The following is a 121900-nucleotide window of genomic DNA, read 5'->3' on the forward strand; positions in this document are numbered from 1 at the left end:
TACTGTTGCCCCTGGGTTGTCCGCAATTAAAAAGTCATTGAACTTGCATTTGTTTTATTATTGAATTATGAAATTAATCATTAATAAATTGCATCATTTGGAAGACATAATTGATTAATTTCAATTATGCCTTTTTAATGATGTACGTCTTTGAAGAAATGTCGGGGATGTTGATAAAGAAGAATATATGAATTATTTTAAATTAATTTTTTACAATGCCATATATCATACGATATAACTTTGCAACAGATCCATGTGTATTCTTTTTTCACAGGATGATGCGATAGCAATTACCCTTAAAAGAAAACAGTCATATTGCAGCAATTAATCAACTGAAGACACTTACTTCAGAGTGAGGTAGTAGAAAGATTATTACAAATCTGGATATGAATAATCACTGTATTATTATCAGTGTGTTGAATGTGGGAAAGGCATTTACAATATCGGGTATTTGTTTCATGATACATATCATATTGGTGTTTTTCTCGTGGAAACATATTTAGGAAATGTTTCAACATTAGTAATGTAGCAGCAACTGTTTTATGTTTGCAGTGAACACCATAACATCAACAAGTTGATAATGGAATTACAAAGCCAACCACAGAAATGTTGTTCTGATTCTGAAACATGTGCAATCACGGACTGTGATAGAGAATTGATGGAAACAGCTGATCTCAAGAAACAATGTGTTACTGATACGCAGGAAACAGATGACCTCAAGAAACAATGTGTTTCTGATTCGCTGGAAACAGATGACCTCAAGAAACAATGTGTTACTGATACGCTGGAAACAGATGATCTCAAGAAACAATGTGTTACTGATGCGCTGGAAACAGATGATCTCAAGAAACAATGTGTTACTGATACGCAGGAAACAGATGATCTCAAGAAACAATGTTTTACTGATACGCAGGAAACAGATAATCTCAAGAAACAATGTGTTACTGATACGCAGGAAACAGATGATCTCAAGAAACAATGTGTTACAGATACGCTGAAAACGGGTGATTTCAGGAAAAAAATTGTAACTGACAAGGACCTCAAACAGTTTGGTGAATGCAGGAAAACATTTAATAAATCAAGTGACATGAACAGACACTTGCTGGGTCACAGTGAAGTCAAGTCTTCTCAGTGTGATGAGTGTGGGAAAACGTTTACAAAAGCAAGTAGCCTCAAGTCACACATGAGGATTCACAGTGGGATCAAGCCTTATCAGTGCATTGTGTGTGAGAAAACATTTACACAATCATATAAACTGCAAATACACATGAGGATTCACAGGTGGATCAAGCCTTATCAGTGCATTGTGTGTGAGAAAACATTTACACAATCATATAACCTGCACATACACACGAGGATTCACACTGGAATTAAGCCTTATCAGTGCATTGTGTGTGAGAAAACATTTACAGAATCAGGTCATCTACAGAATCACATGAAGATTCATAGTGGAATCAAGCCTTATCAGTGTGTTGAATGTGGGAAAACATTTTCACGTTCAGGTAATCTGCAGACACACATGATGACTCACACTGGAATCAAACCTTACAAGTGTGTTGAATGTGGCAAAGCATTTACAATATCGGGTAATCTACAACGACACATGAAGAGTCATGGTGAAATCAAGGCCTATCAGTGCACAGTGTGTGAGAAAACATTTACACAATCACGTAATCTGCAGACACACATGGGAATTCATAGTGGCATCAAGCCTTATCAGTGTGTTGATTGTGGGAAAACATTTGCACGATCAGGTCATCTGCAGTCACACATGAGGATTCACAGTGGAATCAAGCCTTATCAGTGCATTGTGTGTGAGAAAACATTCACAGAATCAGGTAGTCTACAGAGACACATGAGGATTCATTGCGGAATCAAGCCTTATCAGTGTGTTGAATGTGGGAAAAGGTTTGCACGATCATCTTACCTGCAGAAACACATGAGGATTCATTGCGGAATCAAGCCTTATCAGTGCGATGAATGTGGGAAAAGGTTTGCGCGATCAGGTTATCTGCAGTCACACATCAGGATTCACAGTGGAATCAAGCCTTTTCACTGTGTTGAATGTGGGAAAACATTCACACAATCATCTCACCTGCAGATACACATGAGGTATCACAGTGGAATCAAGCCTTATCAGTGCATTGTGTGTGAGAAAGCATTCACAGAATCAGGTTATCTGCAGTCACACATGAGGATTCACAGTTGAATCAAGCCTTTTCACTGTGTTGAATGTGGGAAAACATTCACACTGTCATCTCACCTGCAGAAACACATGAGGATTCATTGCGGAATCAAGCCTTACCAGTGCGATGAATGAGGGAAAAGGTTTGCGCGATCAAGTTATCTGCAGTCACACATGAGCATCCACAGTGGAATTACACAATCATATGAAATGCAGAAACACATGAGCGGTTCACAGTGGAGTCAAACCTTATCAGTGTGTTGAATATTGAAAAATATTCATACAATAATCTCACCTACAGACATACATGAGGATTCACAGTTGAATCGACCCTTATCCGTTTGTTGAATATGGGGTAACATTTACAGTGAAATGAATTGTTTGAACTGAGTGGATTGAAATATGTTTTAGGGTAATGAGTGTGGTAGAACTTTCTCATATATATATTGGAACTGATACATAATAAATCAATCAACATTTTATCGGTTTGTCATTTCATTCATGCACGGGTGGCCCAGTCGTCTAAGGCGCCGCGATTCGCTGTACAGAGTTGCGTCCCTTGAGCACACCAGGAACCTATGTTAGTGGGTTCGAATCCCAGTTCGCCCTGATTATGTTTCTTGGTTTGTCAGCACCATACCCTTGCTCGTTGGTTTCACCGAAGAGGTAAACATCTGAGACCTGCATCACATTAAGCTGACACGCCGTGATATGACTGAATACAGTTAAAACCAGCGTTAGATACAACTCTCTCATTCATGCATGGGCTTTTGACACCCAGACATTTTGCTCTGTAGAACTATATATATCGGAGAGTTCATATATGATTCACTGCATATATATACAAATTCAGAATGTATGCTAATCCGTCATCAAGTCATCAAAACAGGCTTTACATTTGCCAGTCTTTTGTGGTAAATGGTTATATTCAAGGTGAGGTGAAATGGGGTTTAACGTCGCGTCCAAGATTATTGCACTTATATAGCGACGTGCATGCACGTGTGTGTGTGTGTGGCTGCTTGTACTACTCCGGACTGATGCCGATTTATAGTGCTAGCTCATTGAGATACCATGCCGCAGTTTAACATGAATACCCCACTCAGACATAGTATACTGACTCCGAGCCGACCAGTCCTTGTTTTAGCCCCTTAATGCCGAGCGCCAGACAGGGTAACAACAAGTACCATCTTTTAACGTCTTTTGGTATGACGCGGTCGGGGATCGAACCCCGGACCTTCCGCTCTCCGGGCGGACGTTCAACCATTAGACCACGGAGGCGGTCCAAGTTATAGTCAAGCTCTGAACATGCTGAAGTGAAAGTTCTGGGGAACTTCAATAACCATGGGTTTTTGTATATTACGTTGAAGGAATGTGCAGAACACAGACAACTGTTAAGACCTGGCAATTATACCTGTAATAAAGTGAACGTTGACAGACTCTTTGTCTATTATAAACTCGCCTCAAAAATAAAGTATATACTGAACATATATATATTGGGTCATCTCTCAAAATCATTCAAACAATTACTTGTCATACAGATATACAAACTCTGATGTTAAAGAAATAAATATATATACATGTGTACAGGCACAATATAAACATGAAACAATTAATTGTCCCATAAATATAAATTCCGTTCCTTGATAATGTTTATGCAGGTTTGGGCACTGATTCTAATAATATTTGTGTTTGACAATACAAAAGCTAGTTTGTCAGCAAATCTAAAAGTGCAAGTATCATGAAAAGTTACTTTATGTAGTAACATATTTTTCTTACAGCTTTATGTAGCCATACGATGTACAATTCGGTGGCCGAGAAAAAGTGTGAAAACGTAAACTTAGCGCATAGTGGTTAATTGAAACTGTGTAAGCTCCAATACACTCAGCAATCAAGGTTAAGAAATAGAGTTCGTATTGATCCCTGACCACGTCTGAGTGTTTGGTAACGAACACACCGACAAAACAGCCAAAGTATCACTAACAGTAGAAGAAAAAAACATTAATCTACCAATTTAAAGGGGCGGTCGGGTAGCCTAGTGGTTAAAGCGTTCGCTCGTCACGCCGACATGGGTACAATGTGTGAAGCCCATTTCTGGTGTCCCCCGCCGTGAGATTTGCTGGAATATTGCTAAAGGCGGCGTAAAACCACACTCACTCTAATGACAAAGATCCACAGAAAGATCTACAGAGACAGTCGTTTTTAACTGCCTGTATATTCTTAACTTATCCAAGATAACTCAACCTCTGTCATCCCAAAGTACGGATTTGTTGACGTGGTATCTCCGGTTTTACGTCATCACGGTAATGTCTTTGAGTTGGGCACCACAACTCATTGTTAGCGTGTGTTGTGCTTCTATTAAAAAAGCAAATGAGTCATCACTGGCTTAGCAGAGGTACCATTGTACACGTCCAAACCACACAACAAAAACAAGACCTGAGTGAATAAACAATCAGTTTATTTGACAGCCTCAGAATCATATACATAATCAGTCAACAATAGAAATATTTACAAACAATTATTATCGGCAGTTATTGGAGCATGTTGATTTTCAGAACATGTATGGGAAGAACATTAGATGAACATGATGCATAATCATAACACAAGCTACACACTACATCAGTTACGATACATATTCCAAGGTACACGACGTGATAAAACAGTTTTCATATGATTGAATCTGGTATACCCGACACACACTAATACACTAACCGAGTGGACATTCACACAAGATACATTCAGTTCAGTCACAATACATATTCCAAACGGTAAACTATTTAACACAGTTAACAGAATTGGCATTATGTATACACAGAAGTAGAATAATAGGATACACAGGTATGACTGTTAGAGTTACCAAACAGACTTGCAGGTATTGCCAAGGGTAATAACATATAGAGTAAACTACGGTTATAACGAACTCAAAGGGACTACTAATTCCAGTTCGTTATAACCATAATCCGTTTTAGCATATATACAGCATAACTACAGCAAATAGTCGGGACTAAAAAGTTGCTTCGTTATAAGCGTGTTCGTTATAACCGTAGTTTACTGTAGTTAAGAATTAACAAAGTACAAGATATAGTCACGTTTCTTACCTGAGTGAATAAACGATCAGTTTATTATACAGCAGCAGAATGATTAGTGACTGTAGTCCGTATGTATACCTATTCTAGCTGCTACCGATAATCTCATTGTCTGATCAAACTGACGATAAAGTCTTTCAATACCGACCCACTATATTTCACAAGAGCAAAAAAAATGAAAGAGCTTTTTTATGTTTACTTTTATTTCACCAACGACTTCCGTAAAATAGCTTATTAAAAAGGGCCTAACATTCATAATAACGAAAAACCCTCTATAAATCCTACATTACCTTTTCGGACATTATCTTGGATCTCAGAGTGAGTGAGGGTTGTTTTAAGCTACTTTGAACACTAGGTTAGTTATATCACAGTGTGTCAGGGGCGGTCGGGTAGCCTAGTGGTTAAAGCGTTGGCTCGTCACGCCGAAGACCCGGGTTCGATTCCCGACATGGGTACAATGTGTGAAGCCCATTTCTGGTGTCCCCCGCCGTGATATTGCTGGAATATTGCTAAATGCGGCGTAAAACCATACTCACTCACTCACAGTGTGTCAACGTAATGAGAGCTGAAAGACTGCTGGAATAACAGACACAAACTGGATTGACGTGCATTAAAAATGCCCAGCATGTCATTAAAGTATCCCTGTTGATGTTCCGTGATCAGCACACATGGTAACGTCGAAACGATAGAATCATTAGGGTGAAGAAAGATATGAATTATATATTTGCAGTAAACTACGGTTATAACGAACTCTAAGAGACTACTAATTTTAGTTCGTTATAACCGTAATTCGTTATAAGCATATATACAGCATAACTACAGCAAATAGTCAGGACTAAAACGTTATTTCGTTATATCCGCCAGTTCGTTATAAGCGTGTTCGTTATAACCGTAGTTTACTATATGTTTATCAACTTATGCTCTTTAATGAAAGAGAAATAAGCTCTTTACACATTTTCATTAAGACAGCAGACATGAGTACAATATTGAATGTAGCAAAAAAATGAATAAGAACATTAATACCATTAACAAATTAATTTCTATGTTCATTTTTCAGCATTTCTCATAAAAACACAAAAACCGCGCAAAAGAGGTCATAGAAATAGGTGTTCCATGAACCAAGTTATAGAAAAACAGACTGGTCCCCTGTCTCTCCTGAGGTGGTCGGTGAAGCAACCTAGTGATGAAAGTGTTCGCTCATCACGCCCAAGACCCGGGTTCGATTCCCTTCATGTGTACAATGTGTGAAGCCCATTTCTGGTGTCCTCCGTCGTGATATTGCTGGGATATTACTAAAAGCGGCGTAAAACCATACTCACTCATACTGTGGTGGAAGAGGTCTTATACGGTATGTGGCCTCTGCTTGAGGCGAAGGTTGTTGTTGTTGTTGTTGTTGTTGTTGTTGTTGCATTAAGTGTTTAGAGGCCTCCTTCTGCCTCAGCAATTTCGGCCGACCTGTCCCTCTTTGGGACTCCTGTGTGTGAGTAGGGGTACACATATCTGTTGCGAGTTTGGTATTCACAGAATTTCTGTTTTTTGTATCGATATGATTTCTATTTTCGTATATTGATATAATTTCATTGTTTATATACATTCGAGTAGCTATCCATCTCTCAGAAATAGAGTTAGTTTGGCCTTCGCTATTGCATCTATTGGCTTTAGGAGATCTATGACAGATAGCGGGTTAGGGTCTATTCTTAAAATAGTAACACAGGCGCCCCCAGCTGTCGCCATAAAATGTGTAGCGAGCAAAGCCAGGAGGTCGCACGCAAAGGCAGAAATCGAATGTAAGTGACTGCAACGGATTACATCGCGAATGGCTTCGAAGGTAAATCATTTGATAACGACTGCTTTTGGAGTTATGTCTCGTTTGTTAGAGATCGTAGCTGTTTATCCGTTCTAGCGCATTGACCCAGTTCCCCATTTCCCTCCCTGCTACCAGCCGCGTTGTCTGGGTGAGCTGAGCTTACGCTGTACTGACCCAGGCAATGATTCTACAATGGCGGCCCTCGCGATACAAAGAAACATGGCGGACACTTCATGAACTGTTGTATTTACTATAGAAAGACGCTAGAAAGGGTGATTGAAAACATTTTGTGGCATTCACATGAGTAGTGTTGCCATGCATACGACGTCTTACGCCCATTGTTTCCTTAAGTGAAGGAAAGCATGTTTTAAAGTCGTAAACACGAAAGTCGTCATCACACAGGCGAAAAGTAAACAGTGACACACAACCCATTTTCTACAGCGACACGTGCGTTAATCTTTGTTATCATCATGAAATCGTATACATTATAGAATAAATAGACCACATTAATGAAATATCGCTAGCATCTACAGTTAACAAATTTGATAACTCAAATTTCTCAAATTATGCCTCATTTTCATCCATTGTTATCATGACTGGTTATATGCTGGGTTCAGTGAAAATATCAAGCACCCAGGAACAAAATACCTATATTTGATCCCTAATACCAGTGACATAACAGGATCCGTCTTTGGCTCTAATATACTGTTGCCTGTGGATTGTCTTCAAATTAAAAGTCACTGATTATGCATTTTGTTTTATCATTGAATTATGAAATTAATTCATTAATACATTGCATCATTTGGAAGACATAGTTGATTAATTTCAATTATGCCCTTTTTTTAACGATGTACGTTTTTGAAGAAATGTCGGGGATGTTGATTAAAATTAATTTTGTATAATGGCATATATCATACGACATAACTTTGCAACAGATCATTGTATATTCTTGTTTCACATGATGATGCGATAGCAATTACCCTTAAAAGAAAACAGTCATATTAGAGCAATTAATCAACTGAAGACACTTACTTCAGTGTGAGGTACTAGAAAGATTATTACAAATCTGGATATGAATAATTACTGTATTATTATCAGTGTGTTGAATGTGGGAAAGGCATTTACAATATCGGGTATTTGTTTCATGATACATATCATATTGGTGTTTTTCTCGTGGAAACATCTTTAGGAAATGTTTCAACATTAGTAATGTAGCAGCACCTGTTTTATGTTTGCAGTGAACACCATAACATCAACAAGTTGATAATGGAATTACAAAGCCAGCCACTGAAATGTTGTTCTGATTCATGTGCAATCATGGACTGTGATAGAGAATTGATGGAAACAGATGATCTCAAGAAACAATGTGTTACTGATACGCAGGAAACAGATGATCTGAAGAAAGAATATGTTACTGATACGCTGGAAACAGATGATCTCAAGAAACAATGTGTTACTGATGCGCAGGAAACAGATGATCTCAAGAAACAATGTGTTACTGATACGCTGGAAACATGTGATTTCAGGAAAGAATTTGTAACTGACAAGAACCGCAAACAGTTTGGTGCATGCAGGAAAACATTTAATAAATCAAGTGACATGAACAGACACTTGCTGGGTCACAGTGAAGTCAAGTCTTCTCAGTGTGACGAGTGTGGGAAAACGTTTTCAAAAGCAAGTAGCCTCAAGTCACACATGAGGATTCACAGTGGGATCAAGCCTTATCAGTGCATCGTGTGTGAGAAAACATTTACACAATCATATAACCTGCAGATACACACGAGGATTCACAGTGGAATCAAGCCTTATCAGTGCATCGTGTGTGAGAAAACATTTACAGAATTAGGTCATGTACAGAATCACATGAAGATTCATAGTGGAATCAAGCCTTATCAGTGTGTTGAATGTGGGAAAACATTTACACTGTCAGGCAATCTGCAGACACACATGAGGACTCACACTGGAATCAAACCTTACAAGTGTGTTGAATGTGGCAAAGCATTTACAATATCGGGTAATCTACAACGACACATGAAGAGTCATGGTGAAATCAAGGCCTATCAGTGCACTGTGTGTGAGAAAACATTTACACAATCACGTAATCTGCAGACACACATGGGAATTCACAGTGGAATCAAGCCTTATCAGTGTGTTGATTGTGGGAAAACATTTGCACGATCAGGTCATCTGCAGTCACACTTGAGGATTCACAGTGGAATCAAACCGTTTCACTGTGTTGAATGTGGGAAAACATTCACACAATCATCTCACCTGCAGAGACACATGAGGATTCACAGTGGAATCAAGCCTTATCCGTGCATTGTGTGTGAGAAAGCATTCACAGAATCAGGTAATCTGCAGAAACACATGAGGATTCATTGTGGAATCAAGCCTTATCAGTGCGATGAATGTGGGAAAAGGTTTGCGCGATCAAGTTATCTGCAGTCACACATGAGCATCCACAGTGGAATTACACAATCATATGAAATGCAGGAACACATGAGCGGTTCACAGTGGAGTCAAACCTTATCAGTGTGTTGAATATTGAAAAAATATTCATACAATAATCTCACCTTCAGACATACATGAGGATTCACAGTGGAATCGAGCCTTATCCGTTTGTTGAATATGGGAAAACATTCACAAAGTCATGTCGCCTGCAGACACACATGAGGATTCACAGTGGAATCGAGCCTTATCTGTTTGTTGAATATGGGGTAACATTTACAGTGAAATGAATTGTTTGAACAGAGTGGATTGAAATATGTTTTAGGGTAATGAGTGTCGTACAACTTTCTCATGTATATATTGGAACTGATACATAATAAATCAATTCACATATTATCGGTTTATCATTTCATTCATGCATGGGGGGCACGGGTGGCCCAGTCTTCTAAAGGTGCCGCGATTCGCTGTGCAGAGTTGCGTCCCTTGAGCCCGCCAGAAACCTCTGATTGTGGCTTCGAAACCCAGTTCGCCCTGATTATGTTTCTTGGTTTGTCAGCACCATACCCGTGCTCGTGGTAAACGTCTGAGACCTGCATCACTTTCCTCTCACATTAAGCTGACACGCCGTGATATGACTGAATGCAGTTAAAACCAGCGTTAAATGCAACTCATTTATGCATGGGCTTTTGACACCCAGACACTCTGCTATGCAGAACTATATATATCGCAGAGTCCAGATACGATTCACTGCATATATACTGAGGGAAACAAATAAGGGAACACATGAAAATACAGGTGCTCCTTTATTGTTTTCCAGGTTTTGTTCCCAAGCTATGGGTGGCAAGTTATGGATGGCAAGCTATGGGTGGCAAGCTATGGGTGGCAAGCTATGGATGGCAAGCTATGGGTGGCAAGCTATGGATGGCAAGCTATGGGTGGCAAGCTATGGATGGCAAGCTATGGATGGCAAGCTATGGGTGGCAAGCTATGGGTGGCAAGCTATGGATGGCAAGCTATGGGTGGCAAGCTATGGATGGCAAGCTATGGGTTGCAAGCTATGGATGGCAAGCTATGGGGTTGCAAGCTATGGATGGCAAGCTATGGATGTGGGTGGCAAGCTATGGGTGGCAAGCTATGAATGGCAAGCTATGGGTGGCAAGCTATGGATGGCGAGCTATGGATGGCGAGCTATGGGTTGCAAGCTATGGATGGCAAGCTATGGATGGCAAGCTATGGGTTGCAAGCTATGGATGGCAAGCTATGAATGGCAAGCTATGGGTGGCAAGCTATGGATGGCAAGCTATGGATGGCAAGCTATGGGTTGCAAGCTATGGATGGCAAGCTATGGATGTGGGTGGCAAGCTATGGGTGGCAAGCTATGAATGGCAAGCTATGGGTGGCAAGCTATGGGTTGCAAGCTATGGATGGCAAGCTATGGATGTGGGTGGCAAGCTATGGGTGGCAAGCTATGGATGGCAAGCTATGGATGGCAAGCTATGGGTTGCAAGCTATGGATGGCAAGCTATGGATGGCAAGCTATGGGTTGCAAGCTATGGATGGCAAGCTATGGATGTGGGTGGCAAGCTATGGGTGGCAAGCTATGAATGGCAAGCTATGGGTGGCAAGCTATGGGTTGCAAGCTATGGATGGCAAGCTATGGATGTGGGTGGCAAGCTATGGATGGCAAGCTATGGGTGGCAAGCTATGGATTGCGAGCTATGGATGTCACTGTGGGTAAAAATCTGGGAATAAATAAAGGGACACTGCAATGAAATGGTGTTCCCTTATTTATTTCCCTCAGTGTATATACAAATTCAGAATGTATGCTAATCCGTCATCAAGATATCAAAACAGGCTTTACATTTGCCAGTCTTTTGTGATAAATGATTTTATTCAAGCTCTGAACATGCTGCAGTGAAGTTTCTGGGGAACTTCAATAACCATGGGTGTACATTACGTTGAAGGAATGTGCAGAACACAGACAACTGTAAAGACCTGGCAATTATACCTGTAACTAAGTGAACGTTGACAGGCTGTTTGTCTATTATAGTCTCGCCTCAAAAATAAAGTATATACTGAACATATACATATTGGGTCATCCCTCAAAATCTTTCAAACAATTATTTGTCATACAGATATAAAAACTCTGATGTTAAAGAAATATATAATGCATGTGTACAGGCAAAATATAAAAATGAAACAATTAATTGTCCCATAAATATAAATTCCTTTCCTTGATTATGTTCATGCATGTTTGGGCACTGATTCTAATAATATTTGTGTTTGACATTACAAAATCTATAAGTGCAAGTATCATGAAAAGTAGCAACAGATTTTTCTTACAGCTTTACAGAACATATGATGTACAATTCGGTGGCCGAGAAAAAGTGTGAAACGTAAACGTAAATTGAAACTACGTATTTTGAGGTGGTTACTTGTAACAACCAACACAAATCTTAAAAGTCCTGACGAGGGGGCGTGGCTTAATTAGCACGCCCTGCACGCTGATTGGGTATTACCACCTGCGGGTACAGAATACACCTGATCGTTTCATAAGTTGTGGGAAGACCTGTGTTAATAATACAGGTATGGATTCTGCGTAAATTCATGGGGATGGCTACAGTTCTAAAATAACCCCCAAATAAAAACACACACAAAAAATCGACCTAAAATAATTCAGCGGATACTCAAAAGCTCCAACACACTCCGCAATCAAGGTAAAGAAATAGAATTCGTATGGATCCCTGCCCACGTCGGAATGTTCGGTAACGAACACGCCGACAAAGCAGCCAAAGCATCACTAAAAGTAGAAGAAATAACCATTAATCTACCAATATCTAAAAACGAGATAAAAAGTACCACGAAGGGGGAAGTCTTCCAAAAGTAGCAAAACCTATGCCAGAAATCAAACTCTAAACTAAAATAGCTGCTCAAAAGCCACTAAAAAAACTAAAAATCCTTCATAAATCAAAAGAAAATTGACAGGACAATAATCAAATTACAGACAGGACACAATAAACTAAACTCTCACTTACAAAAAATCGGAAAACACCAAACAGGTAAATGCCCTCACCGTAATAGAAACACGCACTATTACACTGCTCACACCACCAACACAGAAAAAAACACCCAATCAACAATGAACTGCAACAACCAAATGTCTCCGGCAACACTTCTAAACCCTGTAAACGACCTCCAACACTTCAAAGCATTAGGCATTGAAACAGGCCTTCTAGGCCGCATCTAATAAACTACAAAATCAAGCTGTCAACAATCTAAAACTCTAATAACACAAACCTTAAAAAAACAAAATAACACACAACCACCCAACATAGTGGCCCCACCCGTAGCACCCGGGGCGGTCGGGTAGCCTATTGGTTAAAGCGTTTTCTTGTCGCGCCAAAGACTCGGGTTCGATTCCTGACATAGGTACAATGTGAGAAGCCCATTTCTGGTGTCCCCCGCCGTGATATGGCTGGAATATTGCTAAAACAGGCGTAAAAACGGTAATTTTCAAAATTCCAAATTTCCCCAAATTAAAATGGCAACCCTAAAGCACCCCACGTTGTCCTTCCTTTTCGGACACACCCCTCTTGCGGGCCCGTTAAGTCGGAACGCGCACGTAAAATCCCCAATTTTCTCTCTCGCGTAATATCCTCAATTATCCCCAACCACTCAACACATATTAAACAACCTAAACATGCACAACTTAGGTCATCTTAAACTAAACACAGCACCAAATAAGATCTTCATACCCAAACTACAAAACTCCAATATCGGTGTATCTCTCTCCACCAAACTAAATCAGGAAACGGATCAAAATACCGCTAAAACCACCACACCAGCATACACACACGAAAAATTGCCAAATTGGTGCCACATTTACACAGACAGGTCCTGTGACCCGGGCTCAAAACGCAGGATTCGGCATCCACACCCACCAACCCACAGAAGAAACCAAATCCTACAGACTCCCAAATAGCCAATCTATTTACGGTCGAATTTATAGCAAGGGCCCTGCACAGCGCCCAGACAAGACAGACAGACAATAGTTTATTAACGTCTCACTTCTTTACATACATAAAACAGCTTTGTACAACTTGACATAGATATAATGTACAGAACCATTCAATAGAATTATGAGAGAAAAATTATCATAAAATTTATACATAAATGATATAAAGATGATATAGTAGAACGTTACCCATATCAAAGATGCTTTCTACGATTAAGAACTAAAAAGCAGACTTTGGCAAGTATATAACACACACTGGAGTCACTGAAAATTAAACAAAGCTTGTCGATATCAGGTATATCTAAAACATTATAAGATTTAGCAGTACATTCATTAAAAAGAGTTGCCCTGATATCGTCATATAATACGCAGTGAAACAAAACATGGACCTCGTCTTCTACGCTGTCATTACAGTGAAAACATTTTCCATTGTGGACAGGTACACCTTCGTACAAGACAACACAAAAATACTAATCCTGACAGACTCATTAAGTGAGCCTCAGGCAATCAAAAACAAAAACTTAAATATTTAAAATAACGGCCAAAACTAAGACATTAGATAATTCTTAGCTCCATCAAACTCCGTACACTAGGTAACGACATGGACATAGTTTGGATCCCTGCCCACGTCGGAGTGTTTGGTAACGAACACGCCAACAAAGCAGCCAAAGCAGCACTACAATTAGAAGAATTACGCATCAAACTACCAATATCAAAAAAATTATTTAAAAAATCCCAAAGTGGCAAATCAACTACCAAAAGTTAAACGGTAAACTAAAACAATTGTCACAAAAGCTCCAAACAATCCATCACAAATAAAAAGAAATCGACAGGGCTATTATCAAATTACAGACAGGTCACACTAAGCTACATGTTAACTCTTACTTACACAAAATTTAAAAAACCCATCAAACTGGTAAATGTCCTCACTGCAACCGGATACAAACTCCTGAACATGTAACAACACTGCACGCATAACCAACAACAGAACAACAGAACAACAGAACAACACTCAAATCCACTCTAAACTGTAACAATCAGTGACACGAGCAATACTACTAAACCCCTAAACGACCTACAAACCTATAAAGCACTAGGCACCCTAATCAAAACAGTCGTACTCAGACGCATCTAAAAACACACATAAAACAATCAAAAACAAAAAAAACTCTTAAAACTATAAAAACTTAAAACCACACGACCACACAACACTACCTTAGATCCTTCCTATTTTTGGCATGGCATTTTTCAAAATTCCAAAATATTATCCAAATTTGATTAAGCAACCCAATACAGCCATGTGTATAGTGTATAGTGTATAGTGTATATTTTATAGTGTAATGTGTATAGCGTAATGTGTATAGTGTATTGCGTATAGTGTATAGTGTATATTGTAATGTGTATAGTGTATAGTGTATAGTGTAATGTGTATTGTGTATAGTGTAAAGCGTATAGTGTATAGTGTATTGCGTATAGTGTATAGTGTATAGTGTATAGTGTATAGTGTATAGTGTTATGTGTATAGTGTATAGTGTATAGTGTATAGTGTAAAGAATGTGTAATGTGTATAGTGTAATGTGTATAGTGTAATGTGTATAGTGTATAGCGTATAGTGTATAGTGTATAGTGTATAGTGTATAGTGTATAGTGTAATGTGTATAGTGTACAGTGTATAGTGTATAGTGTATAGCGTAATGTGTATCGTGTAATGTGTAAATTGTATAGCGCAATGTGCACAGTGTATAGTGTATATTGTAATGAATGTGTAATGTGTATAGTGTAATGTGTTAAGTGTAATGTGTATAGTGTAATGTGTATAGTGTAATGTGTAATGTGTAATGTGTATAGTGCATAGTGTAATGTGTAATGTGTAAAGTGTAATGTGTATAGTGTAATGTGTATAGTGTAATGTGTATAGTGTAATGTGTATAGTGTAATGTGTGTAGTGTAATGTGTATAGTGTAATGTGTATAGTGTAATGTGTGTAGTGTAATGTGTATAGTGTAATGTGTATAGTGTCATGTGTATAGTGTAATGTGTATAGTGTAATGTGTATAGTGTCATGTGTATAGTGTAATGTGTATAGTGTAATGTGTATTGTGTAATGTGTATAGTGTATAGTGTATAGTGTACATTGTAATGTGTATAGTGTATAGTGTTTAGTGTAATGTGTATAGTGTATAGTGTAATGTGTATAGTGTATAGTGTAATGTGTATAGTGTAATGTGTAATGTGTAATGTGTATAGTGTAATGTGTACAGTGTACTGTGTATAGTGTAATGTGTATAGTGCATAGTGTAATGTGTATAGTGTTTAGTGTAATGTGTATAGTGTATAGTGTAATGTGTATAGTGCATAGTGTAATGTGTATAGTGTAATGTGTATAGTGTAATGTGTATAGTGTAATGTGTATAGTGTAATGTGTATAGTGTAATGTGTATAGTGTAATGTGTAATGTGTATAGTGTATAGTGTATAGCGTAATGTGTATAGTGTATAGCGTAATGTGTATAGTGTATAGTGTAATGTGTATAGTGTATAGTGTAATGTGTATAGTGTATAGTGTAATGTGTATAGTGTATAGCGTAATGTGTATAGTGTATAGTGTAATGTGTATAGTGTAATGTGTGTAGTGTAATGTGTATAGTGTAATGTGTATAGTGTATAGTGTCATGTGTATAGTGTAATGTGTATAGTGCATAGTGTAATGTGCATAGTGTAATGTGTATAGTGCAATGTGTATAGTGTAATGTGTATACTGTATAGCGTAATGTGTATAGTGTATTGTGTAATGTGTATAGTGTATAGTGTATAGTGTAATGTGTATAGTGTATAGTGTAAAGTGTAATGTGTAATGTGTAATGTGTGTAGTGTCATGTGTATAGTGCCATGTGTATAGTGCATAGTGTCATGTGCATAGTGTAATGTGCATAGTGTCACGTGTAAAGTGTATTGTGTATAGTGTATAGTGAAGACTGTAGGCCCCGTGGGGTTGTAGACAAGAGCGTTGTGTCATCGGCCAATAACACACAGGGAAATATAGATGCCATAAATAGAGAGGCCGTCTTTTGCTTTCCGTAGTTCACATATACGGTCATTTATGAAAACGAGAAAGAACCATGCTGACATAACTCGACCTTGCCAAACACCTTGTTTAATGGGAAACTCATCAGATCTTTCTCCGTTGTAGGATATATAAGCACAACCGTCTGTATAGCTATGGAAAAGTAAGTTCCATAATTTACCCTTCACACCAAGGTCATGTAATTTAACAAATAGACCGTCGTGCCAAATACGACCGAAAGCTTTTTCATTATCTAAAAATGCAGCAAACACTTGTGTAATGTGTATAGTGTATACTAGTAGCGTAATGTGTATAGTGTTTAGTGTAATGTGTATAATGTAATGTGTATAGTGTAATGTGTATAGTGTAATGTGTAATGTGTATAGTGTATAGTGTATAGCGTATAGTGTAATGTGTATAGTGTATAGTGTATAGTGTATAGTGTAATGTGTAATGTGTAATGTGTAATGTGTAATGTGTATAGTGTAATGTGTAATGTGTAATGTGTAATGTGTATAGTGTATAGCGTATAGTGTAATGTGTAATGTGTATAGTGTATAGTGTATAGTGTATAGTGTAATGTGTAATGTGTAATGTGTTTAGTGTAATGTGTATAATGTAATGTGTATAATGTAATGTGTATAGTGTAATGTGTATAGTGTAATGTGTAATGTGTATAGTGTACAGTGTATAGGGTATAGCGTATAGTGTAATGTGTAATGTGTATAGTGTATAGTGTATAGCGTATAGTGTAATGTGTAATGTGTAATGTGTTTAGTGTAATGTGTATAATGTAATGTGTATAGTGTAATGTGTATAATGTAATGTGTATAGTGTAATGTGTAATGTGTATAGTGTATAGTGTAATGTGTATAGTGTATAGTGTATAGTGTTTAGTGTAATGTGTAATGTGTAATGTGTATAGTGTATAGTGTAATGTGTATAGTGTATAGTGTATAGTGTAATGTGTATAGTGTAATGTGTATAGTGTATAGTGTTTAGTGTAATGTGTAATGTGTATAGTGTAATGTGTATAGTGTAATGTGTATAGTGTAATGTGTATAGTGTATAGTGTATAGTGTTTAGTGTAATGTGTATAGTGTAATGTGTATAGTGTAATGTGTATAGTGTAATGTGTATAATGTAATGTCTATAGTGTAATGTGTATAGTGTATAGTGTAATGTGTATAGTGTAATGTGTATAATGTAATGTCTATAGTGTAATGTGTATAGTGTATAGTGTAATGTGTATAGTGTAATGTGTATAGTGTATAGTGTAATGTGTATAGTGTAATGTGTGTAGTGTAATGTGTATAGTGTAATGTGTATAGTGTAATGTGTATAGTGTAATGTTTATAGTCTATAGTGTATAGTGTAATGTGTATAGTGTAATGTGTATAGTGTAATGTGTATAGTGTATAGTGTAATGTGTATAGTGTAATGTGTATAGTGTAATGTGTATAGTGTAATGTGTATAGTGTATAGTGTAATGTGTAATGTGTATAGTGTAATGTGTATAGTGTAATGTGTATAGCGTAATGTGTATAGTGTAATGTGTATAGTGTAATGTGTATAGTGTAATGTGTAATGTGTAATGTGTAAAGTGTATACATGTGCATTGCATCACATCACAGAAATTACTGTTCAACAATGCAGTACCAAGTGAGTGAGTATAGCTTTACGTCGCTTTTAGCAATATTCCAGCAATATCACGACGGGGACACCAGAAATGGACTTCATACATTGTACCCAAATCGGGAATCGAACCCGGGTCTTCGGCGTGACGAGCGAACACTTTGGCCAGTAGGCTACCCGACAGCCCCGTAGTACTAAGCCTAGTTACACCATTACAAGACGGTACACATAACACCAATCATTGATATGGCAATACTTAATTGATGTCATGAGAACATAAGTCTTCCAGGAATTATTAGTCATCAATTCAAACAGTTATAGTATCATTGGTTGTATTCGATGGTGTTTGACTGTCTTGGGTCAATTTGAGTCAGATTCGGATTCTGAGGAAGCCGATCTGTTACTGACACGCTGGAAACAGGTGATCTCACCGGACTAGCACAAGAAGACACACACACACACACACACACACACACACACACACACACACACACACACACACACACACACACACAGACACACACACACACACACACACACACACACACACACACACATGCATACGTCAATAATCTTTAAAACTCCATATCACCTCTCCTCACATTATGCACGAAACGACACTTTGTGCACGTGATGTAACGTTCGAAACAGCACGCACATATTGCAATGGAACAGGATGTGATATCACGTGAAAAGATGTCGTTTCTCCAATCCATTGTTATAATTCAAACAAACCCCATGCAATGTTGTCTGGTCGACCAGCGGGGTCTATCTCATGTGTACATTGATTAATTTGTTGAATCGTGTCCGCAATATTCTTCCTTATTTGCCTTGATCACGCAGATGTGATTGAGCAACGATCCACGCGGTTGTTTTACGACTGTACGCACAGAACAATGCCACACATTTCAACCACCACAAAATCTTCTAATCGGTTCCTGTGTTTTAATAGATCCCTTACATTGGCGGTTACATTGGATCGCATATCAGCCTCGGTGACTCGGTTTATTGGTTGTCTTTTTTTAACGCCCCAGTCAGCAATATTCCAGCTATATGACGGCGGTCTGTAAATAATCGAGCTGGACCAGACAACCCAGTGATTGACATCACGAGCATCAATCCACGCAATTGGGAAACGATGACATGCATCAACCAAGTCAGCGAGCCTGACCACCCGATCCCGTTAGTCGCCTTTTACGACAAGCATGTGTTGCTGAAGACAAATTCCAACCTGGATCTTCACGGGGCGAGTGTGGGTTGCTGAAGAACAATTCTAACCCGGATCTGATTCGGTTTATTGCGTGTCATCGTACCTCAGAGGCGTGGATCGTTGAGGTGAGGTGAAATGGGGTTTAACGTCTCGTTCAAGATTATTGCACTTATATAGCTACGTGCATGTACGTGTGTGTGTTTGTGTGGCTGCTTGTACCACTCCGGACTGATGCCGATTTATAGTGCTAGCCCACTGAGATACCATGCGGCAGGTTAACATGAATAACCCACTCAGACACAGTATACTGACTCCGAGCCGACCAGTCCTTGTTTTAGCCCCTTAATGCCGAGCGCAAGACAGGGTAACAACAAGTACCATCTTTTAACGTCTTTTGGTATGACGCGGCCGGGATCGAACCCCGGACATTCCGCTCTCCGGGCGAACTTTCTACCACTTGATCACGGAGGCGGTCGCTTGTCCTTGTGAGATTGTTGTATTTTAGTTAAAAGAAATTAGTATGCGTGGTAATACTGCATTCATACTGCAACATTTAAATGCCACGAAGACAGTGTTTATGTATATATTAACACGTATAAGGTGACAAGGCATCAACTTTACTTGTTGGCAATGAATGACCTCTCTCGGATTAAGGAAAATAAGAGCGAGTAAAATATAAACTTCCTCAACACGGGGAATCTGTTCATGACCTACACACCTGCCTGCCTGCCTGCCTACCTACATGCCTTTCTGCCTGAGTGAGTGAGTGAGTGAGTGGGTGGGTGAGTGAGTGAGTGAGTGAGTGAGTGAGTGGGTGGGTGGGTGGGTGGGTGAGTGAGTGAGTGCGTGAGTGAGTGAGTGGGTGGGTGGGTGGGTGGGTGGGTGAGTGAGTGGGTGGGTGGGTGGGTTGGTGGGTGAGTGAGTGAGTGAGTGAGTGAGTGAGTGCAAAACAAATCCATGGTTGCGAATGGCTAAACGATACACTTGATAATCGAGATTGGGATACCGGTACCTTGCTGACATTTACTTAATCCCTTGCATGATTCGTTTATTCAAAAAAGATAATCCGGACTTTATCAGTGTGGCGTTAAACCCACTTCAACAAACTTCACCGTGGTGGCACAGTCGTCCAGGGTGCTGCGATTCGCTGTGCAGAGTTGCATCCCTTGGGCACGCCAGAAACCTATGCTTGTGGGTTCGAATCCCGGTTCATCCCGCTTAATTTTCAAGGTTTGTCAGCACCATACCCATGCTCGTGGGTTTCACTAAAGCGGTAAACGTCTAAGAAGTACATCACGTCGGGCTTTCCTCCTATATCAAGCTGACACGCCGTTATATAGTTGGAATATTATTCAAGGCAGCATGGGTGAGTTGGGGAGTGAGTTTGGTTATCGACGCTTTGAGCAATATTTCCCTTTATCAAAGTGTGTAAGATTTACGTGGGAGGAAACTCCGAAGTCACTTAGGTCTTTGACGTTGAAAAACACACGAGCACGTATATTGGGCTGAGATACCCCGAAACACAATCAGAGCGAATTTGTTATTGGAATCAACGGTCTTAGATTTCTTGCAAGCCTAATGGACGTACCCCTGTACAGTTAACAGTGGCGCCCTAGACAGTCTATTTGTGGGGTGAATACACCCTGAGGATATATTTCGTAATCAATGTACATCCGTTCGGAATCATGTTAACAGTCTTGTTATTTGATTTATTGAAGATAAAATTATTTCTCTGCAATACTCTTCATGTGTTTCCTGAGTAAAGCTGTTCGAACTATCAATGTTCAACTATACATATGTTTCCGGAGTAAAGCTGTTGAAACGACCAAAGATCAACAATACATATGTTTCCTGAGTAAAGCTGTTCGAACTATCAATATTCAACATACGTATGTTTCCAGAGTAAAGGTATGAAGGATATATTTTGTCTCTCAGAAATACGAGTGCAACCTGTGTTATTCGTGGCGGGGTATAAGAGATATTTCCACGCTCGGAAATGTATTACCCCCCAAGGCGGGTTACACAGTAGTTTATCAAGATCACGTGGTGCCAATCAGATGTTATTATTCTGACATGGAGATACGATAAAGTATTTTATCAAGTTCACGTGGGCCAATCAGATCTCGCCATTCTGACATGGCGGTGTGATAAAAGTTTATATCAATCTTTAGAAATGTGTCAAAAACGATCAAAGAATCATCCAGTATTTTGGACAGAAAACAATGTAACGCACGCAAATCAGTTTGTTGTGGCCTAATATAGAACAAGTATTATATCCCTGACGTGTTTCGCCCGAGGTGTCGCAGTGGTATACTGATCGCCCCGATACCACCACGCAACAGTGTCCTCTGACAGACGGGGACAATAGCTATTTATAAGACCACGCACAAGCGGGCCTAAAGCCGGCGCTATACAAATCCCAGCGTACAGGTTAATACACTTGACGATACACCATTGAAAAACTGATATGATCACTGTGTAGGCTGTTTTGTCCTGCTACGGAGTAAGCGGTGAAGTGGTTAATGCTCTATTGACTAACGAAATACTGATATATCTGTATACTGTTAGTTTGTTGTAACGACTGATTTGAAATCGACATGCTATTGACATCGTTTGAGCTTGATTGATTGAAATAACTACCTCGGATCGCCAGCTTGACTATGTATGTATACGTTATTCTCCTTGTTTCATAACCTTCACTCTTTCCTATGTGGTATTTTGCAATATATATTACAACATGGGGTATAAGATTCGTTAGTCGTGAAATGTACCACAAAGATCAATGAAATGTGTATGTCAATAACTTATCACACAGTGAGGACTATTTGAATCGAATTTGTGGAATTTTACGTTACTGAAATATATTAATCGTTACCAAATGGATGTCGTGAACAAAAACATTATTCGATTATACCCATGTAATAACACCCAGGGAATATATCGTGAATAAATGTTCTCCGTTTCCAACATAGCATGCAGAGATCAAAGCTGGCTGTTGTATCGTTGACTGCCGCGTCTTGCATCATTTACTCAATCATTAAGTGACCTTTTTTAACTAATAAGCAGCCCCCGCAAATTTGTTAAAGTTGTTAAAAACCCATTTTCCCTAGCCTGCTGTTTGTGTTTTTGTTTGTTTGTTTGTTGTTTAATGTCGCAATATTCATCTATATGGCCGCGGTCTGAATATAATCGAGTCTGGACCAGATACTATCCTACCCTGCTGACTCTAATGTTATGATGTATATTCTACAGTATTTTACTGTTGCCCTATTAGTCAAAGACAATGTGTTAATACCAGCACTAGATACAACCAAAAGAGGTTAACAGATGGTACCCATTGTTGCCCTGCGGTCGGCAGTAAGGGGACAGAACAAGGACCGGTCGGCTTTGAGTCTTTTCTCCTGTGGGGGAATCCATGTTTAACTGCGGCATGGTACGAGGGGCGTTCAATAAGTTTTGCAACTTCAGTATAAGACCAAGTCGCAGAATATATTTTGCACTTTTATTTTTCAATATAATCTCAATTCACCTCAATACACTTATTCCATTTGTCCTCCAAGCTTTTAATACCACTTTTATAGAAATCCGCAGATTGACCCTCTAAGCACGCCTCTGTGGCAGCCTGTATGTCCTCGTCATCCTTCCACGTAGGACAGATTTCATTTCAAAGCTCCGGTTCACAAGTCGAGAATTGCACAGGCCGCCATATGTGAATGTTGATTCGAACAGTTAAATCACCACCCCTACAGCCCAGACTTAATCCCCAGTGACTATTTCCTGTTCCGGCAAATAAAACTCTCAATCATGTCACATGGGACAGGCTTCAACAGGGTCTGGCTGAGCTTGCCACTAAAAAAATACTGACTAAAAACACTCTCTCAGCCACTTAGCTGTTTCTTGAGCAGGGCATAGAAACAACATGGCGCTGCAAGGCCATGACACAATGTTCCCACGCACTCGTGTCGCTTTGTTTACATCAACGCAACATTGTCAATAAAGTCAACGTAATATACCCTGCCGGCTGGTAATAAAAAGCAATAAACAAAATAAAAAAGGGCTAATGTACACATTTTCGTTAATTTATTAATGTCGCCTTAAGTGGTTGCCAATATGCCCAAACGCGTACTTGATTTCAACTCGTTGGAAATAACTACGTGTTTTATGAAGGTATCGGGTTTTGTTTTTGTTGTTTTGTTAACACCACAGTTAGCAATATTTAAGCTCTATGACGGCAGTCTGTAAATATTCGAGTCTGGACCGGACAATCCATTGATTGACATCATTAGCATTGATGTACGCAATTGGGATACGGTGACTTACATGAAACAAGTCGCCTCTTTCGACTAGCCTCGGTTGCTGAAGACCATTTCTAACCTGGATCTTCACGTGGGGACAAGCATGGGTTGCTGAAGATCAATTCTAACCCGGATCTTCACTGGTTTTGAAGTGATTTAGGAATTGAGAAGATAAACTCTGCCGCTTGCTCTGTATTTTCGTATTTGTTTCTCTTTAAAGAGGGACTCCGAGCGGGGTATGACGTCATGGCGGCCTATGGGAGACTGACCACTTCACGGCCCAAGACCACGCACCACACCTCCAGGCAACCTTCTCGTGGCGGTAAGGGCACGTGACAGAAAAGAAATATGTATTTTGGAGTGAATGTTGTTTTACACCGTAGTCATCAATAAATATTCAAGCTATATCGCGTGCGTGTATGTGTATGTGTGTGTGTGTGTGTGTGTGTGTGTGTGTGTGTGTGTGTGTGTGTGTGTGTGTGTGTGTGTGTGTGTGTGTGTGTGTGTGTTTGTTTGTTTGTATGGAAAGCGGCATTTAGCAATATCCCAGTGGTAATACCAGTGGTTAATATTATGAGCAACGTACCAAGCCGTTGGGGATCGATGGCAAATCAATCAATTGATTTGATTCGATATATATAATATATATTTACAAAAAGTGAATGGGACTTGGGTACAAGTTCTCTGACTTAGGAAACCTTCTACCAATTCCCGAGCATGACAGACAGATCACATTTATTCGCCTTTTACGACAGGCAATAGAGTGCTGGGGCGATAAGGTAGCCCAGTTGTTAAAGTGTTCGCTCGTCACGCCGAAGGCCGGGTTTAATTCCCCACATACGGACAATGTGTGAAGACCATTTCCGGTGTCCCCCGCCGCGAAATTGCTAGAATATTTCTAAAAGCGGCGTAAAAGCATACTCACTCACTGAATCAAAACAGTGTTGAGACTCAATCTGTCCCATGTCCCCACGGGATTGAAGCCTAAGACAATGCGGTACGAAGAATCCCACACCATTTGTTGCTCACACGCTGACTGAGACCGCCTCCGTGGTCCAGTGGTAGAGCGTCCGCCCGGAGAGCGGAAGGTCCGGGGTTCGATCCCCAACCATACCAAAAGACGTTAAAAGATGGTACTTGTTGTTACCCTGTCTGGCGCTCGGCATTAAGGGGCTAAAACAAGGACTGGTCGGCTTGGAGTCAGTGTACTGTGTCTGTGTGGGGTATTCATGTTAAACTGCGGCATGGTATCTCAGTGACGTTAAACCCCATTTCACCTCACCTCACCTCACCTCACCTCACCTCACCTCACCTCACACACTGACATCTGTTTCAGGGTATGACGATTATTCGAGACAGGCGGCACCGCGACCTGAGACGTCATACAACACACACCCGCAGCATCCGCCCCAAAGTAAGTGTTCGCCTAACTACAGGTGAGTGAGTGAGTTGGGTTTAACGCCGCTTTTAACAGTATTCCAGGTATATCAGGTTGTGTCAGGTTGATGTGGGAGGTGATGAAACCCATGAACACGGGTATGGTGCTGACAAACCTAGAAACATGATCGGGATAAACCGGGATTCGAACTCACGTTCATAGGTGTCTGGCGTGTCCAAGGGACGCAACTCTGCACAGCGAATTGCGCCTCCCTCGAGAGTAATCCGGATTATGTTTTTTTTAGAATAAACGAATCATGGCAAATGATTAAGCAAATGTTTGTTTGTTTGTTGTTTAACGCCTCACTCAGCAATATTCCAGCTATATGTAAATAATCGAGTCTGCACCAGACAATCCAGTGATTGACATCATGAGCATCGATCCATGCAATTGGGATCGATAACATGCATCAACCCTTTCAGCGAGTCTGACCACCCGAAACCGTTAGTCACCTCACCTCCAAAGTAAGTGTTCGCCTAACTACAGGTGAGTGAGTGAGTTGGGTTTAACGCCGCTTTTAACAGTATTCCAGGTATATCAGGTTGTGTCAGGTTGATGTGATGTGGTGATGAAACCCATGAACACGGGTATGGTGCTGACAAACCTAGAAACATGATCGGGATAAACCGGGATTCGAACTCACGTTCATAGGTGTCTGGCGTGTCCAAGGGACGCAACTCTGCACAGCGAATTGCGCCTCCCTCGAGAGTAATCCGGATTATGTTTTTTTTAGAATAAACGAATCATGGCAAATGATTAAGCAAATGTTTGTTTGTTTGTTGTTTAACGCCGCACTCAGCAATATTCCAGCTATATGTAAATAATCGAGTCTGCACCAGAGAATCCAGTGATTGACATCATGAGCATCGATCCATGCAATTGGGATCGATAACATGCATCAACCCTTTCAGCGAGTCTGACCACCCGAAACCGTTAGTCACCTCTTACGACAAGCATAGTCGCCTTTTACGGCAAGCATGGGTTGCTGAAGACCTATTCTACCCCGAATCTTCACGGGAAGATTAAGCAAATGAATGTTGGTTAACGCCGCAGTCAGCAATGTGCCAGCTGTATCATATTCTCGATTATCAAGTGTACAGTTTACCCATTCGCAGCCACAGATTCGTTCACTCACTCACTCACTCACTCACTCACTTCATGATGATGATGGCAGTGGGGTAGCCTAGTGGCTAAAGCGTTCGCTCGTCACTCCGAAGGCCCGGGTTCGATTCCCAACATGTGTGGAGCCCGTATCTGGTGTCGCCCGCAGTGACATTGCTAGAATATTACTAAAAGCGGCGTAAAATCACACTCACTCACTCACACGTTGACATCTGTTTCAGAGAACGGCAGCTCATCCAGACGCACAACATCGCGGCCAGTGACATCCCACCACACAAACCGGGAGGCCCCACACAGTAAGTGGAGTTCACAAATACAGCGGCACTCGAGTGAGTGAGGTCTTAATGACGCTCTTGTCGCGCCCGGATTAACGTAGTTTCGAATGATCGACTCAAGCTAACGAATTTGTGTTTGTTTGTTTGTTTGTTTGTTGTTGATTAACGCCGCACTCAGCAGTATTCCAGCTATATGACGGCGGTCTGTAAATAATCAAGTCTGGCCCAGACAACCCAGTGATTGATAACGTGAGCATCAGTCTACGCAATTGGGATACGATGACATGCATCAACCAAGTCAACGAGTCTGATCACCCGATCCCCTTAATCGCCTTTTACAGCAAGCATGACTTGCTGAAGACCTGTTCTACCCCGGACTTTCAAGGGGCTAACGGATTTGTGTAAAGGGCAAGTGAATATTGTTTAACGTTGCACTCAGCAGTAATCGCAGCAGTCGCACAAAGCAGACCTATCTGTCTGCTTTGTTGTTTTTATTTTATTAACAGTATGATATATAATTATTTTATCAAACACTTTCCAAGACATTTTTTTGTTGTTGACAAATTTACACAGTTTGCTGTTTTTTCCATTCATAGATGGGAAAGGCATTTAAGGCGTTCAAGGCCGACATCAATGACAACAATATGTACTGTGACGTACCGTTAAGTTTCGCTGTGGTTTGGAATAGAATGAAATCATACACGTATATGCAACCTTACATAGAGCTATATGTAGTTTCTAGACTGATATTTCTTCGCTTTTTGGTTGCAGCTTAATGTGGATTAACGGTTTCTCTTAAACGTTTTTAGAGGATTTTTTTTATCGACGTTGTTAAATAAGTGAACATTTGTCTCACCGCTAAAAACATAGTTTTATTGATAATATAGATTGATTTTTGTAACATAATTATGAGCCAATGAATAACGACTGTTTTTATTGACGTGTTTCCTATCAACTTACTTCAGGTAGCCGGAACGTCAACACCAACCACCACACGGCCTGCCTTGTCAGCTTCGACGACCAACCTTTGACCTTGAATGTGCAACACTCCCGTGCACGACGTCCTGACGTCTATGACGTCCCAGATGCTTTGCAGAATATCATGAAGCTAGACGACGGGGTTATTTCCAAACGTCTAAAGAAGAGGCTGTGTTCCGCCGGTAGAGTGTATTGTGGAAACAACATTCTGAATCTCCACAAACGGATGTATGAGAGACGAAGGCCAGGTGAGGTGTCAACTCCTCATTTCCGCATCTTTAAACCATGACTTGTTTATAAGCAGAGTTATCTCCCCTGAGCATGCCAGGATTATATGTTCGTGAGTTCGCTTCACAGGTTCGCCCAAATAATGATTCTTGGTCTGTAAGCACCAGCTCGGGGATTTCGTCAAAACAGTAACTGGAAGACTGTTGAAATCCGCGTTGAACCAAACTCACTCACTCACTCAGTCATTCACTCACTCACTGTTTGGGCGTTTAGTTGGAGGAGTTTCTGTGGGACTCACAGTCAGTAGGCGTTGTAGCATGCACCAGTTGGTGTCGCAGTACCGGAATTAGTATTCTCGGGAGTGTGTGGACGTAGTAGTAGTAGTAGTAGTAGTAGTGTAGTAGTAGTTAAATTATAGTAGTAGTAGTAGTAGTAGTAGTAGTAGTAGCAGCAGTAATATACAAATAGCAATAGTCCTTGTTTTAGCCACTTAATGCCACTTAATGCCAAACGCCAGCCAGGGTAACAACAATTACCATCTTTTAGTATTACGCGGCCGGGGATCGAACCCCAGACCTTCCTCTCACCGGGTGGACGCTCTACCACTAGACCACGGAGGCGTTCGTATGTTGTTGGGTAAAGCTTGATCATATTTGTTTAAATATTTAAATGACATCCAGGCAGACAGTACGTGTGAAGTAGCAACAATCTACAACGCCGGCACTCGTTTAGCATGTTCTGCCCACACTTCAATGGACTGTTGACTGCGTGGGGTTACCTTTCAAGTAGACTTATGAAATGCGTCCTCCGGTGTCATTTGTCATCCGGGATTATTCAATATTGCCTTACAGAAAGCGGTGTTATTATCCCACCTAGGCCCGTCGGCCTCAATAATGCTGTATGACTGTTGACGTACCAACTGTAGTGATTGGCTTTGTGTTACCATTCCCCAAATCATAAACACGAATGAACGTGGGCTAAAGTAGGTTGACTAACAACACACTTGAATCTAATGTTCGTGTGTTCTGCAGAGACGATAAACCGACGTGAATGGGTTAATGTATAACGTTGGCGGCCAGGTTGTACAATGTACTGTGACTTATGTGTTCTTGGTGATACATAGAAATAGTACCTGATTATAGGTGTATACAGGTGTGCAATCTATGAAACGATTTATTATGATGATGGTGATTAGGACGACGACGACGACGACGATGATGATAATAATAAAAATAATGATGATGATGGTGATGATGATGATCATCATTATTATTATTATTATTATCATCATCATCATCTTAGAAACACCACCTCAGCCATTTTCAATCATTCAGCCCCAATGGGAATTATGGGGCCCAGTGGTCTAAGACGCCGCTTTTCGCTGTGCAGGGTTGCTTCCCTTAGCTCTGCCAGGATCTGAATCCCCATAGATGGTCATTGGTCTTTCGGCACCATACTCGAGTCCATGGGTTTCTCCAAAGGTTTTAGCCTCCGTGGTCCAATTGATAGAGCGTCTGCCCAGAGAGGGGAATTTCGATGGTTCGATCTCCGGCCGCGTCATACCAAAAGACGTTAAAGCATGATACTTGTTGTTACCTTACCTGGCAGTAGGCATTAAAAGGCTAAAACAAGAGCTGGTTGGCTCGGAGTCAGTATACTATGAGTGGGGCATTTGTGTTCAACTGCGGCGAGGTTTGTTTGTTGGTTGGTTTGTTGTATAACTCGGCAATATTCCAGCTATATGACAACAGTTTGAATATAATCGAGTCTGGAACAGATGATCTAGTGATTGACATTCATGAGCATCGATCTACACAACTGGGATATGATGATATGCATCAACCAAGTCAGCGAGCCTGACCACCCGATCCCGTTAACTGCGGCATGGTATCTCGGTGGGCTAGAACTATAAAACCGGCGGTTTTACTGACTAGTACAAGCAGACTCACGCCATGGCAGCTTGTATTTAGAAATATAACATATATACCACGACAGCTCATATTAAGCAATATGACATATACCACCGCAACTTGTATTCAGCAATATAACAGCTATACCACGACAGTTTGTATTTAGCAATATAACAGTTATACCACGACAGTTTGTGTTTAGCAATATAACAGCTATACCACGGCAACTTGTATTCAGCAATATAACAGTTATTCCACGACAGTTTGTATTTAGCAATATAACAATTATACCACGACAGTTTGTATTTAGCAATATAACAGCTATACCACGGCAGTTTGTATTTAGCAATATAGGAGTTATTCCACGACAGTTTGTATTTAGCAATATAACAGTTATACCACGACAGTTTGTATTTAGCAATATAACAGTTATACCACGACAGTTTGTGTTTAGCAATATAACAGCTATACCACGGCAGTTTGTATTCAGCAATATAGCAGTTATTCCACGACAGTTTGTATTTAGCAGTATAACAGTTATACCACGACAGTTTGTGTTTAGCAATATAACAGCTGTTCAACGGCAGTTTGTATTTAGCAATATAACAGCTATACCACGTCAGTTTGTATTCAGCAATATAACAGCTATACCACGACAGTTTGTATTTAGCAAAATAAAAGCTATGCCACGGCAGTTTGTATTTAGCAAAATAACAGCTATACCACGTCAGTTTGTATTTTGCAATATAACAGCTATACCACGACAGTTTGTATTTAACAATATAACAGCTATACCATGGCAGTTTGTATTAAGCAAAATAACAGCTATGCCACGGCAGTTTGTATTTAGCAATATAACAGCTATACCATGGCAGTTTGTATTTAGCAAAATAACAGCTATACCACGACAGTTTGTATTTAGCAATATAACAGCTATACCATGGCAGTTTGTATTTAGCAATTTAACAGCTTTTCCATGGCAGTTTGTATTTAGCAAAATAACAGCTATCCCGGGAGACCTCCTATTAATGTTTATCATGAATCACTTTCTGATTTATTGAAGCGCCTTTACTATATGAAAGAAGCAAATGTAAAATAAGTATTTTGATGTTTGATGGTTAGATGGCCCCAGATAATGTTTGAAGCAAGGGGATCCCCTGCCTGGTACTGTACAACTGAACTCCTTCTGTCTCCAGGGTCCTCCCAGTACCAGTGGTCCTCCACCAAGTGTACGATGATCCTACCCACTATTGTACGGGGGCCAGCCAGGGCAAAGTAAGTATACACTCACTCACTCACTCACTCACTCACTCACTCACTCGCGCGCCCGCCCGCCCGCTCACTCGGAGTGGTGGGATAGTCTAGTGGTTAAAGCGTCGCTCATCACGCCAAAGACCAGGGTTCGTTTCCCCACATGGGTACAATGTGTGAAGCCAATTTCTGGTGTCCCTCGCCATGAATATTGCTGAAATATATTGCTAAAAACGACGTAAAATCCTTACTTACTCACTTTCAGAATCTGCATTTATGTATGTGTGTCATTTCCATTTCTTTTGTGGGTGCGATGGGGAGCCAAGTGGATAAAGCGTTAGCTGATCACTCCAAATCCCAGGTTCGCTTCCCGACATGGGTGGAATATGTTCGTCCCCTGAAATATACCTGACGAGGCATAGAACCGCCTTCCATTGTAACTTAGAGATTTAGTTGTACTGTGACCTTGAGATGAGTACAAGCACAATGAAACTCGATATATCAAAGATACGATGTATCCACGTGGTCCCTATTGGCATATATTGGCACAACGGGTAACTCTATATATTAAAGAAACGATGAACCACGTGGTCCCTATTGGCATATATTGACACAGCGGGTAACCCAATACATCAAAGAGACGATGTATCCACATGGTCCCTATTGGCATATATTGACACAGCGGGTAACCCAATACATCAAAGAGACGATGTATCCACGTGGTCCCTATTTGCATATATTGACACAGTGGGTAACTCAATACATCAAAGAGACGATGTATCCACGTGGTCCCTGTTGGCATATATTGACACATCGGGTAACTCGATACATCAAAGAGGCGATGTATCCACGTGGTCCCTGTTGGCATATATTGGCACAACAGGTGACTCAATACATCGAAGAGACGATGGTCCACATGGTCCCTATTGGCATATATTGACACAGTGGGTAACTCAATACATCAAAGAGACGATGTATCCACGTGGTCCCTATTGGCATATATTGACACATCGGGTAACTCGATGGTCCCGGTAACTGTGTGACTGTACTGTATAATGCTAATGTTTGCATTTGTAGGACAGCTGGTCCCGCCAGGACCCGGAACAGTGACCCAGAAGGAGGGCGTCCTCGACCTTGGACAGCCGTCGAGAAGAAAAGAAACAATTCACCCGAACCAGACACCAGAAACACGACAGGCACGAAGGAAACGCACAACAAAGGACAAGAAAAAGAGGGTAACGATCGGGAAAACGCACGTGAAACCAACGACAACGGCAACGCCAAAGCCAACAACAACACCAACGCCAACGCCGATGGCAAAGTTAACCTCAAGACCAACCGTGATAGCTCCTCACACAGCAGTAACTCATCAAGCGGGAGTGACTCCTCGAGCAGCAGCGACTCTTCCAGCAGTGATGCGGAGCAAAGAGAAGACAGTAAAGCCCACACGCCGTCACAAAAGAAGAAGGCGAACAAGCAAAGGCGAAGTGTTTCTGGGAACAAAAGCGGGAAGACAACAGACCCTAAAGAACATGTTCCCGGTCGCGATGGAAACCAAAGAAATGATGGAGCTAGATTTTGTGAGTTTTTGTCTTCATTTTTATCTGGTAAAGTAGAATACGACTTAGGGCCCGAAACAGGCTGTTGTTTAAAAAATATTTTGGCTCATGGATTTTATCTGAAGTATCTGGGCCGTACAGGTATCCTAGTGGTTAAAGCATTCGCCCGTCACGCCGAAGACCCGGGTTCGATTCCCGACATGGGTACAATGTGTGAAGCCAATTTCTGGTGTCCCCCATCATCATCATCTTCATCATCATCATCGTCATCATCATCATCATCGTCGCCTTCATCATTCCTCCTCCTCCTTATCATCATCATCCCCTCATCGTCTTCACCATCCTTATCATCTTCATCATCTTCACCATCCTCCCCCTCATCATCATCATCATCATCATCATCATCATCATCATCATCATCATCATCGTCTTCATCATCCTCATCCTCCTCATCATCAACGTCGTCTTCATCATCGCCATCATCATCATCCCCTCATCGTCTTCATCATCCTCATCATCTTCATCATCATCATCATCATCCCATCATTGTCTTCATCATCCTCCTCCTCATCATCATAATCATCTTCATCGTCGTCTTCATCATCGCCATCATCATCATCATCCCCTCATCGTCTTCATCATTCTCATCATCTTCTTCATCATCATCATCATCATCATCATCATCCCCTCATTGTCTTCATCATCCTCATCATCATCTTCATCATCTTCATCATCATCATAATCATCTTCATCATCATCGTCGTTGTCTTCATCATCGCCATCATCATCATCATCATCATCCCCTCATCGTCTTCATCATCCTCATCATCTTCATCATCCTCATCATCCCCTCATTGTCTTCATCATCCTCATCATCTTCATCATCATCATCATAATCATCTTCATCCTCAACATCATCATCATCGTCTTCTTCATCATCATCCTAACCATCACAATTATTATTATATGACCGTTATATGACACGTTTCCAGTATGGCCTTAACCAACACAGTTTCCTCAAATTTCTGATCCGCAGCAACATCTCACAATGCTGTCTTTGTGAGCAAGGTTCAGAGCACTTATTCACCACTCTAAATAATAAAATGAATTCGTTTTAAAGCGGCGTAAAACCATACTCACTCACTCACTAAAAACGTGTCTGGTTTTGCAGCTGTAGCTGACAAAATGTCTACATACCAAATATGGATGTGTTAAGGGGCTGTTGGATACCCGAGTGGTTATCGTCCGCCTATTAAAGTGTTCGGGTCATATCGGTGCTACGGTGTTACCGGCAAACTCTCATCTGCTAAACGCCTGTACAAGAGAGTGAATGAAACTATTGTTCAGCTACACCAACTAGTGAGGTGAGGTGAAATGGGGTTTAACGTCGCGTCCAAGATCATTGCACTTATATAGCGACGTGCATGTGTGTGTGTGTGTGTGTGTGTGTGTGTGTGTGTGTGTGTGTGTGTGTGTGTGTGTGTTTGTGTGGCTGCTTGTACTAGTCCGGACTGATGCCGATTTATAGTGCTAGCCCACTGAGATACCATGCCGCAGTTTAATATGAATATCCCACTCAGACAGACTAAGCTGACTCCCAGCCGACCAGTCCTTGTTTTAGCCCCTTAATGACGAGCGCCAGACAAGGTAACAACAAGTTCGATCCCCGACCGCGTCATACGTTAAAAGATGTTAAAAGATGGCACTTGTTGTTACCCTGTCTGGCGCTCGGCATTAAGGGGCTAAAACAAGGACTGGTCGGCTCGGAGTCAGTTTACTGTGTCTGAGTGGGGTATTCATATTAAACTGCGGCATGGTTTCTCAGTGAGCTGGCACTATTAATCGGCATCAGTCCGGACTAGTACAAGCATCCACACACACGTGCCTGCACGTCGCTATGTAAGTGCATTAATCTTGGACGCGACGTTAAACCCCATTTCGACTCACCTCACAGTGTGTTGACATCAACGCTCCTAAAATTGTGAGTTATCAACAGGTGAGCTACTGTACCGTGGCACTATCTTTTATCATTTCCAGCGTCTATACGACCCAACGTGTACCTATAGATCCTTTATTTCTGTTTCAGCAAAACCAAGGGGACTTAACTCTGATGATGACTACTCCACTGACAGCTCTGAGAGCAGCCGGGACGACAAAGGGAAATAATTCGTGACAAAACATGTGCTCAAGTGCGCCGGGAGTGTACAGTCTTGTTATGGCCAGTTATTGTGGGCTTTTTCTTAGCTGTAGGATTCCTTAAAAGGGCAATAGGAACCATCATGGATTATCAAGACTATTTCCATTCTGCTAGGAAGAAGATACGATTAGTAGAGTACCGCAGCTTAAAAAACACCCCTGCTTCCTCAAGCTTATGATGATGATGATGATGATGATGATGATGATGATGATGAAGATGCGGTCGGGTAGCCTAGCTGTTAAAGCGTTCGCTCGTTGCGCCGAAGACCCGCGGTCGATTCCCGACATGGGTACATTATGTGTGAAGCCCATTTCTGGTGTCCCCGCCGTAATATTGATGGAATATTGCTAAAAGCGGCATAAAACTCACTCAGGCTTATGATGCATCCTTACTTTAAGACTTTGACAAAACTTTCTTTTGCTGAAAAAAGGAAAAATAAACCAAAAAGTGTAGTTTACCTTTATACTGTGTCAGTCGAATTTGCGAGAAACACGTGGAATACGTTCTCTGCAACTGTTGCAAGAATTGAGAACCCAGAGCAAGGATATCTATGTTTATATGATTCTACGTTTAAACAATTGTCTCGCAACTTACGTGTTTTAAATAATAATGAACACCCTGAACCCAGTCAGAGATAGGAGCGGTGGGTGCTTTTGTGTCAAATGGGTCCATGGCATTGATACAAATGAAATGGAGATATAAAACACTGAATAATAGAAGATTAAATGTCACGGTCGTTGATCGGAATACATAGTGGTTGTCAACGACAAGGCCAAGGATTGATCAGGCTTTTGCAACTTTTGTTCTCGTCAGAAGGAGCCAACAATAGCATAGCCAAGTGTCCTGAAAATAATATACTTTAAGGAAGAACCATTTGATTTTAGATGGGAGAAGGGGGTGGAGGAGAGTTCGTTGGTTTGCGATGAGCATTTTATTTGTTAATGTTTAGGATCTCAATTATATTTTTAATCAAATAAATAAAACTAGTTGTATTCTTTGGACACTGAAAAGGGCACGTTATTATTTTGCCTACAATGAGTATGTGTATTATTGTTATCAGTAACAATGACGCAGGAGTGAGGAGTCTGGACCAGACAATCCAGTGATTAACATCATGAGCATCGATCCACGCAATTGGGATCGATGACATGCATCAACCAAGTCAGCGAACCTGACCACCCGATCCCGTTAGTCGCCTTTTACGACAAGCATGGTCACCTTTTACGACAAGCATATTTATTAACATGTGTTTATGTATAGTCGGAATCGCACAATGGACTCTTCTTCAGCAGAGATTTCTCATCATCATGGAATTTTTTTGTCGCTTATTACCTGAAAAATTCAGTTATGCCTTTTAGAAGAAATATATGCACTATGTTGCTTTCTGTTTTGCTAATTTGTTTTCTAACGCAAGTTATCTTGTCGTACTTAATGCACTGCGGCTTAATGTACAAGACAATAAAGAGTTTCATTTTGAACGTTTGTTAAACTTATTTCAACGAGGATAATTGCACTGCCAGATGAAGAGAACATTTTAAAAGAACCATGTTCGGCCCGATGGAAATGGCTACGTGTCGGAAATAGTTTGAAAATATAATATATTAAACTACGCTTATAACGAACTCAAATGTACCACTAATTGTATTTCGTAATAACCGTAGTTCGCTATAAGCATATTTACAGCATATATACAACAAATGGCCGTGACTAAAAAATAAGTTCGTTGTATCGGTCATTTCGTTATAAGCGTGTTCGTTATAAACGTAGTGTACTGTATAATGATCGGAAATTGCCTTATTTATATTGTTTACGGGTTTGGCTATATACTAAGCACAGGGGAAAGGCGAAAGAGGGTGAAATCCCTTCTGGTGAAAATACTAAACCAAAATTAATATTTTACAATATGTGTGCGACCTTTTACATCGCCTTAGAAAATTAGCTTTGGTTAAATATTGTTCCACTTTAGGATGGGATGGGCAATGAATGGGTGAGCGAGTTTTGTTTAACGCCTCCTCTGTATCTCATTTATGTCATGGAGTAGCGGTCTCCATTGCGCGTAGTTACCCTGGGTATTCCTGTTGTTGGCCTGTCTGAGGTCTGCCCGGTCTGTCTATAATTGTATATATACTTTTCAATAATTAAACTAGGGAATTTTGAATAGAATTGCACCATAACGACAAATATTTAAACACAGAGAGTACACTCATGATACGAACCACCTAAGGACAGACATATATATGTGACCTCTATTTACCCCTGGTGCCCAGGTCTAAGGGAGATAACCAGCCGGTGCCATAACTAACTGGAAAATATAGCATTCTCTATAAATATATATAATCTTTAAGCTTTTGTGGAAGAAACTTAGCGTCCATATTTTTGGTTAAGTTTTGGAATAGTTTCTATGAAAGGTTTGATGCATCAGTAGATATACGCGGAGTGCATCTATGTATTATACTTAACAAGTTATACAATGTCAAACTTTGTGATAAATCTGACAATTCATCTTTCATTATGGTAACCACAAAGCATAGCAACCCGCTACATTCGTTTTAAGATGAAAGCCCTTTACGTCCAAGTTAAAAATATATAGAAATATTCTTTAGAAAGCTTACAGTAAGTAGAAGACACATATAGGCTGGGAGATACTGTAACTCCTGTCTATTGTATTTTAAAAAATAAAAAAAAGAATCTTGTCCTTCTTTGTTATCATCCATGTATATTGCACGCTCCGTTGAACACAAGGCACAGAAGGCGACGGGAGACCAATTCTTGTACACTGTACACTTCTGTATCATACCGGTGTCTAGTGGTGTCTAGTGGTGTCTAGTGTCGGGTGGCAGTCGTGACATTTCTGTGGTGTTTTTTTTAATCAGTGTGAGTGTCTGACATGCTGCCTCTATCATTTATATAATTGCACGCGTAGTTTCGGCTGCCAAAGCGGTACATGTTTTCCCCTTTTTCGCATTTTCTACACGAAAACGTGCCGTGGACGTGTATCACTTTTCATTGATTTAGTTTGAACTTGTTTTTTTTAATTTTGGCAATTTCATTTTTAAAGTGGTAAAGTTTCTTTTGGCCGTCTGATAAGTTGGATTTTTTTATGATCGTGGAAATGTTTTTTTGTCGCTTTTTATTGATCATTATGGAACTGTTTTCGTCGCTTTTAATTATGGATATTATTCATTGCAATTATTTAGAGAAAAATCAAACGTGCATGTGTGTCACGCAGATTTTACGAAACTAGTGTAAGAATTCTTGTATTTCCCGAGCGAAAGGAGGGTAATAATAGTATATGAATCCTTACGCGAAGTTCGTAAAATCAGTTTGACGCACGTGCGAGTGTAACAATTTCTATATTTAAGAAACACAGCACTCATGGTCGTTGTTTATCGTGCAATATAAGACTACAGAGATAATAAACCACGAGGGGCGCAGCAATTTCTATATTTAAGAAACACAGCACGCGTGGTCGTTGTTTATCGTACAATATAAGACAACAGAGAAAATTAAACTGGGAGGGGCGCAGCGAGTCGTGTATTTCTTATATGAAACGTGAGGTAAAATTGGGTTTAACGTCGCGTCCAAGACGTCGTGTGTGCGTGTGTGTGTGCGCGCGCGCGCGTGTGTGTGTGTGTGTGCTTGTACTAGTCCGGACTGATGCCGATTTATAGTGCTAACTCACTGAGATATCATGTCGTAGTTTAACATGGATACCCCACTCAGACACAGTATACTGTCTCCGAGCTGACCAGTCCTTGTTTTAGCGCCATAATGCCGAGCGCCAGACAGGGTAACAACAAGTACCATCTTCTCGTCTTTAAATGATGATGACTCCCAGAATACAATTTGATCTCGGCAATTTCGGACAAGTCCATTTTATGAACAAGGGAGTTTGGTATTTCTCGGATTTCACAATTGTCAGGGCGATTAAATATACCTTTTCTCACAGTACGAATGGTCATACCAACTTTTCGATGCGCCCCTTCGGCTATTGCGTTTATCTGCGTTGCCCAGCTGTATCTAAGGGAAACAACTCACCAGTCACTTCCCTCTCAAAAATTACGTCGTCCAATTTACCTCGTCATCAAATCCACGTGCAGCCTGACTTGCTCGTGATGTAAACCTAGCTCGGGACGTATAAAATCCCGTGTGCCCTCGTGAACCTGCTACACCTTATAGTGTATACCGCCTCGGAGAGGAATAAATTTCTCAACGGGGGAATAAATCCCTTATATCCCGCCACGAGCAAGTCAGGCTGCACGTGGATTTCTGAGAGGCAGAATAAATCCTTCATACCCCGCTTCAAATAAAAAAAGTCACACGTTAACGCCTCGTGATCCTGCTACAACTTATAATATGTGTATGCTTATTCTTTTTGTACTCTTTTGTACCACCGCCGATGCTTTGGAGAAAACAGACTGTTTTCTGTTTCTGTCAAGAAGCTGTTATACTGTTACAACAAACAAACAAATTACACTGACGCCATCAACCAAGACCATATACATCGCCGACCACAGTACACAATACTACTTTGACATGCACAGCCAACCGCGGGCCTTCCGAACATCAATAATGAAGCTATGTGAAGTACGTTCACAAAAACAGCCTCATTTGACGCAACCACGTGTGTTATATTATTCTTCCCGAACGTTAATCAAGTGGATGCTGGCACCTGGCCTCAATGCTAAGAATTCCATGTTGAGGTCAATTCATGGGAAAATAACGCTCTCTTAACATATATCTCCATGGAATGATGGACAAATATCATTGAAAAGAAATTAATGAAATATTTAAATGAGGGAATCCCAATGGTCTTTAATGATAAATGGTAAGCTGTCTTGGGCGCTGTGAGAATTGACAAACCATCACACTGCAGTTCTCTCCCTTCGAAAGTTGGTTACTCTTAAAAAAGTTTGTCCTTTTTTCAGCTCAACATCTCTCCATCTTCAGTTGCATGGTTAATGTCAAATTGGGAAATATATTGATTATTGATGTTACACATTTATTAATAACTGCATCGTTATATGAATATACAGTAAACTACGGCTGTAACGACCTCAAAGGGACTACTAATTTTAGTTCGTTATAACCGTAATTCGTTATAAGCATATATACAGTATAACTACAGCAAATAGTCGGGACTAAAAAGTTAGTTCGTTATATCCATCAGTTCGTTATAAGCGTGTTCGTTATAACCGTAGTTTACTGTATTTACATCCAGTTAGGGTCATTTTTTATACATAGCCGAGTTAATATGGTGAAATACAAAACAGTAATACATTTATGGTTTATGGTTTATAGTTGGCAACAGAATTGATTAATAATTTCAGATGTTTAAAGTCGTAAGTGCTGTTAACGATTTATTTATCTGCTTTGAAGTATTTTTATTCCTTCTGTTTAATGTCTCTCTATTGTCTGTACACTGCATGGTTTCCGTCTAATTGGCGAATTGGCTGTAATTGTCTTCATCGATGTGGTTTAATTGTATATCTTTACTTCCGCTATCAATTTTGGTGTTGGCGAAGTCATTGTTGATAATAACCCGTGGTATCTATTTTTCTTATCCCAATCAGGAGACATAACGTTATGCATTTTTTATAACATTGTGTACGTTTCCAAGGTTTTTTTATAACATGTTTTTTGTGTCCTTGTTTAAGGTTGCTTAAGGTAAAATTCTCAAAAGTTGTTCGATCAAGATTCAATGTCTCAGCAAAAAAATTCAAAACGTTTTATGGTAGACAATCGGAGTATGTTTTCAAATGTGACGCGATAGTGACAAACATGATGTTCAATGGAATTTCCTGTTTTGACTTGAACCATGTGTTCCCGTGTTCTTTCAGGTGAAAAATTGACTTGCCTTTGCATGTGTTTGTGACGGTGCCATCGGTGGGGCAGGATACGCTCACCTGATCACGAACACCTGGTATCATCACTATTTGATAGTGATTGATAAACACATGCTCAGGATATGGTCGGAATCGTACAATGGACCCGGTAAAAGCAGATATTTCTTATGACCCGTGAAGATGCGGGGTAGAATAGATCTTCAGTAACCCATGCTTGCCGTAGTAGCCGACTAAAGGGATCGGGTGGTCAGGCTCGCTGACGCATGTCATCGTATCCCAATTGTTTGAATCGATGTTCCTGATGTCAATCACTGGATTGTCTGGTCCAGACTCGATAACTTAAAGAACACCGTCATACAGCTGGAATATTGCTGTGCGGCGTTGTTATTATACAGTTAGTGGAATAAGGGTCTCAGAAATCCTCAAAGTGAGGAACCGCAAACTGCATTCCAATCCCCCCAAAACTCCCCGCTATCAGCCCTATCAGCAGGGGCCGTCTTGTCAGCTTCACTGGTGTGTCACAACTGATTAATGACCACAAGCTCATCTGTAGCAGACGACGTGTGTGTGTGTGTGTGTGTGTGTGTGTTTGTGTATGAAGAAAAAATTGTCTGCTATTAAAATATTGATATTTAATGTTTTTTAAACTACTTTTGAAACACCATTAAATTTTCTGCAGATTAAAAGAATAAATATTGGTCAACTTGTAGCTAAACCATGTATACTAAACTTGGGACCGCACAAGTCTAGTTGCTAATATGCACGATTACATTAATAATAGTAGTAGTAGTAGTAGTAGTAGTAGTAGTAGTAGTAGTAGTAGTAGTAATAATAATAATAATAATAATAATAATAATAATAATAATAATAATAATAACCGTCAATATGTGATTTTGCATCAAAATGTTAGTGCGAAATGTAGATTGTATAATGAATTTAATGAGACTGTCCAACACATTGTCAGTGGATGCCCAGCTTTGGCACAAACACAGAATCTTAAACGACATGATGGTGTAGCTCGATCATTTTATTACCGTCTTCGCCATGCTTGTGGTTTTGACTCAGAGGTCCACCCATGGTATGACCCGGAATATGTAGAGGGCGTCATGGAAAATGATAACTACAAAATTCTTTGGAATAGGCCAATTTGTCCTTTTTGATAAATCTAATGAAATCCTTTATATCGTTGAACTTTCTGTCCTCTTTGACACCAATGTGATTGACAAGATTCAGGAAAAACATGGCAAATATGCGGACCTCGTTTTCGAAATGTCACACTTGCATCCAAAGTACCAAGTTGTCCGACTCCCCATTGTTCTCGGTGCCTTAGGTTTGGTACCTCCCAATCTGTTGACTGACATCGGGAGAGTAGCCGGGTTTACAGCCAGGAATACAGCCCTTCTGACAACCTGGGTAATGCAGAAGGCTGCAGTGTTGGGGAGTTTCACATTCTCCGAAAAGTTCTGGGTGGGTTTGACTAGGCAGCGCTTCCTGGGAGAAGTGGGGCGGTCGGGTAGCCTAGTGGTTAAAGCGTTCGCTCGTCACGCCGAAGACCCGGGTTCGATTCCCGACATGGGTACAATGTGTGAAGCCCCTTTCTGGTGTCCCCCGCCGTGATATCGCTGGAATATTGCTAAAAGCGGCGTAAAACCATACTCACTCACTCCTGGGAGAAGTCCCATTCGCTGTCTGGGCTGCATGTAGAGGGAGCAAGGGCCCAGAGCCGATGATGAGCCTAACCAGCCTGACTGCCAGGATCACCCAAACCCCCTGCTGCAATTTTAGTTTAATCTGTACATCATCATCATAATGGTGATGAAGATGATAGGGACGATGAAGATGACGGTGACGATGATGACGACGACGACGACGACGACGACGACGACGATGATGATAAGGCAGTTGAAATGAATCTAAACCGTAGCTTCAAATATAAAAATGACAATCATGTTCCCATTATTGTATAAAATCACCAGGATATTAACAAATAACAATACTGGACATTCATCCGGTTTCAACAACCATAAAACGTTGAATCATCATATTTTGCATTAATACAAGTCTCACCATCAAGTGGTTTAGAAGTTGAAACTGGGATGAAATGGTCGCATTCGTTCGTTCCTGGCCAATTGTCATCGAAGTCGATTCAAATCATTACCGTCAGTCCTCCACCTAATGGAAGCCGGTATATTTCACAACCATCGTCGTTGTTCCAGAGAGTGAGCATACCACACGTCAATCACTGGCTCGTCAATATTCACACTGACGAAAATGAACATATGCCAATAGACTCGCCTGCAGCGTGAGAGCGGACAGCTACATTCAGAGACAAACAAATTGAGGTTACTTTGTTGTGTGTGTTCAGTAGCTCGTCAGCTATCTGTACTGGTGTTGATGATGGGATTATTTTGGTGATTACAAGAGGCTAAAGTTGATGCTGACCAAGACGGGAGACATGGCAAGACCTTATCGATCTATCGGCCGCGGGCAAAAAGCACAATCTGTTACTAGTAACGGTAAGTTGATGTATACTAAGTTGAATTTGACAAATTGGATTGAACCAAACATGTACAGACGATGTCAAAACGTTACTCGGCTGAAAACAGTCGCCGAAACACTGCATACTTAAGTCCAAAACACAACTATGATACCCGTGTTAAATATCTCACATTCACAGAACCATTTCTTGTGTATTTCATTTTTTGCCACTATTAAACAAGGGAGTATATAAGAAAAGAAAACATACAACTTTATGGATAACAACTTCTGGTTTATTGCAAGTAGCGACGTTTTGACGTAGATTCTTATTCCCCCATCACACCAAACTAGTTCTCAATACGCTCGTAAAAATGTTGTCGAACGGGCTCCAACTGTGTATGAACGTAGTGGACGTAAGAGCAACTATTGACAGTCTTTTTACGAACTTCAAGGACGGGCTTGGACGGGGAGGGTGCTCTAGAACTTTGAGGCTCACAATTTTATCCCGTCCATCTCGTTCTGCAATTAGTCGGATTGACAACGAGGTAGAACGAAGTTGAACTGGTTAAGAACGGGTTCAGAACGGCCACGGACGTGCTTGAACTGCTTCGAAACGTTGTCGAACGAGGTGAACGGGCTTTATTTTACACGATCTGAACTAGATACAATGGGACTGCAGACTGGCTAAGAACGAGATAGACGTATTGAGGACTGCTTATAAACCAACTAGCATCGTATGTTATGCCAAACTACGCGTTGTTCCGTGATAACAGCCCGTTCTAGTATTTTGTTAAGAACGGGTTAGAACGGGATAGAACTACTTTGGTGTGATGTTAGAATAACACCGTTATCAATCCAGAGTGAGGCTCAGTACTCCTGACCCTCGTACCATTGTGCCCACACGACAGGGGATGGATATTGTAACAACCATTCAACATGTACTTGATATCATGTCGTTGTTCTGTTCCGGTGAATGTTTCTTAACCTCAATAGAATGGGTGAATTGAGTTGAACGCCATTTTGGACAGGATGTCGGTTATATCACGTTTTTTTGTTTGTTGTTTAACGCCGCACTCAGCAATATTCCAGCTATAGGACGGCGATCTGTAAATAATCGAGTCTGGACCAGATAGTCCAGTAACTGACATCATGAACATCGATCTACACAACCGGGATACGATGACATGCATAAACCAAGTCAGAGAGTCTGACCACCCGATCCCGTTAGTCGCCTCTTACGACAAGCATAGCTGTCAGGATCGCTGACTTGGTTGAAGCATGTCATCGTTCCCAATGGCGTGGATCGATGCTCATGATGTCAATCACAGGATTTTCTGGTCCAGACTCGATTATTTACATATAGCTGGAATATCGTTAAGCGCGACGTTAAACAACAAACAAATAATGTTGAAGTTTGTGAGTCCTGTTTGTTCTACGCTCCATCACCTTGGCACGTAATGAAACCACTGATGTGAATAACAACAATTTACATTATGCACTTCCACCTCACCGCATGCACTAGCAAACAGCTCTGTCTTCAATACCGTGAGGTGGTTTTCCTCAAGGCTCTCACTGTCACATAAATATTGTATATCAAGTCGTAACTTGACACAAGAAGATAAATAAATATCTACCCTCTTGAGGAGTGTAAGAAAACAGTAAATGCTCTGTCGTGTGACCGACACTGTTAGCATATCTAAGAATGCTTTAAATCTCTATTTTCTCAGAATCAAGACTCACGTCACGTCGGGCGCCCTCAACACGACGTCAGAGCGCCGCCGACCTTGAACTACAAGACTGGGTGGTTCAACACCTACAACTCAGTAGTCCTAAGCTAACACAAAAGGATCTGGATCGAATTTCCACCTTGGCTTCCGTTTATTGCAGAATAAACAATTTAAAAGGAATCTTAGCTACAAAATACAAACAAGATGATATATTCAAAAGTAAGTGAAGTGCGACTTCAAGAAAGAGAATTTTTAATCAGGTTCACAAAGTTCTGAAATAAATTAATATTTATGATTCTGCATCACAGACAACGTCAATCAAAGAGGTCTCCACGATCTCGATTCAGACCTTGTCTGTCTAAACTGGAGGACACGCTATTCAGACATGGATAATCATTGTTGTAGAGAGATCAGTTAAGAAAACTAAAAGAGCTTTCCTTAAAAGTGAAAAACTTAACTGATTGGGTTTTTTTCAATATTTTCGTAATATATGGTAAATATATGTTTTCAGGAAGCAATAAAAGCGAGAACAGCAATAGACCAAAAACATCCGCCAAACCCAGTGGTGGCGTAACCAAGGACAAGAACACCCTCCCACCAGACAAACCCACAAGGTATACATGGTCCGAACACCTCGATACTTGATATACGGAATGTGTCAAGTGAGTGAAGTGAGTGAGTGTGTTGGGTTTAACGCCGCTTTTAACAGTTTTCCATTTATATCGCGGCGTGTCAGCTTAATGTGGGAGGAAAGCCCGAAATGATGCAGGTCTCGGATGTTTACCACTTCGATGAAACCCACGAGCACGGGTATGGTGCTGACAAACCTAGAAACATAATCGGGGCGAACCGGGATTCGAACCCACAGTCATGGGTTTCTGGCGTGCCCAAGGGACGCAACTCTGCACAGCAAATCGCGGCGCCTTGGACGACTGGGCCACCCGTGCCCTCGAATCTGAGGGACTGACCATTTGAAAATCTAGGAAGATTGGGTAATGTATCTCCAAGCATGGTCGGTCCCTAAGTTGCGAAATACGAAATAGGAAGACTTTGGTTGGTCATATTTTCATATTTTGTTTGTTCGATTTTGACTTCTGTCTTACGTTCTTTTATGTTTTTGTTTTTGACTTGTCAATATGGCGGCTTTTGCTGGGCGAGTGTCAACGCCCTCAGCGCCCTTGACCTCTTCCTCACAACAAGATATAAATCATTTTGTTGTCTTTTTTGCATATTTGGTTAATATTATTTTTTGGTTTTTTTATGTACCTGTGTTGCCGGACATAACTGTTAAATATTCAAAGTCAACAATCACCGTGCATGACGGGTATCACAAGATCTCAGAACCCCGTGCCCGCCGTTAAGAGAGACTTAAGTGTGGATCAGGTTGACAAGAGGTGCTCATACTATCAACCTCTGGTTCCTCCGTCCAAAATTCGATATATGGAGAAAAAGACGACTACAGCGTCTACCTTTATTATCTCACTCACTCAGTCAAAACTGCCCAACTTCATTTCTTTAACGACCCGTGAAGATCCGGGGTAGAATAGATCTTCAGCAACCCATGTTTGCCGTAAAAGGCGACTGTGCTTGTCGTAAGAGGCGACTAATCGGATCGGATAGTCAGGCTCGCTGACTTGGTTGATGCATGTCACCGTATTCCAATTACGTAAAACGATTTTCAAGGTAACTATTTCTGGGACTAAATGTTAGTCAACGGGACCCGTGAAGATCTGGAGTAGAATAGGTCTTCAGCAACCCATGCTTGCCGTAAAAAGCGACTGTGCTTGTCGTAAGAGGCGACTAATGGGATCGGGTGGTCAAGCTCGCTGACTTGGTTGATGCATGTCATCGTATCCCAATTGCGTGGATCGATGCTCATGTTATCAATCACTGGATTGTCTGATCCAGATTTGATTTTTTACACACTGCCGTCATATAGCTGGAATACTGAGTGCGACGTAAACAATAAACAAAGCACTTCTTTAACATCAACTGTTGAGAAAAAGAAGAGAGAATAAACGAAATAAACAGTTTTTATACAAATATGATAAACCAGTTTAATGAGTTTCTGTGGCTTCACACCTATGCGTTCCGTACGTGTCATGTCCACGTGACAACAGTTATTAGGACTGAAACTCAATAATGTTTCAATCTAACCATTAAACACCTGCTACCGTCACACAGGGATCAAGAAGAGAATGTATGTAATTAATTCTTGATGATTAAATAGTCCATAATGAAGACTCGATGACCGTATTCCCTGTGGTACTCTTCAATGGCGCCTTGCTGGGACATCTGTGGCGTTCCGAGACGCTGGACACTCGGACATTAATCATTCATACGACGCCTTCCTTTAAATTGTTTGAGCCGCAATTAACACCACAATTCATGGATGAGTTGATGGCGTGGCTGGGAATGCTGTGTCTTGAGTGAGTGAGTGAGTGAGTGAGTGAGTGGGCGTCTACAAGTACAATTAATTTTCATCAAATTCATATTTTCAAACTTAACCTTTGCTCGGATTTATAATCATTTTCTGAAACACATTATTTATGTAAATTATTAGAGAGGTTAAATACCAAGTTCGTGAGTGCGTGAGTGAGTGATACGTTAATTATCATGTATGTTACCTTCCGTCCTTTGCAATTACAGCAACATCCGCCAAGATGCTACCGATCACGATGACGTCGTCAAAACGGAGCAGGATGATGACGTGCAAGACTTTGGCGAAACGCAGTCAAGAACAGAGCAGTCCCAATTTGATTTGACCCCAGTTGAGACCGCAGACCCCGACCACCAGCAAGTCCCCGCGTCGTCTAAGCCCCCTCTCGATGAACTCAAATACGTGACGTCGACAGAGTTAGATGCAACTCCAGGTTGTTCGAAAGATCCAGATCATCATCCAGTTCCCGCATCGCCTAAACCTCAAGCTGATGATCCTAAACCCGAGACGTCGAAAGAATTTGAGCCAACTCCTGGTTGTTCGAAAGATCCCGATGTTCCAGTTCGAAGTTTTTCGAAAACCTCCAGGAAAAGTCATCTCAGTACGAGTTCGTCTAAAAGTACGAAATCTGAACGCATTTCCATCACGTCTGATTACGTTGATCCGTTTTTCAGACGGGCAAGAAGTACTGATCTCACACCTGTTCTTCAAGATGAATCACTGCCACCAAGACGTCGTGGCCCCGCTACCCACGTTCCCACCAGCCATGAAGAGGAAAAAGAGGAGGAAGAAGACCCCAGTAAGGTGAATGTCGATTCTGATCTCATGGAGATGGCGCTCTTTATTCATCTTGCTATGAGGAAGAGGACAAGAGCGCTGCGGGCGATGATAAACGCCCAGTGAAAAACGCCATATTACGTCACTATTTCTCTTTCTAGAGACCAAAACGTCAAGGCTTTTAATTCTTAAACTCAATGAGCCCTTGCTTCTTCTATTAACCGACATTATATATCACAGTTAGGTTTAATGTTTTGTATGGAATACTGTGAGGGACATCGCAAGAGTGGGAAAACGCGAGAATATCCTTTACATTATTCCATAGTTTTTCCATATGTCGAACCCATTATCAAATGATTTAGGGATATATGCCATTTTATTATGCCTCAAAGTGAGATTGACCAATCAGAGAGCAGAACTACTGAGCCCACATGAGCCCGTATCGCGTCAGTAACATGAGCCCGTATACCGTCATTAAAAATCCAAGATGGTTGATACTGACCTAATATGAGACCGTATACCTTCAGTAACAGCCATCTTGGATTTTCCATCACCCCCCTCACATATTTCACATTTCAAATGCTGGTACCGAAATTCGTTATTTGACACTGTTTTGTGTTTTCCTATCATTTATTGTGATGTGCAAGGATATTAATCTCTTTTTAGATCACATTCGTGACTTTATTGATAAAGAATATAGTGAAAATGTTCAACAAGGTTTGAAGAGTGGTCTCCCTTTGACATAAGCAATGGCTGACGCCTCGCCCAATATTTTTCTGCCAACCTGATATGACACCGTTTACGCAACCAAAGACACCATAACTAAAAGTATGTACTCTGTATGCAAATATGCAAGTCTGCATATAGATTTGGAACCTTTTGCTTGTGTCTATCAGCCAGTTCGCGTCACCAAGGCCCAGTGATCAGCATCCGCTGATACTGTCATCAAAACGCACACGTTCTTTTGAATATTGTCCTTCTTTCTATATCAGATGACACGGTTGACCCAGCCGTCTACGGCGTCGCAATTCGCCGAGTAGAGTTCCGTCCCTTGGGCACGCCAGAATCCTTAGATCGTGGGATCGAATCCCGTTTGCCCCGATTATGTTTCAAGTTTGTCAGCACCATACCCGTGCTCGTGGGTTTCACCAAAGTTATAAACGACACCTGCATCACTTCGGGTTTTCCTCATCATCAAGCTGACACGCCGTGATATACATGGAGCTGAAATACTTTGCAAAGCGGTAATACCTAACTTCCTCGCACACTTCCATTATTTTTGGTGTTATCTTGGGGTAGTTTCAATGTCGGTAAATACAAGAACGCTAACGTGTATGCCCTTTGTATTTTAGTATTTCACCAAATCTGGAATAACTGTTAACAGTGGCTTTATGCCAAGCGTTGCATTCCTACTTGTCCAACAGCTGGCCAACAGTTAATCCCCAGCGTGTTTTTTTAAATAAATGGGACCATCGAAAAAAGTGTTTAGTATTAGTGGGGTCGGTCCCTTAGGGACTTGTAACAGAAATTAGAGAAATAAGAGACACAAGTTGATCAGTTGACACCTGAATATTTTATTATACATTTCAATACATTCTGGGAAGTGGCTTAGATTCTGTGCGTACTGTCTGCTTAAGGTGTGCAAGGAACTTAAATGTAATTTGAGCTTCATTGGCCAAATAATTCTGGATATTATTGTATTTCGTGACAAGGTCGTCTTTGGTATTTATGGTGGCAGAACATCCTGAATATTTCCCATGAATGATGCTGGACAAGTTGGAAGACTCAATCCAAGCTCAACCCCACGCCCTCACTCACCCAGAGTGAGTTCACTGTGAACTAGATCACCCCGGGAAACATTGTCTTTGTTAACCATGCCCCTCTACAAAAAAATGATCCCATCTGAACAAGCTGTTTTAGGTACTTGATTTATTATTGTACCAGGTGCCTTATTTGTTACATGGGGGCAGGTGCTATGTGGATGAGTGAGTGAGTGAGTGAGTTGGGTTTAACGCTGCTTTTAACAGTATTCCAGTAATATCGCGGCGTGTCAGCTTAATGTGGGAGGAAAGCCCTAAGCGAAGCAGGTCTTAGGCGTTTTCTACTTCGGTGAAACCCAAGAGCACGGGTATGGTGCTGACAAACCTAGAAACATAATCGGAGCGAACTGGGATTCGAACCCACAATCATAGGTTTCTGGCGTGCCCAAGGGACGCAAGGTGCCCGTCATGAGTGAGTGAGTGAGTTGGGTTTAACGCCACTTTGGAGAACCCCACGAGCACGGGTATGGTGCTGACAACCCTAGAAACATAATCGGGGTGAATCGAGATACGAACCCACGATCATAGGTTTTTGGCGAGCCCAAGGGACGCAACTCTGCACAGTGAATTGCGGCGCCTTAGACGACTGGGCCACCTGTGCCCACTCCCACGCCCCAATATGGATGAGTAATCGTTGGAACGATGTCAAATCTTTATCTTTTTCTCTCATGTGTATAATGATTTGCGTATACACGACAAACATAAATAATTATAACGTTGTGAGTGCGTTTGTTTTTTTAAACTATGAACCACACTTCTCTATGAGAGTTACCTCCCTTATAGCGATATGTTTACTCCTGTTTATCTTAATGTCCACGACTCATGTCATTGCGAGCTTTAATAGACTTAAGTATGCTGTCACCCCATAACATAGATCCTACACAACGTGACGTTTAACCTGAATAACTTCGTGACACGGTTTAGCGTGACACGTGGTCCTAGCCCTGTACATAGTACACAAGGTCACAAATAAGGCAACGTTGGTTGCGGAGAGTAGGTGACTGGGGCGACAGTGTTCAGCAAGCGTAACTCCTAAGAGTTTCTAGGGCTTCGACCCTGCCCCACATCATCATCATCATCGTCGTCGTAGTCATCATCGTCGTCGTCGTCATCATCATCATCATCGTAGTCGTCGTGGTCCTGGTCGTCATCGTCGTCGTCATTATCATCATCATCATCATCATATGTATTATTGATTGTCTAATTCCTAACGTTAATGTTTTATTTACACATGAAAAAGAAGAAAGAACTCGAACTTGAGACTTTTACGTTATATCCAAATGCAATTGTCTTTCAAGTTTCAACTACCCCCATAGCCAATATTTCCTTCCAAAGAAAACAGTCACAAGTTTAGCTGCCGGGTGTTTATTATACACGTTGTCAGATCATACTCCTTACGAGGTATCTGAGGTACAGAGCTAGCGTGCCGATGCCTAAACCTGATTTGTGGGACAGACAGCCATCTGAAAGTAAACATGACGTACTGTGAGTCTGTATGCAACATTCATGAATATTCATTATAATAACACTTACTTATTTTTCATTCACAAATATTTCTCTACTTTTCATTGGGGTATGTTTTTTCCATGAAACAGAAAACCAATGCTTATAATATGTCAAGGGTATATTTAAATACAATGGCATAACAAGGCCCGTCAGAAGTTGAGTAGTATAATGTTAATCTGTTTTTTATTTGAAACAATGGAATCTGTATTTTTACTTGCTTTAAATAACGTGATTGTACCCAGTAGTATAGCATGTTTGGATACTGTTTCATATTATTGAATAATGATTCAATTGTATACTGGCATGGCAAGGCCGATTTACTAGCGGTATGAAAGAATTGGGAGTCCTTTTACTTCTTTTGAGTAGTACATATCATCTTAATACACCCAGGCATCGATTTAAACGTTATTTCCAAACGCCGTGATCAAAATGTAATCCTTCAGCGTTGAATCTCCCTTTACACGGACTGCGTGAATGTTGTTTAACGCCGCAGTCAGCAATGTTTCAGTTATTTTGCGGCGACATGTAAATAAGCCAGTCTGGACCAGAATATTTAGTCATTGAAACCATGAAACACGACCCGCGACGTCGAGGTACGATGACACACAATGAACAACGACCCACGACGTCGAGGTACGATGACACACAATGAACAACGATCCACGACGTCGAGGTACGATGGCACACAATGAACAATGCCCCACGACGTTGTGGTACGATGACACACAATGAACAATGACCCATGACGTCGAGGTACGATGACACACAATGAACAACGACGTCGAGGTACGATGGCACACAATGAACAACGACGTCGAAGTCGAGGTACGATGACACACAATGAACAACGACGTCGAAGTACGATGACACACAATGAATAACGACCCACGACGTCGAGGTACGATGACACACAATGAACAACGACCCACGACGTCGAGGTACGATGACACACAATGAACAACAACCCACGACGTCGAGGTACGATGACACACAATGAACAACGACGCCGAGGTACGATGACACACAATGAACAAGGATCCAAGACGTCGAGGTACTATGACACACAATGAACAACGACCCACAACGTCGAGGTACGATGACACACAATGAACAACGACCCACGACGTCGTGGTACGATGACACACAACGAACACCGATCCACGACGTCGAGGTACGATGACACACAATGAACAACGACCCACGGCGTAGAGCTACGATGACACACAATGAACAACGACCCACGACGTCGAGGTACGATGACACACAATGAACAACGTCCCACGACGTCGAGGTACGATGACACACAATGAACAATGACCCATGACGTCGAGGTACGATGACACACAATGAACAACGACCCACGACGTCGAGGTACGATGACACACAATGAACAACGATGTCGAGGTACGATGACACACAATGAATAACGACCCACGACGTCGAGCTACGATAACACTCTATGAACAACGACACACGACGTCGAGGTACGATGACACACAATGAACAACGATCAACAACGTCGAGGTACGATGACACACAATGAACAACAACCCACGACGTCGAACTACGATGACACACAATGAACAACGACCAATGACGTCGAGGTACGATGACAAACAATTAACAACGACCCACGACGTCGAGGTACGATGACACACAATGAACAACGACCCACGACGTCGAGGTACGATGACACACAATGAACAAGGATCCACGACGTCGAGGTACGATGACACACAATGAACAACGACCCACGACGTCGAGGTACGATGACACACAATGAACAACGACCCACGACGTCGAGGTACGATGACACACAATCAATAACGATCAACAACGTCGAGGTACGATGACACACAATGAACAACAACCCACGACGTCGAGGTACGATGACACACAATGAACAACGACCCACGACGTCGAGGTACGATGACACACAATCAATAACGATCAACAACGTCGAGGTACGATGACACACAATGAACAACGATCCACGACGTCGAGGTACGATGACACACAATGAATAACGACGTCGAGCTACGATGACACACAATGAGACGGGGTGCCGTCATATCGCTGGAATAGCAGTAAGAGCGGCTATAAACAACAAACAAGACAAAAACAAACCTTTCATTGGTTGCTCTCGCAGAAGTCTTCTTGAAGACCTCAACCTGATGAAGAGAGAAAATATTTAGTCAGGACAACGTTAATCCGGACACCTACCATTCGGGACAGTGTTGCTTGGAATGTTATACATATCAGGTAAATGAAGGACAGCAGATGGCGTGTGATAATGCTGCTACTATTACAACTACAACAACAAATACTACAACTACTGCTGCTACTACTTCTACTACTACTACTACTACTACTTCTACAATAACTAATTCAACTAATAAAACTACAACAACTACTACTATTACAACTACTACTACGTTTTCTGCAACAACAACTACTACAACTACAGTTACTGCTACTATTACTACTTCTACAACAACTACTACTATAACTACAACAACTACTTCTACTATTTCTGCAACAACAACTACTACAACTACAGTTACTACTACTATTACTTCTACAACAACTACTACTGTAACTACAACTATTACAACAACTGCTATTACGACTCTTACTGATATTACTACTACTACTACTACTACTACTACTACTACTACTACTGCAACAACTACTACTACTACTTTAACAACTACTACTACTGCAACAACAACTACTACTTCTATTACAATTACTACTACAACTACTACTATTACAACTACTACTACTGATACTACCATTTTTCTAACTGCGGCGTAAAACAACAAAGAAAGAAATAACAAAACTACAACTGCTTCCGTTTGGATCTGACAACAAGTTGACATTTGTTAATGAAATGTTTGTTTTCAAAGTGCTCTGATTTTTGTTCGCGTCCCATAGTAGAGGGGAAATAACTCTTTGCTTCATATGCTTTCTACATTCCATGGGGATTTTATTCGGCTTCAACTATAAATGGATGCTCTGTGGACCAATTTCACCTCACAGCCGGATCATCAAAGAGTGATGGGATCAAGGACACAGTAATCCATCACGGTTGTGAGCTGGTCGGCTCGGGGTTGGTATAATGTGTCTGAGAGAGTAGGGTATACATGTTAAACTGCGTCATGGTATATCAATGGATTAACGCTACAAAACGGGTGTTAATCCGGCCTAGCACACACATGAACACACGCACGCACGTACATATACGCGCGCACACACACACGTGAACACGCACACACACAGGCACACACAGGCATGCATACACCGCCCTACAATTAACCTATACATGGTAGGGTCTCACCTTTCTAGCGTGGCCATTATGACGCTGTCTGATTCAAATCCCATTTTAAAGCATCCTTCGGGGGCCTGCATCTTTAGCACCATGTCGATGTAGCTGGGCTTGAAGAAATTCTCATAGCCGAGAGCCCCACACAAGACGGCTGAAACAGAATAATCACAATCAGTGACAGAACAACTATCAACTATCGATATAACCAGAGACCATATACCAATATATCGATATACAGTAAACTACGCTTATAACGAACTCAAAGGGACCACTAATTTTAGTTCGTTATAGCCGTAGTTCGTTATATGCATATATACAGCATAACTACAGCCAATAGTCGGAGCAAAAAAGTAAGTTCGTTATATCCGTCAGTTCGTTATAAGCGTGTTCGTTATAAACGTAGTTTACTGTGTCGTCTCTGATGTAATAAACTCTGGGTATAACCAAGTGTCGCTCACGTGTAGAATAATTGGAAATGTTACATTTTCGCAAGATCAATAGTGAGTGAGTATGGTTTTACGCCGCTTTTAGCACTATTCCAGCAATATCACGACAGGGGACACCAGAAATTGGCTTCACACATTGTACCCATGTAAGGAATCGAACTTGGGTCTTCGGCGTGACCGCTTTAACCACTAGGCTACCCGACCGCCCCTCAAGATCAATAGCGTTTGATCCAAACTGATAATTATTTGGTTTGTTGTTACGAATATTCAATTTTTATGATTTCGTTAAATCCGAGTGAGTGGTGTTTTACGCCGGGGGGGGGGGGGGGAAGGGGGGGGGGAAGGGGGGGGGGGGGGAGATCCACCAGAAATGGGCTTCACACATTGTACCCACGTGGGAAATCGAGACCGGGCCTTCGTTGTGACGAGCAAACGCTTTAACCACTAGGCTACTCCACCGCCCCACGGACACCTGAATAATAGTATATTATTTATGACATATATTTTATAACATATTTCTTAAATATAAGGAATTGAAGGATCTAATAAAATATTTTCACATTTCGACCTCCGACAAAAGTTTCGAGGGAAAGAAAAACACTAATCCAATTGAAAACAAAGGTCTCAGCTCTTACGCAGGCATGTGGATACAATAGACTTTAACTATTAATACAAATGTCATTATTGTTTTCAACGCTGTATCCGGATGGAATTAAGACGTGCAGCTGCTCATCATACAGCTTCATCACAGATGCTATCCCGACGGCTGCCAGGGGCGCAACTAGGCTAATTTCTACAAATTTCAGGGCGGTCGGGTAGCCTAGTGGTTAAAGCGTTAGCTCGTCACGCCGAAGACCCGGGTTCGATTCCCGACATGGATACAATATGTGAAGCCCATATCTGGTGTCCCCCGCCGTGAAATTGCTGGATTATTGCTAAAAGCGGAGTAAAACCATACTCACTCACTCTACAAATTTCTACGACGGCGCGAAGCGTTCAAGCTCACGAGCGGTCTTTGTGTCCCACGTCAGAAATTTTAAACATCAGGTGCTCTTAAACGCTATTTCCTGCATTTTGGGACCGTTCATATGTTTTGTTTTGTTTGTAACAAATATTGGTAATTTATTTATTGTATTTTGTTATAAGTAATATATATATATACGTGTTTCACCAACACATATTCGACTTTCATTCAAGACACATCTATAATGACAAATGAAATTTGAACATTAAATGAATCGATGATATTTCTTTCATGTGTTTTTAAATGTTCATTCGTAGTAAGTGACGGTTATTTATTTTTCATATTTTAAAGCGAGCCGACCTATCAATAAAATGAAAATAATTTAAACAATAAATATCACGTTCGACCGTGTACAGTTTGAAATAATAATTTTCTGCGTGGATGGTAGGTTTACTTCTTTTTTTATTAAAATTTGCTTGGTTTCGCTGTAAAATGTTTTTGCTTTTTTAAAGGTGTAAACAATTGCTTCTCTGCTATAATGGTAGTTTCGCCCCTTGCTACTGCAGCTGTATAGAAAGCAGATATCAAGACACTGGTGTGATACGACCTGACACTATGATACGGACGTGGTATCACGATTAATGCTGAAAATCACTCACTCACTCACTGATCCCGACTTTGATGTTTATAATGATGATGTAAGATATTGTACTTTTCGTTGATGGGTACAATGTGTGAAGCATATTTCTGGTGTCCCCCGCCGTGATATTGCTGGAATATTGCTAAAAGCGGCGTTAAATCAAACCCACTCAATCACTCACTTTTCGTTTACATTTTTTTTTGTACATGGTACTAACGTATAGCTATACAACACCTCTTCCACTCATACATCGACATCTACAACGTCTACGTATTTTCCGTTCCACCACTGCTGGTACTACTGCCACTACCGGAACTGCACGTTTCGGCTCAACGCCATCTTCCTATAGTCTGGTAACTGAGGGGTAATTGTTCACGACGTCATTATAGAACATGCATGTGGTTATCATGACGTCACTTGTTCCAGTGATTTTACTAAACCGAGTTGGTGTTGTGCGACAGGTCACCACATACAGAATTCAGCCGAGTGACTTTTGATATAAAATATATCAACACGAGTTGATAAAATTCGAAAAAACACCGAGGCTTGCCGAGGAGTTTTCAATTTTTATCAACGAGTGTTGATCTATTTGATATCAAAAGATACGAAGGTGAGATTGTATTTATCATCCAACATCATTATTCAAACATTTCAGTTTGAAGACAGTAAAAAGCTGTGTCTTATAAGTGTAAAACGTACTTCTAACAGCTTCAGCAGCAGAGCCACTAGTGATGTCATTTGATTGTGAGGTCATGGTAATCCTGACATATCTAAGGGAGACAATTCCGGACAGCCAATGGCGCACCTACATGTAGGGCGAATCCGATCCCTTTATCATAGGATCCTGTTAGGACTAAAGGAGACAACTCCGGACAGCCAATGGCACACCTAGGGCGAATGCGAAGCCATTATCATAGGTTCCTGTCACGACTAAGGGAGACAACTCTAGACAGCGAATTAACAACCCAAGACGAGTGGAAACCAGTGCCCCTACACATTAAAATAAATCTAGCCTGTCAAATATCGACAAGATTGCATTAAACTAATTACATTGTTCTAAGAAAAGGTCCTGTGAGCCGATCATGACTGATCCCGTCTTGGCAAGTGTGCGGGCCTCTTTGTATATCCTCTTGCAGAATCTGTCTTCTATCTCACGGATACCCGCAGAGCTTAGAGAGGAGCTTTGCTGCTGTAGCTTCTCGTTACATCCAGTCTGCAACATAGAAAGTTTTGTTTTTTTGTTTGTTTGTTGTTGTTTAACGCCGCACTCAGCAATATTCCAGCTATATGACGGCGGTCTGTAAATAATCGAGTCTGGACCAGAAAATCCAGTGATTGACAGCATGAACATCAATCCACGCAATCGGGATATGATGACATGCATCAAACAAGTCAGTGAGCTTGACCACCCGATCCCGTTAGTCGCCTTTTACGACAAGCATAGTCGCCTTTTACGGCAAGCATGGGTTGCTGAAGACCTATTCTACCCCAGAATCTTCACGGGTCGCAACATAGAAAGTGATACCGATCAGTGACCAGCTGGCAGGAAGTCGGGGTGACATATGGGACTGGGTCCACGTGTAGACTGTATAGCCATTTAAATCTTATACAGTAAAGTACGGTTATAACGAACTCAAAGGGACTACTAATTTTAGTTCGTTATAACCGCAGTTCGTTATAAGCATATATACAGCATAACTACAGCAAATAGTCGGGACCAAAAAAAGTTAGTTCGTTATATCCGTCAGTTCGTTATAAGCGTGTTCGCTATAACAGTAGTTTACTGTAATTCATTCATTCATTGTAATGCATTTCTCACTTTCACATTCCTAATCCTGATTTCTGGCCCCGTGGAATTTAGCCAGCTGGACGTGCCTCTTTGAATCATCTCGGCTGTATTTTCATCATTAAATAACGCAGTCAAGATGCAGGACGGGTCAACTTGATATTGCGAACGTATCCACGGCGGTCGGAGTTTTGGGTAGGCAAACCGGTGACTGACTGTTTGAGCATTCAAGCCGTCGGGGTTCGATTGTACGCAATCAGCCAGGACACACATTGTAACCGCCATTACTATAGTTTACAAGGGATACTGGTGTACCGGGTACTGGGATACTGGGTACAAGGGGACAGGATACTGGTGTACCGGGTATTGGGGTACTAGGATACTGAAATACTGGAACACTGGGATATTAGGGTACTGGGATACTGGGTACTGAGATACTGGAGTGCTTGGCTACTGGAATACTGGAAACTCAGGTACTGATATAATTGACACTTGGGTACTGGGATATTTGGTATGGATACTGGGTATTCGGGTACTGAATACTAGAATATTGGATTCTCGGGTACTGATATACTGGACACTGGGGTACTGGGATACTGGGATTCTGGACACTGGGGTACTGGGATACTGGACACTGGGGTACTGGGATACTGGACACTGGGGTACTGGGATACTGGACACTGGACACTGGGGTACTGGGATACTGGACACTGGGGTACTGGGATACTGGGATACTGGACACTGGGGTACTGGGATACTGGACACTGGGATACTGGGATACTGGACACTGGGGTACTGGGGGACACTGGGGTACTTGGCAGCTGGGATACTAGATACTAGGTACTAAGCTACTTGGTACTAGGTACTGGGATACTAGTTACTGGGTACTGGGATACTGGACACTGGGGTACTGGGTAGCTGGGATACAGGGGTACTGGATACTGGGGTACTGGATACTAGGATACTGAGATGCTGGATACTTGGATACTGGGCACTTGGGTACTTGGTACTGGGAAACTAGATACTGGGCTATTGTGATAATGAATGCTGGTATACTGGACACTGGGATACACAGATACTGAATACTCGGGTACTGGATACACGGATACTGGATACTCGGGTACTGATATACTTGATACTGGGATACTTGGTACTAGGATACTGGACACTGGGTACAGGGTACTGGATACTGGGGTAATGGATACTGGGTACTGAGATACTGGATACTGGATACTGGGCACTGGGTACTGGGGTAGATACTGCGATACTAGGGTACAAGGATACTGTGTCACTGCAGATCTGATGTGATGCCAATGCCACACAGATAAACGCTAATGCATTAATTGCGTCCCTGTAGATCGGTGATTGTGTTTTGAGGCAAGTCATTTACCGAAACAAGGCTTATGACTAGACTACACGCAAAGCTACCATCAACAAGTATGTGATAAGCTTGGCATGGCGTTTCTGGGATATTAGTTAAAGGTGGGATAGTGAGTTGAGGAGATTAATTTGGAATTTACAAAATTAACGGATGAACTCAGCTTATACCAGTTTCGGCTCAAATCCATCATCCAATATTCTTTAAACTGAGGAGTAATGTTTCACGACGTCATTGTTGAACATAAATCATGACTTCGCCTATTTGGTTAATTTTGCTAACCCATGCCGGATAAAGGAGCTGTATTAACATCTTGCAACTTTCACAAAGCCGACATGCCACTATAGGGAAGAGTGGGGGATTGCATTGGTTTAAACACCGTTTTGAACATTATTCCAGTTATATCACGGCGTGTCAGCTTAATGTGGGAGGAAAGCCCGAAGTAATGCAGGTCTTAGACATTTACCACTTCGGTGAAACCCACGAGCACGGGTATGGTGCTGATAAACCTAGAAACATAATCGGGGAGAGCCGGGATTCGAACTCACGAACGTAGGTTTTTGGTGAAACTAAGGGACGCAACTCTGCACATAGAATTGCGGCGCCTTAGACGATTCCAGTATCCCAGATAATACTCATTTTCAACATGGCCCCCATGGCAGCCATTTTGAAATTGGTCCACAAAGAATTTACTGGGACCACACATACAAACTTTGAACTTCGTGAAAACTGGGGTTTTATAGGCAAAAACTAGGTGAATAAGGGCGGTATCACATATTTACTGGCTCTATGGTTAATGGTTTCAACAGGTTATATAACATGTGTTAAATACAGTTGTGATTCGGACAACTTTAGACACATACTTCCCCGGATCATGGACATAAAGTTCCATAATAATGGCCATTTGGTTGTAGAGGGGATTTATAACAGAATCACACCAAAAGCTCCTTTGGCGGCGTTCACGGAGAGAAATGAGGAATGCCGAGTGGACGGGGACTCACCATTCGTCACATCTCGCCCCTTTCCGTAATCTGCATGAAGTCTCGTCCCACTATCGATGAACGTTACGTGGGAAAATACGACAAACCAATCAGAATACGCGTATGACTTTAAGTACGTCGGTCAAAGAATCCCTCAGTAATATTTTATTTTATTTTATTTTATTTTATTTTACATGTCTAGCATCTAAAATATTCCCCAGATACAGTTACACGTGTTGAATCATATTGTTAAAATACCGCAAGTCCCGATGTGTTTTAAATAGCATCTGGAATATGGAATATTCATAAATCATCACTCAACGAGTTGGCAGTTCTTTTAATTTCGCCCGTTTGCGCTCGGACTGAACCCATTAGCAAATATGGCCACGAGAGGGTCACGAGTCGCTATTCGGCTTGTCCCGGAATAACACGAGTTGGTCACGAATGGCGTACTCACGTGTTCCACGACGATGAAGTAGAGCAGCTGGTGAGTGATGCTGTATCTTTTGGTGTCCCCCTTTGTCACGAGGTCAAGGCACGGCTGGGTCACGTTGCAGCGGGGGATGGTGCTGAGGACAGAGATGGAAAATGATGAGGGGCGGATGACTAATATTTAGTCCCAGAAATAAAATTATCTTATTTCAAATATATACCTACAAAATAAATAAAATATAGTCCAAATGGAGCCCAATGCTTAATGCTTAGCGCTGAGGCAATTTAGACTGAACAAATCTTGAGTTATTCTCTTCGACCTGTGGGACCGTTTTACTTTATATTCCCTTTTTATTACATTAATAATCACTTTAATGATATCACAAATTTGATCATTTGATATCAATAAATTCATGTATTGATATCTCAAGTTCACGTTTTAGTGTAACTTTCTTTCCTATCTAATATAATATTTAGTCAAAATAGTAAGACAAAAGAACTTTAAAAGAATTGAAGACAGCCTCCGTGGTCTTGTGGATAAAGCGTCTGCCCGGAGAGTGGAAAGACGGGGATTCGATCCACGGCCGGTTCATACTAAAATGACGTTGAAAGATGGTACTTGTTATTTCCCTGCCTGCTGGCGCTCGGTATTAAGAGGATAAAATAAGGACTGGTCGGATCAGAGTGGGGTATCTGGTGTAAACTGCGGCATAAGTCCGGACTAGTACACGCACGCACGCACGCACGCACGCACGCACGCACGCGAACCCACCCACCCTCATAAACACACGCACAGACAGACGTTTAAATTAGTCTTCAGCAACCCATGCTTGCCGTAAGAGGCGACTAACGGGATCGGGATGTCAGGCTCGCTGACTTGGTTGATGCATGTCATGGCATCCCAATGTCGTAGATCGATGCTCATGATGTCAATCACTAGATTGTCTCCACCTGTTTCGATTGATTAAAGACGGACGTCATGTAGCTGGTATATTGCTGAGAGTTGCGTTAATTATTGGTTGTTGTTGGTTTGTTGTTTAACGCAGCACTCAGCAATATTCCAGCTATATGACAGCGGTCTGTAAATAATCGAGTCTGGACCAGACAATCCAGTGATTGATATCATTAGCATCGATACACGCAATTGGGATCGATGACATGCATCAACCAAGTCAGCGAGCCTGACCACCCGATCCCGTTAGTCGCCTTTTACGACAAGCATTGTCACCTTTTACGGCAAGCATGGGTTGCTGAAGACCTATTCTACCCCGGAATCTTCACGGGTCGAGAGAGTGGCGATAAAAGAACACACGAAACAGACAAAACCAGGTAAATCTCTGGAGACAGAAAACCCTGTTACCGTTCATTTTCTTTGAAAGTTCCAAGGAGCCTGGCGTAGCATCGATCTCCCTCTTCCTCATCATACTCATTGTCGTGGCCGATCTCTACATCTTCCATTCCATGGAATCTAAATGGACGGTATTTAAGGATGTAAGGCTTGGCGATGGTGTCCCGAAATCTGGCGAAGTAATCGGGGCTCTCTTGTTCGATGTAGGGCATGGCTTTCTGGCAGGTATCTTCAAGCTCGGACCGAAAACGACGTAAGAGGTCCTTTAGTTCAGGGCTACATGACCTTGACCCACATTCTTTAAGGGCTTCTATGATCTGCCCTGAAATAATGTAAAATTACAATTGAGATTATGGTCGCTTCTGTGTTAATAATGTTGTGCGATCTTTGAGATGGAAACACGTTTATCTCAGAAACCAACGCCGCACAGTATTAGTGTATATCTGATCCCAATAACGTGACCGCCTCCGTGGTCTAGTGGTAGAGCGTCCGCCCGGTGATCGGAAGGTCGGGAGTTCGATCCCCGGCCACGTCATACCAGAAGATGTTAAAAGGTGGTACTTGTTGTTACCCTATCTTGCACACGGCGTTAAGGGGCTAAAACAAGAACTGGTCGGTTGATACTGTGTCTGAGTAAGTATTCATGTTAAACTTCGGCATGATATCTCAGTGAGCTAGCACTATAAAATCGCAATCAGTCCGGACTGGTACAAGCAGCCACACACATGTGCCTGCACGTCGCTATATAAGTGCAATAATCTTGGACGCGACGTTAAACCCCATTTAACCTTACACAACAACAACCTTACAAACATAAAGTGCCAACCCCCTTTGGGTACGCTGTATGTCATGATATGCTTATCTGAAATGCAAATATTTCAGTGTTGAAACTTGATTTTCATCTGTTTTTTTCACGCACAAAGTGAGAAATCAATACCGCATTTAGCCCTCATCTCATGAGCACTCATGGTCGTGCATTCCCATTCGAATTTACATAGATACAGAGTAATAAACCCATTTTAATGACACTAGTGCAATTTTCACGACGAATGACGGCACTGTTTGCAACTTCATCATGCCTTCAGCAGTGTTTCTGCCATGAAACTGGATTGGGAAATCATCCATGACATGACAGCTGGGTACGTTGACATGACTCAAGAGTTCCTAATCGGATGGCAGTGAATGGGTACCCGGTAGGATGAGATGGCTGATTGTTAACCTTCTAGCGCATCACAGGCTGCTTGGGCTGTATACTCCCCAGGGAGCTGAGAATGATTGTTGAGTACACAGTAACCGGGGTAATAATAGCGCTTCGAGCATGCCTCCTGTATAGTGTGGAAATATAAATGGCCTATTATTATTATTATTATTTATTATTATTATTATTATAAACAGGAGAGTGAGGTAGAAGTATTAATCTGGCACTATGTCTGAAATAATCGAGTCTAGACAAGACAATTCAGTGATTGATATTATGAGCAACGACCCTCGTTTTCGGAATACAATGACACGCGATCGACCAAATTACCGAACCTGACCACCCGATCCATTTGTTCGCCTCTTACGACCGACATGGGTTGTCGGGGACCTATTCTAACCCGCAACCCATACGGGGAAAGACATGTATTAAATAAGGAACAATATTATTCTGTGACGACTTTTTTAATTTTAAACAGGCAACCGAAGAATAATCATATTCCTAAGCGCCATATAAAAAAAACCCGGCAAGTCGTCGATCAGTTGCACCTAAGGCAGAGTTGAGACAATCCCACGGAACGATTTATATTCTATCAGCTATGCCATCTTGCATGGTATACAGATACCTCTACATATTTCGGGCTTAAAAATACAAAGTTGATCAAATATAAGCCAGAATACACACAATCCTACATGACCTTTCTACACTAGCCACGATCCATGGTCTCAACTCCCCGAGGATGATGTTCTTTGTAAACTGTATATTTCGTCAAAACGTAGACTAACATCAAGTCTCTGAAATGAATATATTTTACAGAAAAAAAACAGTTATTAAATTATAGTTATAACAAATAATGAAAAGGAGCGAAGAGACTTTCAGTCGTCAGGACTTATTAAAATATAAAATACAGACTTTCATGGTCTGTATTGGATTGGATATATTTGTTTCAGGGTATGTGTGACAGGCTGTGTATAACGCTCCGAGAGAGGATAATAGTATAATTGGGCCCGTTTTATTTTGAATTTGAAATTTGGAGCGAGTGAGTGAGTGAGTGAGTGAGAGTGCTTTAAGCAATTTCCAAATATTCCAGGAATATCACGTTGGTGGCGGAGCGGAGGGCACCAGAAATTGGCTTCAAACATTGAACCCCTGTGGGGAATCGAACGTTGGCTTTCGACTTGACACGAGACTCTTCTGTTGGAAGTACATATTGGGAGTATATATCTATTTGAAAAGAGATGTCTGTTTGAGCTCTGGACTTCTGTCTATAATAACTACAACACCCTAACCCTTTAGAAGTTACCAGAATCATCTTACGCTTACGAAGGGGCGGTGGGGTAACCAAGTGGTTAAGTGGTCACTCATCACTCCGAAAACCTCGGATTATAACCATCGTGTACAAAGCTTGGTATCCTCTTTTCTATGGCTGAAATATTGCTAAAGGCGGCCATTCGTCACCACTCGCCCCTTTCCGTAACCTGCAAGAAGACTCGTCCCCCTATCGATGAATGTTATGTGCGAAAATACGACAAACCAATCAGAATGCGCGTATGATTTCAAGTTCTTCGTCAAAGAATCCCTCAGAAATAATTTGTGATTTTACATATGTCTTGCTTCTAAAAATATACCCAAGACACAGTTAAATGTGTTCAATCATACTGTATAATTCCGCACGTCCCGATGTGCTTTAAATTGAATCTAAAATATATATAATATATGGGGAAAATGTGTGAACCATTACGCAACGAGTTGACAATTGTTTTAGGTATGTCCGTTTGCGCTAAGACGGAACCCGGTCGTAAAAATGGTCACGAGAGGGGCACGAGTCGCTATTCGGCTTGTCCCGGAATAACACGAGTTGGTCACGAATGAAAGGCGGCGTAAAGCCTTACCCACTCACCTCCAATACAAATCAGTTAAATATATTCGTCCCAGGTCAAGCGCTGAGCATCTCTAGTTTCATAATTCTGCTCACTCATCCCGGTGAGACTTTGGTTCATCTATCGCTAATTGGAAACGGTGTGCAATTTAATATTTTCGTTGACATATGTTGTTTGTGAAAATTCATCTTAAAATTTAATTTAATTAACCGAAGAGCTGTTAAACAAGAAGGTGAATTTTTAGTAGATCGATATAAACTATGACTGGTAACACATTTAAAATTTACCTGTGAAGATCTGGTTTAGAATAGGTCTTCAGCAACCCATGCTTGTCGTAAAAGGTGACTATGCTTGTCGTAAGAGGCGACTAACGGGATTGGGTGGTCAGGCTCGCTGATTTGGTTGATGCATGTCATCGTATCCAAATTATGTGGATCGATGCTCATGACATCAATCGCTGGATTGTCTGGTTCAGACTCGATTATTTACAGACCACCGTCATATAGCTGGAATATTGCAGAGTGCGGGGTTAAACAATACACAAAAACAAAACAAAACAAAAATTAATTGCTAGGAATAGGTCATATCCGAGCTTCCAGTTTGTTTCTACACGAGTCGTTGTCAAAACTTTTCTTCAAAATCAATATTAGTTGTACATAATTATGATATATTAATCTCTCGACGACAGCACTATACATTTCTCTGTCATTCCACCAACTTCTTTGCTGTAGAAATGTATTATTTTCCCTTCCAGTTATTGAACACATATACAAATTTAATGTTCTTGAGCTATTCTTGAAACCTGTTCCTATATTTCTCAATACTTTTGACTGTTTTATTTGTAAATAATTTGTTTTTTTATATTTGACAAAATATTTTGACTGTTTTATTTGTCACTAAATATTTTGACTGTTTTATTTGTAAAACAACATATTTAGAATTGTTACTAGTCAATAAAATATTTAGAATTTTATTTTGGTAATGTCTGGGCCTTGAAGGAGTCGAGGTGAGGTGTAATGGGGCTTAACGTCACGTCTAAGTGAACTTATATAGCGACGTGCATGTACGTGTGTGTGTTCGTGTGGCTGCTTGTACTAGTCCGGACTGATGACGATTTATAGTGCTAGCTCACCGAGATACCATGCCGCAGTTTAACATGAATACCCCACTCAGACACAGTATACTGACTCCGAGCCGACCAGTCCTTGTTTTAGCCCCTTAACGCCGAGCGTCAGATAGGGTAACAAGAAGTACCGTTGTTTAACGTCTTTTCATATGACGCGGCCGGGGATCGAGCCCCGGACCTTCCGCTATCCGGGCGGACGCTCTACTACTAGACCACGGAGGCGGTCGGAAGATCACCATGCAACGAAGGATACAATCATTGAAAACCAGTTACATCACTCCTGAGCTTTCAGTGCAGCAGAGATGAATATGGAAAGCCGATAAAACCTGAAACTCGTTATATGCTGTCGACATAAAACCGTATCGTATACTATCGCTCAACGTGGGAAAACTCATCGCACCTGTTGGTCGATAACACTTGAATGAGTTTAAAGAAGATTAAATTCATAGGTCAATAATCTGTTGCTATCTCAACGTAGGTCACATGGCACAGGTGAAACTACTGACTGATAGCCCTGGTCACAGATGTTCATCCTGCACTCTGTAGGTAACCATGGTAACAAGATAAGCAGTTCTTTTTGCAGATACTACAGCTAAAAAAATACGAACGAACATTATCTTTAAGATAAGTGTTTCAGTTAATAAACAGTTTTTGTCTATATGCCTGCAGTTCAAGCCAGGTCTTCGGAGTGATCAGCTAACGATTTAACCAATAAGGGGCCGGTGGGGTAGCCCAGTGGTTAAAGCGTTAGCTCGTCACGACGAAGGCCGGTTTCGATTCCCCACATAAATACAATGCGTGAAACCCATTTATGGTGTCCTCTGCTGTGATATTGCTGGAATAGTGCTAAAAGCGGCCTGAAAGCATACTCACTGGCTCGATTCGACTTAAACCACTGGTAAATATGAATGTGTTTTCATTTTGTATTTAGCTTCCAAAATAGATCATTCGTCAATTTTATCAGTAGAGGTAATACCGCCACGAATTGTCAAACATTCTCTCTCTCGACGAGGCACACTGCCAATGAATCTCCAAATGGTGATTTGAGGGAGTCTGTCCCAATTCTCTTGCAGTACTAGGACCAGTTCAGCCAAAGGGGTAAGCCTGCGACTGACGCAAACACCCCCCTCTCATGTCCCGGGCGTCTTCAAACGTACGGAAACCCGATAGTGCCACTTTGGTAGCATTAATACTTTTTAAATCGAAAATTTCGAGTTTTTTCTTTTTACTTCGTATATTTTCTCGTTATTTCAAGTTATATAAAAACTCGAAATTTCTAAAAAAAATTAGCTACTTCGATTATTAACTCATAATTTGCATTCTTTTCGCGTTATTTCAAGTGTATTTCCAAAACGCGAAATTTTCGATTTTTGTTCTCGTTATTTCAATTATTTTCCCGAAATAAACTGGAAATAACGAGAAAATAATTGAAAATGCGAAAATATAATTGAAAAACAACCAAAACCTCGAAATTTCGAGAAAAGAAACAAGTAATTGAAATAAGGAGAAATTTCGATTTAAAAATAAATATAATATTCTACAAAAGTTGCACCATTAGCTTTCGTACAAATTGAAAAAACGTTTGGGCTCATATCTGGCCATGGCATTTTATGCTACTTGAGGTGAGAATTGACATCTTCCCGAGGCAAGAGAGTTAACTGACAATAAAAGTCCAGTTTCCACCCTTGCCGAACTAGGCTGGTATTATGGAGTTACATTTTGGCTGGACTAACGAGTCTGTGCATAGTCCAATCAAAATCGCGCAACGAAGTCGAAATCCGGTTCGTAAAATGTCGTGTAGATTTCGCTCGATTGAAGGAATTGCAAAGCATGTGCACCGCCAACTTGGCGTCAACAGATATTTTCCAAATCTTTTCATGTTTTTAATCAAGGTGCTGACGTGATTTGATGTACTTCGCGATGTAAGATCCGTTTGATCACAATATAGATTTTGATTATCGATCAGATCGTCTTGACTGGGCGCCGACATTTTGTTTGAAACAAAGCAAGTGATATGAGAGGTGGAATCTGATTGGTCAATTGGAGAGGTTTAGAAGGGACATAACTCGTAATAACCACTGGTGGCGCTACGATCGAGCCAAGGAATTCCAGCCTAGTTCGGCAAGGGTGGAAACTGGACTGTTAAAGTCAGTTAACTCTCTTGCCTCGGGAAGATGGAGCATTGACGATTCGTGCACGTTTTGCTCGGGCGTTGTCGCCCGGAAAGATCAAACGTCGACACACACGCCTTCCAACGGGACAACAAAGGGTAAGAGTCCCAATAGTGCTGTCCAGTGGCCCCTCCTTGCACAATATGGAGTGGTAATCGAGCCAATCTACGACAATATAGAACCGAACCTTCAACTGATTGATAACAGAATTTATTTTTCGTGTTTCTTTTACCTCGCGGTTTTAGATTTTCAACCAAACCTCGGAAGCGTGCTTCATCCAACTTATGAACCGGCTAAATGTCAGGAATACCAGAACAAAATAAGAAAACATCGACATGCAGTAAACTACGGTTACAACGAACTCAAAGGGACCACAAATTTAGTTCGTTATATCGGTCAGTTCGTTATAAGCGTGTTCGTTATAAACATAGTTTACTGTACCTTATAGTGAAATGATACAGTGCATCGCGGTATAAAAGGATTTCGCTCAAAGCGTGCAAGAGAAAAAAACACGTGCAGCATGGACTAGCTGAAGTCATGACATGATAAACTTAACAACTTCTGATCGCCTGCCCCAGTGGCTCAGTGGTAAAACAGTGGGTTACATAACTTAACACGCTGGGTGAGGTTGCAGATTCATAAACATTTATAAGAACCTTCTGTTGTTGTATTGTAATGGGGCCTTTACACAGGATGGCGACCTTTGTGCCTCCCGTGTGCGACCATACAATTTGCCAGGTCGTCGTTGGAGGCTCAAAGGAGGCGAAATGGTTGCCAAGGTCGTTCCAAGGTGGTACACAGGAGGTTCAGGCATCGCGATGGACGCCATGGTCGCCATCAATTTTTGAACATGTTCAAAACAGTCGCACAAAGGTCGCCGAGGAGGTTGGTTGCTCAAAGGTTGCTCAAAGGAGGCAGAAGGGAGGCACATGCATTGCCGTTGTTGCAGAATGAAGGCACAGTGGTCGCCCAATGGTCGCCAGGTAACAGATGCGTTCTGCTGAAATATTTTCCCGTCAAGCATGGGCGACGGTTTTGCCTCCCTTGTGCCTCCTTTGGGCGACAAACAGCGTGCATTGAACGAGGACTCTGGCGACCGCCATGCCTCTATTCGGCGACCACGGCAACCCTTGAGACACCATTGCAATGCTTCTGCCTCTTTTCTGCCTCCTTTGAGCTACCTGTAATGCCTTCTCAGCCTGCCCATAAATAGAGGGCTTGTACCTGCAGTGTTTCATTGTGGTTGCAGACGCTGAACAACTCGAGCAGTTACTACTGAACAACTGCTGGAGCAGTTACATAGAAACATAATTTTCTGTTTAAAGGCGACCATTGAGCGTCCTGGCCAGTTTTTGATCGCTCAAAGGTTGCACAAAGGTCGCAGCCCTGTGTAAAGGGGGCTTAAAAAATTAGAGCCGTGAAGATCCGGGGTAGAATAAGTCTTCGTCATTCCATATCAAAAAGAAAAAAAACAGAAAAAACTAAAAAGGGAAAAGATTTAATCATTATGTTCTGCTTTATCCTTTATGTTGCTCTCTTTTCATTTTACTTCACCATATAGCAGAGTTATTTTATCAACATGTACACTGTTCTGCTACTGAGTGAAAGCTACGACCTCCATGATAATTAGTGATGCGTTTAAATCCTATTTTATTGAGGACAATTACTGTTAAAATGACAAAAATGACATGCTCACCCTTAAAAATACACATAAAAATAAAAATTATTCAAACTTTTCCCATTATTGTGAGATTTCTGTATTGGGTACTTAATATTTCTGTGGAATAACAATCATGTAGGTAACGAAAATAATTTATCAAAAGTCTGGGAAAATAAATTTAACAACAAGTGAGCCCTGCAGCCAAATGGCTAATTAACCAAAATAATATTTGTCTTACGCACAGCCAGCCCATATCGACCAGACTGAACACGATACATAACGTGGTATTTAATGTGTAAACTATATCTCTGAGTTTCCAGACTTTTTCTCTTCCCAAACCCTTCGATTCTAACGAGTGTTTAAATATAACGCCTATGAAGGAAGTGCAAAACGAATCGGGACTCATCTGAAAACAGGGTCACTGATGGCCCAGTCGTCTAAGGCGCCGCGATTCGCTGTGCAGAGTTGCGTCCCTTAGGCACGCCAGAAACCTATGATTGTGGGTTCGAATCCCGGTTAACCCTAATTATGTTTCTAGGTTTTTCAGCACCATACCCATGCGCCTGGGTTTCACCGAAGTGGTAAACGTCTTAGACCTGCATCACTTCGGGCTTTCCTCCCACATTAAGCTGACACGCCGTGATATAACTGGAATACTGTTAAAAGCGGCGTTAAACCCAACTCACTCACTCACTCATCTGAAAACATGACAATATGTCGATCTGTTTGGGCGGCACAACACGTGGCCGTCAAGTATGGAAATGTAGACGATTTCTAATCGAAAGTCTGAAGCAATTTGCCTCGCCGTTATAAAGATAATCATCGATTGATCTTTGCAGCCAACTAGTACTAATTAATTATAAATAAATTTGTCTTGCTTTCGGTCACTCTCATTGCATAATGTAAGTCAGCAGTCAGTCCAGGTATCATATGTGTTTGTTCGTTCGTTTGTTTGGTTTTTAACGCCTCACTCAGTGATATTCCAGCTATATGACAGCGGTCTGTAAGTAATCGAGTCTGGACCAGACAATCCAGTGATTGATATCATGAGCATGGATCCACGTAATTGGGATACGATGACATGCATCAACCAAGCCAGGGAGCCCAAATCACTCAGCCATATGTATAGAGTTCGAGTTATGTAGAGTTCGAGTAATGTAGAGTTCGAGTAATGTAGAGTTCGAGCAAGATACACGAATTCACAGAGTCCATGACATGTCGATTCATCTTTGTACTGCTATTTCAAGACTGCAACAGGATATTATGATTTAGAGAAAATTAACTAAACAAACGAACAAATCTGTGTTTTGGGGATCATCCTGATCATTTTCGTCACTATTGTCGGTCATAGGTTCAAACATGTAGGGTTCACGTGTATACTTCTCCCTCACAAATCACCAATTCATCTTCCGGGAAACATTCACATTCCATGACAATTCGTAAACTAGCATCACTGAGTAGGACGTATCGCCAAGTTATGATCGATTTGAGCTCACGATATCGCAAAAAGGAACGAAGTAAGTAATACCCTTCACCATTTTAAACACAGATCAGTGTTTGAGTGTCCGGCAAATAAAAAAATATCCTTTTTATATCTAATGTAACGAACTTAAGAGCCGGACACATGGTATTACTAGAAACACAAGTCATAATCGCTACGAAATGTCACCCAGCTCAACTCCTCACATGCGGCAGGTGACCTAGTTTGCCCATCTCCTTCCACAACGTCATTTCACTTCCACTCAGATGTTCATGTTTTGTCAAGGGTCTGAAGCTTATAATCTTGTTCAGAACTGTTGAATCAAATGGCATTGGGGATGACATTGCCATTTGTTTCTGAAACCACACAAGTTATACAATGAATATGTTGAGTTACATGTCTAAAGGGGCTGTTTTGTTTCCTATTACGGGTGTCGGTTTTCAAACAGGGGGTTCTTAAAATCTTAGGAGAATCGAGTATTATTTTCAGTTTGTGTCTATTTTGCGACCGGAACTAGTTTCCAAAAACAAACCTGAATTGATTCAAGGAGGAAGTATTCATTTATTCCAATCTCTGAATTACGCAATAGAAATTTCTTTATTGCAAACCCATTTGCTTAAATCTCATATTTTTTACATGACCTTGGTAAACAAGGGTTTACAAAGTTACCCAAACGACTTCAAATGAACAAGGGTCTTAATAACTAAAACAGCATTAAAATCATCATCGTCGTCGTCGTCGTCATCATCATCATCATCATCCCCTCTTCATCATCATCGTCGTCGTCGTCATCATCAGCATCATCATCAGCATCTTGTTATCATGTTTGGCGCTCGGTATTATGTGGGAAAAAACAATGACTAGTCGGCTCGGAGTCAGTATACTGTGTCTGAGTGGGGTACTCATGTTAAACTGCGGCATGGTATCTCAGTGAGCTAGCACTATAAAACTGGAATTAGTCGGGACAAGCAGCCACACACACCCACGCACGCATTCTCGCACGCACGCACGCACAGACAGACAAGCACCCGCACACGTCGCTATGTAGGTGCAACAATCTTTAACGCAACGGTTAAATCCATTTCACTTCACCGCCAATCTTTGATGGCTTTCATATAATTGCAACTCGTATGTTTTGCAAATCAGGAAGTTGGAATAGAGCAGTGAGTGTCAATTTCAGAGTAATCCGAGGATTCTCTCAACAAGCCAGCACATGTTTAGATCCTTTTGGATTTCGTTTCAATTTCGAATAAAAACGAATTCATTTTATTATTTAGAGTGGTGAATAAGTGCTCTGAACCTTGCTCACAAAGACAGCATTGTGAGATGTTGCTGCGGATCAGAAATGGAGGAAACTATGTTGGTTAAGGCCATACTGGAAACGTGTCATATAACGGTCATATAAAAATAATTGTGATGGTAGGGATGATGAAGATGAAAAGACGATGATGATGATGAAGATGATGAGGGGGGGGGGGGGAGATGAGGAGGAGGATGGTGACGAGGAGGAGGAGGATGACGACAACGACGATGAGGAGGAGAAGGATGAAGAAGACGATGAGGGGGGAGGATGAGGATGAAGAAGACGATAAGTAGGATGACGATGAAGATGAGGATGATGACGAAGAGGAATATAAGTGAGGGTTTATTGCGCTTTTGGCAATATTCCCGCAATATCACGGCGGGGGACACCAGAAATGGGCTTCACACATTGTACCCATGTCGGGAATCGAACCCGGGTCTTCAGCGTGACGAACGAACGCTTTAACACCTGGGGTACCCGACCGCCCCCAGGAGGAATATGACGATCATGATGATTATAATGATGAGTACGATGAAGACAGACGAGGAAGAGGAGGATGATGATGATCATGAGAGGACCAAGAGGAGCAAAAAGAACATCATTAGAAAGAGAAATGATCAATGTGAATTCAAAGTTTTCTCAGCTCCCCGAGGAGATTCCAGAAGTAACTTATCGCCCTCCATATACCCTTGTAGCAGGACTTCCGGGAGGCAGTACAAAATGCAGAGAATGTATTTTAAAAACAATAAAAACAAATTTTTTTCATTAGTGTACAAAGCGTAATATCATGTCTCACGTGCACTAAATATGATAACCCATCTCCCCATACATCACACCCTTGATCGTGCAATTATGTTCTTTTACAATCAAATACACTGACATATGTTAGCAATATTGATTGAATGCTTATCCCTTTGATGTGGCGCGATAACCGGGATATCTGGGACCTTGACTTCAAACTCTCTACTCCAAGATGTCAGTGTTATAAGCTTCAGTGCCTACCCGCTCAGATGCTGGGAGGCAGATTATGGGTCAGGACACCGTTCCAAAAACCAACGCGCAAGTGAGGTGCATCGCACGATCGTAGCATTAAGACCCTGTGTGATGGCCTCGGGGTTCTGTTCAAGTCACAGAACCTGACCAACTGATCCATATAAGGTGGCAATTATGACAAACGTGGTTTAATAATTCCAACCCGGAATCCCTATGGAGTTTACCAGAAAGAATAGGAATTTCGTAAAAGAAAATTAGCTCCATTTCAAGACAAAATTATTTGCCAGATAAACAAATTGAAAATCATTAACTATAAGTACAGTTTTGCTAGTATATATTTCCGAAGATCTTCATTGTCTCACCAGATTATTTCTTTATTGTCTGCGATTAAACATGATTGTTGTTCTTTGATTCGAACACCAAACAGAAAACAGTTTTATTGAATTTAAATTTCAAATTCACTAATTTTATATAATAAAATATGTCAAATTGGAAATATTTATTCCTGGACAGAAGAAACTTGACTGAAATGCAGATGGACATGGGCCGACGTGCGGGTGGTTGCTTTAGAACACTGGGCATGTGGCCTTTCTACACGCCGTGATTTACATAATGACTAAATCCGCATATCCGGGGCACATGACTTGCTTTGGGTAACGTTCCAAGCTGGGACATGTATTTAATGACACCTTTATAACAGATTGACGATACATGTATACCCGTCACTTGGATAATTGTTACATATCAATCTGTGACGTCTTATATTATAACAGATTGACGGAACCCCCCAATGACTTGCTAAGTGTTACGTCCCATGCTGGGACATTGTCTTTAATGACATCTTTATAACAGATTGACGATACATGTATACCCGTCACTTGGATAATTGTTACATATCAACCTGTGACATCTTATATAACAGATTGACGGAACCCCCCAATGACTTGCTAAGTGTTACGTCCCATGCTGGGACATTGACTTTAATGACACCTTTATAACAGATTGCCAATACATGTATACCCGTCACTTGGATAATTGTTACATATCAACCTGTGACATCTTATATAACAGATTGACGGAACCCCCCAATGACTTGCTAAGTGTTACGTCCCATGCTGGGACATTGTCTTTAATGACATCTTTATAACAGATTGACGATACATGTATACCCGTCACTTGGATAATTGTTACATATCAACCTGTGACATCTTATATAACAGATTGACGGAACCCCCCAATGACTTGCTAAGTGTTACGTCCCATGCTGGGACATTGTCTTTAATGACATCTTTATAACAGATTGACGATACATGTATACCCGTCACTTGGATAATTGTTACATATCAACCTGTGACATCTTATATAACAGATTGACGGAACCCCCCAATGACTTGCTAAGTGTTACGTCCCATGCTGGGACATTGTCTTTAATGACATCTTTATAACAGATTGACGATACATGTATACCCGTCACTTGGATAATTGTTACATATCAACCTGTGACATCTTATATAACAGATTGACGGAACCCCCCAATGACTTGCTAAGTGTTACGTCCCATGCTGGGACATTGTCTTTAATGACATCTTTATAACAGATTGACGATACATGTATACCCGTCACTTGGATAATTGTTACATATCAACCTGTGACATCTTATATAACAGATTGACGGAACCCCCCAATGACTTGCTAAGTGTTACGTCCCATGCTGGGACATTGTCTTTAATGACATCTTTATAACAGATTGACGATACATGTATACCCGTCACTTGGATAATTGTTACATATCAACCTGTGACATCTTATATAACAGATTGACGGAACCCCCCAATGACTTGCTAAGTGTTACGTCCCATGCTGGGACATTGTCTTTAATGACATCTTTATAACAGATTGACGATACATGTATACCCGTCACTTGGATAATTGTTACATATCAACCTGTGACATCTTATATAACAGATTGACGAAACCCCCCAATGACTTGCTAAGTGTTACGTCCCATGCTGGGACATTGTCTTTAATGACATCTTTATAACAGATTGACGATACATGTATACCCGTCACTTGGATAATTGTTACATATCAACCTGTGACATCTTATATAACAGATTGACGGAACCCCCCAATGACTTGCTAAGTGTTACGTCCCATGCTGGGACATTGTCTTTAATGACATCTTTATAACAGATTGACGATACATGTATACCCGTCACTTGGATAATTGTTACATATCAACCTGTGACATCTTATATAACAGATTGACGGAACCCCCCAATGACTTGCTAAGTATTGTTATTCCGGGACAAGCCGAATAGCGACTTGTGCCACTCTCGTGGCCATTTTTGTGACCGGGTTCCGTCTTAGCACAAACGGGCATACCTAAAACAATTGTTAACTCGTTGTGTAATGGTTCACATATATTTCCCCATATATTATATATATATTTCAGATGCAATTTAAAGGATATCGGGACGTGCGGAATTATACAGTATGACTGAACACATTTAACTGTGTCTTGGGTATATTTTTAGATGCAAGACATATGTAAATTCAAAAATTATTTCTGAGGGATTCTTTGACGAAGAACTTGAAATCATACGCGCATTCTGATTGGTTTGTCGTATTTTCGCACATAACATTCATCGATAGGGGGACGAGTCTCCTTGCAGGTTACGGAAAGGGGCGAGTGGTGACGAATGATTAGTGATGACAATTATATGGAAAGATCACTGAAAATCAGTGACGACGCCCGGATTCGCGAAACGTGTAAGCCTGTCTTCACTACCGGCTTCACCACAACTCTACCAGTCTTCACTAAGAAAGGGGCGGTCGGGTAGCCTAGTGGTTACAGCGTTGGCTTCACACGCCGAAGATCTGTGTTCGATTCCCGACATGGGTACAATGTGTGAAGCCCATTTTCCGGTGCCCCCCGCTGATGTATTGCTGGAATATTGCTAAAAGCGGCATTAAACCATACTCACTCACTCATTAAAAAAAGTAAGTGTCACTGTTGACGCTTTCATTGTTTCGTACGACTCTTGCTCAGAAGTTTTTTTATCAACAGTTTTTAACATTCGATGCTTCGGTAAAGCTCCGAAATGTTTTATGGTAGACATATAGAAGACATTTCTAAATATGACGCATCAGTGATAAAACTGATGTCCGATACAATTCCCTATTTTGACTTGTACCACATGTTACCGTGTTTTATTCAGGTGAACAATTGACTTGCCTTTGCATGTGTTTGTGACGCGTGCCACCGGTGGGACAGGTAATGCTCACCTTTTCGCGAACACCTGGTATCATCACTATTTGATATTGATTCATGAACACATGCTTACGATATAGTTGGAATCGTACTATCGACTCTGCTTTTTGCAGAGATTTCTGTTGGAAATGGAAAGGGTTTTGTCGCTTTGATCTTATTAAGGAGGTGTGAAAACTCCTGAGATAGTCACGTGACAGACAATGTGATAAACCCTAACCTGGAACATGTGTCTTTAAAGACATCTGACCCGTGAAGATCCGGGGTAGAATAGGGTAGAATAGGTCTTCAGCAACCCATGCTTGCCGTAAAAGGCGACTTTGCTTGTCGTTAGAGGCGATTAACGGGATCGGGTGGTCAAGCTCGCTGACTTGGTTGATGCATGTCATCGATCCCAATTGCGTGGATGGATGCTCATTATATCAATCACTGGATTGTCTGGTCCAGTCTCGATTATTTACAGACCGCCGTCATATAGCTGGAATATTGCTGAGTGCGTCGTTAAACAACAAACACAACAAACAAACAAACACAACAAAAATAACAACACATCTTATACCATGATGACCACATCCACATACCCATCACGTGACTAATGACAGGCTAAGTGCTACGCATAACGGGGATCTAATTGCATCACGTCTCTAACCCAGCATCACTGCGATCGATGATGGATGAATCAACAGAGAGGTGGAAAATCAGAGCCTTGTGAAAATTTATCTACAAGGGTTTGGAAGAAATATTCACACTCAAAGGCTGTGTAATGTACAAAGATCAATCAGAAATATAAAAAAATATATCAGAACCACAGTAAAGCAGGTGAAAAAATAACCAAGAATTTAGCAAAAAACAACGCCACTTTTAGAAATGATCACATTAACGACATGGAATATTAAGGGTTCAGAAATATTCACGCTCACAGCGTCTTAATGTACAAATATCTGTCATAACTATACAAATAGCTGTGTGTAGAACTGTCTTGAACATAAGGTATTCTGAAGTCATAATATCGATCATATTTTGTACATAATTGAAATATTATTCGATTCAAACCGGAGAATTTGTTTCCATTCTGTTCTAGGTTTCGTGTGAAACATACCGAAATGTTGAAATCATGGCTTCAGGGAAAGTAACAATGAACAAAAAAGCGTGCGAAAATGGCTGCCAACATTAAAGTTGTAATCCGCATTTACTATTGTTACAAATGACGTCAACAACAAAGCTAGAAGATTTAATAATCTTTCAAAGATCAAAGTTAAGAAGTGTTTGATCTTTTTTAATTGAATTAGATTAAAGCTACACTTTCCTGGAAAAAGATTCTACAGTGATGGATTCTTAGATATCATTCTGTGTTGAAGGAGACGTGATGGTTCACGAAAATCCATGGCGTATCAAGCGACCAAATCTCCACAATTTCCATTCATAGTGAGTGAGTATGGTTTTTAGGCCGCTTTAGATATTATTCCAGCAATTTAACGGCGGGGACACCAGAAATGGGCTTCACACATTCTACCCATGTCGGGAATCGAACCCGGGTCTTCGGCGTGACGAGCTAACGCTTTAACCACTAGGCTAACCGACCGCACCTGTCCAGTCATAGGACAATGGAGTGAGTGAGTGATTTTGTTTAACGACTAATCAGCAATCGTGAAGCAATTGGTTTACTAGATATTAGAGTGAGTGAGAGAGTTGCTTATGTCTTGTAATTAATAGTGGCCCTAGGTTATATTCCATGGTAACCAGATTTAATTCTAATAAGTGAGTGAGTATGGTTTTACGACACTTTTAGCAATATTCCAGCAAACCACAGCAGGGAAAACCAGGATTGGGCTTAACACATTGTAGCCATGTAGGGAATCGAACTCGGGTCTTCAGCGTGACGAGCGAACGCTACAACCACAAGGCTACCCCAGCACTCAAGCCAGAAGCGATGCAGATCTCAGACGTTTACCATTTTGATGAAACCCAAGAGAATGGGTATGGTACCGACCAATAGACAAACAGGCCGAGACGGGATTCAAACTCACGACCATAGGTAAAGGGCACGCCCAAGGAAAGAAATGCGGCGTTTCAGACGACTGGGCAACCCGTACCCCGATTTTTGTTTTTAAATTATTTTTTTCAAAGTTTCCTTATTATCTTCATGATCATCGATTTCAGGACATGAAGTATTACTTTATTCAGTGGATCAACGTTAGCGTTGGCCCTGATGTGACTCTGATGTGAAGAAAAAAGACCCAGCGTTATGGACATAATCTCTCTCAATTGTCAAGTTGATTGTTATAACACGACTGAGTACTAGAAAGAGTGTAAGTAGCTCTCCACTCAAGGCATGCAATTCCTGGACTAGCACTGTGGTAGTAAATGGACCGTACACACAAAGATAAGTGACACACAAAACCGTATTTGCCAAGCGACCACTTGGGAAAACCAACACGACCGAAAAAGAAAAAATGCATCCACGCCAGATCTTCATGGGCTATGACCAGGTCTTCATGGGTTAAGGCCAGGTCTTCATGGGTTAAGACCAGTTCTTCATGGGTATGACCCGATTTTCATGAGTTATGACCAGATCTTCATGGGTTATAACAAGATCTTCATGGGTTATAACAAGATCTTCATGGGTTATGATCAGATCTTCATGGGTTATAACAAGATCTTCATGGGTTAAGACCAGATCTTCATGGGTTATAACAATATCTTCATGGGTTATGACCAGACCATCATGGGTTATGACCAGATCTTCATGGATTATGACCAGATCTTCATGGGGTATGACCAGGCCATCATGGGTTATGACCAGACAATCATGGGCTATGACCAGACCTTCATGGGTTATGACCAGATCTTAATGGGTTATAACAAGATCTTCATGGGTTATAACAAGATCTTCATGGGTTATGATCAGATCTTCATGGGTTGATTAGAAGATCTTCATGGGTTATGATCAGATCTTCATGGGTTATAACAAGATCTTCATGGGTTATAAAAAGATCGTCATGGGTTATGATCAGATCTTCATGGGTTATAACGATATCTTCGTGGGTTATGACCAGACCATCATGGGTTATGACCAGATCTTCATGGGTTATGACCAGATCTTCATGGGGTATGACCAGTTCTTCGTGGGTTATGACCAGACCATCATGGGTTATGACCAGACCATCATGGGTTATGACCAGATCTTCATGGGTTATAACAAGATCTTCATGAGTTATGACCAGATCTTCATGGGTTATGACCAGATCTTTATGGGGTATGACCAGGTCTTCATGGGTTATGACCAGACCATCATGGGTTATGACCAGGTCTTCATGGGTTATGTCCAGGTCTTCATGGGTTATGACCAGGTCTTCATGGGGTATGACCAGGTCTTCATGGGTTATGACCAGACCATCATGGGTTATGACAAGATCTTCATGGGTTATAACAAGATCTTCACGGGTTATGACCAGATCTTCATGGGTTATGACCAGATCTTTATGGGGTATGACCAGATCTTCATGGGTTATGACCAGATCTTTATGGGGTATGACCAGGTCTTCATGGGTCAAGATCAGATTTTCATGGGTTATGAAGTGATCTTCATGGGTTATGATCAGATCTTCATGGGTTATGACGTGATCTTCATAGTTTTAATAGAACAAGTATCTAGTTTAGCAGCTGCACCTCAAACAATCCCATACGGAAACGTACAAAGGACTGTTTTAGCCATTTTGATTTTGTCACTTTTATTTTCTATTATGATCGGGTTATGAAAAGATCCTCATGTTCATCGTATTTCCTGCGTATATCGCCGTCATACCAAACTGACCAACTATATATAAATGATTGACTGGCTTATTCAATTTGATATGAACCGATTGGCCTTGATATCCTTGATCTATTACGTCATGCTAACTGCCAAGTTTAATGGCGCCTGTGCCACAAGACGTTACCACCGAGGATGTTCCCACACATAATGAATTATGTATCCTAATACACCAACACGGCCAATCATTCTCTCACACAACATCGCCTCCGCCATCATCTATGCTTCTTATCCGATACGGTTTCAATATATGACGAAGTATTATTCTCTTGAGAGACATTCGACTGACAGAAATTAAGTCAAACCCTTTCAATGTCCTCTGTGTTGGTCCAAGCATGACTTAGAGACTCTCGTGTTCGTTCTAGAAGGTCTAGACAGTAGACAAGTAATCTTTAATGTATCTGCCACTGTTTGGTGTAAATTACAGCGAAGGGTCTGGAAGATTTATCAAATATGACATGACAGGTCTGGTAACTCTACTCTTGGCGAAACTCTTAAAGCCATTGTTGGCCAAGGCATTTGGATACAAGGCTTGAAGCCCTGTGTTCCTTACACCAAAGACTCTTAGTCTTATGTTTGAATAACAAGAACTACAGTTTAACGTCAAGGGTTTTAATGTACATTTATTTCACGGCGTTACGAAAACGAGTTCGATGTTTTCAACAGCTTTAATGGGTTTGTGGGGTAGCCCAATGGTTAAAGCGCTTGTTAAACCGATATCCGTTTCGATGACTTAAATTGGTTCAATGTGTAAAATCCATTTTGTTGTCCCCCGACGTGAATATGGCTGGGATATTGCTAAACGAGTCGTAAAATGGGGGTCGCCCACTCACTTCGATGAAATTATTAAAACAGTTTATCATGAAATATGTATCTGGGACAATGCATGTCTAGAAGATATGTCAAGGGCACCTAAGGCAGAATTTAGCAGTGTTGAATTCAGAACGCACAGTTTCAGCTGACCCAATCCTTTCCATCTGGTTTTCAAACACGCGTGCAAACATTCTGGGATGAAACAGTAATTGCATTCTACAGAGAGTTAACTTAATCCATACCTCATTTATTGAGTTGAACAAAAATGTACACGCTCTGTTCAGGCAGTGTTTCCTGTTTCCGGACAAGAGGGATGGCGGATGTAGCTCACCTGACACATGTCAGGGTGATATAGGACTTCATTTAGTGCAAGATGATGTATGTGTCGTTGTTAGATAAGCTTCGACCTGATGTTTTGTTCTTTGTTTGTAAACCATAGCCATGATCATACCTTCCTGGTTATACCTTCATGAATATACCTTCATGGTTATACCTTCATGATCATACCTTCATGAGTATACCTTCATGAGTATACCTTCGTATACACCTTCCTGGTTATACCTTCCTGAATATGCCTTCGTGAGTATACCTTCGTATACACCTTCCTGGTTATACCTTCATGAACATACTTTCCTGATTATACCTTCATATATACCTTCCTGATTATACCTTCATAAATTTACCTTCGTGAATATACCTTCATATACACCTTCCTGAATATACCTTCATGATAATACCTTCATGTATACCTTCCTGATTATACCTTCATGAATATATACCCTCATGATTATTTATACCTTCATCAATGTACCTTCATATACACCTTCATAATTATCCCTTCATATATACCTTCATCAATATACCTTCATGATTATCCCTTCATATACCTTCCTGAATACACCTCCATGATTATACCTTCATATATACCTTCCTGATTATACCTTCATTAATATACCTTCATGAATATACCTTCATATACACCTTCCTGAATATACCTTCATGATTATACCTTCATATACACCTTTCTGATTATACCTTCATGAATATACCCTCATGATTATTTATACCTTCATTGATATACCTTCGTGAATATACCTTCATATCTACCTTCCTGATTATACCTTCATGATTATCCCTTCATATATACCTTCCGGAATATACCTTCATGATTATACCTTCATGATTATACCTTCATATATACCTTCCTGGTTATACCTTCATCAATTTACCTTCCTGAATACACCTTTCTCATTATACCTTCATGATTATCCCTTCATACATACCTTCATGATTATCCCTTCATGAATACACCTTTCTGAATATACCTTCATGAATGTACATTCATGAATATACCATCGTGAATATACCACCAACTCCGGGTTATGGCGTTACAAATCTCTTTTGTTTGGGTGCTTTAGAGTATGTACACGTTAGACAAACGGAAAGTCACATTTTCATTTCAACGAAGACTTCCAATCAAGTTTTCACAAATAAGGCCCAGTTACGTCACCATAGCCGTTGTATGATGCATCTTGAGAACAGTTGACTGTACAGAACACGTCGCTTGCCAACCTTACGCGCGATACTATGCCATACTTGGCGGAGTTCCACGTGGACTTTTCACCCCTCTGGCACGTACGTTTTAATGAAAACAAAATTAGGTCGGTCGGGTAGCCTAGTGGTTAAAGCGTTAGCTCGTCACGCCGAAGGCCCGGGTTCAATTCCCCACATGGATACAATGTGTGAAGCCCATTTCTGGTGTTATATTGATTGAATGATGCTAAAAGCGCCCTACTCTCTCACTCACTCACTCACTTTGATGGAATTGTGTGAGTGGCACTTGGATTGCTTACCCTTTTCGCGAATATCAGGTGTTAGCACTAGATTTTTCAGGATCAATTCATATATTCACTATTTTACCTTTAGAATTGAGATTGATTATAACCAGGCGTGTTCGTTTTGAAATTAAACTCAAAACACGCGTATTGGGAACCTGAAGCTTGATTGACGTAGCGGGATATATGTAATGTACGCTCACTGATAAATGACATTTCATAGATACACCTGTGACACGCCACTAGACAGATGGTAAATGTACATCTAATGGATAAATAACGTTCACTCATGCGCATCTTTTGAGTAATTGGACAGCATATGCCAGCTCGTGCACGAGCATCAGTCTTCACCTCAGGAAACTCGAGTGTGTGCATGTTGTTGAATGTCGCAGTCGGCAGCTATGTCACGACATCCTGTAAATAACTGCATTTATTTGGATTGTCACAGTCTACGTATTTAGAAATTATGTGGATTGTCACAATCTACGTATTTAGAATTTATGTGGATTGTCACAATCTACATATTTAGAATTTATGTGGATTGTCACAATCTACGTATTTAGAATTTATGTGGATTGTCACAGTCTACGTATTTAGAATTTATGTGGATTGTCACAATCTACCTATTTAGAATTTATGTGGATTGTCACAGCCGACTAATGAAGTATAGATATGGATTGTCACAGCTTAGTACGTACTAGTATTTGTATGTATTGTCACAAGTATGTAGTTTTTATGTGCTTTGTCACAATATATGTATATAGTATAGATATGGATTGCCACAGTCTAAGTATATAATATATGTATAGATTGTCACAGTCTAAGTTTATAGTATAGATATGGATTGCCACAGTCGAAGTATATAGTATATGTATAGATTGCCAAAGTCTAAGGTTATAGTTTTGATATGGATTGCCACAGTCTAAGTATATAGTATATGTACACATTGTCACAGTCTAAGTTTATAGTATAGATATGAATTGACACAGTCTAAGTATATAATATATGTATAGATTGTCAAAGTCTAAGTTTATAGTATATGTACAGATTGTCACAGTCTAAGTTTATAGTTTTGATATGGATTGCCACAGCGTAAGGTAATTATATAAATATGGATTGCCACTTGGGCTGGAACGAGTCCAAATTTACTCCCCGGGTACCCATCATCCTATTACCCGACCCTACCCGACCCTACCGGATACCCGCTGTAGATATCTAGAGATAGGCACAAACTGCCCGATTTGGAAAGGTTTGAACGTAGCCCTTGCAAAATGTATTTAGATACACGTGTAAAGTGATCTGGTCATGCATACACTGAAGTTTACTATATGAAGTTTTATTAAAATTTAAATTTATAAAAGTCAGAAGGAATGAGTGCATAGTCAGAAAGAAATGGGAACTTTAGTGACCTGTAGTGTAACCATAGAGTTTTAGATAAATTTTGTCATTAAACAATATATTACGTGACTAACCACGGGTCCGGGTAGCCCTGTGCGTACCCGGGTCCTACTCAGGACCCACTCGACCGAAGTACCCGAGTTACCCGTCCCAGCCCTAATTCCCACATTCTAAAAATATAGTATTGATAAGGATCGTCACACTCTACGCACACAGTATAGCCGGAGTGTTATAGTCTAGTTTATTCTATCAATACGAACTGTTTGTGGTATCGATAACAATTGGAGTAATCTCTCTAAATAGTATAAACGTGTGGATATTTATAGTTCATAAAATATTCATACGTCACATGTCCAAGATGGACACATGATACCTCTTACCCATTGTGCTCAGTTCGCCGGCATGTTTGTCATACCACGCCCACTATTCCACTGCAGAATAAATCCAATACTGAACAAAACAGGGAGCGAATAATCACAATAATCGACGCGTTCGGACAGACCCTGGGTCATATTACTTTCAGATCTGTGTGCATCTTATGAATTCTTAACTCGGCATTGATCTCTAGCAAGCTAACGATCCTATTTTCGTGGTTTTGCTCAACCGTGAGTGGTTAGAGTGTTTGATATTTATTTATCGTTAACATGAGACACATATCGTGTGAATGTATACCTGAACCAAGGACGCACTTGTAGTAAATAATTGATGCAGGAGTGCTTGTCTTTGATCTCAGGTAGGCGTTCTTTATAATTGGTCCTCTGCGCAGGTTTGACGTTACGTCCGACCACTTGGATCTACTTTGTGACTCAGATGCAATTGGGTAAAGATGTTTACTACGCTTTTACCACCAACTGAAAAAGACACACATGTACTAGTTCCTTTGTATTGTTTAACGCCGCACTTGGGACTAATTTAGCTGTATGACGGCGGCCTGAATATAATCGAGCCTAGACCAGACAATCCAGTGATTGATATTGTGAGCATCGATCCAAGCAGTCGGGGTACAGTGACACGCCATCAGCCAAGCCAATGAACCTTAACACCCGATCTACTGGGTCGCCCCTTACGATAGTATTATGTTGCTGGGGGCCTATTTTAGCCGCGGGTGTTTATGTATTAGACAGAACTAGACTTATAAATGCATATGACCCGTGAAGATCCGTGGTAGGATAGTCCTTCAGCAACCCATGCTTGCCGTAAAAGGCGACTATGCTTGTCGTAAGAGGCGACTAACGGGATCGGGTGATCAGGCTCGCTGACTTGGTTGATGCATGTCATCGATTCCAATTGCGTGAATCGATGCTCATGATATCAATCGCTGGATTGTCTGGTCCAGACTCGAATATTTACAGACCGCCGATATATAGCTGGAATATTGCTGAGTGCGGCGTTAAACAACAAACTAACAAAACATATGACAAAATACTTAATTTCATTAGGTACGGAAGTAGTGGGATGAAAATGTTGCCGTGATGTTTGCTTGATCAATGTACACGCAACAAAACATGTTGTTCATGAAACTAGCATCGCTGCATCAATGTTTGTACATTAAATTCCGACGGATAAAAAAAACCAAACTTCCGGGATCTCGCAAAGAACAGCGAGAGTTGACCGATCGGAACATTGATTTAATTATTGACCAACAATGAATGTCAAGGATAATGCGGAGCTTTTCCATCGCACAGCCACGTGGGTTTATATGGGATTTAATTATTTCAGGCGCATTTACCTTTTGTAGCTGTCCTTGTTCTTAATTGGCAGAACACAGAACATTATCATCAATAATAAGTACAAACATCACTATAACCATAAATAGCTGTAACAGATGGGGTGTAACCCGTTAGTGTCAGCGAGGACACAATTGTTGATAAACGCGTGTTCAAGACATAGCGATTATTACCTGAGTGTACTTTCGTATTGTAAATATGATATATTAAGAATATATTTTATTAGCGAGTTAAAACATGCAGTTAAAAACACGATAAATCGGACGGTAGAGTTCCCACTGAAATTGCCCGGATTTACAAGGGTATCGGTTTAACGAATCCTGATTATGGAGTAACATTCTCTGTTACAGCTAAGCGTTCTGAGCTGTCGCCGTCCAGATTAGCAGTGTCTGTACTGAGGAAGAGTCAGAGTAGATAATGACCTTGACCTTCACACACGCTGCTACACCATTCGTAACCTGCAAGAAGACTCGTCCCCCTATCGATGAATGTTATGAGCGAAAATACGACAAACCAAGCAGAATGCGCGAAAGATTTCAAGTAATTCGGTCAAAGAATCCCTCAGGAATAATTTTTGATTTTACATGTCTTGCATCTAAAATTTTGCATCCAAAATATACCCAAGATACAGGTACACGTGTAAACATGCTGTATAATACTGAAAGTTCCTATGTGTGTTCAATAACATCTGGAATATATACGATATATGGGGGCATATACGTGAATCATTACGCAACAAGTTGACAGTTCTTTTAGCTATGCCCGTTTGCGCTTAGACGGAACCAAGTCGCAAAAAATGGCCACGAGAGAGGCACGAGTCGCTATTCGGCTTGTCTCGAAATAACACGAGTCGGTCACGAATGAATGCTACACGTTGATCAGAAGACGTCCACCAGTTTAAAGACATTTTCAAAATTAAATTATTTCAGAATTATTTGAAGTTTGTCTGTTCTGGCTTGTTTGGTCTCAGTTTCATTGACAGAGACACGAGGTCACTGACGCAGTGACACATAACTGCATGTAAACAACGTACAGTAAAGTACGGATATAACGAGCTCAAAGGGACTACTAATTTAAGTTCGTTATAACCGTATTTCTTTATAAGCATATATACAGCATAACTACAGCAAATAGTCGGGACCAAAAAAGTAAGTTCGTTATATCCGTCAGTTCGTTATAAACGTGTTCGCTATAACCGTAGTTTACTGTACCTGTATAACCTGTATGATTGTCCTGTAAACTGATCGTAAGTGCTTTGTCGAATATTGAATTGACGGAAGTATACGAGTGCGGCTGCGCGTACAAACAGAAGGGCATGTGTATGTATTTCAAATGTTTGTATTGTCAGAGCAAATGCAGACGTTTGTGGACATAACTATCGACTAAAACAGAAAAATTGCTTGTAAGTGTTTTGCTGTTTTCAAAAGAAAAATTATCATAATCGTAAATTGATAAGATTACAGCCTGAAAAAGAAAGATAATTTCTAATTCGGCGTTTCACAAGGGCCAATCGTTTTGAGCAATATTCGAGCAATATCGTGGCTGTATTTTTAAGGAATGGGCTTCTCAAATTATACCCATAAAGAAGTTTTTCAGCTGCAAAAACAAACGCTCTCATTAAAAGTTGGTTCAGGTATTTCAGCGTTATTTTAACTATGTATGCAAATGACTCGCAAAAAATATAAATTATTCTTAATGTATAATATTTACAATACGAAAGTGCACTCAGGTAATAATCGCTATTTCTTGAACACGCGTTTATCAACAATTGTGTCCTCGCTGACGCTAACGGGTTCCGCCCCAACTGTTACAGCTATTTATGGTTATAGTGTGAAATCAATTGTCTGTGATTATTAATAATCCATGCTGGAATTACCCGTTCCTGATTTCACACCAAACACCCAAACACTAAGTACGGAAGCGATGGACCCAAGGACCTGTCATATCATCCGCTAAGCTCTTTACGCCACATGAGTCATACACCTGACAAGATGTTTGTACTTATTATTGATGATAATGTTCTGTGTTCTGCCAATTAAGAACAAGGACAGCTACAAAAGGTAAATGCGCCTTAAATAATTTAATCCCATATAAACCCACGTGGCTGTGTGCTGGAAATGCTCCGCATTATCCTTGACATTCACTGTTGGTCAATAATTAAATCAATGTTCCGATCGGTCAACTCTCGCTGTTCTTTGCGAGATCCCGGAAGTTTTGGGGTTTTTATCCGTCGGAATTTAATGTACAAACATTGATGCAGCGATGCTAGTTTCATGAAAAACATGTTTTGTTGTGTGTAAATTGATCAAGCAAACATCACGGCAACATTTTCATCCCACTACTTCCGTACCTAATGAAATTAAGTATTTTGTCATATGTTTTGTTTGTTTGTTGTTTAACGCCGCACCCAGCAATATTCCAGCTATATGACGGCGGTCTGTAAACAATCTAGTCCGGACCAGACAATCCAGTGATTGACATCATGAGCATCGATCCACGCAATTGGGATCGATGACATGCATCAACCAAGTCAGCGAGCCTGACCACCCGATCCCGTTTGTCGGCTCTTACGACAAGCATAGTCGCCTTTTAGGGTCTTTTAGGATTACTAGGTTACGTAGCTTCATGCCTATTTCCAGTGTAGATGACCGCCTCCATGGTCTAGTGGATAGAGTGTCTGCCCGGAGACCGCCTCCGTGGCCTAGTGGATAGAGCGTCTGCCCGGAGACCGCCTCCGTGGCCTAGTGGATAGAGCGTCTGCCCGGAGACCGCCTCCGTGGCCTAGTGGATAGAGTGTCTGTCCAGAAACCGCCTCCGTGGTCAAGTGGAAAGAGCGTCTGTCCAGGACCACCTCCGTGGTCAAGTGGAAAGAGAGTCTGTCCGGAGACCGCCTCTCTGTTCCTGTGGATAGAGAGTCTGTCCGGAGACCGCCTCTCTGGTCAAGTGGAAAGAGCGTCTGACCAGGAAATGCCTCCGTGATCAAGTGGAAAGAGCGTCTGTCCAGAAACCGGTTCCCTGGTCAAGTGGATAGAGAGTCTGCCCGGAGAGGAAGGACGGGAGAGAGATGTTCGGTCGGGTCGTTCCAAAAGAAGTCTAAAAACGGTACTTGTTGTTACCCTGCCTGGCGCTCGGCATTACGGGGATAAATCAAGAAATGGTCGGCTCTGAGTCAGTGTACTGCCATACAAGTTGAACGCGACGTTAAATATCACCCTACCCCACCCCACCCATCCCCATCCCACCCCAATTCACCTCACCTCACCTCACCTCACCACACCCCCAATATAAGTAGGGGCACGGGTGGCCCAGTCGTCAAAGGCGGCACATTTCCACCAACATTCACTCAATGACAAACTTGACACAATCAGAATGATAAGCAGATATAGGGAAGCCATTTCAAAGAGCTCTCAGGACACCCTTTCAGAATACGATATTTACTTTTTTCGCTGACCACAAACTTCAACAGCAATTATTTAGGAATACAAGAACACACTCAACACTTTATTCCTGGGGGCACTTGAAAACACGAGGAGCAAAACAATCACAAAAAACTAATACTTGTGGTGATAATAGCACGTGCAAGAACAATTAGCACTACAGGTGCTCTTCATTTCGCCCATATCCGACCCTAAACTGGCGATATGTGTCGACGGCTCTTCCGCTCGATGACACATATGCTTTCTACTTAATTGACAGGATTTCTCAAGCAGATGGTCTTTTCCCAGCATGGTCTGCGTGGTTTAAACTTCCCAGAAATGCAGTATTTCTATTTTATTACTGTATCATTCACATCATCTAAGATAATATTTTTACAGTTTACGAATGTTTTTTTATCACTTGTATATCAGTTAACACGAGAGATATAGCTCATTACATTATATATTTACTTACAATGTATACAGTGAAACCAGTTAATTCGGGGAGCGTTAATGGGAAACCTCGCCTTACCGACGATTTTTGTTGAGAGTCTGTATATACATACATACAGACTTAATTTCAAATGATTAATTAAAACCACAAAAAAATCCATAATTATAAGAAATCTTAAAAAATAGTCCGCTGTATGATTCCGACTATATCATGAGCATGTGTTTATGAATCGCTATCAAAAAGGGATGATATTAGGTGTTAGCGAAAAGGTGAGCGTATCTTGCCCAAACGGTAACACCCGTCACAAAATCATGCAAGGGCAAGTTAAGTGTTCACCTGTAAACACATGGTAACATATAGCAGAACAAAATAAGACATTATCACCAGACATTGTGTCAAATTTTTTCAACCATGAAACCATTTGAAAGCTTTACTGAGGCCTTGATGAAACATACAGTAAACTACGGTTATAACGAACCGAAAGGGACCACTGATTTTAGTTCGTTATAAACGTAGTTCGTTTTAACCATATATAAATGTATGAACAGCAAATGGTCGGGACCCAAAAATATGTTCGTTATATCCGTCAGTTCGTTATAAGCGTGTTCGTTATAAACGTAGTTTACTGTATTTTGATTGTTTGGTTTATCGGGATTATTTGATAGTTACCTTTCGGATTAACGGGGTTTGACTGCTTGCTTCTTTTTGTAGTCAGTACTATTACGGAAACTGAATTTTAGCTTTGATAAGGATGTGACAGCAGCTGGTTTCAAACGCAAGCTCTGTTGATTTCATGTACTGTTTAATCTTTGAGTGTGCGTATTGCTGTCATTATGATGTACCGTTACTACAAACAGGTGTGAAAGCTATTTATCCGTCTATTTACACTCCCCATCTGTTACAGTGGCGTGCAACAGTTGCTCCAATGATATGGCATTTATCAGTGTGGGTCCTATATACATCACCGCCACGTCAAGATAGCCACATATACACCATTTGTGCGTGAGACTTTAAGTTCAAAACAAACACCTGAGAATAATCAGACCCAAATCAGTGGGCGTAAAAAACGAAAGAGTCATGAGAATTATGGGGGTAAATCACTGAAAATCACGAAAAGGGGAAGCATTTCCTGCTCAACCGGTAGCATCTGCCACTCAAAAAGTGTCAGCGACAGCTTATGTTATATGTGTGTTTGTGTTGTGAGTGAGTGAGTGAGTATGGTTTTACGCCGCTTTTAGCAATATTCCAGCAACATCTCGGCGGGGGACACCAGAAATGGGCTACACCCATTGTACCCATGTCGGGAATCGAACCCAGGTTTCGGCGTGACGAGCGAACGCTTTAACCACTAGGCTACCCGACCGAGGGCCCCGTTTAACAAAGCGACCGTAGCGCTAAGATGATCGTAACTCCCATACTTTAACATAGACTTACGGCAGTCTTAGCGCTAAGATAGCTTTGTGGAACAGGGCCCAGGTCACTTGGACAGCGCCAGACTGGTTCCCTGTGTATGCTGCGCTGGCGCTGCACTGAACATACCCAGGGAACCAGCTCAGTCTCCGATGAAACCCGAAGTGATGTAGGTCTGAGACGTTGACAACATTGTAAAACTCGCGAGCACGATGCAGTGCTGACACCGTTAATCAAGGATCATAATCAGGGTAAATAAAGATTCGAACCAAATCACCGGATCCTGTCACGCGTAAGCGACGCAACTATGCATAGCGAAAAGCAGCGACGTACACGACAGAGCCATTATGTCACACTTTTGGACAACCTAAATATAACAAGGAATTTTAAGGTCAATTACAATTTATTACTTAATTTATTTTTAATTCTGAGAAAACTATTTTATGAAAGTTACTTTTTTAACCCATACTCACATACAATCAATAACTAATTTCATCGCTTGAAACATGTAAACATGTACAAATAGAGCCCAGGCGTACGCATATAGAGAGGGGGCACTAAAAGTAATGTAATTTACTAATGCTTCCTCTAAATAACTCCAGTTCTTAATATACCGCCTACAGACAAAGCATTCCAAAAGTATTGAACATCAGTTGTTTTCATTCAAGGTCTTCAGATGACGCTCTGGAAAAATCGAGAATTTTACACGAACAAAGAGAAAATATTCTCTCATTACTGGAGAGATGATCTATTTTCCTCTTGTATGCAATTTATTTGTAATTAAATATAAACTCAATTTGGTTTTTTTTCTAATACATTCTTTACATATGCCACGATAACATTTTTATTACATGTTTAGAATATTGGATCTGTATGGCTGGGTGTAATCAATGTGTACAGAGCGCTGATTCAACCACGGATCACAAACCCTCAGTTTTGAGGGTTCTGTCTTCAAGATTAGGTCTGACATAGTGTTTGTTCACCCCCGACCGACCAGTGAATTATATACTACTCAAAACAAGTTAAGGATCACCCAATTCTTTCATATTGGTAATGTTAATCTGTCATGGCATGAGAGATTAACTATTGTAATATGAAAGAATCAGGTGTTCCTTAACTTCTTTTCAGTAGTATATCTCAAATCTGTATTTCGGAATAGCCTGGGCCAATTAGCCACCAGAGCGACGTTGTGAGTCCCGATTCGAATGATACGAGTTGTAGTCAAATTACACAGTGATTGTTCGTCATTGAAACACGCCAGTACTCGACTCATCTTGACACATACACAACGCGCATATTTATAATTCACCAGATCCAGACACTAACGCACGCTCAGGGCGCTACATTATTAAAAGAGTCAATGGATTACAGACTGCCGTCATAGTGAGTGAGTTTGGTTTTACACCGCTTTTAGCAATATTCCAGCAATTTCACGGTGGGGGACACCATTAATGGGCTTCACACATTGTACCCATGTCGTAAATCGAACCCAGGTTATCGGCGTGACGAGCGAATGCTTTAACCACAAGGCTACCCGACCACCCTGACCGCCGTCAAAAGCCAGTGGCTGGAATATTGTTGAGTACGGCGTTAAACAACTAATTAACAACGATTGATTAGTGTGTGGATTCTCAGCCACGTAGTGAGGATACAACCCACGCTGCCTTATAAGTCGCGAGAGTCACATTACCATCTCATCCTACCGGGTACCCATTCACTGCTGAGTGAACAGAAGCATATTTCGAACATATTCTCCTGCCTTAGGAAACACCACTGGTAACACTTATTTCAGTGTGGGGCAAGACCGAAGCCCTAGAAACTCCTAGGTGTCAAACTTGCCAAAAACGGCAACCCATCCACCTACTCTCCGTCGCCTGATTTTGTTCGCTATACATGGGACCTACTTAAAAATGAAAACGCCTACGTTATGACTCACGTAAACCGGATTCCATAGGCATATTACACCATGGTGACCATATAAAATATTAAATTTTAAACTCACAACATAATATCGCCACTAATACGAGTATGCATCACGAGGACAACAACATGAAGTCACTGTAACATGTACGACATAGAGATAAAAACACAAGATTTAAAAAAAATGTAAACTGTATAGAATATATGAAAACGCACACCACAATGACGTCGATACAAAAGAACGTATACGTCATACATATCAAAGTCACAATTCAATGACGTCACTGTAAAGAGTATGGAATACATATACGCGCACAATGACGTCATTGTGATGTATATGTCATTAATACTGAATACATAATGACGTCATTATAAAGTTCATAGAATATATGAAAAAAAAACAAGCAAATCAATGGCGCCACAATCACGATTATACAATGTATGTTAAACCAATTATCAAAATATCATCATTATGATATACATGGTATGTATAACACGTGCAAAATGTCATGGCTTCACAATGGCGTTTTTGTCTACATTGAATACCTCTCATAATACCGTCAGGGCAACCAACAAGCCGCCTAACCTGCATTGGCCTACCACACAATAACCTGCGACCAACAAACTATGTCAGGTATTTTTACCAGCAGAATTACGACTCTATAACTCATCCAGCTGGTATAATATCATAACATTCTTGGAGCAGATATATTTCTAAACCTTCTAGCTCAATACAGAATCTTCATTGTAAAATCTTATGAATTAATCAAATTCTTTTCATCGCTCCACAAGCTATTCACACCTCGATCACATACACACTTGTATCACTGCTAGATCACATACACACGTATATCACAAATAGATCACATACACACGTATATCACAAATAGATCACATACACACGTATATCACTGTTGTATTACATACACATGTATATCACAAATAGATCACATACACACACGCGTATATCACAACTAGATCACATACATACTATGTCACAGTTAATTCACATACACACAAATATCACAGCTAGATCACATACACACACAAGGCAAGATCCCATACACACGCATACCACAGCTAGATCCCAAACACACGTATAACACAGTTAGATCACATACCCACGTATATCACAGCTAGATCACATACCCACTATATCACAGCTATATCACATACACACGTATATCACAGCTAGATCACAAATCCACTATATCACAGCTAGATCACAGACACACGTATATCACAGCTAGATCCCATACACACTTATGTCACAGCTAGATCACATACCCACGTATATCACAGCTAGATCACATACGCACATATATCACAACTATATCACAGATATATCACAACAACAGCTTTAAGTGTAATCGCCCCATATAGATCAACTTGGGTGCCGTTGCACAAAGCGGTCGTAGCGCTAAGGTGATCATAACTTTCATACCTTAACATAGACTAACGACAGTCATAGCGCTAAGGTGATCGTAGCTCCCATACCTTAACATAGCCTAACGACAGTCGTAGCGCTAAGGTGATCGTAGCTCCCATACCTTAACATAGACTAACGACAGTCGTAGAGCTAAGGTGATCGTAGCTCCCATACCTTAACATAGACTAACGACAGTCGTAGCGCTAAGGTGATCGTAGCTCCCATACCTTAACATAGACTAACGACAGTCATAGCTCTAAGGTGATCGTAGCTCCCATACCTTAACATAGACTAACGACAGTCGTAGCGCTAAGGTTGTTTTGAAGAACGGCACCCAGTCTAATAAGAGTTGAAGCAGCTGTCGGGATACCGTGACGTGGTGTACCAAACTTCCCAATTGGTCAATGGACACATCGCGAGGTCACTGTCAAAGTATGCTAATTGGGTGCAGCTCATAGTACGATGACCGACATGAACACTAATTACATTACAGGAAACAGCCTTCAGTTGGTTCTACAGAACTAAACAGACGTGATATACATGTGTAGCAGGTGCATTCCATTCCGTTTATTTTAGTGAGTGAATGAGTATGGTTTTCGCCGCTTTTAGCAATATTCCAGCAATATCACGGCGGAGGACACCAGAAATTGGCTTCACACGTTGTACCCATGTCGGGATTCGAACATGGGTCTTCGGCGTGAAGAGGGAAAGTTTATTTCAGAGAAGGCACAAAAAAGGAAGTTATGAAAACAGCAATCATATTTTTTTTCTAAATGCACATGCTTCAGGACCAATTACCTACATCAATATTAATATGCGTATTAGCCTTGGTGAAGACATTATTCAATACAGGTGTCCGCGGTCGTTCAATTGCCCCATTGCATGCTGGGAATTATTTAACACACAACTAGCTATATATAGGCTGAGTGCGTCTGTTGGAAGTACGACCTTATTGAGATTTCGTTATACTATTTATTTTGGTTTTGTAGTTATATTTCTATATTTATTTGTATACCCACTAACCTTCTGAGGTTTTTTTTAAAAATAACAAGATATCGGCAGTTATGTGGAATCACTTAGGTGCAAGCTATTTCCAGTGCTCATTCTATGTCTAGACATATAATAAAGCCCCTTTGGTGAAATTGATATGTGTATTTTGGTCATCACGTATTGGTAGATTGAAAACTTGAGTTCGCAGACAAGTAAATTGTAGTTTGAATGTCTTGATAAATGTCATATGAGGTAAATCGATTTGTTCTTTAAAGAGTAATTGTGCGTTTTGGTCCGTTGCGTATCAAATGGTCTTCATCATATAATTTGAGCTAGTAGACAAACAACATAAGCTTTGAATTACTTGAGTTTAAGAGAATTTTGCGAATTGTCACAAACCTAGTAGGTCTTTCAGGACACGCTGACGTCATATATGACGTCATATGTGCTGTTTCCTATCAGGTATAGAAGTTTCTTTTTTGTTAATAAATAAAAGCGATATTTCCATAAATCATGATATTAAATCATGACAATGCAAGATTATAACCAATCTCGACTATCTGCCGGAACAGATTCCAGTAGGTGTATAAGGCAAAATAGCAGTGAGCATTATATAAATGGATCCCTGATAATCAGAGATCGCGAAAAGGGTAAGAATGTCCTGCCCTACACATAGACATCTTTGCTAAAGCAGGGTCCATGGTCTGATTCCGACTATATCATAAGCTGGTGATTTTATTAATTAATTAGTGAACACCGGGTGTTCGCGAAAAGGCGAGTGATGATACCAGATGTTCGCGGAAAGAAAACACGTGGTGATTCAGAGGCAGAATAAGTGCAGTCCATCACATGCTTGTCGTAGGAGTCCACTCAACTCGACAGGGTGGTTAGGCTCAATAACTTGGCCGATTGGTTTCCCGAGGGCACAGATCGAGCGTTGCTCATGACGTCAGTCTTGTCCCAGTCTATTTACAGCCGTCGTGATGTAGCATGAATATTGTTGTGTGGGTGAGCCGTAAAACAACATTCACTGGCTGTGACAGTGCCATGACCCGTGAAGATCCGGGTACAGAATAGGTCTGCAGCAACCCTTGTCGTAAGAGGCGACTAACGGGATCGGGTGGTCAGGCTCGCTGACTTGTTTGATGCACGTCATCGTATCCCAATTACGTGGATCGATGCTCATGATATCAATCACTTAATTGTCTGGTCTAGACTCGATTATTTACAGATCGCCGTCATATAGCTGGAATATTGCTGAGTGAGGCGTTAAGCAACAAACCAACAACCATCTCGATCCCGTTAGGTGCCTCTGATGACAAGCACAGTCGCATCTTACGACAAGAGAATTCAAGAGAATAACCGGTCTCTATTAGCCGCCGATTGGCCATTGGTAGTAAAAGGCAAAAAGAGTTGAAAATTGTGTGAAATCAGGCATGACACCAGGTGTTCGCAAAAAGGGTAAACACGCCCTGCCCCCCACAGTAGCTCTCGCCTCTCGCACAGTCCGCTAGTCTGTCTTACAGACCCGGATACAAATATATATCAAATACAGCCCATGCAAGTCTATAATGTTTGGCAAGTCTAGAGTACTGCAGTATCTGAAAATGAAGAGAGTCACTGGGCTCCCTTTTATTATATTTTTATAAAGATAACTAAACAACTGTTTTTTTCTGAACGATATGTTCATTTCAGAGACTAGATGTAAGTCTAACAGTCTGCATGTAAGCAAGTGTTAAGTGCGTGAGGCCACACATCAGTTAAACCAAGAAAAAAACAGCCTACACATGTATCAAATTGAAATTTGGTTTCTAAAAATATAAAGTCGAGGGGATTCATAACACACCGGGGACGAGAAAATAGTCTATACAAGTGATATAATAGTCACGTGAACAGGTGAAACTTGCGAAGCCAGATCCAAAATGGATTTCTCCTAATGCTGTGGGATTAAAGTGAGCCGCGTGCGTCACTAGCAAGCTGCCTATGGTGTCACAAACAACTTTATCTTTACGTTTCTAAGATACATATCGGATTAAGCTGATCTGTGGTCATCATTCTTTAATGGCAAAATAGCCCTGCCATTTGGGGGTAGACGAATGTAGACGCACGTTGGCTCGCCGGATCGACATTACACCTGTTAATGACAATATCATGGTTTTATGGAATAATTGTCTGTATCTAAATGTGGACGTGTAAATCATACCATTTATGGTGATAATGATGTAACCAAACGTAACATTAATCATACATGTTTGTCAGATGAATACAATTAACGTGGTACACAGATATCAGTGATACGTCCCTGCTACATGGTTGGACGGATTGGCTGGATTGTCCTGAAGACGAGTGGGAGTGAACAATGGAATTCTGTGGGTTTTTGGTTTGGTTTTGCTTGAAAGACTATGTTCCAAAAGAAGAAGAAAATTTAAAAAAATTAAAAACACATTAGTCTCCTTCTTTCACAGAAGAAAGGTTTGAATCAGTAATCGACAAAACTACTTCCATGACCATACGAAATTTCTACACCAAACAAGGGTTAATTGTAGGTTTCCGACCATATCGTAAGCATGTGTTATGCTAATAACTAGCGAGCTACGAGGAAGTACGGTTTATATATCTTTCGAAATTTCAAGCGGCTGTAACTTAAATCAATAGTAAACAAGCGACCTTTTCACTACACATCGGACAAACAACACACTATTACCATTCAAATGAGTGAGTGAGTTTGATTTTACGCCGCTTTTAGCAATATTCCAGCAATATCACGGCGGGGGACACCAGAAATGGGCTTCACACATTGTACCCATGTCGGGAATCGAACCCGGGTCTTCGGCGTGACGAGCGAACGCTTTAACCACTAGGCTACCCGACCGCCCCCCATTCAAATGAAGAATATTAGCATCACTTATACTTTATACAAAGAAAACATTAAAAACGTAAGAAACATGTTGTTGCATCAAATTCATTAACTATAACAAATGCAAGTTAACAGTTTCATAAGTCAACATCGGCGAGAGCGAGAATTCAGTTCAAGTGGATCACACGTGCTGACATTTTTTTCAGCATTCTCAAGAACAGATTTCTCGGTTCCTTAAGCCGAAATCTGTCGTCAGTCCGCGCTACAACCTAATCATCCCTTTCATCGGTCCATTCATATTTCGCCATTTAAGTCAAATGGAATCTGTTTTTGCGGATAATCTAGACTGGTTATACTCATGCATTGACAATTAATATTTGTATTAAATGAGTTGTTAAATGATCTTCCTGTATGTCATGACGACGTCATTCGACTGTATTTCTAAAAGCAAGCATACATACAAAATTTCAGTTATTTCATGTAGGGGCAAAGCACGAGGTGACGCAGTTCTTGTGAATCCCACAAGCCCAAGTTTGTTATAACAAACCTACAAACATAATCAGGACGAACAGGGATTTGAATCAGTGAGTGAGTATGGGTACAATGTGTGAAGCCCATTTCTGGTGTCCCCTGTCGTGATATTGCTGGAATATTGCTAAAAGCGGCATAAAAGCATACTCACTAACTCACCTGGTTAGAAACCTGTGCTCTGTGCACAGGACCACGGGCTATCGTGCAGCAATGTCTATATTAAGAGCCAACACTAATTGCTGAAAGAACCATCAGCAGCGACTGATGTGATCTGACATTGATCGAGATGGAGATAGTGATGAAATGAGATACTGTTGTTTGCTTAACGCATCTCTCAAGCCGATTACAAAGCTCGAAGCTCTTCCTATAATGGAATTAGGTTCTTGTCTATTTGAGTGTATCCACTATTTAACCTGGAACAGATATGGCATGGAGGACACGGGGCTTTATTCTGGCATGGTGAACGACCGTCGATGCCTAACTTATTTTATTATATAATAACAGATTTACGGGACAATCAAATAAAGGATTTAAAAAAATAGTTTGTTAAATACTATCAGGTCTATCTCGCATAGCACGATTGCGGTATAAATTGCATTTCAAATTTTAACGAAATCAATCGAATTGTACAATTTCGGCTATATCATCTGCATGTGTTTATGAATCTCGGGGTATTACGGGGACCTGTACTTCACCAACTCCACCCTTACGACGTTGTAGGTTGGCCAGTTTAGAGGTGTCGGTTAATTTTTACCTCCTTGTCTTAAAATCGGCGATGCCGTGTATTTGTTAGGAGCCCGACCCGTGAAGATCCGGGGTAGAATAGGTCTTCAGCAACCCATGCTTGCCGTAAAAGGCGACTATGCTTGTCGTAAGAGGTGACTAACGGGATCGGGTGGGCAGGCTCGCTGACTTGGTTGATGCATGTCATCGATCCCAATTGCGTGGATCGATGCTCATGATATCAATCGCTGGATTTTTCTGGTCCAGACTCGATTATTTTACATACCGCCGTCGTATAGCTGGAATATTGCTGCATGCGGCGTAAAACAACACCCCCTTTAAAGAGGGAAGATATACCTTTTACTTTATACGAATATTAAATATTTCTGATAAACATGTTTTTTACACATTCTATTTTGAACTCAATCTTATCGGTTCATAAAATATATTGTGCATTTAATCTGACTTTTTTTCTCGATCAAAATTACAGCTTTTCTAAAATCTTGTTGGTATCCATAAGACGTCAGAAAGCGAGGGTGTACAGTGTATATTTTGTTTAAAGAGGTAATTGAATTAAGCCTTAAAAAACAGACGAACGAGCGGGGAAAAGCCAAAGACCTTGTCTTAGGTAAAATGAAGCCTTGTCATTTTCAAGTTGATAACATACGATTCAAATAGATCTGTAACAGACAGTCAACTCGGAGACCATTATGTCTGACAGCTAAGGTGCTTTGATCTCACACGATAATCTCTAATCGAATCAAGAATCGCTCTAACAAATCAACTACAGACGGTTTACGTCGGAATAAAAGAATTGTGCGTCCTACTTCCCTGACAACATGTGATTATATGAAGATCCGAAAATACCGGGTCAAAATATTCTGTTGTGAAAAACTAGTTTTGGCATTTCTTTTATCTATTTTTTTATTTTAAGAAGAGTTGATAATAGAATATATCGAAATAACTCGCGTTCCCTTCGTGTTGTGCTGTGTCCATGTTAACGGTAATCCAAATATATGTTGATGAAACTAGCTTCGACAGTCGACAAATTCCTTGATCTCGGAGAGTAGTTTGTTATCAGCGCGACGTGCATGTTGATAACACGTTATAGGGAGGTGTTGTGGGGATAGGAGTTGAAGAATTGTGCGAGAGAGAGAGAAGGGAGGGGGGGGGGGGTTAGGAAACACGGAGAGAGAGAGAGAGAGAGAGAGAGAGAGCGAGAAAATCAGATGTAGCAAGGGAGAGTGAAAGAGAATAAGCGATAGCATGAGAGTCAAGGTGAGAGAGACAGAAAGTGGGATAGTGAATAGGAGATAGCAAGAGTGTCAAAGTGAGAGATAGAATGAGAAAGCAATAGATAGAGACAAGGTTAGAGAGAATAAGAGTAATAGCGGTGCGTTGTAGTGAGAGAGCGTGGGTTGGAGAGTGCATGGGATGATGGATGACGCGGGTAAGAGAGTCAGGAACCGAGTGAGAGAGAGAATAAGAGAGAGCAAGAGAGAAGGTGAGATCGAATAAGAGAGAGACAAAGTGAGGGAGAAAAGATCGCAAGAGAGTGAGAGAAAATAAGAGAGGGCAAACGAGAATGAGAGAGAGATAAGAGAGATAATAAGAGAGGTGAGAGAGAAAGAGAGAATAAGAGAGCAAGAGAGAGAATAAGATAGAGAGTATACGGAAGTGACTGGCGAAAACGTAAGGAGAGAGCAAAATTCATAGGGACAGTGACCATCGGGGCAAGCAGTAACATTCCTCCCCTTTGTCTGATTGTCTCATTTACAGTCTCACACCATCAGAGATAATGCACTTTGCTGTGCAAGATGCTTTAATCTCACATACCACGGGTAACGGCCAGTAACCGCCTCCATGGCGTTGCAGCGGGAGCAAAAGGTGGGAGTGTCGATCCTCTGCTTAAAGGCGTTAATAGATGGTATGTCAGATTTAATCCCCCGCATCCAGATACATGATGCTAAATGGGTGCAGCTCACAGTGCAATGACCAACATGGAGAATACTAATCATATTATAGAAATCAGCCTTCAGTTGGTTCTATTGGACTAAACATATTTGATATACATGCTTAGTCCGTGTATAACATTCAGTATATTACAGCGAAGAGGGCTCAAAGGAATTAGTAAGAAAATAGCAACAACATTTTTTTAATAAAAGTACGTCTGTGCTCGTGGAACTACATCACTATGTTTAGATGCGAGTTAGCCTCGGTGAAGGAATATTGCAAAAAAACTTGTAATACTCTACATTGCATCTTCGGGATAATAAACACACAACTGGGCTGTATAGGTGCATTGGATGCACGACTTTATTGAGATTTCTTTATGATATTGTCTTTGTTTTGAAGTTGTTTTTCTGTGTTTGTTTGTTGGCATTTATCCTTCTTCCCTTGATTCTACCCAGAGAACGGTGGGCGTAATCGAGAAAACAAAACGTACCCCAAAATACATATTTTTAAACACGAGTCATCAGAAGATGACAAATCCCCCCGCCCACTACAATAACAAAAGGCACCACTTCAGTCTCTGGTTAATACGTGTACCAAGTTTGGATGGAAAATCTTTCACGGTTTTCAAGATATGCTGCGGAAACGAAATGCGAACGGACAGGCTGACCAGATGATGACTCTATGCCCCCGCATTAAATAGCGGGTATAAAAAGTAAAATGAATAGACTCATAGTTTAATTATTTTTGTAAAATATCTGGTTTTGCAACTGTAGCTTAAATATTATTCAATCTCAATACAAAATTCCAGCAAACCCCAGCCCCACCCAACCTTCCCAGAATATCAAAAGGTCGATCCCTAAGTGATTATGCCATTTTGTTTTCGTTTTAATGAATATTTCCGAGTCGCTTTTAATTACTTTTAAAAAATATTTTTTAAAAACGGTTTGAAGGGTAATAAAACACGCGCTTTTTGTATATGATAATCAATCTGCAATTCTATCACACTCCAGAGCAATAACCTCATTACGTCTGTTACCAACAGCGAGGAATATGGCACTCATCACTGACACGAGATGGCTTCAATCTGACACAGGGTTTTGAAACGCACTTGTCTTCTTGCTAAATACTTGAAATTGTCGTAAAATTGACAAGCGGTGACGAGCTCCTTCCATAACTAGGTCGTTGAATGACGACATAAAATCGCTTGATAAAAATTGAGGGTGTTTAGTTGTAGGGGGGCCATTATTAATATTCGATTCACTCGAATTTTATTTCAGGATCCAACATGTCCAACAGATGTTGTGTTTTTTTTGGTAAAAATTACGGACAAATTTAAAAAAATCAAATTTAAGTGGAACGAGGTTTTGTTTTGTTTGTTTTAAAAAAATAAAATACAGACCAGTGGTGTTCATACGTAGAAACCAGCATGGGTATGTACGATGCTGGTCGAACGAGAAGACTTAATGGATCGGGTGGTCAGGTTTCGTGACTTGGTTAATTGTGTGTCATCGTACCCCGACGGCGTGGGTCGTTGCTCATGATATCAACCACTGGATGTCTGGTCCGAACGCGATTGTTTACTGGCCCTGTTCCTTAAAGCGATCGTAGCGTTACGACCGTCGTGTTAAAGTGTGGGAGTTACGATCGTCATAGCCCTACGATCGCTTTGTGGAACCGCTCCCAGATGACTTAACGTGAATCTCAACGTCCTTGTTCTATCAGTGCGATGTTTCGGTACACATGTCCGTACCTTTATCAAGAAAATGATACCAAAATATCGCTTAAAGATATGAAACATGAGTCACGCCAATATCCTTCTAGACAGGAAACCCACTGGACAAAGTATAACGGTATACATAGTGCATTGACGTGTAATATCGCTAAATCTATACTCAACAATACACAGCTGGTCACTGATCAGCCTCTTGTTGAGTAGGACAACTGACTGTATAAATATAGATATCTTATCTGATCTCACAGAAACAAGGCTGATAATGTAACTGTAAATATATATATGCCAAAACCGGCTTTACTTATGTAGATTAACAAATGCAGACCCGTGAAGATCCGGGTTAGAGTGAGTGAGTGTGTTGGGTTTAACGCCGCTTTTAACAGTATTCCAGTTATATCGCGGCGTGTCAGCTTAATGTGGGAGGAAAGCCCTAAGCGAAGCAGGTCTTAGGCGTTTTCTACTCCGGTGAAACCCAAGCGCACGGGTATGGTGCTGACAAACCTAGAAACATAATCGGGGCGAACTGAGATTCGAACCCACAATCATAGGTTTCCGGCGTGCCCAAAGGACGCAACTCTGCACAGCGAATCGCGGCGCCATTGACGACTGGGCTTGTCGTAAGAGGCAACTAACGGGATCGAGTTGGTTGTTGGTTTGTTGTTTTACGCCGCACTTAGCAATATTCCAGCTATATGACGGCGGTCTGTAAATAATCAAGTCTGGACCAGACAGTCAAGTGATTGATATCATGAGCATCGATCACGGCAATTGGAATCGATGACATGCTTCAACCAAGTCAGCGAGCCTGACCACCCGGTCCCGTTAGTCGCCTCTTACGACAAGCATAGTCGCCTTTTACCGGCCAGTATGGAATTTAAAAAAGCGCAGGAGCTGGTGGTCAAAAGAAAGTATACTATAATGTCTTTTTAAAATAGTTTTTAATCAAATTATATTGTTACAAATAAAACCACATTGAAGTTTTTTAAATGTCTAAAAGTTTTAAATCAAATTATATTGTTACAAATAAAACCATATTGATGTTTTTTAAATTTCTAAAAGTTTTAAATCAAATTATATAGTTACAAATAAAACCATATTAAAGTATTCTTTGAGTGCAAGCCTGAGTCTAAGCGCCAGTACAGTTCAATGTTTGGTGTATTATAGTATAATATGACGTCATACTTATGATGACGTCATAAATTACAACTGTGACGTCATAATGTATTTACACACTCCAGCGACGACACCAAGTAATTTAACAATTGTAGGGAGACATTTGAATTAAAATATACAGTATTAATATCAGTATTATATGTCATTGTCAGTTACACTGAAGAGCTGTCATGAGACAGCGAAAGTACTATGTCTGAAATTGATACAAAGAAGATGATGGACTAACGTGGACTTTATTTTTTTTATTATATATATATATATATATATATATATATATATATATATATATATATATATAATATATATATATATATATATATATATATATATATGCGTGCGCGCGGCGCGCGCGTGTGTGTGTGTATTAGAATATTGAATAGAACAACCTCTAGGCAATCGACACAGACTATAACAAATCCCTATCTATACAGACGTCATTCGATAATGCGAACACCTTAATAACAGAACGCGACGCTGGGTATAGGTGATATTTGCAAACCATAAAATAGGTCTCACTGTAGGCAGATTTATGGACTTAAAACTACTTGTAAGTCGTGAGTTACATTTGTACAACCCGTTGGTACACAACACACGTTTGCTGAACGGATTCATTTGATATTTATGTCAACGTTTACCTCACAAAGGGTTAACAAAAGTAATACTGATCAAACATTGCGTAAACAACATACTGCGTTCTGGTTGTCCCGGATGTTGCTATAACGAATCACTGCCCCGTTATACCGTGATTAACACTGGTAGTTATGAGATAAAAACACGTTCTTTGAGAACTAAAATAACCCACGAGTTTCAAATAAATCGTTTTCTTGAACGCTGAAGCAAGACGTTTGTACTGAAATTTCAAAATACGATTCTAAATTTAATTTTCACATGCTACCATGGCTGAACTGTTTTTTAAGCCGGGCATTTGATATGGTAGGATTAAAATGCCAGTCTAGACTGTTGTTTTGAATTCTGACGGTTACTGTTACAATACAAACTCCTGTCTTGTTATCATAGATTATATCAACACTAGACAAAATGTGGGTTTGCTCGGTGTTGATCTGCAACATAATATTGTTCAACATATGTTTGTTGGTGTTACCTTAATTGTTTGCACACAGTATTTCCACGCATCATTAAAACTACAACGTACACTGTTTTGAGTATTTTATATAAATCTCTATGTGTAAAAACGATTGTTATTTTTCAACTTTGTTGTAAATTTTATGTATTTTAAGTTTGATATTTATTACCATGACTCAAATATCGTATTAGATGTTTTAACTATCATATTTGTAAAATTGACTTTGTGAAGACATGCCGTTGATCTTTCAATTACGGAAAAATAAAGTTTAAATCTTAATTTTAAAAATGAATAATTTTAAAATGACAAATATCTGTAAAAAAAATGTTTTCGGGGATCCCATGGGGACAAATTTCATAATATGCAGACGCTGTATAAGTATTGTCGACCATATTACCGGCGAGAACAGAGGTCGCCTTGCCCTTTAACACTATGGTTATAGATTCATTCAGTGAAATGTCACTTACCTTGACCAATCCTAAGACCAAACAACCCATCCACGTTGATACTACTATAATCGGAGCTGAAGAATTTGATCGCACGATCAACCGCATCTATAACCCTAGGAAGCAGTTTTTCTTTCGTCGGGGCCCCATTGACAATAGTCAAACCAATGACAAACACGACAAACGGAGACATTCTTGGAACCCACAAAGTCTTGTCCGAGCGCACCTATTTATGTGAATCCGCAGATGTTTAACAGAATAATCTCCACCTCCAACCCACACTGAAGGCTTGAGCTTGTAAGCATGTTCCTATCGCTTTGGCCCGTGACGTCATGTTATCGACAACGTGTGTCCAGTGTGATGGTTGATTGACAGCATATAGGTGCCACAGCGAACGGCTGGTGTTAGGCTCAGGCAAACTCATTCGCTGGCTTTGGCAACGGGATTTTAGCGAACGGCATGCGAGGACGATTTATTAATCTTAGCTCGATTTTTGTCTATTTCACTGCTGGTGACTGTCAAGTATAAACACAAACTGTGACGGGTTGTCAATTTCCTTACACCTTGTCTATTACAAAGCCAGGTGGTTTGCCTATATGATCGCGGTTACACCCGGAAGTGTCGGCGAATAGCCGGATTTACGCTGTCACCTTACATTCGCTGTAATTGATTTTTGACAGTTGTTTTTATACCGTGTTATATTGGCCAGATTCGTTTAGGTGTTCAATTAATGATGTTCAGCTATCCTATTTCCCGTAACGTGTTGATTTGTTACCTTGTAATGAAGTTACAATGCGTATCTTCGAGAACAACATTGTTTATAAACAACATGAAAGGATTATTGTTTATCAAAAAAGCTGGGCCTGTGGTCGATGCACTGATTAATAATTCAATACATTTTATTATCGTTAACGCAGGTTTTGCAAAGAGCTGTGTTTAAATTCACAAGGGCATAAATATCAATTGCAGAATTAGTGTCAGCAAATGTGGTTATTCGAGGACTAAGCATAAACGGAGATGTATCGACAGAACACTGGCAGATTGGAGTCGGTAGTTTGTATGGTGTGGTATACGAGTGAGATTTGTTTGTTTGTTGTTTAACGCCGCACTCAGCAATATTCAAACTATATGACGGCGGTCTGTAAATAATCGAGTCTGGACCAGACAATCCAATGATCGATATCATGAGCATCGATCCACGCAATTGGGAAACGATGACATGCAGCGATCCGGTTAGTCGCCTCTAACGACAAGAGTAGTATAGTGTCAGTAGGCAGGAGCTGGTTTTGGTTGAGGGAGGTTGAGTGAAAATAGGGAAGGTGATTGGTTGATCCAAGTCACGTGTTCGGATAGGATGACTCATGCATCAACAGCGCGTCGGGAAAGGCTGGGGAATGAAAGGTGTGTGTATTTATAAGGCAGAAAAGAATTCATAAGAAAACAAAAGTAAAAGGTTATGAATAGAGCTATGCGTATAGCGTGCTGCCCTAAATAGACAGACCGTACCCACAATAGAGACGGGTTATGTCAACACGATATACGCCGGGTAATGTAGGCACACACACATGAACGTGAGACAACCTGTATAGAAAAAAATATATAGACAAAATAGATAAGACTACGCAATCAGCAAGCTAGCAGTGTCGTTTAATTACGTTGAGCGCGCAACAACGAGGTCGCCACGTCACCCTGCATTGATTATAACGCTGAAGGCAGCCGGATTTCGAATCACCCCGCGCTGCGTACTATTGTGAACCATTTGTATAGAGGGCGTTCACTTATTCAACCCTGTCCCGACTTACATAGTTAATGTTTCAACGCTAGCGTTTCCATTTAACGCGATGACAAATAAGCCTTACGGTTTGAGTTTTAACCGTGTAACATGCTATTTTGAAAATAGATAGAAAACTGATAAGTACATGTAGCAGTGTGACGGCACGAAGCTAGGTTTGTTGGGAAAGTGATGGAAGCAATCTATAGGACATTTTCATGTTTACAATACTCACCCTTAATTCGAAGACAGAACAGAGTTTATCATGGAAAATTGTTTGACGAGGAAAATGTTTTATTGGAAATATATGTCGAAGCAGGTTTATTCATAGCTAATGTATAGCAGAGAGACTAAGCGACCGACCGCCCATAACAATGTCAACATACCCCGGCCTTACAATTAATGTTAACATACCAGCCTCGCCTGAAGCTTCCCATTCATAAATTGTGAGACCAGTGTCCCGTATTTATGATATGTTAGGGAAGATGTGTTGTACATTTGTTATTTTAAAAGGGAGTTATTTCAGAGAGGATATATATGGGTATTCCCCTCATTAAACCTTTCTTTCGTTGGTGTCTATTAAACGTATCCGGTATTTAATACATTTGAATGATGTAGGAAAGTATGTGCGTGTAGATGTTGTACCTATATATCCGAACACGAATGTATGACACCTTTCAATAGATCAATTACGGTTCTAACCACGACACGCAACATGACTATGAGCGTGGTTAGCAGTTCATATTTATAAACACATCGTAAATGACAGATTTCTGATGAATGAACTCGCCCGCACACATGTCTATAGGGTTATGATCGCCCGAACTGTAAACAGTGACACATTGATAACAGGAAGGGTGTGTGGAATGCACTCGTCCTTGTAAGGGTAAAATACGCGTTTAAACTCACCATTTAAATGATGACATTACCTTTTAGATGTATTGGTATCAGTGAGTGAGTGAATGTAGTTTTACGCCACACTCGGCATTATTCCAGCTCTAGGACGGTGGTCTGTCAATAAACGAGCTTGGACCAGACAATCCAGTGATCAACAGCATGAGCAGCGATCTGTGCAACTGGGAACCGATGGCACGTGTCATCCGAGTCGGCGAGACTGACCAACCGATCCCCGTCAGTCGCCGATAAGCATGGGTTACTGAAGGTCGATTCTATAACTCGGACCTTCACGGGTGTAGTATGACGAAGACTATATACTAATATGATCGCTTTTTTAACATACTCACACATGAAGAAAGCGTCAGAGATTAGACTTGACCCTAGAGATATATTTAGGAAGACTACGTTGAGAAAATCACAACAGAGAAAGAAACCACAAGCAGCCAAGAAGTCGACGCTGAAGACAAAGAAGAGACAGGTAACACCTAAAATGAAAACGATGACAACCAAACAGGAATCGAAGACAACACCCCAACCCGTGAAAATACAACATGTGTCGGAGGTGAAGGCTGTGGTGGAACGGGCACTTGCTGCCTTGAAGCGTCAACAGAGTCAAGGGTATAAAAGAAAGCTTCATACCCTCTAATCGCACACCGTATTGGATCACCACGGGGGGGTTGCCACCTGTCCGGACTGTGAAAAAATGTTTTCAAGGAGAGATGTCATGTTACGACACAGGAGAAATAAACATAGCATACCGCCGCCGTTACAAGCCCAAACGCCGCCGCAAGTCCACCGACCATTACAAGCCCACCCGCTAACGCCGCCGCCGCAAGCCCATCCGCTACCGCCGCCGCAAATCCACCCGCCATTACAAGCCCACCCGCTAACGCCGCTGCGTCAAGCGAACCCGCCGTTACAAGCACATCTGCCGCCGCCGCTGGCCAGTGGACTTGCGGCGGTGGGTGGGCTTGTAATGGCGGGTGGACAACGTTTGTACAACGTGTAGACCGTACAAGATGAATTTGATCCAGCTAGACGTACATTTGTGTGTGTGCCTACATTACCCGGCGTATATCGTGTTGACATAACCCGTCTCTATTGTGGGTACGGTCTGTCTATTTAGGGCAGCACGCTATACGCATAGCTCTATTCATAACCTTTTACTTTTGTTTTCTTATGAATTCTTTTCTGCCTTATAAACACACACACCTTTCATTCCCCAGCCTTTCCCGACGCGCTGTTGATGCATGAGTCATCCTATCCGAACACGTGACTTGGATCAACCAATCACCTTCCCTATTTTCACTCAACCTCCCTCAACCAAAACCAGCTCCTGCCTACTGACACTATACTACTGACAAGGACACTCGCCTTTTACGGCAAGCATGGGTTGCTGAAGATCTATTCTACCCCGGATCTTCACGGGTCTAAACGAGTGGGCTACCAAACCAGGGTTTGCAGCGTCTGAGTGAGTGAGTGAGTGAGTTTAGATGTAGTAAACCATTATCACAGATCGTGACGTCAAAACTGACCTTCACACGTGGTACCGATGTATGGAGAGAATCAAACACGTGCTGTGCCGCGTGAGCTGTACGCTTTAACCACTAGGCTATCATTGAAGACAAGACAATCCACTCTCTTAGTCTATTACACGTTTTCTATGATTTTATCTTGACGAAGTTTCATCATTTATATTGATTCGAAAAGTATTTCATTGACTTATACCGAGTAGTCGAGGATGACGTTCTCAACAACCTTCGAGCTGTTATTGAGCTAACAGGAGTGAGTGAGTATGGTTTTACGCCGCTTTTGGCAATATTCCAGCAATATCACGGCGGGGGACACCAAATATGGGCTTCACACAATGTACCCATGTCGGGAATCGAACCCGGGTCTTCGGCGTGACGAGCGAACGCTTTAACCACTGGGCTACCCGACCGCCCCTGAGCTAACAGGAAGACATTATATCATAGGGGCCGTGACACCTGGTTGCCCTCACGTGACAGCGATTCCTACACTTCAACAAAACATAACGATAGGGCGACGCGAGGTTAACATTGCAGATCGGGGCCTGACGTCTCTTGCAGGAACCGTTGTCATTGTGTAGAACAATGAGTGGGTATTATGTGCAACCCCTCTTTTACAAAACCTTGGATCCGCCTCAAGGTCACGGTTATCTACCGTTGCGTCAAGGTCATACAAGGTATTGTTCACGTGGTCTCCGATTTCAGGAATGGTATGCCACGGCGATTAACTATTCTACTTATTCTCAAAGGGGGGTATTGTTGACTGGTGCACGACTTGACGCTGACAACGTGACCATGTCGACAGATGTTTATTACATAACAGATAACACTTGACATCCAACATGTATCTGCGGATGGATCGGAATTTTGTAAACAGCTTCTACCAGAAAATGCTTAGGGGAAACGGTTTTGTCCTAGGTTTGCACCCGGACATGTTTTAAATGTGTTTTGAAAGAACTCTTTGTTGGGCTCCGCCTTACCTTATAAGGAAAATAGAGTACGGTTTGAATCAGTGGTCGAAAAACATATCCTGTCTCGAACGGAAGTCCCGATAGCGATAAATTATATCGTTTATCATTATTATATTATTAGTGAACATAACATTTGATATTTCACTGCAGTGAACATAGCACTTGATATTTCACTACAGTGAACATAACACTTGATATTTCACTACAGTGAACATTAATTCTTGATATTTCACTGCAGTAAAATAACACTTGATATTTCACTACAGTGAACATAACACTAGCTATTTCAGTACAGTGAACATTACACTTGATATTTCACTGCAGTAAAATAACACTTGATATTTCACTACAGTGAACATAACACTTGATATTTCAGCACAGTGAACATAACACTTGATATTTCACTACAGTGAACATAACACTTGATATTTCACTACAGTGAACATAACACTTGATATTTCACTGCAGTGAACATAACACTTGATATTTCACTGCAGTGAACATAACACTTGATATTTCACTACAGTGAACATAACACTTGATATTTCACTTCAGTGAGCATAACACTTGATATTTCACTACAGTGAACATAACACTTGATATTTCACTGCAGTGAACATAACACTTGATATTTCAGTACAGTGAACATAACACTTGATATTTCATTACAGTGAACATAACACTCGATATTTCACTACAGTGAACAGAACACTTGATATTTCACTACAGTAAACATTACACTTGATATTTCACTACAGTGAACATAACACTTGATATTTCACTACAGTGAACATAACACTTGATATTTCACTGCAGTGAACATAACACTTGATATTTCAGTACAGTGAACATTACCCTTGATATTTCAGTACAGTGAACATAACACTTGACATTTCATTCCAGTTAACATAACACTTTGACGGAACTATTATTCGTGCAAGAGTGCCCCCGTGACGGAGGTGAAGGGGTTAATTTCACTCGACACCAGGAATATCCTCTGTTTGTGGTGCCGACAAAAGAGTATTGGGACCACGTGATGCTGTCATCATCTCTCAGGTCCATTGGGGCACGTGTTTCATGTAAGGGTCACTCACAATCAGATCCACAGTGAATAAGTGTCTGTACAATAGCATTCCACTATACTCATCGTTTAAGGGACGTTTGGTTGGGTTGCTGAAGACCTATTCTACCCGGGAATCTTCACGGGTCTTAAGGGACGGAGGTGAGGCCTTGTGGTTAAAGCGTTCGTCATCACACCGAAGAGACATTTCTGGTGTCCCCGTCAAGATGTCGCTGAACAATTGCGAAACAAACCTCACTCACTCATGACTTGTACTTTCATACCGTCTCGTTTACTGTTACTTTGATACTTAAAACTCGGTGACATTTCTCGAAGAGATTGTTTTAATTCTTTTCAAAACCAACAAAAACAGTTTAATAACCATGTCGATGCTGAATTTAATATAGTGATCACGAATACAGGATTAGACGGCGAAATAACCGAGTTAAACAAATAGAAACCTGATACATTCCGATGATAACAAAGTCACAACGTGACTTTCTGGAAATTAAATTGACTTTTCTAACCCTTAATTCTTTACAAAATGAGATAAAAATAGGATATTCTAGCGTAAGATAATATTCTCAAAATGTTCAGAAAAACTTTGATAATACCAGTATTTAAAATTGTGGGATTTGGTGGTATGCTGCTACAGTTTGGCTTATGTCACGAAATGACGGTGATATATAGTCTCCTCTCTGTAGCCAATTAGCCAATGTTTCCTAAATATTTCAATGGCATATGAAGTGATAGAATACAATCGGAAGAGCGACTCTGTAGGCAATCGAACCTGGGAGAGTGGAAGGTCCGGAGTTCGATCCCCGGCCACGTCATACCAAAAGACGTCAAAAGATGGTACATGTTGTTACCTTGCCTGGTGCTCGGCCGTTTCGGAGTCAGTATACTGTGTACTGTTTCTTCGTGGGGTATTCATGTTAAAATGCGGCATGGTATCTCAGTGGACTAGCACTTTAAATCGGTATCGGTCCGGACTAGCACAAGCAGCCACACACACATAAGTGCAATAATCTTGGACGACCAGACATTGTTTGAATATTGGTGATTATTTGGTATACATCGTCAAAGCCTTGAGACGGTGCGTTAGCCCTTGGTTTTACATGATTGTATACCCGTGAAGATCTGGGATAGAATAGGTCTTCAGCAACCCTTGCTTGCCGTAACAGGCGACTATGCTTTTTTCGTAAGAGACGACTAACGGGATCGGGTGGTCAGCCTCGCTGACTTGGTTGATGCATGTCATCGTATCCCAATGGCGTAGATCAATGCTCAATCACTAGATTGTCTGGTCCAGACTCGATTATATTTCATAAAGCTGGAATATTGCTGAGTGCAATGTTAAACAACAAACAAACAAACAAACAAACATGATTGTAATTTTGACTAACTTAAATAGGTACTTTGCAAATAAGGAACCTTTTTTACCTTTTTATTTATTTTCCGATCGACCGACCCCATTTGGGAAACTCTTTGAGATGAGAAAAACAAAAATAACTAAGAATGCCATCAGCCTTAGAATACACTCCAGACATCCGGTGACGTCACTCCATTGTTCTATAGATGTTTTCTCCTTTCAGCAAGTTCTGGGATTTAATCAAGTTGAAAGCCGCGAATGACTTTGAATATACATAGTGATGTTTTACTTTTAAGTGAGACATACTTTGAGGTTTTACTGCCCTCAAGTAAGACCTGCTTTGAGTTTTAACTTCTGTCAAGTAAGATCTAAGGTTTTACTTTGAATCATAAGTAAGACCGGCTTTGAATTATTACTTCAAAATAAATTCGCATCTAATGTTGATTGGTTAGGAGTCCAGATTTCTTTACAAAGAAAATTCCATGATGAAAATGGAACCTGCAACGACACATATCATGTTTGGTATTGTAACCCTCTGTTTTCCCATTGAAACACCGGGGTAGGTAATGAAGTTAAAGTTTACTGAGCACAATGAATGACAGTGAAGGTCACGCTCAGTTTGTGCACGTGCAATGTACGCAATGCCGTTGCTGCACGTGCTAGGATATCCATGAACGTTAGACGAGTCCATTTTAAAAGAGGGGGGGGGGGGGGGGGTGGTATAGGTATCAAATAAATACAACATATTTGATTAATGCGTGCATCCATCTCAGAAGATGTCGGCACATAAGTCGGATCGCGACCTTGAATTCGGTCTTGTTGAGAGAAGTGAGACTATTCGTCTTACTATTTGACCTATCCCATCTCAGGTCTCACTAAGATTGAATTCGAGGTCGTGAACATCGCGTGTAATCTTGCAAATACATTGGCGATACAATACATATTCTTACATGAAAAGATTGGATTTGAAGGGTAACGACACAAATAGAATTCTTAGGTAATAAATTGCCAGGTTTTTTAATTGTGTCGACAGAAACAGCATATGTTTACAAGAACTTGTTTACAAGCAATGTTCGGAATGTCCGTATTCCGGAGGTTTGATTTGTTTGTTTGTTGTTTAACGCCGCACTCAGCAATATTCCAGCTATATGACGGCGGTCTGTAAATAATCGAGTCTAGGCCAGACAATCCAGTGATGGACATCACGAGCATCGATCCACGCAATTTGGATACGATGACATGCATCAACCAAGTCAGCGAGCCTGACCACCCGATCCCGATAGTCGCCTCTTTCGACAAGTATAGTCGGGTTTTACGGCAAGCATGGGTTGCTGAACACCTATTCTAACCCGGATCTTCACGGGTCGTATTCCGGAGGTGAGCAGAATTCTTTCGGTACAAGTGATCTATGAGGGTTTTAGTTCCATCTGTCTTTACATATATACTGTTAAACAAAGTTAGGGCCACCCGATTCTTTCATATAACTACAGTAAACTACGTTTATAACGAACACGCTTATAACGAACTAACGGATACATAGAAATGGGTTTTTTTGGTCCTTTGCATTTGCTGTATATATTACCTACATTTGCTTATTACGAACTACGGTTATAACGAATTAAAATTAGTGGTCCCTTTGAGTTCGTTATAACCGTTGTTTACTGTATAGTTAATCTGTCATATCAAAGAATCGGGAGATCATCCACTCCAGGTTCAGCTGTGACATAAATAGATATTTCTGAAATGTCGTCTTTGAATTACCCAAACATTATTTATAATGTGGTGCATTGCTTGCGAGACAAAAACGGTTTCTTTCAAACAGAAAAAAACTCCTTTTCAGTAAGTGTCTACGTCTTGAGACATACGGGCGGAAATGGTGCACATCCCGTGTCCATATAACCACGATATTCCGGTTTTGGTTCTCCAATCTAAATCTTCTTGCACAGAGAAGTCAAGTTTTTTTCCAATTACCAGGGAATCCCGCCTTCGCCTCTCTGTTCTTGTGTTCTTGTTATAGGAATCATGTATTCGTGTCACTCCAGTCATGAGCTTGGTTTGACGCTGCTTTGAACAATATTTCATGGCGAGTGAGTATGGTTTTACGCCGCTTTTAGCAATATTCCCGCACTATGACGTAGGCGACACCGGAAATGGACTTCACATATTGCACCCATGTGGAGAATCGAACCCGTGTTTTGGCACCAGGAGCGACCACTTTAACCACTAGGCTACTTCACCGCCCCAAATATTTCATAAATATAGATTTACAACTTTTCAGTATCTGAAACCCCATCCTCGACTATCCAGTGAATTATAACACTCCACTCTGTTGCAATAGATACCCTGTACCCCTTCGGTCGGGAGGGGGGGGGGGGGGGGGGGGGGGGGGTCCAGTCGTCGCTGGAAACCTATGATTGTGAGTTTGAATCCCGGTTCGCCCCGATTATGTTTCTAGGTTTGTCAGCACCATACCCATACTTGTGGGTTTCAGCGAAGTGGTAAACGTCTGAGACCTGCATCACTTCCTGCTTTCCTCCTACCTTAAGCTGACACGCTGTGATATAACTGGAATAATGTTAAAAGCGGCGTTGAACCAAACTCACTCACTCACGCTACCGTCGCTTCACTTTGAGTCCGATTAACACGACGCTAAAATAGCCAATCACATTGCAATCATGTGCGAAAGAAATACTGTGGGAAGTGTCTGACTGGAGGGCTCGTCGGGCGATTGGAAGCAGTTGAATCGTAGTCGTATGTAGCCACGGTATTCAATGATGTTGGTCTCAAAAGCATAGCACATCACGTGACTGGCCCAGGCCAGGCCGACTCCATATTTTAAGGACTGCGCAGAACCGCTTCATACAAAATGTACCACAGCAACCTCTACAACAGCAATTCCAGAATAGAGAAGGATGTCTGAACCGCCATCGCGAGGCAACACTGCCTGAGATGTTGTTTGGACTCCTCACGATCGTCAACTGCTACCAAAGTGGTGTCATGACCTTACAAACAGCAGAGAACTCTTCGGTGTACCGACATCGCCATGAACGTTTTGCCGCCAGTGCATACGGTAGTTCGACAGGTTGTGTGGTGGCAGTGTAATGGTGTGGGCGGTTATCTCCCACAGTGGAGGCACATTCTGAAAGTGCAGCTTAAGGGCCGTTCGTTGTTCCCATTATGAATTCTGCTAGCGTTATCTTTCAACACGACAATATTAGGACATAATTAACACAGCGTTTGGGCCCGATAGATCAACTATGGGACGAGATGGATCGCCACGTAGGACAGTATCATAATGAACCACTGAGGCTGCACTAGAACGTACCCTGCGGAACGAGTGGGCTAACATTCCGAGATTTGTCATCCGTTTTCTCATGTCGTCCATGGACAAGGGTGCAAGATAGCACTTGACACTAATGGCGGACACAGGAAATACGGACCTTTGTCAGTTTTATGTATCTTCATATTGAACACGAGTACGCTGTAATATGTCACCATTCACCAAGTGCAATGATTGAATATACACTTGCTAAACTTGAATCCGACGGCCTCCGTGGTCTAGTGGTAGAGCATCCACCCGGAGAGCGGAAGGCCCGGAGTTCGATCCCCGGCCGCGTCAAACCAAAAGACGTTAAAAGATGGTATTTGTTGTTACCCTGTCTGGCGCTCGGCATTAAGGGGCTAAAACAAGGACTGTGTCTGACTGGGATATTCATGTTAAACTGCGACATGGTATCTCAGTGAGCTAGCACTATAAATCGGCATCAGTCCGGTCTAGTACAAGAAGCCACACACACACACACACACACACACACACACACACACACACACACACGTGCATGCACGTCGCTATATAAGTGCAATAATCTTGGAAGCGACGTTAAACCCCATTTCATCTCACCTTCACCTAAACATGAATCCGTACCTGTACTGTTAATTTAAATGATTCCAACTGGGCATCGCACCACCCTGAATGAAGAGATTAACTGTAAACGTACAAGCTACAACCATGCCATCATGGCATACCCAGAGAGTTCGGGCTTGGAGCGGACAAACCTTGGTTTGTTTGATCAAAACCATGTCGTAATAATAAAAAAAATAAAACAACCCACCCATCGGGTAAACATAAGAAGGAAATATATATTTTAAAGCCTAATCCATAAGAATGTTTCATTTAAATAAAACGATTTCACACGCATCCTAAACAATGATGTAGAGGTGAACGCCGCAACACTCCCATCGTATTATCAGCAATGGCGTGCCAGCTCTATATATTCTTGTCACTTTTTCTATAATTAAATCTTTCAGAAATTCGCGACATCATCATGTCTATCATCCCTCCCTTGAACTAACATCCCCGCACTGCGAAAGGCTTTTAAAGCTAATAACTCCCCTAATAGTCGCTACACCGCTCCGTCCTGTTTTCATATTAGCAATTAATACCGTGCAAAGCGGGCGTTATGAAGTGTATCGGATATCCTGCTGTACATAGCCGTGGTCGCCTTGTCATTATAGCTACACACGGGCAACATTAGCACTAATTAATTACATTGTCTCCACGGGGTGAAATGAACATGCTATTGACATGGGGATGTCGTTAATGGGGAGTGTGGATTTCATGGCTATGTCAGGAATACATTTCATACCTCGCTGTTGTATTGCTTTTATCCCTGAATACATCTTGAATGTTAAATATAGATACATGACAGATAGATCATACATAGTTCTTGACACATACTTAATGTCCCCGTTCTATTTTTTTACATTGTGTTATTAAGAATGTAATCTATTTAGGAAAATGTTTGATGGTGTTTTGTGATAGCTAAATAGTATTACTGTTATCCCTGTAGCCATAGTAACTCTCCACTGACAGCCCCCCCCCCCCCTTCCGCCTCTCTCTCACTCTCTACCCTCCTGTCTACCCTCCTGTTTACCCTCCTGTTTACCCTCCTCTCTACCATCCTCTCTACCCTCCTGTTTACCCTCCTCTCTACCCTCCTGTTTACCCTCCTCTCTACCCTCCTGTCTACCCTCCTCTCTACCCTCCTGTTTACCCTCCTCTCTACCCTCCTGTTTACCCTCCTCTCTACCCTCCTGTCTACCCTCCTCTCTACCCTCCTGTCTACCCTCCTCTCTACCCTCCTGTTTACCACTCTACCATCCTCTCTACCCTCCTGTTTACCCTCCTCTCTACCCTCCTGTTTACTACTCTACCATCCTCTCTACCCTCCTGTTTACCCTCCTCTCTACCCTCCTGTCTACCCTCCTCTCTACCCTCCTGTCTACCCTCCTCTCTACCCTCCTGTCTACCCTCCTGTTTACCCTCCTCTCTACCCTCCTGTTTACCACTCTACCATCCTCTCTACCCTGCTGTTTACCCTCCTCTCTACCCTCCTGTCTACCCTCCTCTCTACCCTCCTGTCTACCCTCCTCTCTACCCTCCTGTCTACCCTCCTCTCTACCCTCCTGTCTACCCTCCTCTCTACCCTCCTGTTTACCCTCCTCTCTACCCTCCTGTTTACCACTCTACCATCCTGTCTACCCCCCACTCTACCCTCCTGTCTACCCTCCTCTCTACCCCTCTCTACTCTCCTGTTTACCCCTCTACCCTCCTGTCTACCCTTCTGTTTACCCCCTCTACCCTCTTGTTTACCCCCTCTACCCTCCTGTCTACCCCCATCACCCTCCTGTCTACCCCATCTCTGCCCTCCTGTCTACCCCTCTACCCTCCTGTCTACCCTTCTGTTTACCCCCTCTACCCTCTTGTTTACCCCCTCTACCCTCCTGTCTACCCCCATCTCTGCCCTCCTGTCTACCCCATCTCTGCCCTCCTGTCTACCCCTCTACCCTCCTGTCTACCCTCCTGTTTACCCCTCTACCCTCCTGTCTACCCTCATCTCTGCCCTCCTGTCTACCCCTCTACCCTCCTGTCTACCCCTCTATCCTCCTGTCTACCCTCCTGTCTACCCTCCTGTTTACCCCCTCTCTACTCCCCCCCCCCCCCCCCCTCCTCCTCCTCCCCCCTCTCTGCCCTCCTATCAAACCTCCTGTCTACCCCTTCTCTCGCACTATCTTCTTCACATAGTGAGGAGATCGTACGTCCACGCTAATCTGAAATGAAACACTGCAACACAAAACCTCGTCTGACCCACGGGGTAATAGGCAAATTATTTTTTGTAATTTAATGTCGATCAAAATACTAGTCGTCTTACTTTCAAGGAATTGTTTTGAAGAATATTAATGAAATACATACTGAATCTTCCTGGAGCCAAACCGGCATCTCAGGTTTGCATCTTGGAAACGCCATCGGTTATTTTGGTCAAATTTCTATTAACTACTTGGGTCTCCAGCAACCCATGCTTGTCGTAAGAGGCGATTAACGGGATCGGGTGGTCAGTCTCGCTGAGGTGGTGAGGTGAAATTGGGTCTAACGTCTCGTCCAAGATTATTGCACTTATATAGCGACGTGCATGTACGTGTGTGTGTTTGTGTGGCTGCTTGTACTAGTCCGGACTGATGCAGATTTATAGTGCTAGCTCACTGAGATACCATGCCGCAGTTTAACATGAATACCCCACTCAGACACAGTATACTGACTCCGAGCCGACCAGTCCTTGTTTTAGCCCCTTAATGCCGAGCGCCAGACAGGGTAACAACAAGTACCATCTTTTAACGTCTTTTGGTATGACGCGGCCGGGGATCGAACCCCGGACCTTCTGCTCTCCGGGTGGACGCTCTACCACAAGACCACGGAGGCGCTCCAGTCTCGCTGACTAGGTTGATGCACGTCATCGTATCCCAATTGTGTGGATCGATGCTCACTGGATTGTCTGGTCCGGACTCGATTATTAATAGACCGCCGTCATATAGCTGGAATGGTGCTGAGTGCTACTTGGTTATCCACAGTGCCAGCAAATT

The 121900-nt window shown here is 41.2% G+C and overlaps 2 protein-coding genes and 2 pseudogenes across 2 annotated transcripts; 3 read left to right on the forward strand and 1 right to left on the reverse strand.

Annotated features, from left to right (window-relative positions):
- LOC139456194 (zinc finger protein ZFP2-like) overlaps positions 1–2209 on the forward strand; it is a 3167-nt pseudogene extending 958 nt beyond the window's left edge.
- Positions 2210–7005: 4796 nt separating this feature from the next.
- Positions 7006–9687, forward strand: LOC139456199 (zinc finger protein 98-like; annotated as a pseudogene).
- A 12286-nt stretch (positions 9688–21973) lies between these two features.
- Positions 21974–36177, forward strand: LOC139456202 (GATA zinc finger domain-containing protein 14-like). Its single transcript, XM_071237756.1, has 8 exons — positions 21974–22108; positions 23962–24063; positions 25078–25155; positions 26523–26597; positions 27542–27802; positions 30889–30967; positions 32021–32523; positions 34589–36177. Exons 2-8 carry the CDS (start codon positions 23988–23990, stop codon positions 34666–34668), a joined length of 1152 nt encoding a protein of 383 aa, XP_071093857.1. The 5' UTR covers positions 21974–22108; positions 23962–23987; the 3' UTR covers positions 34669–36177.
- Positions 36178–50962: 14785 nt separating this feature from the next.
- Positions 50963–107701, reverse strand: LOC139456203 (UPF0764 protein C16orf89 homolog). Its single transcript, XM_071237757.1, has 7 exons — positions 107404–107701; positions 62608–62917; positions 61273–61384; positions 57722–57884; positions 54634–54772; positions 53421–53464; positions 50963–51250 (listed from the first exon to the last, which is right to left on the reverse strand). The coding sequence occupies exons 1-7, from the start codon at positions 107573–107575 to the stop codon at positions 51168–51170; spliced, it is 1023 nt and encodes a 340-aa protein (XP_071093858.1). The 5' UTR covers positions 107576–107701; the 3' UTR covers positions 50963–51167.
- Between the last annotated feature and the right edge of the window lie 14199 nt (positions 107702–121900).

Source organism: Haliotis cracherodii, unplaced genomic scaffold (genome assembly GCF_022045235.1).
Source record: "Haliotis cracherodii isolate W230 unplaced genomic scaffold, xgHalCrac1.p SCAF_11, whole genome shotgun sequence".
In the NCBI taxonomy this organism is placed as follows: domain Eukaryota; kingdom Metazoa; phylum Mollusca; class Gastropoda; order Lepetellida; family Haliotidae; genus Haliotis; species Haliotis cracherodii.

Bases quoted from the DNA above. Each gene is read 5' to 3' on its own strand.
- LOC139456203 (XM_071237757.1), bottom strand. From the start codon at position 107,575: ATGTCTCCGTTTGTCGTGTTTGTCATTGGTTTGACTATTGTCAATGGG. The intron at 53,465-54,633 runs GTGAGACCCTAC...TCTCTTCATCAG, and splicing joins ATAATGGCCACGCTAGAAAG to GTTGAGGTCTTCAAGAAGAC. The intron at 51,251-53,420 runs GTTTGTTTTTGT...GTTTACTTTCAG, and splicing joins GCGAGAGCAACCAATGAAAG to ATGGCTGTCTGTCCCACAAA.
- LOC139456202 (XM_071237756.1), top strand. From the start codon at position 23,988: ATGGCGGCCTATGGGAGACTGACCACTTCACGGCCCAAGACCACGCAC. The intron at 25,156-26,522 runs GTAAGTGTTCGC...CATCTGTTTCAG, and splicing joins CCCGCAGCATCCGCCCCAAA to AGAACGGCAGCTCATCCAGA. The intron at 26,598-27,541 runs GTAAGTGGAGTT...AACTTACTTCAG, and splicing joins AAACCGGGAGGCCCCACACA to GTAGCCGGAACGTCAACACC.